At 43.8% G+C, this 122,819-nt stretch overlaps 1 protein-coding gene across 3 annotated transcripts; it reads left to right on the forward strand.

The window, feature by feature from the left end:
- The first annotated feature begins 58,939 nt into the window (after positions 1 to 58,939).
- Positions 58,940 to 118,843, forward strand: LOC110497924 (steroid hormone receptor ERR2). 3 transcript variants are annotated; one of them, XM_036954876.2, is made up of 8 exons: positions 58,940 to 59,480; positions 70,038 to 70,106; positions 80,315 to 80,724; positions 86,340 to 86,456; positions 93,425 to 93,535; positions 94,008 to 94,169; positions 110,603 to 110,872; positions 114,299 to 118,843. In XM_036954876.2, exons 3-8 carry the CDS (start codon positions 80,328 to 80,330, stop codon positions 114,541 to 114,543), a joined length of 1,302 nt encoding a protein of 433 aa, XP_036810771.1. In that variant the 5' UTR covers positions 58,940 to 59,480; positions 70,038 to 70,106; positions 80,315 to 80,327; the 3' UTR covers positions 114,544 to 118,843. The 3 variants fall into 3 exon arrangements, with proteins under 3 accessions (XP_036810771.1, XP_036810768.1, XP_036810769.1); XM_036954873.2 differs by lacking the exon at positions 58,940 to 59,480 and adding an exon at positions 63,717 to 64,215; XM_036954874.2 differs by lacking the exons at positions 58,940 to 59,480; positions 70,038 to 70,106 and adding an exon at positions 63,779 to 64,215.
- The last annotated feature ends 3,976 nt before the right edge of the window (positions 118,844 to 122,819 follow it).

A 122,819-nucleotide genomic window follows, 5' to 3' on the forward strand; every position in this document is an offset into this window, starting at 1 on the left:
TCTTCTGTCTCATTCTCTTGTTCTCTGCCTGTCTCTCCCTCAATATATTCTGTCTCATTCTCTTGTTCTCTGCCTGTCTCTCCCTCAACATCTTCTGTCTCATTCTCTTGTTCTCTGCCTGTCTCTCCCTCACTATCTTCTGTCTCATTCTCTTGTTCTCTGCCTGTCTCTCCCTCACTATCTTCTGTCTCATTCTCTTGTTCTCTGCCTCTCTCCCTCAACATCTTCTGTCTCATTCTCTCGTTCTCTGCCTGTCTCTCCCTCAATATCTTCTGTCTCATTCTCTTGTTCTCTGCCTGTCTCTCCCTCAATATCTTCTGTCTCATTCTCTTGTTCTCTGCCTGTCTCTCCCTCAATATATTCTGTCTCATTCTCTTGTTCTCTGCCTGTCTCTCCCTCAACATCTTCTGTCTCATTCTCTTGTTCTCTGCCTGTCTCTCCCTCACTATCTTCTGTCTCATTCTCTTGTTCTCTGCCTCTCTCCCTCAACATCTTCTGTCTCATTCTCTCGTTCTCTGCCTGTCTCTCCCTCAATATCTTCTGTCTCATTCTCTTGTTCTCTGCCTGTCTCTCCCTCAATATCTTCTGTCTCATTCTCTTGTTCTCTGCCTGTCTCTCCCTCAATATATTCTGTCTCATTCTCTTGTTCTCTGCCTGTCTCTCCCTCAACATCTTCTGTCTCATTCTCTTGTTCTCTGCCTGTCTCTCCCTCACTATCTTCTGTCTCATTCTCTTGTTCTCTGCCTCTCTCCCTCAACATCTTCGGGCTCATTCTCTCGTTCTCTGCCTGTCTCTCCCTCAATATCTTCTGTCTCATTCTCTTGTTCTCTGCCTGTCTCTCCCTCAATATCTTCTGTCTCATTCTCTTGTTCTCTGCCTGTCTCTCCCTCAATATCTTCTGTCTCATTCTCTTGTTCTCTGCCTGTCTCTCCCTCAATATCTTCTGTCTCATTCTCTTGTTCTCTGTCTGTCTCTCCCTCAATATCTTCTGTCTCATTCTCTTCTTCTCTGCCTGTCTCTCCCTCAATATCTTCTGTCTCATTCTCTTCTTCTTTGCCTGTCTCTCCCTCAATATCTTCTGTCTCATTCTCTTGTTCTCTGCCTGTCTCTCCCTCAATATCTTCTGTCTCATTCTCTTGTTCTCTGCCTGTCACTTTCTTTCTCTGTCTCTTTTTCTCTTTGTAACCTATCATTCTCTTTCTCACCGTTTATACCATTTTTGCTATAAGACATACCTTTTTCTCTTTCTCTCTATGTATGAAACTATAGATGGAAAATGATGAGGGATGTAGAAGCTGATGGAAGCATTTTGTAGAGATGGCAGCTGTAATCTCACTACTGTTGGGACTCTTTTTTTCCTGGATCTGCGTGGCAGGTTGGACAGTAACACCCTGTGATCCTGGTTGGAGCCCAGGGCCTATAAATGGTCATGCCCTCAAGGTGTCTTCCTCAATCATGGACACTCTTACTGACAGTTGTGGCAGCTTTGTGTGATGTATTGTTGTCTCTACCTTCTTGCCCTTTGTGCTGTTGTCTGTGCCCAATAATGTTTGTAACATGTGCTGCTATCATGTTGTGTTGCTACCCTGTTGTTGTTAGGTTGTGTTGCAACTATGCTGTGTTGTCATGTGTTGCTGCCTTACTATGTTTTTGTCTTAGGTCTCTCTTTATGTAGTGTTGAGTTGGCTCTTCAAATCAGATCAAATCAAAAAAAAAAAAAGTTTATTTGTCACGAAGCATTTCAAGGTCCTGGAGTGGTGTAGCCAAATCTTTGGAGGGAAATGAAAAGTCTGTGTTGCCCAGCAACAGCCCCAAAACATCACTGCTCTAGAGGAGATCTGCATGGAGGAATGGGCCAAAATACCAGCAACAGTGTGTGAAAATCTTGTGAAGACTTACAGAAAACGTTTGACCTCTGTCATTGCCAACAAAGGGTATATAACGTATTGAGACAAACTTTTGTTATTGACCAAATACTTATTTTCCACCATAATTTGCAAATAAATTCATTACAAATCCTACAATGTGATTTTCTGCATTTGTTTTCTCTCATTTTGTCTGTCATAGTTGATATGTACCTATGATGAAAATTACAGGCCTCTCTCATCTTTTTAAGTGGGAGAACTTGCACAATTGGTGGCTGACTAAATACTTTTTTGCCCCACTGTACAGGCTCTAACCAACAGTGAAAAAAAAAGGTATTAGGTGAACAATAGGTAAGTAAAGAAATAAAACAACAGTAAATAGACAGTGAAAAATAACAGTGGCAAGGCTATATTCAGTAGCGAGGCTATAACAATAGTGAGGCCACATACAGGCACCGGTTGGCCGGGCCAATTGAGGTAGTATGTACATGTAGATATGGTTAAAGTGACTATGAATATATGATGAACAGAGAGTAGCAGCAGCATAAAAGAGGGGTGGGGGGGCACATAATGCAAATAGTCCGGGTAGCCATTTGATTACCTGTTCAGGAATCTTATGGCTTGGGGGTAAAAAAAAATGTTGAGAAGCCTTTTTGTCCTAGACTTGTCATTCCGGTACTGCTTGTCATGTGGTAGTAGAGAGAACAGTCTATGACTGGGGTGGCTGGGGTCTTTGACAATTTTTAGGGCCTTCCTCTGACACCACCTGGTGTAGAGGTTCTGGATGGCAGGCAGCTTAGCCCCAGTGAGGTACTGGGCCATACGCACTACCATCTGTTGTGCCTTGCGGTCGGAGGCTGAGCAATTGGCATACCAGGCAGTGATGCAACCAGTCAGGATGTTCTCAATGTTGCAGCTGTAGAACCTTTTGAGGATCTGAGGACCCATGCCAAATCTTTTTAGTTTCGTGAGGAGGAATAGGCTTTGTCATGCCCTCTTTACAACTGTCTTGGTGTACTTGGACCATTCTAGTTTGTTGGTGATGTGGACACCAAGGAACTTGAAGCTCTCAACCTGCTCCACTACAGCCCAGTCGATGAGAATGGTGGTGTGGTCGGTCTTCCTTTTCCTGTCGTCTACAATCATCTCCTTAGTCTTGGTTACGTTGAGGGATAGGTTGTTATTCTGGCGCCACCCGGTCAGGTCTCTGACCTCCTCCCTGTAGGCTGTCTCGTCATTGTCGGTGATCAGGCCTACCACTGTTGCGTCGTCTGCAAACCTAATGATGGTGTTGGAGTTGTGCCTGGCCATGCAGTCGTGGGCGAACAGGGAGTACAGGAGGGGACTGAGCACGCACCCATGGGGGGCTTCAGCGTTGAGGATCAGCGTGGCAGATGTGTTGCTACCAACCCTCACTACCTGGGGGCGACCCGTCAGGAAGTCCAGGATCCAGTTGCAGAGGGAGGTGTTTAGTCCCAGGATCCTTAGCTTAGTGATGAGCTTTGAAAGTACTAAGGTGTTGAACGCTGAGCTGAAGTCAATGAATAGCATTCTCACATAGGTGTTCCTTTTGTCCAGGTGGGAAAGGGCATTGTGGAGTGCAATAGAGATTGCATCATCTGTGGATCTGTTGGGGCAGTATGCAAATTGGAGTGGGGTCTAGGGTTTCTGGGATAATGGTGTTGATGTTAGCCATTATCAACCTTTCAAAGTACTCCATGGCTACGGACGTGAGTGCTACGGGTCTGTAGTCATTTAGGCAGGTTGCCTTCGTGTTCTTGGGCACAGGGCCTAAGGTGGTCTGCTTGAAACATGTTGGTATTAATTGGCCCAGCGTCGTCCGGGTTAGGGAGGGTTTGGCCGGCAGGGATATCCTTGTCTCAACGCGCACTAGCGACTCCTGTGGCGGGCCGGGCACAGTGCGCGCTGACCAGGTTGCTAGGTGTACGGTGTTTCCTCTGACACATTGGTGCGGCTGGCTTCCGGGTTGGATGCACGCTGTGTTAAGAAGCAGTGCGGCTTGGTTGGGTTGTGTTTCTGAGGACGCATGGCTCTCGACCTTCGCCTCTTCCGAGTCCGTACGGGAGTTGCAGCGATGAGATAAGACAGTAACTACTAACAATTGGATACCACGAAATTGGGGAGAAAAAGTGGGTAAAAAAAGGGGGGGGGGAAAGAAACATGTTGGTATTACAGACTCAACATGTTGAAAATGTCAGTGAAGACACCTGCCAGTTGGTCAGCACATGCCTGGAGCACACGTCCTGGTAATCCGTCTGGCCCCACAGCCTTGTGAATGTTGACCTGTTTAAAGGTCTTACTCACGTCGGCTACGGAGAGCGTGATCACACAGTTGTCCGGATCAGCTGATGCTCTCATGCATGCCTCTGTGTTGCTTGCCTCGAATCGAGCATAGAAGTGATGTAGCTCGTCTGGTAGGCTTGTGTCACTAGGCAGCTAGCGGCTGTGCTTCCCTTTGTAGTCTGTAATAGTTTGCAAGCCCTGCCACATAAGACGAGCATCGGAGCCGGTGTAGTAGGATTCAATCTTAGCCCTGTATTGACGCTTTGCCTGTTTGATGGTTTGTCGGAGGACATAACAGGATTTCTAGAGTCCCGCACCTTGAAAGCGGCACCTCTACCCTTTAGCTCAGTGCGAATGTTGCCTGTAATCCATGGCTTCTGGTTGGGGTATGTACGTACAGTCACTGTGGGGACGATGTCCTCGATGCACTTATTGATGAAGCCAGTGACTGATGTGGTGTACACCCCAATGCCATCGGAAGAATCCCGGAACATGTTCCAGTCTGTGCTTGCAAAACAGTCCTGTAGTTTAGCATCTGCTTCAACTGACCACTTTTTTATAGACCGAGTCACTGGTCCTTCCTGATTACATTTTTGCTAAGTTTCCCTGCATTAATGTCTCTGGCCACTTGGAGCGCCGCCTCTGGATGAGCGCTTTCCTGTTTGCCTATTTCATTATACAGCTGACTGAGTGTGGTCTTAGTGCCAGCATCTGTTTGTGGTGGTAAATAAACAGCCACGAAAAGTATAGCTGAAAACTCTCTAGGTAAGTACTGTGGTCTGCAATTTATCACAAGATACTCTACTTCCTTAGAGACTTCCTTAGATTTTGTGCACCAGCTGTTGTTTACAAATATGCACAGACCGCACCCCCTCGTCTTACGGAGTGAGCTGTTCTATCTTGCCGGTGCAGCATATATCCCGCTAGCTGAATATCCATGTCATCATTCAGCCACGATTCCGTGAAACATAAGATATTATAGTTTTTGATGTCCCATTGGTAGGATAATCATGGTCGTATCTCATCTAATTTATTGTCCAATGATTGCATTTTGGCGAGTAATATTGACGGTAATGGCGGCTTTCTCACTCGCCTTCAGCGGGTCCTAACGAGGCACCACGCTCTGTGTCCTCTGTACCTGTGTCTCTTCCTCTTGCAAATAACTGGGATGTTGGCCTTGTCGGGCGTTTGGAGAGTGTCCTGTGCGTCCTGCTTGTTGTTGTTGAAGAAATCTTTGTCTAATCCGAGGTGAGTGATCGCTGTCCTGATATCCAGAAGCTCGTTTTTGCCGTAAGATACGGTTGCAGAAACATTATGTACAAAATAAGTTACAAATAATGGGAAAACCCCCCACATCATAGCACAATTGGTTGGGCGCCCATAAAACGGCTGCCATTTCTTCCGGCGCCACTTTTGTTGTGATGTGTGTTTTGTCCTATATTTATATAGTATTTAAAACAAAAAATTATCCCAGGCCCCCGTCCCCGTAGGAGGCCTTTTGCCTTTTGGTAGGCCGTCATTGTAAAAAATAATTTGTTCTTATCTGACTTGCCTTGTTGAATAAAGGTTCAATTAAAATAAATCTACATTTTATGAAGGGGAAATCCTCCCAATTAGCTCTGTCCATCAGTCCCCTTAATTGGAGTGTCGTGACTGGCTAGGGGATTACCCTGTGTACCAGAAGTAAGATCGACGAGGAGGCCAGGTCAGGATGGAGAGCTATGTGGGACTGGGGGGCTACTTTCCATCTACTTTAGGTAACAGTTACACTGTGGGATTGTGGTCTTTTATGTGGTTTATTGTTAATGTTCAGACCAGATGTTACATGCAGTACAGCAGGTCCATAGTTCCCTCTATTTTGGCAGTTACCTGTACATTCCCTGTGATCGGTGGGCACAGGTGTTCTGTTTAATGGGTCCCTCTCATTCTGTACCCCTTTTTCTCTCTCTCTCTCTCCCACCCTCTTTCCCCACACTCCATCTCTTGTGGTTTTGGTCACCACACCTCCCCTCTCTCAACACCTCAGTCAACCATTCCTCTGTGGCCAGTCAAACATGAGACCTCAGCTTCCGCTACTAACATCCACTATCCGATGACACCGCTGCGCTGGAGAGGATATAGAGAGGCCATTTGTCTATGGAGAGATCCCTGTCCTTGCACTTCAACCATCAGACAGAGAAACCAGCACTGGCCTTTATGTGCCCTTACAATTCCTCTCTCTCTCTCTCTCTCTCTCTCTCTCTCTCTCTCTCTCTCTCTCTCTCTCTCTCTCTCTCTCTCTCTCTCTCTCTCTCTCTCTCTCTCTCTCTCTCTCGCTCTCTCTCGCTCTCTCTCGCTCTCTCTCTCTCTCTCTCTCTCTCTCTCTCTCTCTGGGATTAAGAAGGGAAGCAGAGTTAACCCCGCGTTTGTGAGAGAAGAGTTCCCCCATCAAGCTGAGAGCTTCAGACTGTCCAGAGATAATTCAGTCATCAGGCTTTGAACTGTAGATAGGAAGAAAGAGAATTAGCCTGGGGATGGACCAGTGTTTTGGGGAAGGGGGTGAGAGGGGGACACTGGAGAGGACAGGTGTGCCACAAGGGATTCATTAAAGGTCCAAGCCAGCTTGCTACAGCAAGAAAATAATAATCCTGCAGCTGTCACGCCCTGGCCATAGAGAGGTTTTTATTCTCTATTTTGGTTAGGCCAGGGTGTGACTCTATGTTATGGATTTCTGTGTTGTTTGGCCGGGCTTGGTTCTCAATCAGAGGCAGCTGTCTATCATTGTCTCTGATTGAGAACCATACTTAGGTAGCCTTTTCTCACCTGTGTGGTGTGGGTAGTTAATTTCTGTTTCTTGTGTGTTGCACCTGACGGAGTGCTTTCCGTTGTCTCTTTGTTGTTTTGCATTTTTGTGTTCAGTTTCGAATAAACATGACGAACACGTACCACGCTGCGTGTTGGTCCGATGATTCCTATTCCTCATCATCAGACGAAGAGGACAGCCGTTACAGAACTACCCACCACCAAAGGACCAAGCAGCATGGTAAGGAGGAGCAGCGCTATCTGGAGAAATGGACATGGGAGGAGATACTGGAAGGCAAGGGACCCTGGGCACAGGCTGGGGAGTATCGCCATCCACAGGAGGAACTGGAGGCAGCTAAGGCTGAGCGGAGACACTACGAGGAGTTGGCACGGCTGGCCAGGAATCCAGAGAGGCAGCCCCAAAAAACTTTTTGGGGGGGGACACACGGGGAGTGTGGCAGAGTCAAGATTCAGACCTGAGCCAACTCCCCGTGCTTACCGTAAGGAGCCGAGGATGGAACCAGAGCCAGTCGGGGTGGAATTGGAGGTGAGCAAAGGGAGCGAAGCAGAGACAGTGAAGGAGTTAATGTGGAGATTGATGTCACCTGAGTCAGCTCTCCATACTCGTCCTGAGGAGCGTGCTAGCCGTCTGGTGAAGACTGTGCCAGCCCCACGCACCAGGCCTCCTGTGCGCCTCCCTATCCCTGCACATCCAGTGCCAACTCGGCGCTACAGCTCTCCAAGACGTGTTTACCATGGCGGGCATCGTACTGGTCAGGCACCGTGTTATGCGGTGGAGCGTACGGTGTCTCCAGTACCAGGACGGATGGTGCCAGCCCTGCTCTCCAGACCTCCAGTGCGTCTCCTCGGGCCAGGACATCCTGCGTCGGCGCTGCGCACTGTGTCTCCCGTGTGTCTGCACAGCCCAGTGCGTCCTGTGCCTGCGTCCCGCACGTGCTGGGCTAAAATCACCATCCAGCCAGGACGGGTTGTGCAGGCCCTTAGTTCGAGACCTCCAGTGCGCCTGCAGAAAAGTGGAAATTACAAACTTCAGAAGCCATTTTTAAACCTCAAATACACTACATGTTTTACATTTCTTGCATTGCATTAAGGTTCTCCTGCAACAGGGTGATCAAATTAAGAACCTACATCTGTAGGACCCAGTGCAGGTGGAAGTGTACTTATGTAGGAACTATAAGCAGCTTAAAAATGTATAAAACCATCAAATGAAGAGTAACAAAAAGATGTCAATGAGTATTGAATGCTTTTAAGATGACAGGCACTTATCTCATGAAAAATGTATGATGTGCAAATTGTATTCAGCAGAGAGATTAGCTGTTATCCAGTTAACTAAAGAGCATGATGATTTCCCAATTTTTATTTAATTTGAATATTGATCTCCTTAATCTGCCTTTGTAAATAAACCTCCTTCCTGCAGCTGACAGTCCATCTGTACGTGCTGAGTGGTTTTCTGTAAGTACCCTGTCTCTGTAAGCACCCTCTTCCCATCCTGCATTTTATGAATGCAAAAAAAGATGGGGAGAGGAAATTAATTTGCAATAAACATCTTGACAGAGTGGCTTTTGTTTTTGCCAAGGCACATGGTCCTCCTCAGTATCTGTCCAGGTGTTTTGGTCTGTGACCCCCTCCTTCCCAGCCCCATGCTCCAGGGCAGGGTGCACTATGAAAGGCCTCGGGTGTCCCATCAAAGGGCCCATTGAGTCCGGGCCACGGGCCACGGGCAGGACAGAGGGGCCACAGTGTCAGCCCTGGAAACGAGACACCCTCCGACAGCAGCCCACACGGCCCACTCCAGGACATGTTGACAGCCTGGCAAAAGCAGATCAGTGGGGATACTCTCATTCACTCCTACCTCTTCATCTCCCTAGTTGGCCCTGATGCCCAAACCAGAGAGAGAGAGAGAGAGAGACAGAGAGAGAGAGAGAGAGAGTTACAGAGGGAGAGGATGTATCAGAAAACAGAGTGAAGTGAAATGGGCCCAGAGATAGAAAGGAGAGATAAGTTGGAACTTCAAATGTCGGATGGGATGAACCCCGGGACAGGTGTGACAGGAGGTAGAGATACGGTACAGGAGGAGGTGTTGGGCTATACGCAGCGCTATCTACAATGCCTCTGTCCCTCATCCTTTGTGTAACTCAACCACTGTTCCTCTGCTTCCAACAGAATCATAATGTCACTGTACTGTTTACCTACCCTTGTCCCAAACACACTCTTTTATCATGACCTCCTCTGACCTGCAGGTAACATACATCATTGACATGCAAATTCAGACAATACAATGTGTAGCAAGGTGTTTTGGAATAACCATTCAAGCCATTGAATAATGGCTTCGCAGAACCTGAATTCAAATAGAATGACTGGGTTTGCTGAACGTGATACATTGTTAAGGCTTTAACACGTTCTGTTTATTGATCGATAGGTTTATTTCATATCTGTTTTTTGTCTTTATATTGAAAAGTTCAAGATCTTTTGCACTGAACTGGATCTTATCTAATCCTCTGAATGTCATTCCTCTGCAGATAAAAACAAATAAAACTAGTGTTTTTAATAAAGTGTAATAACATTTTAACTTGGGAGTCTCTCAAATTAGCAGTGGCTGGGTCATGACAGGGGTGCTGTTCTCATCAATGCTCTCAAATAAGCCTCACCTGTCGGGTAGTTAAAGAGCATGCAGGCCCTCAATCACTCTGTAGTGAGCAGTGGACAGGTTTGTATTAATAGAGAGGAGGAAGGTGAAACCATGCCTAACCAGGACATGGCTTTATGTTGTGTTCTGTCTTATCCATGTGATTTGCAATATATTGGTATTAACACTGTTAATAAAACAGATATTTGTTTGAAATAAAATAACATGTTAAGACCATTAAAATGGAATATAAAAACTCTGTATTTTTATTGTTTTATTTACCAGAAAAACGAAAACATAAATTCTATTCATTTGACCCTACATCTGACATATCCATACACCTGATTTTCCAACCCTGAATACAATGTGATTATAAGGGCCCTGCCGCTCAATCTCATCACCTTTTAAAAAATAAACCTTCAATAATAACTGTGTTGTTTGTAGTGACACCCTAAGCCATGTTTGTTGCTTTGTAATATATTACAACAGCAGAGAGAGGCAGTTTTTTGTGCTCTGCACCTGCACCAACCATTCACCCAGGGGTCTATAAATCCTACCGCTGTGGTGAATCACAGGAGGAATGTTCCATGTTCCATGGGGTCACCTGCCCCCTGTCTTGCTACCCTGCCACCCCACTGTCCGGGTGCGGTGGTGCTTTGATGGGCTGGCCCTCAACAGGCCTGTAGATTCCACCCCTGATCCCCTCATTCCCCCTGGGCTCTCTCTCTTCCTGCTCCCCTCTGCCACGTGCCAGGGAGCTGTGCATATACAAATCACCATGGCCTTGTTAGCATAGTTTAGTGAAGATGTCAGCTTTACGAGGCCTGGGATGCTTGTTATGCATGTCAGGGCCGGGAGGGGAGGGGCTGGGAGAGAAGGGGGGCACAGCAGCACTGCACTGTAAATTTAGGGCTGACTGAGGTTCCTTCACAGCAATGAAATGACAGACCTGTCCCCATACCCTGGCCCTATGAACGCATGTTGTGCTTTGTGATGTTGCCCTTCCCTGCAGTAAAATTACCCAGTGGCCTCATGGGTGGAATGTTATTCATATTTTTAATAATTGAATAATTAATAAACATTATTTTTTTAAATCTGTGTGTTTCTGTAAAACGGTTTTGTTATATTTCAGTCTTCAGTGATGTATATAAAGTGTAATATTGGGATGCAAACTCAAAATGTAATACATTTCAACACTATATGTAACGGCTCTCATCGGGAGTAGGAGACCAAGGCGCAGCGTGGTAGGCGTACATCGTAATTTTATTGATGACACCGAAAAACAACAAAATCAAAAGCACCTATAGAACCTATAGGCGAGGGTCCGGGTGGGCATCTACTCTCGGTGGGAGCTTTGGTGTGGGACGCAGACCCCGCTCCGCTTGAGGCTCCCTCCACTTCGGTGGCGCCTCTGGTGCAGAGATTGTCGCCGGGACCTCCGGACCGTAGATCGTTGCTGCAGGCTCTTGACTGGGAACCGTCGCTGGAGGCTCTGGACTGGGGACCGTCACTGCAGGCTCCGGACTGGGGACCATCGCTGGAGGCTCCGGACCGCGGACCATCACTGGAGGCTCCGGACTGGGGACCGTCACTGCAGGCTCCGGACTGGGGACCATCGCTGGAGGCTTCGTGCCACGGATCATCACTGCAGGCTTCGTGCCATAGATCATCACTGCAGGCTTCGTGCCATGGATCATCACTGGAGGCTTCGTGCCATGGATCATCACTGGAGGCTTCGTGCCATGGATCATCACTGGAGGCTTCGTGCCATGGATCATCACTGGAGGCTTCGGGCCATGGATCATCACTGGAGGCTTCGTACGTGGAGCCGGAACAGGTCTCACCGGACTGAGGAGACGTACTGGAAGCCTGGTACGTGGAGCTGCCACAACGAGGCCTGGCTGGATACCCACTTTAGCTCGGTGTGTGTGGAGAGCTGGCACACGATGCACTGGGATATGAAGGCGCACTGGAGGCATAGTGCGTAGAGCCGGCACAGGATATACTGGGCTGTGGAGGCACACTGGAAGTCTGGAGCATAGAGCTGGCACAACGCCTCCTGGCTGAATACCCCCTGTAGCACGGCAAGTGTGGGGAGCTGGAACAGGCCGTACTGGGTTGTGCTGGCGAACTGGGGATACCGTGCGTAGAGCTGGCGCAGGATATCCTGGGCCGAAGAGACGCACCGGAGACCAGGAGCGCTGAGCCGGCACAATCTGTCCTGGCAGAATGCCCTCTCCAGCACTGCAACTGCGGGGAGCTGGAACTGAGCGCACCGGGCTGTGAATGTGCACTGGAGACACAGTGCGCATCACCGCATAACCCAGTGCCTGACCGATCACACGCTCCCCACGGTAAGCACGGGGAGTTGGCTCAGGTCTAAACCCTGACTCCGCCAATCTCCCCAAAAATATTTTTGGAGCTGTCTCTCGGGCTTCCGTCGTTGTCTTAACTCCTCGTATCGTCGCCGTTCCTCACTCGCTGCCTCCGCCTGCTTCCATGGCAGTGTCTTGTCCCCTGCCATTACCTCCTCTCAGGGCCAGGATGTCCTCCACTCCCTTTTCTTCCGGGCCCAGGATCGCTGCTCCTCCTGGCCACACTGCTTGGTCCTTTGGTGGTGGGATCTTCTGTAAAGGCTCTCGTTGGGAGAAGGAGACCAAGGGTAGGCGTACATCGTAATTTTATTGATGACACCGAAAAACAACTAAATCAAAAACGAAAGTGAACAGTTCTGTCAGGCAGAAACACTAAACAGAAAACAAGATCCCACAAAACCCAAAAGGAAAATGGCAACTTATATGTGATCCCCAATCAGAGACAACGATAGACAGCTGCCTGATTTTCCCACCCGAGTCACACCCTGACCTAACCAAACATAAATAAATAAAAAGGATCTCTAAGGTAAGGGCGTGACACTATATCTGACATTGTATAGGTTTCTTCTTTTTTTAAGCAAATAACCATGTGTGTGAGTTGTATACTTTTGTTTCAAAGTAGATTTGTTTAAGACTACCAAGAAACACCCCGTGTGACCCCGATTCAGCCCACTGCAGTATTAACTGGGACAGGAAGATACGCAGAGACTGGTTAGAGGTTCTCTTTACTCAAAGTTCCCCTTTTTTTCTGAAAAACTCCAAATGATATTTATACTAAATAGTAGTCAATATTATTGTTCCTTGTTATAATTCAAACAGTGTTGAGGAATCTGCAGTGGCATTAAGAAAATATGAGTTTTCTATTTGTATGTTGATGCCATGAGCTCGTTATCTAATTTCCTTTCTGATGATTGAAAATGAAGCAAGGCCCTGACTTTATCACACAGATAAATCGGCGGCCCATCCTCTGAGCAGATGTAATCTGTCACGTGTCATGCAGGAAGATCAGTTCAGCTGCCCACACTTAATAACCCTGTGGAGGGAAGGCCAGGCCAGCACTGTGGTGATTTAGGAGAGGCTCGCTCTTTGTTTGCCATCGCAAACACCTGATGGTTCTATTTAATTAATAGAGTGCAATTAGCAGGCCACGTCACACCAGGCCACGTCACACCTGGTAGGCTCCTTAAAGAGAATTACGAGATATTAAAAAGCAGGGAGGGACTCCATTAGAGCTGACCTTTTCTTTTAAATTACTGATATTTGAGATTTAATTCAGAATTCAATGAATTTTTATTCTTATGGCTGGGGCCTTTTTTTTGTCTCCGCTCTGAAATGGGGTCTCCTGCAGCCTGCAGGTCATTAATTATGATCTTTATAAATTAAATTAAGAAGATGTCACTGGTTTATTTTTTATATTCCTCCCACACAGGTTAACAGACTAGCTGACATTTTACCTAGTGAACAGCAGAAAAAAAATATGGTCTCTTTTGTGTGTCTGGATAATTCTGTACAAGCAAATATGTCCAAAATATTATTTAGGGTTAGATGTAAATCTAAAAGGATGGACCTTCTTGGTGTGGCCATAAACTGGCTCTCCCCAGCTACATCCTAGTCACCTGACGGTGGAGGAAAATATTCCCTGTCTGGACGAGCTGCCTGTGAGTGATTTAACATGTGAGAGATATGGATCCTGAAACAGAAAATACAGTACTGTACCGAGGGTATCTTTACTGATAAAAAGGCCCTTGGCAAGATTTAGCATGGGGTATGGTTACAATGTAATGTTTAAAGGTGTGTAATAGTGCATATGGTTTTATTTCAACCTCTACTGAAGGAGAGGTATAGCTGTGTAATAAAATGTTTGTTTTTTACTGAAACTATACCATGATGTAACCCTTACTATTACCATACGCTATCAGCTGTTAGTAACTATAGCAACCACAAATTAAGCCTTCCTTGCCATTGCATCACACACAAAAATGCACGCCATCTATTTCTATATATACTCTCTCTCTCTCTCTCTCTCTCTCTCTCTCTCTCATACACACCCACACGCACGTAGACACATACACGCACACACAAACTCTCACTCACTAACTCACTCACTAACTCACTCACACCGCCTCCACCCACATACATTTATTTATTCGTTATATTTCCTAATTCAGTTTGACGAATGAGTGACAGCTTGACACCTCATTCGGCAAGATTAATAGAACGACACAATATTTACGTGGCACAGACAGCCAATTATCCCACCATCTATCATCCAGATTATCTTTCTGATTGAAAACTACTCGTCCATGTAATCGGAATTATTTGGAATTAGAAGGGAATTTATTGCTTCTTGTGTCACTTTTCCTGGACGGTGGTAAATGAGAAATATTAGATCCATAAAGAGTGCAGGAAAGGGGGAAATATTTCATTTTGGCTATTTGCCCCGGGGTGAAGCCAAGCATTTTCAATACACCATTTGATAGGTTTATGTAAACAATTTAAATGGTTTAAACCTGGTATATTGAACATGTTGTGGAGGCATCATCCAAGAGGTATCATCCATGAATTGGTAACATATTTGAGTTGTAAATAAATCATATTAATGGAGCAGGATTGAAGGTTTGATTCCACAATAGGTATAACTGTTTTACCCAGCAGGTAGAAGTCATTGTGTTGAAATTTGAAGACAGTAATGGATTTGATTTTATCATAAGAAATAGTCTCCTTTATTGATCTAATGCTATGTTTTAAAATGTCTATCTCACTCAGCACAGAAGCTGTTAAATCAGCTCGCTCCTTCAACTCCTGTCTGTCCCTCAGCCTCCCTCGATCAATTCATCTTCCTCTCTCTCCTACTACAGTACTTTGCATTCCTTTTTTTCTCCTATCCCCCTTTTTTTCTCATATCTTCCACTTGCTTTCCTCTGACACATCTATCTTGTGTTTAGCCACCCTTTTGACTACTTCCTTCTTGACTTCACCGCTTCATACCATTACTTAACTTTTCTTGTAAATTCTCCCCCAAAAATCACCCTTCCCTTACCACCCTCACATTTGGCAGTATAATATATATCCACCTACCCCCCTAGAGTTGTCAGAAACTGGTTTTCAGACACTAGTTGTTGAACACAAAAGCCTGTATCTGACTCAGAGTCAACCAGAACCTTCTTCACACAGCCTTCCAATCAGGAGAGACACATTGTACTATACAGAGGTCTTATAGAGTAGATAGGCAGCAATTCTGCATCTTACTTAATAAATCAATACTTTCCACATCTGCAGAATTTGAAACTTGTTTATACATGTTTAAATGGCAAATGAAAATAGATCTATGGATGAATCAATTATCAAACGTACTGGTCGATACCGGACCGCAAAATAAATATACTACTAGTGTCTAATATTGGGTATATGACATAGATTGACTGAGCATTTTTCTTAGTTGGCCTTTGTTAATGAAATTTAGAAAGTGATGTTTTATCCATTTAGTAATCCTGGCGCTCTAAGGCCTTAGGCTCAGTAGTTTCTGGTTTTAAAAATAGAAAAAAATTCCGCCTATAACAGTGTTGCAGTGGCTTGATCTCATTGCCCAGAGCGCGTTCAGACTTAAATAGGATTATGCCATCCCGATATAGTGCTCTCACAACTAGCTTGTTTATTTGTATCCTCTTATTAGGAGAGTTGGATCCTTAAAGGGTGCCAAAATTATCCCGCAAATCGCTGACAATGAAAAATGAAAGGTCCCTAACGGTTATTATAAGCAATCTGTCTGCGTTGAAGCACAATGTGACTGCTGTGCTTGTGATACCAACGGGGTGACCTCTGTGAGATGGGGGAGAGACACACGCTGAAAGTCAGTGATTCAGTGAGAGGACAGACAGAGCGAAAGAGAGAGAGTCTAGGACTTCCATCATGGTAACATCTAGAAGTTCTCAACAAGGTAGCAAGTGCATGGTTAATGGCTGATAGATTGTATAATTTAAACATGCAATTGATATCTACAATTTATATCTGTGTACATTGCACATAAGCATTTACTAAACATAGGATTTATCCATCATAAACTTTTAACCGAAGACTACAGTAATCATGTATTCATTAAATTGTACTCATTGCAATAGTCAACATTGAAAAGGGTATTAAAATATGTCAATACATTATAATAAATAAATGTAATGACGTTCTACTAAAATCAACCTGTATAAGCCAGTTACAATGCAGTATGTCTTGCTTCTTGCCTCACACAAAGGTGTGTGCAGCTCTTTCTTTTGGAAGTATGGTCTTACTACTTGGAATTTGGAAAGCCAGATCACTTTACTAGTCCACTACTTCAACCCTGGGGAACAAATTAACTGTGTCTTGCTCTCAGCTTCCGCGTAACCTTTCCCCATCCTGAGTGACATTTGTATTTCCCTGCGCGCTGCAGGGCCTGGGCCCGGGCGTATGGTGGCTGGTGAAGAAGAGAGGATGCAGAGATGCTACATATGTAAAATAACAGCATCTGTCTGTCTGTGTTCTGTACAGGAGGACAGAGGAGAGCGAGAGACGGCCCAGCTGTTGAGTGAAAGCTTCCTCCCATGTGAAACTGAGATACTCTGGTGGAGGCAGCAGCCGAGAGGTCCACGACCCCAGAACATGGCACAGATTCACAACTCTGTCTGAGATCTGTCTGGAGAGACAGATTAAAAAACAGGTGCTGATATTTTCTACCCTATTTTTTTTAAGAATGGGGTTGATGTGTCTATTTTTCAATTATTTGGGATCATTGCGACACTGATTACTGACATATTTATTTATTTATTATTTTTGCAAAGACAGGGTATGCCATTTGGAAATGATGGGATATTTTCTAGGTTCTAAAAGAAATCAGTAGATCATAAGATTAACATGTTTGCAAAAATCACCTTAAACATCCAACCCACTGAACAAAATGACCGAATAGTTGGGGTGGGTTGGGGTTTGCCAGTTTGTGGGATTTGCATTTGTATTTATTATGGATCCCCATGCCAAGACAGCAGCTACTCTTCCTGGGGTCCAGTAGAAGGAACCTTTCTAGCGCAGGGGTTCCGCATGACAACATTCCGCTGGAAAGGCAGTGCGCGAAATTCAAAAATATTTTTTTGAAATATGTAACTTTCACACATTAACAAGTCCAATACAGCAAATTAAAGATAAACATCTTGTTAATCTACCCATCGTGTCCGATTTCAAAAACGCTTTACAGCTAAAGCACAACATATGATTATATTAGATCACCGCCAAGTCGAAAAAACACACAGCCATTTTTCCAGCCAAAGATAGGAGTCACAAAAAGCAGAAATATAGATAAAATGAATCACTAACCTTTGATGATCTTCATCAGATGACACTCATAGGACATCATGTTACACAATACATGTATGTTTTGTTCGATAATGTGCATATTTATATAAAAAAATCTCAGTTTACATTGGCGCCTTACGTGCAGTAATGTTTTGATTCCAAAACATCTGGTGATTTTGCAGAAATACTCATAATAAACATTGATAAAAGATACTAGTGTTATTCTCAGAATTAAAGATAGACTTCTCCTTAATGCAACCGCTGTGTCAGATTTCAAAAAAACTTTATGGAAAAAGCATAATCTGAGAACGGCGCTCAGAGCCCAAACAGCCAGAGGAATATCCACCATAGTGGAATCAAAAAAGTTAGAAACAACACCATAAATATTCACTTACCTTTGATGATCTTCATCAGAAGGCACTAACAGGAATCCCAGTTCGACAATTAATGACTGATTTGTTGCATAAAGTTCCATAATTTATGTGCAAATAGCGACTTGTTGTTAGCGTGTTCAGCCCAGTAATCCATCTTCATGAGGCGCAGGCACTTCATCCAGACAAAAACTCAAAAAGTTCCGTTACAGTCCTTTATAAACATGTCAAACGATATATGGAATCAATCGTTAGGACTGACTCAAAGAGGTCTCATCAGCCCCTCCTTTATAGTAGAATCCTCATTCAAGTTTCAAAAGACGGTTGACATCTAGAGGAAGCCGTAGGAAGTGCAACCTCATCCATATCTCAATGTGTATTATGTATGCCAAGCTTTGAAAAACTACAAACCTCAGATATCCCACTTCCTGGTTGGATTGTTCTCGGGTTTTCGCCTGCCATGTGTGTTCTGTTATACTCACAGAAATCATTCAAACAGTTTTAAAAACTTCAGAGTGTTTTCTATCCAATACTAATAATAATATGCATATATTAGCATCTGGGACAGAGTAGGAGGCAGTTCACTCTGGGCATGCTATTCATCCAAAAGTGAAAATGCTTCCCCCTATCCCAAACAGGTTTTAAGGCAGTTATACATTTTTTAAAAACATTACAATACCTTCACAACAGACTTCACAACATATTAAATGTGTGCCCTCAGGCCTCTACTCTACTACCACATACAGTGGGGCAAAAAAAGTATTTAGTCAGCCACCAATTGTGCAAGTTCTCCCACTTAAAAAGATGAGAGAGGCCTGTAATTTTCATCATAGGTACACATCAACTATGACAGACAAAATCACATTGTAGGATTTTTTATGAAATTATTTGCAAATTATGGTGGAAAATAAGTATTTGGTCACCTACAAACAAGCAAGATTTCTGACTCTCACAGACCTGTATCTTCTTCTTCGAGAGGCTCCTCTGTCCTCCACTCATTACCTGTATTAATGGCACCTGTTTGAACTTGTTATCAGTATAAAAGACACCTGTCCACAACCTCAAACAGTCACACTCCAAACTCCACTAAGGCCAAGACCAAAGAGCTGTCAAAGGACACCAGAAACAAAAGTGTAGACCGGCACCAGGCTGGGAAGACTGAATCTGCAATAGGTAAGCAGCTTGGTTTGAAGAAATCAACTGTGGGAGCAATTATTAGGAAATGGAAGACATACAAGACCACTGATAATCTCCCTCGATCTGGGGCTCCAGGCAAGATCTCACACCGTGGGGTCAAAATGATCACAAGAACGGTGAGCAAAAATCCCAGAACCACACGGGGGACCTAGTGAATGACCTGCAGAGAGCTGGGACCAAAGTAACAAAGCCTACCATCAGTAACACACTACGCCGCCAGGGACTCAAATCCTGCAGTGCCAGACGTGTCCCCCTGCTTAAGCCAGTACATGTCCAGGCCCGTCTGAAGTTTGCTAGAGAGCATTTGGATGATCCAGAAGAAGATTGGGAGAATGTCATATGGTCAGATGAAACCAAAATATAACTTTTTGGTAAAAACTCAACTCATCGTGTTTGGAGGACAAAGAATGCTGAGTTGCATCCCAAGAACACCATACCTACTGTGAAGCATGGGGGTGGAAACATCATGCTTTGGGGCTGTTTTTCTGCAAAGGGACCAGGACGACTGATCCGTGTAAAGGAAAGAATGAATGGGGCCATGTATCGTGAGATTTTGAGTGAAAACCTCCTTCCATCAGCAAGGGCATTGAAGATGAAACAAGGCTGGGTCTTTCAGCATGACAATGATCCCAAACACACCGCCCGGGCAACAAAGGAGTGGCTTCGTAAGAAGCATTTCAAGGTCCTGAAGTGGCCTAGCCAGTCTCCAGATCTCAACCCCATATAAAATCTTTGGAGGGAGTTGAAAGTCTGTGTTGCCCAGCAACAGCCCCAAAACATCACTGCTCTAGAGGAGATCTGCTTGGAGGAATGGGCCAAAATACCAGCAACGGTGTGTGAAAACCTTGTGAAGACTTACAGAAAACGTTTGACCTCTGTCATTGCCAACAAAGGGTATATAACAAAGTATTGAGAAAAACTTTTGTTATTGACCAAATACATATTTTCCACCATAATTTGCAAATAAATTAAAAATGTGATTTTCTGGAATTTTTTTTCTCATTTTGTCTGTCATAGTTGAGGTGTACCTATGATGAAAATTACAGGCCTCTCTCATCTTTTTACGTGGGAGAACTTGTACAATTGGTGGCTGACTAAATACTTTTTTGCCCCACTATATCTACAGCAGAAAAGCCATGTGTACGTGTGTGTATAGTGTGTATGTTATCGTGTGTTTGTATGCATGTGTCTATGCCTATGTTTGTGTTGTTTCACATTCCCCACTGTTCCATAAGGTGTTAATATGTTTTTTAAATCAAATTTTACTGCTTGCATGAGTTTCTTGATGTGGAACATTATTCATGTTAGCTCTCAGTGTACATCCAAGAGCCACCTGTGCTGCCCTGTTCTGAGCCAATTGCAATTTTTCTAAGTCCCTCTTTGTGGCACCTGACCACACGACTGAACAGTAGTCCATGTGCGACAAAACTAGGGCCTGTAGGACCTGCCTTGTTGATAGTGCTGTTAAGAATACAGAGCAACACTTTATTATGGACAGACTTCTCCCTAGCTACTGTTGTATCAATATGTTTTGACCATGACAGTTTACAATCCAGGGTTAATCCAAGAGGTGTAGAGCTAGGGTTTGGTAGCTATCTGAAGAGGGATGGGGCTAGGGTTTGGTAGCTATCTGAAGAGGAATGGGGATAGGAGTTGGTAGCTAGCTGAAGAGGGGTGGGGCTAGGGTTTGGTAGCTAGCTGAAGAGGGATGGGGCTAGGGTTTGGTAGCTAGCTGAAGAGGGATGGGTCTAGGGTTTGGTAGCTAGCTGAAGAGGAACGGGGATAGGGTTTGGTAGCTAGCTGAAAAGGAATGGGGATAGGAGTTGGTAACTAGCTGAAGAGGGATGGGGCTAGGCTTTGGTAGCTAGCTGAAGAGGAATGGGGATAGGAGTTGGTAACTAGCTGAAGAGGGATGGGGCTAACATTGGCTAGATTAACTCCACAGTGTCATGCTGCTAATTGAGGAAGTGGAGCAGGGGGTCAGGGTCTTCAGCACCTATGTAGAAGATTAATGACCACGGGGCTGGGCCGGCCAGGAGAGAGCAACACGCCCATAAAGATGCCAGTCCCCGTGGAACATCGGGGCCCTAGCTAGCCCTGGCCTACCTGGCTAAACCAGAGGTCAGGCCAGTTGACCCACCTTGGGTAGCCATGTTGCATGGGGGTTATAGGTAATATGGTTAGGCATGTAATAGGGTTAGGCATGTCTACTGTACCCAGGACCATTGGTATCACAGAGAAACTGGATCCTGGGAATGGTCAAATAAAATAATTGTGACCACATCAGGTCATATTAATTTTGTCATACAAACAGTACACACATGTAGGCTTTGAAAAGAAATACACCAATATACTGTATATATGACTCTTCTACCATGCGTGTACTGCATGTGCTATATTAGAGTTTGATTTTAGGTTCAAATTTGATGCAAGCTGTCATCTCTTTACGACATTCAATATGCTGTTAGCTGGTGATGACAGAACAAACAACAGTATGGTCATTCCACCAATTTTGTGCCTTTTGAGAAGTGTAACTTGGTAAAAAAACAACAACAAAAAACATTGGATTTCACCTAATTTTAACATTCTGTCATAAAGAGCACGTTCAACTCATTTTCCCATCTTAACCCTAAAAGCACCAATAGGGGTGAATTTTACAGGGGCAAAAACATAATTTTGAAAACCCTTTTGTATTCCTTCAGAAATTGTAGGACTTTGTAAGCAACTAGTTACCGACATATAAACACAATTTACGATGATTTCTGTGTTAATATAGAACTGAGTTGATAGCCCAGAGCGTTCCAAAGTCAGAGCTAAAGGTCTGATGGCACCGGGGCCAGATCACCTATAAACCCCATATCACCTATAACAACCATATCACCTATAACACCCATATCCCTTATAACACCCATATCACCTATAACCCCCATATCACCTATAACCCCCATATCACCTATAACACCCATATCCCCTATAACACCCATATCACCTATAACCCTCATATCACATATAACACCCATATCACCTATAACACCCATATCACCTATAACCCTCATATCACCTATAACACCCATATCACCTATAACACCCATATCACCTATAACCCTCATATCACCTATAACCCTCATATCACATATAACACCCATATCACCTATAACCCCCATATCACCTATAACCCCCATATCACCTATAACCCTCATATCACCGAAAACACCCATATCACCTATAACACCCATATCACCTATAACCCTCATATCACCTATAACCCTCATATCACATATAACACCCATATCACCTATAACCCCCAGATCACCTATAAACCCCATATCACCTATAACCCTCATATCACCGAAAACACCCATATCCCCTATAACACCCATATCACCTATAACCCTCATATCACATATAACACCCATATCACCTATAACCCCCATATCACCTATAACCCCCATATCACCTATAACCCCCATATCACCGAAAACACCCATATCCCCTATAACACCCATATCACCTATAACCCTCATATCACCTATAACCCCCATATCACCTATAACCCCCATATCACCTATAACCCCCATATCACCGAAAACACCCATATCCCCTATAACACCCATATCACCTATAACCCTCATATCACCTATAACACCCATATCACCTATAACCCCCATATCACCTATAACACCCATATCACCTATAACCCTCATATCACCTATAATCCCCATATTACCTATAACCCCCATATTACCTATAACCCCCATAGCACCTATAACACTCATACCCCCATATCACATATAACCCTCATATCACCTATAACCCCCATATCACCTATAACCCCCATATCACCTATAACCCCCATATCACCTATAACCCCCATATCACCTATAACACCCATATCACCTATAACCCCCATATCACCTATAACCCCCATATCACCTATAACACCCATATCACCTATAACCCCCATATAACCTAAAACCCCCATATCACCTAAAACCCCCATATCATCTATAACCCTCATATCACCTATAACCCCCATATCACCTATAACCCCCATATCACCTATAACACCCATATCACCTATAACCCCCATATCACCTATAACCCCCATATCACCGAAAACACCCATATCCCCTATAACACCCATATCACCTATAACCCTCATATCACCTATAACACCCATATCACCTATAACCCCCATATCACCTATAACACCCATATCACCTATAACCCCCATATCACCTAAAACCCCCATATCACCTAAAACCCCCATATCATCTATAACCCTCATATCACCTATAACCCCCATATCACCTATAACCCCCATATCACCGAAAACACCCATATTACCTATAACCCCCATATCACCTATAACACCCATATCACCTATAGCCCCCATATCACATATAACCCTCATATCACCTATAGCCCCCATATGACCTATAACCCCCACATCGACCTATAACCCCCACATCACCTATAGCCCCCATATTACATCACCTATAACCCCCATATCACCTCACCTATAACCCCCATATCACCTATAGCCCCCATATCACCTAAACCCCCCATATCACCTAAAACCCCCATATCACCTATAACCCTCATATCACCTATAACCCCATATCACCTATAACCCCCATATCACCTATAACCCCCATATCACCTATAACCCTCATATCACCTATAACCCTCATATCACCTATAACACCCATATCACCTATAACACCCATATCACATATAACCCCCATATCACCTATAACACCCATATCACCTATAACCCCATATCACCTATAACCCCCATATCACCTATAACCCCCATATCACCGAAAACACCCATATTACCTATAGACCCCATATCACCTATAACCCCCACATCACCTATAACCCCCACATCACCTATAACCCCCATATTACATCACCTATAACCCCCATATCACCTCACCTATAACCCCCATATCACCTATAGCCCCCATATCACCTAAAACCCCCATATCACCTAAAACCCCCATATCACCTATAACCCTCATATCACCTATAACCCCCATATCACCTATAACCCCCATATCACCTATAACCCTCATATCACCTATAACCCCCATATCACCTATAACCCCCATATCACCTATAACCCCCATATCACCTATAACCCTCATATCACCTATAACCCTCATATGACCTATAACCCCCATATCACCTATAACCCCCATATCACCTATAACATCCATATCACCTATAACCCTCATATCACCTATAACACCCATATCACCTATAACCCCCATATCACCTATAACCCTCATATCACATATAACACCCATATCACCTATAACCCCCATATCACCTATAACCCTCATATCACATATAACATCCATATCACCTATAACCCTCATATCACCTATAACCCTCATATCACCTATAACCCCCATATCACCTATAACCCTCATATCACCTATAACCCCCATATCACCTATAACATCCATATCACCTATAACCCCCATATCGCCTATAACACCCATATCACCTATAACCCTCATATCACCTATAACCCTCATATCACCTATAACCCCCATATCACCTATAACCCTCATATCACCTATAACCCTCATATCACCTATAACCCTCATATCACCTATAACATCCATATCACCTATAACCCCCATATCACCTATAGCCCCCATATCACCTATAACCCCCATATCACCTATAACCCTCATATCACCTATAACCCTCATATCACCTATAACCCCCATATCACCTATAACCCTCATATCACCTATAACCCCCATATCACCTATAACCCTCATATCACCTATAACCCTCATATCACCTATAACATCCATATCACCTATAACCCCCATATCGCCTATAACACCCATATCACCTATAACCCTCATATCACCTATAGCCCCCATATCACCTATAACCCCCATATCACCTATAACATTCATATTAGTGGCTATTTTAGGTCGTACCGGTATGCCAGATAAGTATCACAGAAACACACCACTTAGAATGAATAACAGATACTGTACATGTTCATGAAGAGTTGCTATGGATTAAATGTATCAAAATAATGGTTTAAAACATTCAAATCAACAAATGTGTCTATAAATATGTTAAAATATATATACTGTTGGACAGTTTGACTGTTTGTCATTTTGTCATTATTTCCAATTTGGGGTCAAAAATGACCCCTGTTGGTGCTTTTAGGGGTTGAAATATGTTATGAGGTTATGAGGTTAAATACATTTCTAAAAAAATACTATAGTAAGTGCCTATTAAGTTCCAAATAAAGTAACGGGGTTGACCGTAACAGGGTTGACCTTAACAGAGTTGACGATTTCATCTTAAATCAGCCATAAATCTGCTTGTGACAGGGGGAATGGTGTGCAACAGGGTGGCAATTGAATGCAAGGTAAAAAATAAATAAAAAAAATAGTGTAATTGTTAAAACATTTCTAGCCTGTCTATTTATGGTTAACAGGGTTGACGTGTTATGCCCGACCCGCTTAGTTTTCCACAACAAAACACCAGAAAATTGCCAAAAAGAGTAGAACAAGCTCACCTGCTTTTACACTATGATTTGACAATTAGATGTTCAATGTTTCTTTGAAAAAAATATATAAAAAGGAATAGTTTCACCATATTAAAATGAGAGTTCAGTTCACGTAACAGGGTTGACTTTAAAATGAGGGACAGACGTAAATGAATCACTAATCACATTAAATAAATAACCATTTTCCGAAATGACTTTATCAAAGCAACAAAATAACTAATGTTTTACAATGATAGTGAAAACTTGAAGAAATGTTGGGGTCAAGTGGGTAAACATGTTCCTAGAAGTCACAGAGAATGTACGGAAGTCTATCTGATTGACTGAATTCTCCATGTGGTCTATATTAAAAGGGACTTTATTTAATATAACAGGCTTTTAAAATTCAATATTGGTGCACAATTTATACTTAAAATATCAAAGGGACTCTTTTCGTGAAACGACCCAGTAATGATTAGCCCTATTGCTTTTAGTATTACCTACAGAAATGAGATATCATCATTATCGCTGGCTGCACAAAGGCAGCCTTGGCATTGTTAAAACAATTTGCTGCGCACTAATGTAGGCTGTCAGGGAGCCGCATAGGTCTAGTTCTAAGAGTTAAGTTGTAGGGATGTGTAGCCTGGGGAATCGCAGCGGATAGGAGTCTCATTTCCTCATCAAACAGAGTGAGTGATTTGGAATATTTATGAGGGTCCCAATTTAAGTTAAACATTTAACAAAAAAGCCTCAGATTAAAATTAGACAGCAGAAAGAGTTAGAGTCCCTGTGGGGAAGCTAGGCTAAACGTGGAATGCTTAAGATGAATTAAAGTGTCAATTCAGAGACAGACAGATGGGGTTCCAGTTCTGAAATGGTTCTGTACGTACATGATAGTGGTATATATTGAAAAGTACTGAGTGACTTGAATCATCATTTTGCTAAAAGAAAAAAAGTCCTTTGATAAAAAGCTCATTTGCGTTTCTGCAACATGTTCTAGTAGTGTTACAATTTCAAACTTTAAATCAAGGAGACACTGATTATTATAATTGTGTGTTACGAAAAAATTATTACAAATTATTTAATGAATGAAGTAACTTTAATTAAAGCAATTTTATTCTTTATTACAATAATTCTAGAAGCTTGTAAATGATGATTCTACCATCCGTAGGCCTATAGTTTAGAGGCAGTTTATGCATTTCAACCCTTTTAATCATAACATTATTTAATCCATGATTATGATAAGGACCCAGATAAAATCAAATCATCCAGCTGTTGAATACAGATGAATTACAAAGCTCCTTTCTAATAGTGGCACTTGCTGCATCATTGCGTAATGTGAGATATGAGTGTTAGACTCAGATACCATGCTTAGGTCAGAGGTTAGACGTAATTCAACTACATATTGACTCAACTGATAATCCATGTCTCCTTCTTCCTTTCCCTCTCCACCTCTCTCTTTCGCTCACTCTATCCGAGCAGATCAGTGAGTGAGGGAGGAAGGGGGAGGGTCATGGTATAACTGGCACTCTGGACTGACGCACTCTACTTCCTGTTTAATCACTGGGCCCTGAGGGACTTCCCCCATGAATCAGCCGGAGAAAAAGTTTATGTGTGCTCTATATCACTGGGAGACAAAGGAAATGTGCCATGTGTGAGAGAGTGTGTCATGGGCTGTGTTATAACAGCCACCACTACAGAAATCCACACAGGGAGAGAGTGTGAATAAGAGAGAGAGAAACCCTGCTGAGCTCCCACCATCCTGGGATTTTGGATTTATTCCCCCATCGCTTTATGGTCGCCTCACTGAGTTCACCTGGGCTGAAGGCTCAGGTTTGAGGAGGACTGGGAGGCTGGGTAGTTCTTATTGATCACCACAAACTGCTCCAGGCTACTTCACTCTGTTTATGAATGTTTGTTCAGAATTATGCTGGACCCATTTCTCATTCCTGGCCACTCATGAATGGCACACCCTATATTTCAGGGATCTAAGAATGTAAACGGCCAGCCAGCCTTCACTTTCAAACTGATTTGAGTTTCACCATTTCACCTGCATGTTTTTAGATGATTGACATATGTGTTTTCACATACATTAAATCACTGTTAAATAACGACATGCATACATACTGTAGTCTATAGCAGTAGTCTGCACCTTTGCGCTCCCATCCTCCCAGAGTGGAAATTCAGTTTGTTTATGTTTTCAGTGGCAGCCTTCAGGGAGTAAGGGATGCCTCTACCACAGAGCCACAGCTTCAGGCCATCATATGTTGCCCTTCAAAGCTCCCTCTCCTCTCCAATCTGCATCCAATAGCTTGTGTGGTGTGGTGTGGTGGTGGTGGTGTGTGTGTGTCACAACAGCATCCCAACAGGCTGGGGATACTGAGATGAGGCTCCCTGCTATCTGGAAGAGTGCTGCTCAGGGGTCATACACCTGTCTCCCTGGCTTTTCATCTCAGCACTGATGTGTCATTACTCAGCCTCTCCTCAGTAGATGCAGGAGACTACATGTATGTGTATACCCCTGATGATTCACAATGACAAGACAGCCACAGTTAAATGATATCTGCCAGAGGGGATAAGACTGGATGGATTGTCAATAGAGTTCATCATTTTATGGCAGTTACCGAACTACTGACTATAGATACAGTGCCATAAGAAAGTGTTCATACGCCTTGAATTATTCCACATTTAGTTGTGTTACAGCCTGAATTCAAAATTGATTAAATATATTGTTTCTCTCTCACCCATCTACACACAATACCCCATAATGAGAAAGTAAAAAACATGTTTTTAGAAATGTTTACAAATGTATTGAAAAATAAATACAGAAATATCTAATTTACATAAGTTTTCACACCCATGAATCAATACATGCTAGAATCACCACTGGCAGCGATTACAGCTGTGAGTCTTTTTGGGTAAGTCTCTAAGAGCTTTGCACACCTGGACTGTACAATATTTGCCCATTATTTTTTATAAAAATTCTTCATGTCAAATTGGTTGTTGATTATTGCTAGACAACACAGGAGGTTTGTCGTACCTTAGTTGGTGCGAACGGGGTCGTGGTAATGACTGAAGCGGAATAGGTGGAATGGTATCAAATACATCAAACACATGGTTTCCAGGTGTTTGATGCCATTCCATTTGCACCATTCTGGACATTATTATGAGCCGCTCTCCCCTCAGCAACCTTGTGTGTTAGACAACCATTTTCAAGTCTTGCCATAGATTTTCAAGCAGATTTAAGTTAAAACTGTAACTGTCTTCTTTGTAAGCAACTCGAGTGTTTATTTGGCCTTGTGAACTGAAATGTGTCTTCCGCATTTAATCCAACCCTTCTGAATCAGAGAGGTGCGGAGGGCTGCCTTAATCAACATCCACGTCTTCAGCGACTGGGGAACAGTGGGTTAACTGCCTTGCTCTGGGGCAGAACGACAGATTTTTACCTTGTCAGCTCGGGGATTCAATCCAGCAAACTTTTGGTTATTGTCCTGCTGTAAGGTAAATTGATCTCCTAGTGTCTGGTGGAAAGCAGACTGAACCAGGTTTTCCTCTAGGATTTTGCCTGTGCTTAGCAACATTCCGTTTATTTTATTCCTAAAAAACGATTACAAGCATACCCACGACATGATGCAGCCACTACTATGCTTGAAAATATGGAGATGAGTACTCAATAATGTATTTTATTGGATTTGCACCAAACATAACAGGTCAAAAATGGAATTGCTTTGCTACATCTATTGCAGTGTTACTTTATTGCCTTATAGCAAAAATGATGCATGTTTTGGAATACCTCCCTGTGTTTTAAATTCACAGTTCAACTGAGGGACCTTACATATAATTGTATGTGTGGTGTACAGAGATGAGGAAACAATATTATTGCACACAGAGGGAGTCCATGCAACTTATTTTGTGACTTGTTAAGCACATTTTTACTCCTGAACTTATTTAGGCTTGCTAAAAGCAAAGGGGTTGAATACTTATTGACCCAAGACATTTCAGCTTGGCATGTTTTATTAATTTGTAAGAAATATATATTTTTAAATCATTCCAATTTGACATTATGTGATATTGTGTGTAGGACAGTGACAGAAATCTAAATTTAATCCATTTTAAATTCAGGCTATAACACAGCAAAATGCGCAAAAAGTCAAGGGATGTGAATACTTTCTGAAGGCACTGTATACAGTAGAACAAAGATAGCACCTGCATGTATGTTAAGACATAGGAAGGACACATATACAAGCACGGTAAACCACTAAGAATGTGGTGTTGCACCACATGGTGATAAGCCAGTGAATTTAAATATGTGGAAAGGTCTCCAAAAGTTAATACAAATCAATAGGAAATGCAAGACTTGTGTGTTAGAATGCATCTGGCTGTTGAAGAGCTATCTGAATAGGTCTCTCTTGAAAGAGAACAGACCACTTGATAACCTCCCTGCATCTACAGTTGGCCTTCATTGAAGTCAATTAGAGGCAAAAGCACTCAGTCTCACACAGCTCTGTAGTGAGGGCTGAACGACAATAGCTGAGAGTCAGTTGTTAACACCTGTTAGTGGTAAGCATTAAGAGAATTTATGACTGAGTCTGATTTATTATAATGTTCCCCTGGTTGATGAAAATGTTTTTTTTTTGCTATTATCTTCCGGCCTGGAATGAAGGTCCTCAAAGGTAGCCCTCCCATGGTTCTCTTGTGATCTCATTTTCTCTGCAAAGGGGTGAGTTGGTACGCTCCCTGTGATCAGATTGGCAGGAGGGAGGCGGAGCAGCCATCCCATTGACCTCTGGGTAAATCTTTCCGTGGTTGGAGGTCCATGTAGCCTGTGCGAGACGGCGGTGGGGCATGGATGACTGAAGCAATAGGGCTGTGATTAGCTGACATTGCTGCTTCGTTTTGCAAGCTGGTCTATTCTTGGGTGTGGGTGGGCAGATGGGGGCAGGTGAGCTGAAATGGGAATGAAGGTATTGATTCCACGGCCTTTATGAGAATGACATGCACAAGCTATTTCTGTATGGGGGAACACACTATGCATTATGGCTGTGACGTAGATAAGCTCTTCAAAAAGTGGATGGGACACATTGTCTATGAGGAGTAGCTACAGAAGATATTAACTTTATTAAATGATGCATAAACACATGTGATAAAGGCTCTATGGAACATCCATCACACATTGTAAGTAAGGTACACTATGTAACAATGATGCCAGTGGATCATTTGCTGACTGGTTCTGGTGAATATATCATTGTTGGACAGAGAGCCAGTGTGTTGATGACATTTCAGCAACATTAGGAGTAATAATTCAATAAAAAGGGATTATTTCAAATCCCTTTCATTGACAATGCCAAGCTGTGTCTACATCATATTTACAGGGCAAGTGGGCTCCCTCCTATGTCGAGTCCACATACACTACCGTTCAAAAGTTTGGGGTCACATTTTTTGTCCATTAAAATAACATCAAATTGATCAGAAATACAGTGTAGACATTGTTAATGTTGTATATAACTATTGTAGTTGGAAACGGCAGACTCTTTATGGAATATCTACATAGGTGTACAGAGGCCCATTATCAGCAACCATCACTCCTGTGTTCCAGTGGCACGTTGTGTTATCTAATTCAAGTTTATCATTTTGAAAGGATAATTGATAATCAGAAAACCCTTTAGCAATTATGTTAGCACAGCTGAAAACTGCAATAAAACTGTCCTTCTTTAGACTAGTTGAGTATCTGGAGCATCAACACTTGTGGGTTCGATTACAGGCTCAAAATGGCAACGAACTTTCTTCTGAAACTCATCAGTCTATTTTTGTTCTGAGAAATGAAGGCTATTCCATGCAAGAAATTGCCAAGAAACTGAAGATCTCGTACAACTCTGTGTACTATTCCCTTCACAGTACAGCGCAAAGTGGCTCTAACCAGAATATAAAGAGGAATGGGAGGCCCCAGTGCACAACTGAGCAAGAGGACAAGTACATTAGAGTGTCTAGTTTGAGAAACAGACGCCTCACATACAGCAACATACAGCATCTCATACAGCAACATTAAGCCAGTTATATACCATTTTAAATATTACATGACATTACATTACATTTCATAATACTTTTCACAACACATTAAGTGTGTTCCTTCAGGCAACTACTCTACTACCACATGTCTCCAATACAAAATCCATGTGTACGTGTGTGTAGAGTGCGCGTGCTAACATGTGTATGTGTATGTATGTCTGTGCCTGTGTGTGTGTGTCTCTTCACAGTCTCTGCTGTTCCAGAAGGTGTCTTTTTATCCGTTTATTAAATCTGATTCTACTGCTTGCGTCAGTTACCTGATGTGGAATAGAGTTCCATGTAGTCATGGCTCTTTGTAGTACTGTGTGCCTCCCGTAGTCTGTACTGGACCTGGGGACTGAGTGGTTACTGATGATGTCCACCTGCACACCCTTATAGTCACTCTTGTTCCTGGACGAGTCTCCAAATATGTAATGGCCACAGTTCTCTACGTTACATTAACCAGACAACAAGCAAATGGCATGTTGGCACTCACACAACGGTGATGTCAGTGTTTTGGGGAAACATTCCCCTCTGCCCTGTGGTGCTCATGGGAGGCGATTATTGGCATGCTGTGACCAGAGCAGCGCCAACAGCCAGTGTTTCCACCCGTCTTATTCTCACTCACGCCACTCTGTGAACTCTCCTCCACTCTTTTTGCATAAAGTAATTGCTGTCAGGGAGTGTGTGCAGTGCAGTGCAGTGCTTGGGTTCCGCTTTAAGAGACAAGATTAGGGAATATAAGAGCTAAGTCAGTGCTCAGGCACTCACAATGCCTCTCACAATGCCTACATCTGCCATTGGGCCTGCGTGGATCAGGGCTGACAGTGATGAATATTTGGCCAAAAGTTTGCATTACACATAATGATTTTCCCTAATGAGAATTGATGAAAGCATGCAGGACTGGGGAGAGTGTGATGAGAGGAGAGACCACTCATTAGCATCCAGTCAGGCTAAGCTGAGCTGGGCTCAACTGGGCTAGGCCCGCATTAGATGGGAAAGATCAACCACTTTGTTTCAATCCCACTAGTCATTTCAGAGATGAAAGCTACTCTATATGTGGGACTCTTTGGAAGCCATCTGATGCCTTAAAAAGGCCAAATCAATAAAGAAGTCTCCTTTCCTATCAGAGACCATTTGCACCATATGTAGACACATTAGACACAAGGGTGCGTGCTCAGCCCCCTCCTGTACTCCCTGTTCACCCAGGACTGCGTGGCAACGCACGTCTCCAACTCAATCATCAAGTTTACAGACGACCCAACAGTGGTTGGCCTGATTACCAACAATGACAAGACAGCCTACAGGGAGGAGGTGAGGGCCCTGGCAGAGTGGTGCAAGGAGGATAACCTCTCCCTCAGCGACAACAAAACGAAGGGGCTGATCGTGGACTTCAGGAAACAGCAAAGGGAGCACACCCCCATCCACATCAAAAGTTGAGGAGGTGAAATGTTTCAAGTTTCTCGGCATTCACATCACTGACAATCTGAAATGGTCCACCCACACAGATAGTGTAGTGAAGAAGGCGCAACAGCGCCTCTTCAACCTCAGAAGGCTGAAGAAATGTGTCTTGATAACTAAGACCCTCACAAACTTTGCACCATTGAGAACATCCTGTCGGGCTGTATCACCGCCTGGTATGGCAACTGCACCATCCGTAACCGCAGGGCTCTAGAGAGGTTGGTACAGTATGCCCAAAGCATCACCGAGGGCACCCTGCCTGCCCTCCAGGACATCTACAGCACCCGGTGTCACAGCACCTCAGCCAACTGAGCCACAGCCTGTTCACCCCACTACAATCCAGAAGGCGAGGTCAGTACAGGTGCATCAAAGCTGGGATCAAGAGACTGAAAAACAGTTTCTATCTCAAGGCTATCAGACTATTAAATAGTCACCACTAGCCGGCCTCCACCCAGTTCCCTTCCCTGAAATGTAGTCACTAGCCGGCTACCACCCAGTTACTCTACCATGGACCTTAGAGGCAGCTGCCCTATGTACATAGTCATGGAACACTGGTCACTTTAATAATGTTTACATATAGTTTTACCCACTTCATACAGGGGTTCATCCTTTAAAAGTTGCAGCGTGCTGCGGCGCACCTTGCATATACTATATTCTAGTCAAGACCTATCCTATTTAACTATTGCTGTACATATACTATTCTTCAAATATACAACATATTTGATCCATATACTGTCCATATTGTCTATACATCCCATCACACATCTTTATACTCTGGACTCTGACATTGCTCGTCCTAATATTTATATATTTCTTAATTCCATTATTTTACTTTTTAGATTAGTGTGCATTGTTGTTTATTGTTAGATATTAATACACAAGCATTTCGCTACACCAGTAAAAACATCTGCAAAATATGTGTATGCGACCAATAGCATTTATTTAATTTTATTTCATGGAGCTACAATAGGCCTATGTTACAATTCAAATGCATGTAGCTCCCCTTTAGAGATGTCCACTTGTCCAACTGCACTTATAATGAAACTTGTGCACTCAGCTCACAGATATGGACAGGAACAATTTAGATATTCCAATATTCAAGCATCCATATGCATGAAGCCAGGCTGCCACGGCCCCACCAATGGCCGTCCTGTGAAGGGGTATCGGCTGCACTAACAGATGGCATGGTGGGGTTTGAAAAGCGATCGCCCTGAACGAGCCCCAGGCAGCCCTAGAGGCCAGCACTGAGCCTCCTCTCCACATGTGGCCAGTCAGGAATGATATTATGTGGTAATAGTAGTTAATAGTGAACCAGGTCATTAGCATCACGTGTAACTTTATGGGCCACATCCACCAGCCTGCCTGTGTACACAATGGGCTGTGGCCGGTATCCGCAGGTTTAACTTTTACATTGCACATGATCACTGCCAATAATATATTATTACAGACTATAACTTATTACAGACTCTAAAAGACTAGGATAAACATTGTGCAATGCAGTAGGTGCTTAATGGCTGTGGCTATGATTGATGAAATTCTCAGTAGAAAACTATTTTAGCATAATATTAGCATAATATTATTCTGTTGGTCATTTGATTTAAGAGAATGATTATTAAGAAAGCTAAATCTAGCTACTTTTTAAGCTCTATCTCCGACTCTGCTGGTGATTCTTCTAAATTCTGTAAAACTGTTAATTAGTTCTGTCAGACAGGCATCACTACTGAAAGAAAATTAGATAAGTGATAACAATTTTATCTTAACGGACGTTCTGTTTGAGAGGACTGGTGGTTTAAATAACCCTGATCAGTCAGTTTGCTGCTCCCAGCCTTTCATTGACTTGAAGACTCGCCAACTACTATTGAATCTGTGTTTTCATTTAAACAAGTTACTACCTGTGATGTGCCAACTGCCTTGCTTAAAAATCTACTGGGGCCGATGTGCTTCACCTGTTTTTAGTGCACCTTTCCGCCCCTTGATTGCTGAATCATTAACACATATTCTGTATCTGATGATCATATCTGACCCCCACACACGAGCCTGCTCAACCTGAGAATGCCCAGCTCTTACATTCTCCAACTCAATGGAGTTCAGTATAGAAGCAACTACTACACCTGCTGCATGGAGTGGTTATACTGAGTTGCTTCAGTATATGCTGTCTTGTGATATGCTAAGACATATTGTCTAAGTATTTGTGTTTATTTTTGTATTGATACTGCTCTTCTTGATACAGCATTTTGTGTCAAACTGAGGCAACATGATTCTCATTCAGACAGGCTATGGCTGTGGGTGGACACCATCCACAACCTTTTGTTTGTTTGACAAATGCAGCCATATCCATTCCATTTAGGATTTCACAGTCACAGACACAGGGACGGGCTGTGAGGGTCATTGTCAGATGCTAAGGAGGAATATCTATACAGACATTATAGGATAGACAATTGCTACATTGTATTTTCATTTGATATGATTCAAACGAGAATTAGAATATCTCTGTCTCCCACAAAGTGAAATAATGTATCTAAGGGACCCATTGAAAACCATTTAACCACTTTGAGCTGTATTCATAATTGGATTTTAACTGCAGATCCAATCGTACATCCAGCAGTCACCAATCTCCAATATTGGATTTTTCGAATACTTTTATTCGCTGAGTCCTCTCTGTATTCTCATCCTGTTTAAATGTCAGGCTTTTTAATCAGCCAATGTGCAAAATGTCTTACTGAATTGTACACACACACACACACACACACACACACAGTCTGTCCAGCCTATTAGAGAGATGGAAGATTATGTTCTAAATTAAGTCATTAGTTACGCAAACCTAATGATCATCCTATTTGTGTATATAAATATGATCCATTTCCCCTGCTTCAGGCAAATATGTATTTCCTCAAATGAATTTGGACGCATTGAATAAAAATAACAACAACAACCAAAACAACATCAGGGCCCATAATGAAATGGAGCAGAGGCAGAGGCACTCAGGTGATTGCATTCATTACCCCTCTCCACTATACAGACCCCTTCACAGGGATTACCCCTAGTTCGGGAGAGGTTGATTATTAGACGCTCGCAAAGGTTTCGTTCGAATCGCCCCAGTTAAACGAGAAATTACAGGCTGAGGAGAGAGGCTAATAACAGTTGTTAACCCCGCGCGGGCAGCTGCGTAAAAGAGCGCCACAATAACGAGGTGCACCACCAAGGTTTGAGGAGCGACGCAGCTAGCGCACCCCCGAGGAGAAGCTAACTTATTAAAATAATGAATTAGCCAACCAGATTACTGCAGCCTGCGGCAAAGGCAATTATCCCTCTCCAAATCCCTGGACAGGGCTCCCCTGCGCCACGATAAAACAAGTGCTCAGAAAGCAGGAGCCCTCCGCTCCACGTAAATGAATAGGCTGTTAATTAGGATCTCTCCCGCTGCGGGTAGCTTTCCCACAGCCACAACACTACTTCCACTACTAGTACAGAAGAGAGAGAAGGGGATAGAGAGAGAAGGGGAGAGAGAGAGAGAGAGAGAGAGAGAGAGAGAGAGAGAGAGAGAGAAAGAGGAAAGCAGGGGAGGAAATTAGCTAAGGAAGACAGTAGGAAGAAAATAATGAAAGACGGAAGGGTTTAGGAGAGAGCATAGAGAAAGACAGCAGACTAGAAAATAGCAGAGAGAGAGAGAGAGAGCAGACAGCCATGGTGGCCCTGATTGTAAGCTTTGTATGAGAGGCCCCTGTGGAAACAAACAGAGACAAGCCAATCCCAGCCAGAGCCCAGGGCTGTACTCTCTGCTGGGCAGAGCTGTGGGGGAGCGTGTGTGTTTGTGTGGCCTGCCTGGTCTACATAGCCATCCTCTAACAGCTCAACCCTGCTCTCCACTGTGTGTTTGACATGCTTTATACTGTCAAATCAAATCAAAGTTTATTTGTCACGCGTGCCGAATACAACAGATGTAGTAAACCTTACAGTAAAATGCTGACTTACAGGCTCTAGCCAACAGTGCATATTAGAAGAACAATAGGTAGGACAGTGAAAAATAACAGTAGCAAAGCTATATAAAGTAGCTAGGCTACATACAGGCACCGGTTAGTCGGGCTGATTGAGGTAGTATGTACATGTAGGTATGGTTAAAGTGACTATGAATATATGATAAACAGAGAGTAGCAGTAGCGTAAAAGAGGGGTTGGTGGGTGGTGGGTGGCAGGACACAATGCAGATAGTCCGGGTAGCCAATGTGCAGGGGCACTGGTTGGTCTGGCCAATTGAGGTAGTATGTACATGAATGTATAGTTAAAGTGACTATGCATATATGATAAACAGAGTAGCAGCAGCGTAAAAGAGGGGTTGGGACGGGACGGACGAGGGGGGGGAACACAATGCAAATAGTCCGGGTAGCCATTTGATTACCTGTTCAGGAGTCTTATGGCTTGGGGGTAAAAACTGTTGAGAAGCCTTTTTGTCCTATACTTGGCAATGGGGTGGCTGGGGTCATTGACAATTTGTAGGGCCTTCCTCTGACACAGCCTGGTGTAGAGGTCCTGGATGACAAGGCAGCTTAGCCCCAGTGATGTACTGGGCCGTACCCACTACCCTCTGTTGTGCCTTGCGGTCGGAGGCCAAGCAATTGCCGTACTAGGCAGTGATGCAACCAGTCAGGATGCAACACTGGCACTGTGAAGGAGCAGTCTGAGTCTGACAATAACACTGACACTGGGACTGAGATGTTTACGGATACCACTAAGGCCTTTCCTACTCCCTTACATTTTGGTGTTACGAAGGAGAATACTTTTATTCCAGGCCTTACACTCAGTTATTGGCTGGCTATATGGTGCAAATACGCTCATAGTGTAGATTGGGGACAGACACTCTCCGTTCTCTCGGTTAAATCTATCTTCTCTCCTGAAGGTGAGTGGGCCATCAGTTCTGGCTTATAAAGAGAGAAAGTCGGGCAAGGATGGGTGACAAGTGAAGTAGGGCAATGGAAACACTGAAAAAGAGTCCTGCTGTACTTTATGACAAACAGTATACACACATCTTAATGGTTATAAATAGTAAAGTATCACATGCTTGACACCATGAACCAAATCTGGCCACCTACTGCTTTCCCCTTCCAACTACACATCAGTAGGAATCAGAAAGTTTTGAAGAGTGGACTCACCTTGTCCTGTATACAAGGATAGCAATATTTTGTCAAACCTGGAAACTATGCCAAAATGGATGGCTAACAAAGCTAAAACTGCACCACATTTAGATTTTGTATGAACTCCAATAAGGAGGCAAAAGTTATCTCTTAAATTACTGACATTTGAGCGACTGGTCTACTGTAGGTATGCAGATAACTCTGCTGGTGTACTGTAGGTATGCAGATAACTCTGCTGGTCTACTGTAGCTGTGCAGATAACTCTACTGGTCTACTGTAGACATGCAGATAACTCTACTGGTCTACTGTAGACATGCAGATAACTCTACTGGTCTACTGTAGACATGCAGATAACTCTATTGGTCTACTGTAGACATGCATATAACTCTACTGGTCTACTGTAGACATGCAGATAACTCTACTGGTCTACTGTAGACATGCAGATAACTCTACTGGTCTACTGTAGACATGCAGATAACTCTATTGGTCTACTGTAGACATGCAGATAACTCTACTGGTCTACTGTAGCTGTGCAGATAACTCTACTGGTCTACTGTAGACATGCAGATAACTCTATTGGTCTACTGTAGACATGCAGATAACTCTATTGGTCTACTGTAGACATGCAGATAACTCTACTGGTCTACTGTAGACATGCAGATAACTCTATTGGTCTACTGTAGACATGCATATAACTCTACTGATCTACTGTAGACATGCAGATAACTCTACTGGTCTACTGTAGACATGCAGATAACTCTATTGGTCTACTGTAGACATGCAGATAACTCTACTGGTCTACTGTAGCTGTGCAGATAACTCTACTGGTCTACTGTAGACATGCAGATAACTCTACTGGTCTACTGTAGACATGCAGATAACTCTACTGGTCTACTGTAGACATGCAGATAACTCTATTGGTCTACTGTAGACATGCATATAACTCTACTGGTCTACTGTAGACATGCAGATAACTCTACTGGTCTACTGTAGACATGCAGATAACTCTACTGGTCTACTGTAGACATGCAGATAACTCTACTGGTCTACTGTAGACATGCAGATAACTCTACTGGTCTACTGTAGACATGCAGATAACTCTACTGGTCTACTGTAGACATGCAGATAACGCCACTGGTCGTTAATACACTGAGCGTACAAAACATTATGAACACCTGCTCTTTCCATGACATACAGTATTCCCACTGTCATGTCTACTCCCGCTCTCCCATTCTGGTGCTCAACGTCACCGTTCTACTAACCATCACTCCTGGCAACCCATCTGTACAGCCTACTTTCAGTCACACCTGGACTTCATTACTACCTTCATTAATTACTCTGTTTTGTCAGTCATCTGGTAGTATTGTTTGTGTTTCCATGTCAGATGTCAGACGCTTCTCTTGTTTTGTATCGTTCCATGGTGTTATCATTAAACTCACTAACGGCACCTGCTTCCTGACTCCCTGCGTCTACTTTACAGAATACTACCTCCACAAATGGAAGTAGCAGTTAATCAAGACGTCTCCCAGATGGTTGGCTAACACCATGACCAGCTGGCTCATTTGGGAACAGCTATGGATGAGGGCCTCCCCGTTCTTCAACGAGTCGAAATTACTTAAGGGGCGGCTTCTCCAAACAGCAGAGGATTCTCTACCACAAGTCGATTCAGCGAGCCAGTACCCCATCCCATCCAGCAGTCCGTGGAGGGGGTCTTTGACCGTCCACCGGAGGACAGAGAGGGGGTGAGAGCTTACTTCAACTACGCCAGTATGGCCAGACCGTGGTGGAGTACACGCTCACCTTTCGGACAGTGGCAGGATAGAATGATCCAGCGCTCCACACCCTATTCAGAAGAGAAATGCGCAAAGTGGTCCAGACGAAGTTGGTGTGGTGAGACGATGAACTATCCTTGACGATGAGGATGCCCTCATCGTGATGGCCAGCCATCTGGATAACCTGCTTCGGGAGCGTCGGTACCCACATCATCTCTCTCCCTCCGCTGTTGATCGTTCTGAGTCAAATCCCGAACCCATGGAGGTGGGGGCCACATGCCTCTACATGGCTGAGCAACGACGTTGTAGACAACTGGGGCTCTGTCCTTATTGCGGACAGGAGGGGCACCAGCTTCAACGGTGTCCGGTACCTTCTAACCTGGGTTCCATGAGAGCAGAAGGACAGCCACGTGATCATCCGTCTCCTGGGTTAGACGTGAAAATTACATCATCACATTCCGCCAAACCTTTCCTAGTTTTGATTTCACTGGCTGGCTGTCCTTCATGCTTTGTTTCTACAGCTCTAGTGGACTCCGGTACCGCAGGGAATTTGATTGACTTGGCCCTCTTCTCTCCTTGTCCGGTTCAAGCTCTGGATAGTCAACCATTAGGATCTGGGACAATCACACACATCACATCACCATCAAGAAAGCCTTCCCTTCCTCATCATCAGTGCACCCATACAAAACATAATCCTCCCATGTTTTCAACGTCATAACACCACCATCTCATGGCTGAGGATGAAAATCACAGTGGGCATCCGAATACTGGAAACCCGAATACCGGCTTTTCCTTTCCCTGTGGTTCCACGTCGGTTGAGAGTCATGTGGTTGCCCTTCAGCCCAACATCTTGGAGGTATACCAGGACCTTCTGGAGTTTTTTCCAAGACCCGAGCCACCTGTTTCATTCCTCATTGCCCATGGGACTGTGTAATCGACCTGCTTGCAGGCTCTACGTCTCCGTGTGGCCGCATCTCTGCCAGTGTCTGAAACCAAGGTTATGGAGGAGTACATCCAGAAGGCTCTCCAGCAGGGTTTCATTTGCACTTCTACCTCCCCTATGTCGGCAGGCTTCTTCTTCACGAAGGGTTGCGCCCGTGCATCAATTACAGAAATCTGAATTCCATCACCACGAAGTACCACTACTCTCTGCCAGCCACGATCGAACAACTATGTGGGGCCCGTTTTTTTTACAAGTTGGACCTGCAGAGTGCCTACAATTTGATCTGCATCCGGAAGGGGGATGAATTGAAGACGGTCTTCAGCACGATGTTTGGTCACTACGAGTACTTGGTGATGCCTTTTGGATTAGCCAAGGCTCTGTCAGTGCTCCGTCAGTGTTCCAGGCATTCGTCAACAAGGTGTTCCGGGACATGCTTGGACGCCAGGTGGTCGTGTATATCGACGACATCCTGGTATCCTCGGCTACCTTGGAGGATCACATTTCTCACGTCCGAGAAGTCCTGGAAGGCCTCCTGGCCAACCACCTGTACTTCAAAGCGGAGAAGAGCCAATTCCATCAGGAGGATGACTCATTTTTGGGTTACCAGATTGGCCAGCAATGGGTCAGGATGAAGGAGAAGAAGATGGATGCTGTCAGGTCATGGCCAGTCCCAACCACCATAAAGGGGTTACGACGTTTCTTGTTATTTTCCAACTTCTACCGCTGATTCATTAAGAACATAAGCTCCATCGCCTCTCCTCTCACTTTCCTCTTCAAGGGTGGTCCCTGGAAGTTGGAGTGCAGCTGATGAAGCCTTCCACCTACTGAAGGGACGTTTCAACTTCGCCCGATGCTCAAACATCCAGATCTTACGCTACCCTTCATTGTGGAGGTTGACGCTTCAGAAGTAAGTGTGGGGGCTGTCCTGTCCCAACGTCAAGGCAATCCACAGAAATTGTTTTGAATTGCATATTATTCTAAAAAGCTCTCCTTCAGAAAGGAACTACGATGTTGGCGATCAGGAGCTCCTGACTGTGAAGTTGGCATTAGAGGAGTGGAGACACTGGCTGGAGGGCGCCCAGGACCCATTTCTCATCCTTACCGACCATCGGAACCTGGAGGACATACAAACAGCGAGGCAACTGAACCCACGACATGCCAGGTGGGTCCTACACCAGATTCTATATCACACTGACATATCACGCAGGTTAAAAAAACATCAAAGCTGATGCCCTGTCCCGTCTCTACAATTCGGGAGAGGTTCCTGTCTTGAGTGCACCCATAATTCCGCCCTCTCGAGTCGAGTCGTGCTCTGGGATGTAGATGTGGATATTTGCCAGGCCCTGGAGAAGGAACCCGCATCTGCTACCTGTCCTCCTGAGCGCACCTACATTCCCACGGGGATAAGGGATCGGCTGTTGATCATGGCACACACAGCTGTTGTTGCTGGATATCCAGGTATCACCCGCACCATTCAGTTCATCTCTGGAGAGTAGGGTGGTCCACCTTGGGACAGGACATCACTCCTTATGTCAACTTCTGTTTCTTGTGTGCCCAATTCAAATTACCCTGGAATGTTCCAGCAGGGAAACTCCTTCCCTTTCCAGTGCCTCAGCATCCTTTGTCTCATCTTTCCATTGATTTTGTCACTGAACTCCACTCTTCTGATGTTTTTACCACCATTTTTGTGATAGTGGACAGAATCTCTAAATAATGCTTTTTAATCCCTCTCTCTGGTCTCCATACGGCTATACAGGTCACTAAGGCACTGTTCCAGCTGGCCTTCCGGAGGATATCATCTCTGATTGTGGCCCCCAATTCACATCACCTATATGGAAGGCCCTCATGGAGAAGCTGGGGGTCACGTTAACCTCTCTAGGCTAGGGGGCGGTATTTTCACGTCCAGATGAAAAGTGTTCCCAAAGTAAACTGCCTGCTACTCAGGCCCAGTAGCTAGGATATGCATATTATTAGTATATTTGGATAGAAAACACTCTGACGTTTCTAAAACTGTTTGAATGATGTCTGTGAGTATAACAAAACTTATTTGGCAGGCGAAACCGCCGAGGACAAACCATCCAGGACATTCTTTTTTGAGGTCGCTCTCTTTTGATTGGTTTTCTATGTGTATCTAGATTTCTAAGGCACTTGCTTGCAGTTCCTATCGCTTTCACTAGATGCCAACAGTCTTTAGAAATTGGCTGATGTTTTTCCTTTGTGTAATGAAGAAGTAGGGCTGTTCAGAAAGAGGGTCGAGTCTAGTGTACTGTTGTGGTTGGGGAGCACGACCTGAAAGCCCGCTCCACTTTGTTTTTATCAGGTATTGAACACAGTTTATCCCGTTTGAAATTGTATTGATTATTTACGTTAAAAAATACCTAAAGTTGTATTAGGAAAGTTGTTTGAAATGTTTGGACAAAGATTACAGGTAACTTATTAGATATTTTGCAGTCAGAGACCTGGCCGTGTGGTGCCAGGACAACAACCTCTCTCTCAACGTGATCAAGACAAAGGAGATGATTGTGGACTACAGGAAAAGGAGGACCGAGCACACTCCCATTCTCATCGACGGGTCTACAGTGGAGCAGGTTGAGAGCTTCAAGTTCCTTGGTGTCCACATCACCAACAAACTAACATGGTCCAAACACACCATGGCAGTTGTGAAGCGGCCACGACAAAACCTATTCCCCCTCAGGAGACTGAAAAGATTTGGCATGGGTCCTCAGATCCTCAAAAGGTTCTACAGTTGCACCATCAAGAGCATGGTTGCATCGTTGCCTGGTATGGCAACTGCTCAGCCTCCGACTGCAAGGCATTACAGAGACTGGTGCGAACAGCCCACTACATCACTGGGGCCAAGCTTCCTGCCATCCAGGACCTCTACACCAGTCAGAGGAAGGCCCTAAAAATTGTCAAAGACTCCAGCCACCCTAGTCATAGACGGTTCTCTCTGCTACCACACGGAAAGCGGTACCAGAGCGCCAAGTCTAGATCCAAGAGGCTTCTAAACAGCTTCTAACCCTAAGCCATAAGACTCCTGAACATCTAGCCAAATGGATACCCAGACTATTCGCATTGCCCTCCCCCTCCCCTCTCCACACCACCGCCACTCTCTATTGTCATCGAGGCATAGTCACTTTAATAACTCTACCTACATGTACATACTACCTCAACTAACCGGTGCCCCCGCACATTGACATTGACCCCCCTGTACAGTGCCTTGCGAAAGTATTCGGCCCCCTTGAACTTTGCAACCTTTTGCCACATTTCAGGCTTCAAACATAAAGATATAAAACTGTATTTTTTTGTGAAGAATCAACAACAAGTGGGACACAATCATGAAGTGGAATGACATTTATTGGATATTTCAAACTTTTTTAACAAATCAAAAACTGAAAAATTGGGTGTGCAAAATTATTCAGCCCCCTTAAGTTAATACTTTGTAGCGCCACCTTTTGCTGCGATTACAGCTGTAAGTCGTTTGGGGGTATGTCTCTATCAGTTTTGCACATCGAGAGACTGAAATTTTTTCCCATCCCTCCTTGCAAAACAGCTCGAGCTCAGTGAGGTTGGATGGAGAGCATTTGTGAACAGCAGTTTTCAGTTCTTTCCACAGATTCTCGATTGGATTCAGGTCTGGACTTTGACTTGGCCATTCTAACACCTGGATATGTTTATTTTTGAACCATTCCATTGTAGATTTTGCTTTATGTTTTGGATCATTGTCTTGTTGGAAGACAAATCTCCGTCCCAGTCTCAGGTCTTTTGCAGACTCCATCAGGTTTTCTTCCAGACTGGTCCTGTATTTGGTTCCATCCATCTTCCCATTAATTTTAACCATCTTCCCTGTCCCTGCTGAAGAAAAGCAGGCCAATACCATGATGCTGCCACCACCATGTTTGACAGTGGGGATGGTGTGTTCAGCTGTGTTGCTTTTACGCCAAACATAACGTTTTGCATTGTTGCCAAAAAGTTCAATTTTGGTTTCATCTGACCAGAGCACCTTCTTCCACATGTTTGGTGTGTCTCCCAGGTGGCTTGTGGCAAACTGTAACCAACACTTTTTATGGATATCTTTAAGAAATGGCTTTCTTCTTGCCACTCTTCCATAAAGGCCAGATTTGTGCAATATACGACTGATTGTTGTCCTATGGACAGAGTCTCCCACCTCAGCTGTAGATCTCTGCAGTTCATCCAGAGTGATCATGGGCCTCTTGGCTGCATCTCTGATCAGTCTTCTCCTTGTATGAGCTGAAAGTTTAGAGGGACGGCCAGGTCTTGGTAGATTTGCAGTGGTCTGATACTCCTTCCATTTCAATATTATCGCTTGCACAGTGCTCCTTGGGATGTTTAAAGCTTGGGAAATCTTTTTGTATCCAAATCCGGCTTTAAACTTCTTCACAACAGTATCTCGGACCTGCCTGGTGTGTTCCTTGTTCTTCATGATGCTCTCTGCGCTTTTAACGGACCTCTGAGACTATCACAGTGCAGGTGCATTTATACGGAGACTTGATTACACACAGGTGGATTGTATTTATCATCATTAGTCATTTAGGTCAACATTGGATCATTCAGAGATCCTCACTGAACTTCTGGAGAGAGTTTGCTGCACTGAAAGTAAAGGGGCTGAATAATTTTGCACGCCCAATTTTTCAGTTTTTGATTTGTTAAAAAAGTTTGAAATATCCAATAAATGTCGTTCCACTTCATGATTGTGTCCCACTTGTTGTTGATTCTTCACAAAAAAATACAGTTTTATATCTTTATGTTTGAAGCCTGAAATGTGGCAAAAGGTCGCAAAGTTCAAGGGGGCCGAATAGTTTCGCAAGGCACTGTATATATTGTTATTTTATACCAATGCTCTTTAATTACTTGTTGCTTTTATCTCTTGTTCTTATCTGTATTTTTTAAGACTGCACTGTCTGTTAGGGGCTCGTAAATAAGCATTTCACTGTAAAGTCTACACCTGTTGTATTCGACGCATGTGACTAATAAAATTAGATTTTATTTAAATTTGAAAGAGCAGGCGGATCGCCACCGCAGTGAGGCCCCAGTGTTCCATCCTGGTGATCGCGTCTGGCTCTCCACCAGGAACCTTCTGCTCTGCCTTCCCTGTAAGAAGCTGAGTCCCCGGTTTGTGGGGCCATTCAAGGTCCTCCGGAGGGTCAACAAGGTAATTTACAGATTACAACTCCCCACTAACTACCGGATCTCACCATCTTTTCATGTTTCCCTCAGGCCAGTGGTTCCTGGTCCCCTGGCTGATGCCGTTCCCCACGACACCCCTCCACCTCTGTTGGACAGAGGTGGTCCTGGGGCTGGAGTCGCTCGTCGAGGGGGGGGGGGGGGGGGGGGGGGGGGTACTGTTACGTCTACTCCCGCTTTCCCGCTCCAACACTCGACGTCACAGGTCTACTAACCACCGGTCCTGGCAACGCATCTTTACGCACACCTGGCAACTATCATTATGCACACCTGCGCCCTATCCCGCCTGGACTTCATTACTACCTTCATGAATTACCATTTATCTAGCACTCTGTTTTGTCAGTCATCAGGTAGAATTGTTTGTGTTTTCATGTCAGATGCTTCTCTGGTTTTGTATCGTTCCTTGTTTGTTATCATTAAACTCACTAACTGCACCTGCTTCCTGACTCCCTGCGTCTACGTTACACACACCCCATGACTTTTTACACATTTTGTTGTTTTACAGCCTGAATTTAAAATGGATTAAATTGAGATATTTTGTTAATGGCCTACACACAATACCCCATAATGTCAAAGTGGAATTAAGTTATTTGAAATGTGTAAAAACGTATTAAATGAAAAGCTGAAATGTACAGTATGTATTGAGTAAACCCCTTTGTTATGGCAAGCCTAAATAAGTTAAGGAGACAAAATGTGCTTAACAAGTCACACAATAAGTTGCATGGACTCACTTGGTGTGCAATAATAGTGTTAAAAACGATTTATGAATGATTACTTCATCTCTGTACCCCACACATGCAATTATCTGTAAGGTCCTTCAGTGAAGCAGTGAATTTCAACCACAGATTCAACCACAAAGACCAGGGAGATTTTTCAATGCCTCGTAAAGAAGGGCACCTATTGGTAGATGGGTTAAAATAGAAAAAGCAGATATTGAATATCCCTTTGAGCATGGTGAAGTTATTAATTACTCTTTGGATGGTTTATCAAAGATACAGGTGTCACGTTCTGTTTGTTTTTCTCTGTTTGGTTTCTGTTTCGGCCTAGTATGGTTCTCAATCAGAGGCAGGTGTCGTTAGTTGTCTCTGATTGAGAATCATACTTAGGTAGCCTGGGTTTCACTGTTGGTTTGTGGGTGTTTGTTTCCGTGTGAGTGTGTGTCGCCACAAGGTACTGTTTCGGTTTTCGTTTTCATTACATCGTTTATTGTTTTGTATTTCAGTGTTCAGTTTGTTTTTAATAAATCGCCATGAACACTTACCACGCTGCATCTTGGTCCGATCCTTACTCCTCTTCAGACGAAGAGGAAATCTGCCGTTACAACAGGCATCCTTCCTAACTCAATTTCTGGAGAGGAAGGTAACCGATCATGGATTTCACCATGAGGGCAATGGTGACTTTAAAATCGTTACTGAGTTTAATGGCTGTGATAGGAGAAAACTGAGGAAGGATCAACAACATTGTAGTTACTCCACAATACTAACCTAATTGACTGAGGGAAAAGAAGGGAAGCCTGTAGAGAATATAAATATTTCAAAACATGCATCCTGTTTGCAACAAGGCACTAAAATAATACTGCAAAAAATGTGGCAAAGCAATTAATTTTGTCCTGAATACAAAATGTTTTGTTTGGGACAAATCCAATAAAACACATTACTGAGTACCACTATCCATATTTTCAAGCGAAGTGGTGGCTGCATCATGTCATGGGTATGCTTGTAATCGTTAAGGACTGGGGAGTTTTTCAGGATAAAAATAAACGGAATGGAGCTATCTTGGAGGAAAACCTTGTTCAGACTGCTTTCCACCAGACACTGGAAGATGAATTCACCTTTCAGCAGGGCAATAACCTAAAACACAAGGCCAAATCAACACTGGAGTGGCTTCCCAAGAAGACAGTGAATGTTCCTGAGTGGTCGAGTTACAGTTTTGACGTAATACAATGTATGGCAAGACAACCAATTTGACATAGATTGAAAAAAAAGAAAATAATAATGGACAAATGTTGCACAATCCAGGTGTGGAAAGACACTTAACCTGAGAGACGCACAGCTGTATTCAATGCCAAAGGTGCTTCTACAAAGTATTGACTCAGGGGTATTTCTTTATTTCATTTACAATACATTTGCAAACCTTTCTAAAAACACGTGTTCACTTTGTCGTTATGTGGTATTGTGTGTAGATGGGTGAGAATGTTTTTTTATGTTATCCATTTTGAATTATGGCTGCAAAAAAACAAACAAATGTGGAATAATCAAGGGTTGTGAATACTTTCTGAAGGCACTGAAGACTGACCAGGGGAATCCAGGTGAAAGCTATGATCTCTATTTAAGTGCAACTCCATAATAGGAAGGTGTTCTTAATGTTTTGTACACTCAGTGTATTTGATGTACTCTGTGGTGCTAACTCATGCAGCCCCTTGGTTTATTCACTCTTTATTTGCTGTAATAATACTGACATTCCTAAATGTTTCTAAGGGTTATTATATCCTCTTCTACATGGAGCAAAATATGAATGCCTTGGAAATATGAATTATCCACTGTAATAGTCAAAGTTACTCCTGGGTGTATTACACCACTGAATTATATTCGGAGAGAATACTGTCTCCTCAAAACAATGAAGCCAATCATTTATTTCCTCGACATATATTTTGTCACTCGCTTTTGTCCAATCCATGTTTTCTCGAAATAAACCTCTTACGCGTTGAACAGTGTAAATCATACATATTTTGTAAAGAGGAGGTTTATACAGCAATGCAGATAGGCAGTGCATGAATCAAGACGTTCTTCTGCAGTGTATATGTGCCTCCCAGGCTTGACATGAATGTCATTACATGTCGCTTGAATGGCTTTTATGGGACAAGGGCTCTTTGAAATATCCAAAAGTCCACATCCAGTGCTGTAGCTGGCTACCACTGGCCCTCGGAACACTGAAGTCATGTAGACAGGGCCAATTAATGGCCCAGAGTTTTCTGAGAGAATGAATGAGGAGCTTTAAGAGGATTCCTCCACCTTAAATCCCCACGCGCTGCGCAGCCAGCTCCCTGACTGCCTGTGAAGAACAATCAAACAGCAGCTCCCCCTCCTATCCATCACTTTAAGACATTAGCCAGACATGGTCTGGAATATTAACGAGCTCCTTTGCCAGGGAGTTCCACACCAGAGCCTGCGTGTGGCAACATACATTTTTAATCACAGGGGGGAAACGAGGGCTTCTCTTCACACTCATCTATTACTGTGTGTTTACCACTCCGCGAATAGTCCAGGACTCTCATAACAGTAAACATGAATTAACTTATATAGCACTTTCATAACAGTAAACATGAATGAACTTATATAGCACTTTCTGTGCACATTTTTAGAAAGATACCAATAAAGGCATCAATATGATATGGACAAAAGCAAGAGTGTAATTTTTGTGTTATTATACTGATCTTACAATATCATATGCTTTTATGCTATTGTTGTCCCCATATCCACACTACTCAAATGTAAATGTCTGCAGGCATAGCCAACCTTGATTACCAATTTATCATTTATCATTTGGGTTCTTTACCTCCATGAGGGATATCTGTTCCTGAGCCATGATTTGCCTCTCTCACTCTATGGCTCTCTATCTCCTGTCTCCTAGCTCCATCAGCTCCTAGGCCACAGTCTACTCTATACGTGCAGTAAGACTGCTGGGCCTCTCCCTGGCCTGCCTCTCTCCCTGGAGCTGCCCTCATCCCTGGAGCTGCCCGTCTCCCTGGTCTGCCCCTCTCCCTGGAGCTTCCCCTCTCCCTGGTGCTGCCCGTCGCCCTGGAGCTGCCTGTCTCCCTGGAGCTGCCCGTCTCCCTGGAGCTGCCCCTCTCCCTGGCCTGCCTCTCTCCCTGGAGCTGCCCCTCTCCCTGGAGCTGCCCGTCTCCCTGGTCTGCCCCTCTCCCTGGAGCTGCCCCTCTCCCTGGCCTGCCTCTCTCCCTGGAGCTGCCCCTCTCCCTGGCCTACCTCTCTCCCTGGAGGTGCCCCTCTCCCTGGCCTACCTCTCTCCCTGGAGCTGCCCGTCTCCCTGGTCTGCCCCTCTCCCTGGAGCTGCCCCTCTCCCTGGCTTACCTCTCTCCCTGGAGCTGCCCGTCTCCCTGGAGCTGCCTCTCTCCCTGGAGCTGCCTGTCTCCCTGGTCTGCCCCTCTCCCTGGAGCTTCCCCTCTCCCTGGTGCTGCCCGTCTCCCTGGCCTACCTCTCTCCCTGGAGCTGCCCGTCTCCCTGGAGCTTCCCCTCTCCCTGGTACTGCCCGTCTCCCTGGAGCTGCACGTCTCCCTGGAGCTGCCCGTCTCCCTGGTCTGCCCCTCTCCCTGGTGCTGCAGGCGTTCTTAATGTTGCGATGTGGGCAGAGCGGGCAGCATGTGGGCAGGGAGATGCCCTTGATCACCCCTCCCTGGGTCTACCACTGTGCCTCCCAAAACGCTGATTGGCTGAATACCCAGGGCGGTGGCAATTTTCAAATTACTGGTGGTTTGTTTGGGAAGATATATAAAGTGATCTGAAGATATATAAAGTGATCTGTGCATTTGAACAACAGCATAAATGCACCTATTTCACTTTTGCATGTAGAAACAGAATCTCCTGCTGCCCATGTTGCCACAAATGATCTAACTGGGGATAGTTAGCTAGTATAATGTCACAAGTATGATGAGCTTGCCAGCAACTTTAGTTAGACTTGATTGGTATGCGAGCTAGCAAGCTACTGGTATGCTAGCTTGCTGGTAGATAGTGTCCACTAGCTAGCATCTAACGTCTGGAGAAACAAAAAACAGTGTTGCAAATTGGTGACAGACGCATGTTTTTTTTTGTCATACCAGATCTGCGAGAAGGTTCTAGCTAGAGCATCCCTCTATCCTTCGACTGTTGATGGATGTGGATGTCCGGTCCAGGTACCAGGCTCCCACTGACTGTCATGATTATTTACTCACATGTTCATTGCAATTTAGAGCCATCTGTTCAGTACCTGATAGAGCAGACCCAGAAGGCGTGGGCATTCATTTCAATGCCCCAGGACTGTCCATTTCATTTGTGCTGTGAAAATCATGTGATGAAATCTTGCAATCTCATTGCTGCAGTCCCCCCCAATAGCAAGTCATGTAAAAGCTTGCGAGCGCTGGGCGGCAGGCCGAACATCCAGAGCTGCTAATGGCAGAGCAGTAGGTAAATAAACAGCTTGTTTTGAACAATATACTGTATATTTGAAACAGTAAAAGGTACACAAATTAACCACACTTTTATGTACATTTTAAACATAGTCCTTGAATTCTATAATATATATTTTGTTGTAAAAAAATACATACACATTTTTTGATTTTTGATTTGTATTTGTTTCAAGTGGGGCACCACTCCTAACGCCCTAATGGACGCTCCGACTCTCCCACTGGTGGAGATGGGGAGAGGAAAAATTCTCAACCAGAACGTAAGAGTGAATCACTGCTTTGTTGGAAACAAGTCTAAGTCTAAACAGTAATTGGAATGGAACTAAATTCAAACACATTTCTACAAAGTAATAAAGTCATGATACAAAATGTGATGTTTTGTAAGATAAGTGTTTTGTTTATGGTCAATGAGTGAAATACTTTTTAGAGTGAGATTTATTACACAGTCTATGTTTAATTTGTTTAGATGATCACATATAAATCACATTGTTTAGTGTGGAAATTACGTTGCTACACTAAATGAGGTAGAGCACGCATGGGCTGCTTCTGCCAGCATTTATCAATCTCAATCCCACTCACAGCCTCCCAAATTGAAAACTAAGGAAATTCATTTTGTGCTCAATGGAAGTTTTCCTGTGGAAATTTTGCCTTCCATTAAGAATCAAATTAAGTACTGGACCACTGCTTTCTGAGAGTCGCTTTTAACTGCTCCCCCCACCACCACCACGATGTGCACAATAGCATGCACGCACATGCTTTAAATGTTTTATTTATTATGTTCTCGTAGAGGTAGCCCAAATTGGAATGATGTTGAGTGAGAGGTGGTTTATCACAATGGGGAGTGTGTTTGTGCATTTGCGTACAATTGTCTGTCGGGGGGGGGGGGGGGGTTCAGCTATTATTCATTGCTGTGGGTCTGCCCTTGTAGCTTATGATGGCAGGTGACCAGTGTCAGACAGGAAAGGTCACAAACCTGCAGTCTATGCTCTCTAACTATTTACTGATGAGGAAAACCATAGACACAGGTGAGGTTAGTTTGACTCAATATGCGCGTTATGCACATCTCATATCCTCACATGACATTATGAACGTCCAAAGCATGTTGCCAGGTTGGAGGCAAGAGAAGCAACACCTGGGTGTACAGGTTTCACTATGCTGACTTAGTTCAGCAGTTCCCAAACGTTTTCACTGCGGTCCCCCTTCCAGCATACGTTAAAACAACAAATCTTTGGCCTAAAAAAATCTAACAAAAAAATGGGCTAGTTGATCTGGACATTTCTGACAAATTAGGAATAATCTAGCTCTCTAAGGTATGCAATGACTAACATGACAAGAGAAATTGATGATGCACTACCCAATTATGAAATTACACTTTGTGCATTCTACTATTACAACTTTCAAGAGTAAGTTTAAAGCTGGACTGAGTTGCTTAAAAGAAATCTCTCTATCTATATTATATATTTTGTGGGGGGGGGGACACAAACCCAGTGCACCCCCTGCCGACCCCTCGCTCCATTCCTGGGGGGCGCACCCAACAGTTTGGGAACCACTGCCTTAGTTGGATCCCTTTCAGCTTGATGTGTTTTCTCTCTTTCTTTTTCTCTATCTTTCCCCTCTTCTCTCTCTCTCTCTCCAGAACTTAGTCGGCACAAATCCTTTCTTCTTCACTGGTGTGTCTGCATGAGTCTGATGACGGTGAAGTCTGGAGGCTGTGTTTTTGAACTGCCTCTCTGCCAGCTATTCTCTGTAGGATTCCACTGAGTTTAAGGTAACTGTTATTTATCTCATGTGTTATGCACCAGACATTCAGCCTTTGTGAATGTGCGTGTGTAGGTGAGAGTGAATGTGTAGGTGTATAAGTGTATCTGTGTGTGTGTGTGTGTGTGTGTGTGTGTGTGTGTCCAGACGGTTTTCACAGGTTCACAGGCCTGTCAGTGGACTAGATGAAGGTGTATGGCTCTTGTTTCATCCTCTCCACGGCCTCAGGGGTGTCTTCCGTTGATTGCATTACATTCACAGCAACCTTCCCCTCATTAGTGGCAACCATGTTTTAACTCCTTATTTCACTTGGCTGATCTGAGGCTAGACACCTCTCTGCATGCACGCACACACACACAAATGGACACACACATGCACACGCACACACACGCAGGCAGGCACTCAAACACACACACAATTACAACAAAGGATCTAGTGTGTTTTGTAGGGTAGTTTTGTAGGCTACACATGTCCATATTTTGTCTTAGATTTAAGTCACAATAGACATGGAAGATAAAGAGAGTTATGATTAGATTTAGCTGACCAAATCACATAGAGTAGCTATATTTTTGCTTGTAAGATAAATCTCTTAGTTTAAGATAAGCTATGAAGTTCCACGTATGACATGTGCAAATGAAACCTTTGTACTGTCCCCTCTACTGTGAGAAGAGGGCATTGATAGGAAAGTAGATAGGGCTGATCAATAAGAAGTGCCGTTTTTTCCCCAGGCCTTCCTTCATATCTCTCCCCCTGTGTGTGCTGCGGAGGGGTCGGGGGTAGGGTCAGGTAAGTGGTGGCGTGGGCGGGTTTCTGCCCCTTTATCAATCAAGATTTTAATTACACACGTCCAGAGCGACAGCTAGATTAGAAACCAATCGACGCTATCGGCCACAAAATCTAATTACTGTTTATTGACAGATAAGGCCAGGCCCCCTTCACTTTCCCAAATAAGATAAACCTCCCCCACCCCACCCCTAACACAAAGAGGCCCTGCTCCAACTGTCCATGAAATACTTTATTGTAAGTAATTCTCCACTTAGGAATCAATGTATGCTTATGGAAACAGGTAATCCCCCAAGTATTATATGGTATTCTATGTCAAGTTATCTATGGAGCTGAAGACATTCCATCTCATGTATCCAGAAACAACAGGAATCTGAATTAGGACCAGTAATTTTACACATAATTGGACAACACAGCGAAGACAAACGAGACAGGTCTTTATTTGGGCAACCATTAATCTCTCCTAACATTATGTTCAAGTGTTGCCAGTCTTGCCAGTGTTGGTACATTATTTCAGGTGTCTTCTATAGTTCTGCTGTCAGTTCCACCTTAATATGTGACTGACCGCCTTGATTCTGTCTTATTTGAAATTGTGTTTTTGACATCGCATAAAAGCAGAGACACAGAGCTACAACATGGTATATCATGCACTGCATTTGAGGAACAATGGGAAAGTAATTCTGCTTTGAAAGCTAATAAACTTGTAACCTCACTTTTGAGAAAATGGCCTTTGAACATTTTGGTATCTAGTGAAGAGCTCTTCTTTGTCTACACCCATTCAGCATTGTTCACACCCTCTTAAGCTTTAGCCCCACCCATCTCATTAAGGGTTGATCCAAGCATCCTGTCTTAACAACAACAGTCAAGCAACCAAGCTAACTGGCTAACGTTGGCTAGCTACTTCCAGACACAAATTCAGGAACGGCTCACTAACTGAGCTGGTTAGGATGCTTTTATGTTATCCAGAGAGTTGGTGACTGCAACTGGGCTGCTGGCAAAAATGTACGCTTTTTTGACGTTCACTGACAACGGCCATATTCAACGGGTGTTGAGCATTCATAAATTTGTCAATTATTCTGCACTCAGACAAGAGTGCTCTGAAATCGGAGTAGTTTCCAGCTAATTTAACAGTTGTCGCAGTGACATTCTATTGAAATGGTTACCTGCATAGTTGTCTTTTGTTAAGACATGTAGCTAGCTAGCTAAACAATTAAACATAATCACAACTCATGACGTTACTGCCCTGCATGAATCTGCAGGTAGTTAACCAACCAGGTTCAATGTTAGCTAGCTAACATTAGGCTATAAATAGCAAAGCAAATGGCTCTTAGATACGAATAATAAGATCATACACATAACGTTAGCTTGCGAGCCAGCCAGCTAACTTTAGCTAGCTAGCTAACAGTACACTTTAATTTGAAATGAAAATGATTTCTGTCAAAATTAGAAATGTGTAATATCTGAAAATGTAGCTAGCTGGAGTATCTTACCAGTATACATTATGGATGGATGCCCCTCCCTGTCACATATGCCATGGTTGCCCTTAGTTTGAAGATGTAATGTGGAGACAGGTGTTTTCTCCATCCCCTTAGTCCTTCAGAAAGCGGAGAGCAACACTTATGCCCTTGTTCTACTCAATACATATTTTTTAAAGCCACGTTAGACAGGATTTCCTACACATACTGACCAGCTCAAATAGACAGAAATCTGCTACAGTATATGGCAGACCAATCCAAACTCATCTCTCAGCATGTCCAGCCCACTCATTATCTCAGCCAATCATGGCTAGCGGTAAGGTTGCCGACTTTTTCTGTGGCTAAACCAACTAGGCTCACAATTTAACATGTTTATTTGTATTTACAGACGACATACAGGTCTGATTTAAGGCACATTAAAGTTCACATTTTCCAAAAGGCATTTCCGCCAAAAAACGTTTACGTTCAAATGTGTCTCCTGCGAAGTAGTGACCCGCGACATATGCCTAGTTTCCAGAAACGAGTCACATATATGGTATCTTAATAACCAGTGGTGACCGACCCCTGACCTCTGACCCTGAGGACCATACCGGTAGATCATCAGGCACTGTGACCCCCACTGCTCAGAATGCTGCCCTCCAGAGGTCAGTCCACACCCCTGCAGTCTGGGGAGCATGGAGGTCCATGCTCAGCTGCTCTCTGGAGCCTGTCTGCTCTCCATCATGGAGGTCCATGCTCTGCTACTCTCTGGAGCCTGTCTGCTCTCCATCATGGAGGTCCATGCTCTGCTGCTCTCTGGAGCCTGTCTGCTCTCCATCATGGAGGTCCATGCTCTGCTACTCTCTGCTAGTCTGGAGCATGTCCGTCAACTCTCCATCAGCCGCTTTACAGCCCCCACCGCACCGCCACAGTGAGCACTTCACTTTTAAAGCCGAGAATCTGCCTCAGGTAAATATGGAGTAAATGATTGGATTATTGTTCTTTCATTTGGCCGTGTAGTAATGGCTGGATTATAAACATTGCAGAGTATAGATTTCCTGTCAGATCCTATGAATCAGACATCCTTATCTCATTTCCAGACTGCCTCTCCACCCAGCACTGCCATCTCCCAGCCAGGGAGTCTGGGGGAGCAGAAAAAACATCCCTGCAGCCACCCAGCACAGCACAACACAGGCACTCCAAAGTCCATTCAAAGATTTCAAAAACCACTTAGGTCTCCTGTCCATATTTGTTAAGCAAGTAAATCTAAGGGATGAGGTGCACTGAATTCATAGAAAGGGGAAGAGGGGGGAGATGTCTTCCAAATGAAATTTAGGGGATGGGGGATAGAGGCGAGCTGACAGCAGTTGTTGGGAGAGAAGCTGCACTCTGTTTTGGTTCGAACCATGGAAAGAAAAATGTTTGTCTTTCTTTGAATTATGCACATTTTTTGAGAGGGAGTTGAGATTAATGCCTGGTTTGTTTGATCCCGGGACATCACTAATGGTGATTCTGTCTGATGGTTGATGTTTCTTAGCTCCTCTCTGCCTGTTTGACATGGGAGTTACTTCACTGGGTTTACAACATCATCATGATTAACTTAGTAAACAGTGTAGAGGAAAGCAACCATGCACGGAGCTTACCTTATAGTCTCTATCCAGCTCTCTCCTACAGACCTATAGAAATAGGAGAAAAAATACACAATATTAAGTAAATAAGACAATTTTAATAGTGGCCTACACTGAAAAGCACAGTAGTTTGAAAAGATATCAGTCTATTCATTCATCAAATAAAATCAAATGTTATTTGTCACATGCTTCGTAAACAGCAGGTGTAGACTAACAGTGAAATGCTTACTTACGGGTAATTTTCCAACAATGCAGAGTTAAAGAGAACGCAAAAAATAAATAAGCTAATATATAAAACAAATTGTGACACAAGGAATAAATGCACAGCGAATAACGAACAACAAGTATAAATAACATAACATACAGGGAGTACCTGTACCAAGTTGATGTGCAGGGGTACAAGGTAATTCAGGGAGCTCTGTACATATAAGTAGGGGTAAAGTGACTAGGCAACAGGATAGATAATAGACAGTAGCAGCAGCGTATGTTTAGTGTGTGTGTGTGTGTGTGTGTGTGTGTGTGTGTGTGCGTGTGTAGTGTGTGTGCATTTGTATGTGTTTGTTTGGTGTCATTGTTAGTATGTGTGAGTGTGTGGGTAGAATTACTGCAAAACATGGTCAAGGTAGATAGTCCGGGTAGCCATTTGATTCGTTATTTAGCAGTGTGTTTAGCAGTCTCATGGCTTGGATGTAAAAGCTGTTCAGGGTCCTGTTGGTTCCAGACTTGGTGCATTGGTACCGCTTGCCATGGGGCATGGGTGGCTGGAGTCTCTGACACCACTGCTCCCACCAAGGCACTGATAATAACTCCATGCAGGATGGAAACTCACTGGTTTCATTGACCTGCCTAGTAAGTGAGTGAGTTGCTGAAAGCTGAGCCAATAATCACCTTGAAATGTGACCATCTAAGGAAGCGTTTTTTTATTGTGAACTAAACAAGCCACTGTTGTAATTTCTCCAGCCTGATGGATTCTGTGCGTTTAACAAATTGCATTTATAGATTTTCCCTTTGAAGGGATAATCTGATCTTTTAATTTATATTTATACCATGAAACTCAAACATCAAGTGATCTTCTGAAACCCCTGGTGCACCTCAATTGGAATACATTTTCACATGCACTTAATTGCATTTAAATATATTGATATTTTAAAAGTGACTATATTATCATTTTAATGTAACTTAGCCTAATGTTCTCTTTCAAATGACTTTATCAATAGCCTATCAATATGGACCCCAGTCTTTTATCTTTAGCGTTTTAATGTATTCATTTATAATGATGATTACTTCATGATTTCCATAATAGAAAGGTTTATGTTTTTATTGATCTAGAGTGGGAAAATTATAGAAACAAATTGCATTTTGTTGCTGGCAGGTTCCTGTCATTCCTTCAGTTCATGAATTGCAATGTGTTATAAATAAATAAAAGTGCCTCCCCCGTCCTAGGTGGTCTGGTGAAATACCACTCCCTCTAGCGGAGAAGATGACGTGCCTGGTAGTCCCTCAACTATAACCTACAAGCCTTCAAGGAAGGTGTATTCAGGAATTAGGGGTTTTCTCATTTTAAGGCCAGCGTCAAATGGAAGACTTCATGATCATCCCATACTGTTGTCTTTAAATGTAGGCTATTTTATGTTAGCCAACTCATTACATTTTTATTTTACACAATTGCCTACGAAACCTATGAAACAATAGATTTGATGAGAAGCATATCAATGCCGACACACCAACAGTGGCTTACTGTCCATAGTTTACACGAATTTCAGCAACTCTTGGTGCATCTCACTGGGCACAGATGTCAGTCAGTTCAACTGTTTATTTACATTCGGTTGAGTTGTCAACTAACGTGAATTACATTCGAAATCAACAAAAAAAAAGGTCATGGGATTTAGGTTAAAAGTTGGGTGTTTCATACGAAATTCGCTTATGTTGATGACTTTTTGCAAATGCAATCAGTTTTCCACGTTGCTTCAACGCGTCACATTCATTGTTTTTGTTGAAATTACGTGAAACAACATTGGATCAACCGGTTTCTGCGCAGTGGGATATTTCCAAGAGGAACAACTAATTACAAGTTTTCAGACAATAGCTGAAATGAGGTCATCCGTAATGAAAAAAGGGGTTTCTGACTATTTGCATACACATCTGGACCCCACTCTCACCGTCTCAAAACTTCCTGGGGATCTGTCACAATGTTAGCTATGTGATACTTTTGCAACGCCCTGATCTCACTCTACTACAGACGCGACGCTACTATTGTCTTGTTATCTATTTATCAACAGTGGAATCCAACCGACCTTTTCCAGAACTGCCGTGGTATTTAAGATTTGTACCGCGTGTCAACTGTCACTGTTGTTTTCTTGGTGAAGATTTACACTAATCCAGGCACACGTTGCTGTTATGGACCCCGAGAGGGAGGGGAAAGAGAGCGAATATTCAGTGGCAGTTATCCAAATTATCTCGGACTTTTTCTCAGTAACTATAACAGTAAAGGTCAGTAATGGCTTCTCAGCTGCATAGGCATCTTGATCTCTGCGACGGATGTTTGGTGTCGCCGCAGGGGATGGAGAATATACTGTAAAAGGGCGAAGGCTGGAGGAGGAGTTGATAGATGTAGCCTACCTACTGTCGTATGACTAAAACGGCGCATTCACAATCACATAGGTAGCCGCTCCTACAACCTGAAGACACCAACCCTACACAGTTAGCACCTGAGGGATTTGATATAACCTGTCTGTAAAGGTAGAGTATTCTCCACCTTACTTTTCTCTTCCATTTATTATCATTTAATTACTTTTCTGAAGGCTATTTATAAGTTGTTGGCACGTCCACTATCACTTCATTTATTAGCAACTTTTTTTTAACAACTTTACTTTTCATTTCATGCAACTTTTTAAAAGTTTATATTTAATGTTGCCTGCTGTTATTAATGATAACGCTATAGCCTACTCCTGACCCCGTTGGCAGCTCATATGCATGTAGGCTACCTAGCCTACCAACTTGTGAAACAGTACCCTGAAACAGTGCATATTTTTAATAACCCAGCTATTCAATGTTTTATAACTGGACAGTGTGCACTCTTTTTTCAGTTTATTTTTGTTTCTTTATGATTTTCTTTTTGTATTGATTGTGGCGCTGAATCAGAGTCATGATGAGGGCTGCCTGTTTTTTTTTTTATGAAGGACTGTTAATCAATGGAGCTGAAATTTAAATCAACTTGAATTGCGTCGCACGCGCCTCGTGGGCATAATGAAAAACAAGAACATGATTAGAGCGAGGGAGCGAAAGAGAGGAGGACATCCCCTAAAGCCAAACGGTCAACACAATTGCCAGCCCACGTCGTATTCATGTGTAATCTTACCTTCAGAGTTTGAGTGAGTTAAATTGTGATTCGGCACCTCCAATCACTCATTACTGCCACGCACAGGTCGGAAGTCGACAATAGCTCAATACAGTAGAGGTTTTTATTTAGACATTTTGAGGAAGTACATAACGGGAAGAAATTAAGATAGTTGCTCAACGAAACTCCACATTTGCAGAGTAACAAACGTATTTTGACATTGTAACACTTGCAGCGCTGTCTAATGGGAGTTCGAGTCAGAGCTTCTAACGCCAGATACTGGGGCCTACTATTGCTATTGCCTGTTAGAAAAACATTTGGGCCTGTGCAATTTGGCCTATTGTTCATTCGCATAACAGTCCCTGTAAGAAACTGGAAGTGCGTGACAGACATTTGTTATCATTTTGAGACAGCTGAAGTCGTTGAGAACCCCAAATTCTAGCCACTTCGCAACCAGCAGCCTAGCCTACTTCTTGGATCAAACACAGGTCATGTGAGGTGTAATGGAACTCGGGAGTATTAGTGCTGTATTTGTCTAACAGGAAATTAAGACACAAGAATGCATGTTTTAGTACTTCATAATCTTGTGGTGACACACACTCACTGCTTCAACATGTTGCTATTCTTATAGAATATGTGTTGTGTCTATTGTCTAAATTGAAGCCTCTATATCGGATCTGCAGGGTGCAAATTTATTTTGGGTTATCTATGTGCTATGAAATAAGGGAGGTCTGTGAATGCAACAATAGTCAAAATTCTTGTATGGCATGAATTGTGCGTGCTGTATTACTTTCTGTCATAACTCTGCTTCCACATTTGCTCACCGAATAGTGATCAAGTGTGTTCAATGCATAGAGCAGTCTCTTCTTTTTTTGTACCCAATTTCACCCTGTCAAATCATTTTACACTATAGTGGTAAGGGAAGGTTTCATAACACACCTGATACGAGGGCATTATAAACAACATCACTTTTTTCATAACTGAGCCTACGCTACAACAGTCTGGCCAATGTCATCTAGTAAGCACCAGAAGTGAAGTGTAATATTTCTCAATGATATTCCGTCATCTCATTCTCTGATATTCAGGCAGGTTGTAAATGTGGGGCAGTATCAACTCTGGTAGGCTCATAAAGGACAAGGATGAATTTAGCAAATTTGCTGAAAGAGACATCACATCCAAATACAAACTTGAATATGTAACCCTGTAAGTAATCTAATTCGCTATATAAAAACCTGTGTGTGCGTGTATAGTTACGTACTGTAGCTGCATAATGAATGAGACAGGATTTTTTTCAATGGAGGATTCCAGCAGTGAACAAGCCTTCTTGATAAGCATTCCAAAGGGATTGCACCCATCCCCTTAACCAAGTCAGATGGATTACAAATTAGGATGAATGACCTTTAATCCATTGTTTTTCAATGAAATTACAGTCTGTTTCAAAATATCTTAAGACATCAATCATCTATTTGATATGTGCCTTTAGCACATGCCAAAGCCCTATGCCGTGAGGTCGCAGGTCACTCTGTTGTATTTTACAGTAGGTTGATAGTAGTTTTATTCATACTGTATGCTGATTCATGAAATCCCTTGTCAGCGTTGCCTGAAATCTCCACCACGTGTCTTTAGGGTTGTATCTAGGTCAAGGAAATTGGGTAGCACTTTGTTTTTAAGAAAACACATAGTCTTGATTTGTCTTTGATTTTGTCTGGCTATTTCTCATTATTCCATTGGAATATTCAGTCAGGGTTATTATAACTTTAACAGATGTTTAAGATTTTATAATTGATTCACACTAGTTTGATTTTGGATTGTATATTGTTTTTATATACAGTAGCAGCCATGTCAATCAATGGCTTAGATGTGGAAATATAGTTCTTTGGTGTACTGTAAGTCATTTTTTGTATTTTTTAAGAAGGACTAGATGTTTTTATGTGAGCTACTTTAAAGCAGCTCTGATGGGGATGTTGCTGGACATCAATAGGCCTGTGATGATCAAGAGGGATTGAGTGATGGTTTTGCGTCGATTATGGAAACGTGAGCTGATTAATACCTGGATTATTTTTTCAACTGGAATACCAACATGCAGTTATGGGGCAGTCCTATTTTACCAGAGACATACTGTTACTGTATTACAGTAAGGAGGGACAATTTGCCAACCTCCTCTCTTTTGTAATCTATTATTGGAAGACATTGTATTCAGTTCCCCAAGTTGTCGACTCTTCAATGATGAAATGATTAAATCAACTATGATAAGTAAGCCACTCTCTGAACTTGCTTTATTCAAGTAGAGCTAATTAGATAAAAACAGTAAAGTCATGGTATTTGACTTATCCCAGAATTGTCAGCCATTGTTCGACTGCTCTTTTCTACTTTAAGATGCCATGTTAAGCTGTGTTCTTATAATATAGGGATACAGTAACATGGAGCCCCTCATTGACTGTGAAACGCTATCTGCGTTCTCCACATGCTTCCTGGGCTTGATCAACAGTGAAACACAGGCGGTTTTAAACCGAGGTCAGAGAAGACAGGGCTGGATTTTCCGCTGCTTTAGAAGCTGATGGGCTCCCAGAGTTTGAGTTATGGCTTTAGATCATCTCTCACAGCTGGTGAAAGGTCCACAATAGTCCTTCACATGTATCACCAAGCGCAAATGGCCACGCACAACTCAATACATGGATTTACTTTCCTCAACGGATGCAAAGTTGTTGTCTTTTGCAAGAAAATGTGTGTTCCCAGTTGTCTCTGTGTTGTTGGGTTTCAGTTTTCTGTGCTTTTTGACTTGTTCTGAATCCTGACATGTCAGATTTGTTGTTACTTCAGCAGAAATCCCAGAAACATTCCTTACCCCATGACTTCAACGGGTGACTATCTAGAAAAATGGAGCACTCTGTTTCTGCATAGATCTGAAAGATTTATTGACGGGACATTCAAACACGCTGAAATGTCTCTGGGGTACTGAAAAACCACTACGGCTGTTAGCAGTTTTAAATTAAGCTCATTTGAAGGATGAACAGTAAAGCATTGCTTGGTTACATTGCTTTGTTGTGGTTGTCTGTCATAACCTGCTGAAACAAATACTTTTTTTTGTAATGAACTGTTGTTATTCTTGTGCACACTACAGTATGTTGTGTAAAAAAAACTTTTTTTTTTACATAAATATTCCTTGTGCTATTTCAATTGGTATAAAAGCTTTATTTTTGTGAATCTGAAAATAAAGCTGGAATTGAATTAATAATATTGTTTTACTATAAATGTTTCCCGGACTAATTGTGATTAAGTGGGCTCAAGGGGGAAATCATAGGATTTTATTTTTATAGATATGTGCTTTCTTTCAACATCAATAGGGCATACATGTCCAGCAACTCGTGCATGTATTCATATTTGAAATTAGCATTGTGAGGGTTTAGCTGTCATATTTTTATTTGTGTGTTTTTCAACATGTTTTAGTGTGTCGTGTGAACTCTTTTAAGTGCATGTTGTAAAGTATATGCATCTGTCTGTTCTAATGACTGTGGCGTTGTGTATGTGTGTGTGAGCATGTGTGTGTATTTATGTGTAGCAGAGAGCTCTATTGAGCGTTTGGTTCCCTCCTCCCCCGTGCTCTGTCCCTTTAAGTCCTACCCCTCGGAGACAACAGCAGCTGTTCCATATTCATCAAGCCACTGAGTCTTAAAGAGCCCTATCCTGACCATGGAAAGAGTCATTCCTCTCTCTCGCTCTCTCAAGCTCTCTGCATCTTAGCGCTCATCCGCCGCTGCCTGCGCTCCTCTCGATCTCACTGTCTCTCGCCCCCCTTTACCTCTCTCTCTCTCCCACTCCCCTCTCTCGATCTCTCATATACACACAGACACACACATACACGCACAACCATAGACACAGACACAAACAGTCTTCAACTCTCTTGCGCACACACTCTGGAACACAGTCAGATACAGCATACCTGTGCAGGCTGGGGGAAGCAGTTGTGGAGGGGCTTTTCACCGTTCTCTCTGAGGGTGCTCTGCTGTCATTTTGGGGGAGAAGCGGGTCTCAATTGTTTCCTATTTCCTCTTCCTCTTCTCATTCCTGGAATGCTAAAACTGGACTGATGGACATTTCAGAACTTTGTCTGCCAGACCCTCTCAGCTATCATAACCAGTAGGTGCACGTCTTTCTTTCAACCTTTCTTTTAACATACCCGTCTTTTGTGATGTTGGATATAGCTTTGTTCCCCTCTTGCAATCTTTCTTTCTTTTTCCTCCTCTCTCCTTTCTCTTCATGTTTTCTTGTAGAAGTGCTTGTATTTGTTTCCTTTACAAAGGACCTGCCGATCTCGACGCTGAACTTTTTACTGCTATTGTTATGGTGCACTGTGCTTTCCCTGGCTCTCTTGCTCTTGCTCTCTCTCTCTCTCTCTCACACACACACACACACACACACACACACACACACACACACACACACACACACACACACACACACACACACACACACACACACACACACACACACACACACACACACACACGTGCACTATCTGACTCTTTCTCTCTATATATGTTATAGAGGGCTGTTAATTCATACAGGACTGTCTGCTGCCAGTGATACCCTAAAAGCAACAAGACAGGTGTACTGTGGTGTGTCTTTGGTTGTGTTCAATAGGGAGAGAGGACCCTTAGCCCTTTAGCACATTGTCAGTCATGTGTGTCACTGTGCACATTTCATTAAGAGCATGGCCGATCAATTAGGAGTAGCTCATTGCAACGTGCAAGTGTGTTTTTCCTAAAGAATAGAGGGAAAGTGTCCTGTTGGGTTAGGAGCTTGTTCTGGGATGGCTTTGTTCTCTGTCCGTGTCCTGGCCGGACTGCCACCCTGACAGAATCAGAATACATTTAAAAAGATTAGATTCAAGTGAATTCATGGAATTGGGGAGGATGAATTGCACGCTGCAATATTTGTATGTCTGGGGATAGACGTATGAAAGAACCGTGTAACCCCAGTGATCAGTCAGATCCATCCCAGCTAGTAGCACATCAGCCAGGCTGCCTGTCTGAGAAGCCCTCACTAACTGTGGGCTTGCTTAAAGTCACCTGGTAATTGTATATGCACTTCTGCTTTTATACATTCTTATCTTGTTGGCATGTAGGAGATGTATTTTTTATTTTATAGCTGACTGGTATGATTGCTTGAATAAAAATGGAGAAGTATCTCCAATCCTATTTTAGTAATCTACTTTAGAAAGTGTTCTAAAAATACAACAGCTAGATATCTATACATGTATGTTTTAATAACATTTTACAGTACAGCTATATATTTTAGGCCCAATATTCCACTCAGCAGTGACAATCTTTTAATTTGCAGGGTCTGTAAGTATTATCATGTGCTTTTGATGAAATTCTTTATTCTTGCTGTCACATCCTCATGTAGTATTCCAGATGGTCATTATTTCAACCCATAACTATTTCCACGCAAAAATCGAATCAGCCAAATGTGTCTGTCGTTGTAGCTGGATTATGATGAAAAGGCATGTCTGCTGAAAGATTGAGATATATTTATTTATTTTTGTCATTTAGCAGATGCTCTTATCCAGAGCAACTTACTGGACCAATTAGGGATAAGTGCCTTGCTTAAGGGCACATCAATAGATTGTTCACCTAGTCAGCTTTTTGGATTCAAACCAGCGGCCTTTCAGTTACTGGCCCAACATTCTTAACCACTAAACTACCCGCCGCCCTATGATATGATAGAAAATAATAAATGAAAGTAGTTGAGCAGTATAGATTTTCATGTATAGTGTTTCAAAGCAATACAACCAGAGGAATTCTCAATGGGATGTCATGCAACAGAGGGAACGGGTAGAATTGTTCTGACAGCCTAAGGATTCACTAACTTGTTTTCAGGAACTCTAGTTTGGGCATTAACCATATCCCGCTCAGAGAGAGAAAAGACAATCTAGTGGACTCATTAACTCCTTAGACGGACTTTTCTAATCTCCTTTGTTTTACAGAGGTTCTATACAACTCTGCCTTTTAGGTACACTTCAGTGGTAAAGGGTCAAAATAACAAACTTGCTCATCATAATATCCATTAACTATACAATACCTACTGAGACATATTTAAGATACCTTTATTAGTATTAACGTTTACATAGTATACTGATTTATTATGAGAACATTATTTTTAACGCTCAAACCTTTGAAATGCAATCTTCCACCTCAATGTGACTCATGTATTCATTTTTATGGTTTTCCTCCAAATCATGTTGTTTGGTGCAATGTTGTTAACAACATTCTAACCTACTTTGGTGGTTATTCACTGTAAACACTCTAGCCAATATGGGGTGCATAAATTAAAAAATGAAATTGCAGTCTATAAAACCAGTTTTTATTTTAGATTGACTGACATTATATTTCCGATAGGGAATGTTGAATTTAAGATCATTGTGGCAAGTGTTTCAACAGAAATGTGCAATATAATGATTTTGGATTTCATTGGAAAGGTGGGCACAGTGCACAATACAAATAATGTTAGTGTTAAATTAAGCAAAGCTTTTCTTTGGTGCCTTTAATGATACATGTACACTAGGTGATGCAGAATGATTTATTTATTTCAATTTGCATCATGTAATATAACATATATATCATGCTGTGGAATACGATTATTAGATACAAATCATTTTGTGTCCCAATGTTGTGTTTCACACCATTCATGTAACATTTATAAGACAAGCAATTCTAATACAAAAAAAATACAACTACAAGGGGTGGTTGGCACTCAAAATACTGTGTTTTACATGTTTTATTTTCTATCACATACGATGTAGAGACAGCGTGCGTTTCCTTCTCTTCTGTGATATAGAACAGGTCATATCTGTAAATGTAACATATAACGCCATATTAAATATAGGTTTGACATAATTGTGGTGTTCTATGATATAGGTATTAGATGTATGTGCATGTAAAATGAAATGAGTCAATTGAACACTTATTACTGCTTTAGCCATGTATAGCAGGAATTACATACAGTAGATGTTTTGACATGCAATGGCTGGCAATATCTCAAACATAAATCACTTTAAGATCAGCTGTGATCTTTTTCATACATTGCATTTAAATAGTTTAGATATTTATGTACAGTAACACTCTAGTATACACTTAAGATGTATTTGAATTGATTTAAAATAAAATGTCCAACTATAAAAAAATCTTTACAAAGCAGTTAATCCGAAAGTAAAATCATTACGCAAAGGATTAAATACTTTATAATGAAAATAACATTGGACAACAAATTCAAGTCTTTGCTTCCAGCTAATGCATTGTTGTTCGTTATAGGACATAGTTTGCATTGAGTTTACAGTGTCTAGTCCCTCTGCTTGGTCCGTGGACAGCAGTATTTCCAGCCCCTCAGTGTGGTGTGGTGGTGTGTGTCTCCGGTGCTTGGTTGCTGGGATTACTGGGACGTATGTACACCATGTAATTAGCAGAGCAATGATGTAGAAGCAGTGTAGTATGTTGCTCTATAGATTGACCTGGGGGCCTGAGTGACACTGCCTACGACTGTAGGAATCGGATTGAATCAGTAATCGTTTTTTATTTCAGACAATATGGAGAGGTATGTATAGCCTATTACTGCTTGTTTGAATTGATCACTCAAATACATTTTCCCTAAAAAAGAGCAATAGTAGGTATGAAGTGGCACAGCTTCAAGCTTGCTCTATATTTATTCTCCCTTCTCGATTGGGATGATGGATAGTAAGCTACGCATAGTAAGATTGGGATGATGGATAGTAAGCTACGTATAGCAAGATTGGGATGATGGATAGTAAGCTACGTATAGTAAGATTGGGATGATGGATAGCAAGCTACATATAGTAAGATTGGGATGGATAGTAAGCTACGTATAGTAAGATTGGGATGGATAGTAAGCTATGTATAGTAAGATTGGGATGATGGATAGTAAACTACGTATAGTAAGATTGGGATGGATAGTAAGCTACGTATAGTAAGATTGGGATGGATAGTAAGCTACGTATAGTAAGATTGGGATGATGGATAGTAAGCTACGTATAGTAAGATTGGGATGATGGATAGTAAGCTACGTATTGTAAGATTGGGATGATGGATAGTAAGCTACGTATTGTAAGATTGGGATGATGGATAGTAAGCTACGTATTGTAAGATTGGGATGGATAGTAAGCTACGTATAGTAAGATTGGGATGGATAGTAAGCTACGTATAGTAAGATTGGGATGGATAGTAAGCTACCTATTGTAAGATTGGGATGGATAGTAAGCTACATATAGTAAGATTGGGATGGATAGTAAGCTACCTATTGTAAGATTGGGATGGATAGTAAGCTACGTATAGTAAGATTGGGATGGATAGTAAGCTACCTATTGTAAGATTGGGATGGATAGTAAGCTATGTATAGTAAGATTGGGATGATGGATAGTAAACTACGTATAGTAAGATTGGGATGGATAGTAAGCTACGTATAGTAAGATTGGGATGATGGATAGTAAGCTACGTATAGTAAGATTGGGATGATGGATAGCAAGCTACGTATAGTAAGATTGGGATGGATAGTAAGCTACGTATAGTAAGATTGGGATGATGGATAGTAAGCTACGTATAGTAAGATTGGGATGATGGATAGCAAGCTACGTATTGTAAGATTGGGATGATGGATAGTAAGCTACGTATTGTAAGATTGGGATGGATAGTAAGCTACGTATAGTAAGATTGGGATGGATAGTAAGCTACCTATTGTAAGATTGGGATGGATAGTAAGCAACGTATAGTAAGATTGGGATGGATAGTAAGCTACCTATTGTAAGATTGGGATGGATAGTAAGCTACGTATTGTAAGATTGGGATGGATAGTAAGCTACCTATTGTAAGATTGGGATGGATAGTAAGCTACGTATTGTAAGATTGGGATGGATAGTAAGCTACGTATAGTAAGATTGCGATGGATAGTAAGCTACCTATTGTAAGATTGGGATGGATAGTAAGCTACGTATAGTAAGATTGGGATGGATAGTAAGCTGAAATTCACAGAACTTGATTTGTTTAAGTTGAAGTCACTCCTGGTTCAGGCAGCAGGAGGTAACATATGGCAGTCAGACAGGCTTATTGTTGCTCTCCTATTGCTCTGGCTGTTTCAGTGCAACTCAGAAATCAGCCAGTGCTGAGGATTGTCAGTTTGAGTTCATCTGGGCTCTCTAGCAAACACACGCTGAGCGGCAGGCAGCTGATTGAGACGGGACTCCTCTCCCTCCCTAAATGTTCCATCAACACCCTCACTGCTCCTCCCAGCCATACTCTACATGTCCATTTTCCATTTAGTAAATGCTTTCTAAAGCATTTTCATAAAAAAGCAGTAGTTAGAACACAGCAATGAATTACATTTCAATTTGTTTGACTTCATTTCCAGGTTGCTGCATTAGGCTCAGTAAAATGCCCATCTCTAACATTCTTGTCCCTTCTCTCTTTATTCTTATTAGGTTTCAGAGAACAAGGCGAGGGAATTACATTAGTGTATCTTAAGTTAAAAGCTCTTTGCTCTTTGACCAAGTGTTTCAGTGTTATTGGGTTAATCTGATTTTTGCTGTCTTCATGGAGATGCTATCGCAGGGTATAGGTAGTGGCTGGTAACCAAAGCAGTCCTGCACAGACACCATCCAGATGGGATCAGTTTACGGTAATTTGGTTTCAGAATACATTACCAGAAGAGGCTCCTGGCCGAGAACGGCCACCCCGCTAAGAGCTAGGAGTCTGTGGTCGCTGTGGCCACTGCAGACAGCCAGCTCCAGCCGGCCCAGGTGACCACCGCTGTTCCCCGGCCCATTCCAAACCTCCTCTTGCCTCTCTCCCTCTGCACTTAAGGGGAGGTGTCGGGATACGTGCCTTTTAAGAAAAACCTAATGTTTTAAATTCAATTTGTCACCCAATTCTAAATGCATCTCCTTGTACCAACAGGGCTTCGTTGTCCAATTCATTAGGGCGATTACTCAGTCCACTGGCCACACTGGAGCCCTCACATTTCTGGTAAGCCCTGCATATAAGTATCATTTCTTTCACTGTAAACATGTCACTCAGACCAGGCTGTTCAGGGGGGTGGGATGCTGCCCCCGGCCCCCAGGGCGTTAAGGGATGCAGAGTGGATTGACCCTCCCTGCTCTCCATTTTTGTTCTGTGTATTTGTAATTGTTGGCTACTTGCATCTGCTATTTAAGGGAAGCTCTTCACAGCACTTCACGTGCAACTTCACATGCAGTGTCACCCTCCACTCTTCCCCACTCTGGCCCTTCATGCATCCTTATCCCCCAGTTAACTAGGCAGGACAGAATATAAGGACAGAGTATTGAGATTCAAACTCCACACATCTACTTCACCTTCCCTGAACATAGCATCCCGGGGTCCCATTTAACTAGGGCCTCATTGAGATGCTTACTTATTTCTTGTAGAATACATAATAAAGATGATACATTCCTAGACATATGGTATAGAGCATAGTTTTTACTGAACTAGGTGGACTTCAACTTCTGTTTGTTTGATGTTTCTTTCATCATTTTGCTTTTGATTACAGACTGTTTATGTGAAGTGTGTGTACTGATATAGTTTATCTCAGAAGACCTCGATAATTGTTTGTAACACCCATTGTTAACACTCTAAAATGACAGCTTTATTTTGGATACCGTGACTCATACGAGCTCATGCAGTGTTTGGCCTTTCTAGTCTTTTCTGTGATGAGCCACGTGTCACTTTGACCATTTCACGACATCCAACCGCACTGAAACCACCAAACTTCACCAGTCGTCCCTCCTGATTTTGGCCACGGTAACCTTGGACACCTTCACTGCAGTGTGAGAATGTGTTTAAAAATAACCAGGTCCATTAGTCAAGGAGGATAATGCTAGCCTGGCTACGTGGGCTACTCTCACGCCCTTGTGGCAGCGAAGTGCTATCACTGACACGGTGCGTCAGCACTTCTTTCTGTTGCTCCAACACTGAAAGGCTCCCCTTGATTCACACACGCGCGCACACACACACACATAAGGAGGCTCAAATGGAGGACTGTCAGAGAAGTTGTGGAAAAAGTGTAAAAACATAATAACTGCATTCTGAATATTATAATACATTATTAGTCATGAGGTATTATCATGAGAATATACGATTTCAGAGTCCAAGATTTGTTTTTCTAACACATTGGGACAAACAGCTGTAATTACATATGTATTACTAATATTCACTGCACAGTGAATATGTGGTTAGAGTGTGATTATCCAGTTATAGTTTAATCATTGAAGATCTTTCTTTGGTTTGGTGTGTTACTCATCTCGTCTACTGTCTGTTTTCATTCATTCCTCTCTCTGTCTGTATTTGCGTCTGCTTTGCCGCCCGATAGACGCCAGACGGAATGATAATTCTGCAGCTTTTAGATACGCTCTGTCTAAAATGTAATGGAGGGAACATGCTAAGTCCGCTAATTTACACTTGGTAAAAAGCGTGACGTGGAGTGGACGATGCAGGCGTTTATCAGTGAATGTTATTGGTATTGAGCGGCCAGTCGTTTGAAGGTTATGTTTCTGAGCAGTAATTGAAATGCAAAATAACATTAGGATCGATGGTTAGCTCTGTTTATTTATGAAATCAATATTGAAACCGTCCGTCACAATAGCAGCTCTGATTCTTACTGACAGCTTAAGTACGGATGGACTGACTGTACACAGCCTCTGCAGCCCTTCCAGGCCTCCCAGCCATAACAGCTGTTAGCCTGAGAGCCATTTGCCTCCTTGCTCTGCCCTGCCCTACACTGCTCTACTCTGTCCTGTTCTGTCCTGGCCACCCAGGCAGACTGATGGCATGGAGCATTGTAGGAGGTTCTGAAGACATATTGTAGGACAGTCTGAATGACACCATTGATGAGCTTGGATAAGGATCGACACTAAAGCTACAAGTTCAAGAGTTTCCATTAATACTGGAGTAAATGCAATCCAGTCTTGATGTAAAGGTTGTGACATTGTCGGGTGTGTACATACTCATTGGACCCTCGCTGTTGTTGTGTGCATGTGTCTCTCCCAGAGAGAGAGAACACTAGCACATTCTCCTGGTTAGGTTTGCCTGCCCTGGGGCCAGAACTTCTGAATCACCAACCATTAACATCCTAGCATGCAGGCTAACTGCTACCCACCCTCTGCCTCAGTGTGCAGGGCTAGTTTCACTGTGGTGACTGGGAATATTTATTCATGTGTTTATTTCCTAGGGACCTTGTCAATAGGCTTTGTAGTCGCATTACAAAATGGATGGGAATCTTGTTGTTTGGGGTTTTCGGTAAATTGAAAATGTTTCAATTTTAGAATATTTTTTAGAATATCAGCGGGTCAATGAGAGATTTCTGGGGGGTTCACCCGTGAGTTAGAAATGTGTCACTGACAGTCGTCCGCTGTGATCTTTTTCTGGGGTTTGTCTTTTAGGAAGGTTACAACGTCCATTTCATTTCTTGTTTTAATTCAATGTCAAAGTTCTATCTTCTCTACGTAAATCAAAGTCCATTAGATGTCCGTTTTGTCCCTCTCTCAGTGCTGTGCTGACCCGTGGCTGTCTCAGTAAACCAGACTGCATTATAATGTCAATCTTTATTCATCATTCTCTCTGGCTGAGAGAAGCCTCTCGGCTTTCATTTCTGGAATGTCATAGCAGGGGCATGGACATACATGATGCCGTAGAGGGTACATTGAGGCTTGGCAGGGGGAACTGCATGTGTTATGGAAGGTGGAAGCTAGTCGTGTTGTCTTTTTACATGTTTGTGTTTGACCTTTTTATCATTTCATATTTGTATACCCTGTACCCTCAAATGCACACAAAACACAGTGAAATGGTTTAGTTGAGCTGAGTAGTATAAACTGCCAGGTAGGATTCCTCTTTCACTAACACTGCTATGACACCAGACGGTGTCGGCTGCTGAGATGTATGTTTAGATTGCCCCCTGAAGGAGACTCATTAATTCAAAAAATATCCCCAAAGTGTAATTATTCCTGAATGGCATGGTGTTGGATGTCAGCATATAAATCATCCACCCCACCCACCTTTTTATAATCACCACTATTTATGGGGAGTGAGGGGAGGGTCTGGGACATGAGCCTGTAAAGAGCTGGGGACCAGGGAGAGACTAGGGAGAGACCAGGGAGAGACCAGGGGAAGACTAGGGAGAGACTAGGAAGAGACTAGGGAGAGACCAGGGAGAGACTAGTGAGAGACCAGGGAGAGACTAGGGAGAGACCAGGGAGAGACCAGGGAGAGACTAGTGAGAGACCAGGGAGAGACTAGGGAGAGACCAGGGAGAGACTAGGGAGAGACTAAGGAGAGACTAGGGAGAGACGAGGGGGAGACGAGGGGGAGACCAGGGAGAGACCAGGGAGAGACTAGGGAGAGACCAAAGAGAGACCAGGGAGAGACCAGGGAGAGATGAGGGGGAGACCAGGGAGAGACTAGGGAGAGACTAGGGAGAGACCAGGGAGAGACTAGGGAGAGACCAGGGAGAGACCAGGGAGAGGGGCCCTGTGTGTCTCTGGAGCGATTTGAAGGGCTTTAACACACCACCCCATAGCCGTGAAATAAAGGCCTGGGGCCGGTTCCATACAGTGGAATAACTAGAGATCATTGGTGTCCTCTGCATCAAAAGAGATTCAGTTATCGCCTCAAAGATGATGAAAACAAACAAACAAAATCAAATTAATTTTGTCCTCACATTTTTATCAGTATGTTCAACATTGGACATTATTTCAGTGTTCCATATTCCACAAAAAAATGTGGAACTCATCCATGTGCTATGTTTATGTGAGCCTGTGTAAACATTGACACATTTGATTGCAGTTAAATTATTCTGGACACCTGATAAACCCGTTAGTCTTGCCTTGTGTGTGTGTATATATATTGTGTGTGTGTGTTTGGCCCTTCCTCTGATGAAGAGGGTAATTTATGGTAGTGGCAGGACGGGCTCTTTGTTTAAAGCAGGTAGAGTTCCCCCCTAAACAAGGACAGCCTATCAGAGGAAGATTAATGAAGTAATTTCATGCATGGCTCCTTGCCTCTGTCCCCCTGTACTCGGAGTCACTGTGTCTCAACCTGTGATTTACATTGGTCTGCCTTAAATAGGCTTAACCCTTTACAATAATATTTCCTCTGGTTGTACGCACACACTGCAGAGTGCATGCAATGACTTTAACCCTATACACCCCCTCTGTGTATTATCCATATTTCTAGAAATATATGTGTGTTCTAGTTAGATTTGACATACATGTATAGTTGTATGGTTATACACTAGTTGCTGGTTATACACTAGTTCTCCTTGGTTCACAGGGTTGTGTCTGTTCTGCTTCCAGAACAGTGTCGTGTGGTATACAGCTGGAGCCAGATCTCTGTGCTTGTGGTTTAGGTCAGGGAATAGAACGGCTGGTAAGGCTCAGTTAGGAAAGGGAAAGGGGGATACCTAGTCAGTTGTACGAATGAATGCCTTCAACTGAAATGTGTCTTCTGCATTTAACCCAGCCCCTCTGAATCAGAGAGGTGCGGGGGCTGCCTTAATCGACATCCACGTCTTCGGTTAGACATGGTGAAGTGTATGGGATCTGAATTACACAACACTATTTATGATTAGGCATTAGGCATCCACTGCCAACGATTAATGCTCTCGATGACACATTTAATGGTGGCTAATTATTTTGCTGAAAGAGCACCATTAGACTTTCTTCCTATAGTGAGATGTGATGATACAGAATAGCTCCCTGAGCTATTCTACTCTACAGGGAGCTTATCTGCTGTGTATGCAGAGTAGTATGCTCACTCTTTTATTGCCGTAGAACCATGTCTGAACTGGTAACCCACTCCCTAACAGAGTTCTGGCATCTTCATCTGATCTTTCCTACCGTCATTTGTTTTCCGAGGATTCTTAGCCCTTTTCAGAATAGGATCACTCCAGTGTCACTCAGACAGTTTACGTCAGACAAACAGCAGTGCCTGTATCATAAGAGGGCCTGTTTTTCCTGCCAGCATCGTTTCAACAGGAAGAAAAGAGGGGGGATCAATAGATGTGATCTGTGTCTGGGCAGCCAGCACTGTCTTGTGGCTGGCCTGGTGGAGCATGGGGCTCATGTTGTCGTAGTGGGTGAGCTCATGGCTTTATAAAGACTACAGTGACATCGCTGTGGAGCAGCTAAATTTAATCCTCTGTTGGAGACTGAAAAACTGAATTGGCCGGGCCACGGAGCTGCATGGTCCCCGCAGTGGTAACCCTGCACCACCCAGCTCCATCCAGCCCCATCCCCTGGCCTACGGACTATTGATTTGGGGCCCACGCCGCTCTCCATAAGCACGCATAAACAGCCCTGTCTCCCTTCCGCTCTCTCTCTCTCTCTGTCTCTCTCTATCACACCCTCTTTTTTGCTTTCTGTTTGTCTGTCTCTCTTACTCCTCTATTGTGTTCTTCTATAGATCAGCACATTATACATATCTGTCAGCTGATGTGTCTGTTAACAAAGAGGGCCCACCCATCCCACCCCCTTTACACATACCCTGCCCCTTCCTCTATCTGTTTAGAGCAGGCCTAATGAATGAGAAAATCCCAAATTAGGAGATTTTCCCAAACTAAGAATAAAATGGGTCTCTATTGGGTGCAGGGAGTGCCTCTACCTCTATACCAACCACTGCCTCCTTTAACATTTACTACGATGCGTCTCCTCCTCCCTACTTACACACACACCTCCCCATTCCCCTGATGGTCATTAACCTGGACCCAGTTATATAGCAAGACATCCTCCCCCCAAGCTCTGATCCCCCCCATCTCATTTAATTTACATGGCCCCATGTGAATACAGACACCCTCCAGAAACGTCTCCTAAAGAAACGTCTCCTTTGTAAGTATTCCAGTGATTATAGCCAGTCAGCCTGGTCCTGGTTCCAGTCAGTCAGGCCTCTCTCCCTAAATGAGTCGTCCTCCATGCGGCCGAGAAGTAAGAGGTGACGGTGGCCCCTGGAGGTGAGGTCACCATGGCAGCTGCCAGTGGGCTCTGGAGGTGGCGGGAGGCTGAGCGAGACTGAGATGGTCTGTCAGGAGCTAATTGAGTTCCTCCTCCTGCGCTGACTCTGGGCCAGTGGCTTATCAGGGACATCGCCAAGGGGCCTCCAGGCAGATCTGCCCCTACTGGGGCATCTGATATCACCATCACCCCGCCTGTGGATGTCACCCCCCACCCCCCCAGTAGGAGCAGAGAGGGGGGGCTGGGGTGAGGTTAGCCAACGCTATGAAACCATGTTTTTGGCATCCCACAGCCAGAAAGTGAACAGTACATTCTAAAATGATCTCATGCCATTGTAAAACTCTGTCAAAGGAAGAATCATTTGAGTACACATTTTATCTCTCCCCATTTTATCTCTCTCCCCATTTTTCATCTCTCCCCATTTTACACCTCTCCCCATTTTACATCTCTCCCCATTTTACATCTCTCCCCATTTTATATCTCTCCCCATTTTATCTCTCCCCATTTTATCTCTCCCCATTTTACATCTCTCCCCATTTTATATCTTTCCCCATTTTACATCTCTCCCCATTTTCATCTCTCCCCATTTTACATCTCTCTCCATTTTAAATCTCTCCCCATTTTTCATCTCTCCCCATTTTACATCTCTCCCCATTTTATATCTCTCCCCATTTTACCTCTCTCCCCATTTTATATCTCTCCCCATTTTTCATCTCTCCCCATTTTACATCTCTCCCCATTTTATATCTCTCCCCATTTTACCTCTCTCCCCATTTTACATCTCTCCCCATTTTACATCTCTCCCCATTTTTCATCTCTCCCCATTTTACATCTCTCCCCATTTTACATCTCTCCCCATTTTACATCTCTCCCCATTTTACATCTCTCCCCATTTTTCATCTCTCCCCATTTTTCATCTCCCCATTTTACATCTCTCCCCATTTGTCATCTCTCCCCATTTTACATCTCTCCCCATTTTTATTATAAACACTCGAGGTGTGTGATGTGCTCATATACAAAGTCAATGCTAATGTGAATAAGAGATACAGAATGTCTGAGTGTCTGTGTCTGTGTTTAACACTTCAGTACGGGCATTAGCACCCTACAGAAGTCAGCATAGAGCTCACAGCAGGAATACTTACAAATTGGCCCAATTAGTTTCTCCAGGCTCTGTCGTGTTCCTGTGACAGTGTGCAGAATGTTCAGGCCGTGTTCAGAATGCTTCTGGCGGCCCAGCCAGGGAAGGGAAGGGAAGCGCTGAGACATGGGGATGAGTGCTCTTTAGTTCCCTCTCCTTCTGAAGAAGAGGAGCGGAGAGCGGGAGAGGAGCAGAGAGCGGGAGAGGAGATCATTAGGGCAGCTAATCCTGGTCACGGCAGCAGCACTGGAATGATATTAGGGATCTGAAATGCTGTTAGGAGGACCAGCTGGAATCTGATTAAAACCAAACTGCTCAGTGTGCTTTTGTGGGCCCATAACCCACCACTCAGCATGAATGTTGATCCGTACAAAGGGAACAAAAGGACGAGGAAAATGGAGAGAAAGAGAGATATCTTTCAGCCAAGCAGCATAATGGGAAAGACATTTACTGAACCTGAGAAGAAGACAACTATGGATTTCACAACATACCTGGGTCTTCATCAGTTCCGTCAACCTTTTTATTTTATGTCCTGTCTGGGACACATCCTAATTAGCACCTGGTCCATATGTTGTATTTTTATTAACACAGTTCCTGCTGTCAAATGATTCATGTTCATATTTTATTTGCCATATTAATAATAATATTTATAGATTTCATTTGAACTTGTCCCATTTGAGAATAAGATTAATAGAATATTAATAGAAATGTAAGAAAATATTTGATGAATGTATACTAGGTTCAAATGGTTAGTATTCATTCAATGTCATTAATCAATATAAGCAGCCTTGTTAAAAATATAAGCACAGCGGTAGCATAATGTGTCAATGCGGAATGAGTTAAGGAGATTCTAGCCAGAACATGTATTATAAATGACCACATAGAGCTGGAGGGGAAACAGTTAAGACACTTATGCAATTATGCTAAGTGTCACCCTGGAGGTGACCTTTGAACTGGGGTTAAGCTTACTCTGAATTTGTGAAATAAAAGCTAAATGGAACCATCCCGCATGCTGCCATTTTAAATATATTGCCTTTAATAAGCCGAGTGCTGGTGACCTATTATACAGGTGCACAGAGCTATCTAAAACAGAGAACTTAAAGCAGATGAGTAGGGGCTCCTTTCATTCATTTATGTGGATGCAATCCGCATGAGTTATTTAAACAGCGACATTACGTTAAAAAGCATCAAGGGAATGGAGCTTTTTATTTCATTATCTTGTTATTTTCTTGTTTTGCTCTCACTTTCTAAGAGTACATAGAGTCATCTGTTTGAGATATAAATATTTCTTAAAACACGAAGAGAGAAAAAAACTTCTTTGGCTTTACTTTTACCTCGTTTTTTGTAGGTATTGTCCAACTTGGTTTTATAGTTACTGTGAGAAATACTGTAAATAGAGTCACATGATACCTAGTAAAAAGTGTGGTTATGGGTTTTATATTATGTACGCTCCCGGAGTGTTCAGCCGAAGGACTTATTCCACAAGGTCAACGGTTTTAACAGGGGGCATTTTTTATTATTTATTTTAGCAGTTAACCTTTTTGTGAATTTCCAGAGGTGGTGGGCATCTGGACCTCCAATGAATATACATGACAGGAGGGAGGGAAACCCGGGAATTAGATTTAATTTGACATGCTGACCCCCATCTCCACGGGCCCATGAAGCCAGGGTGAGAAAATAAGGTTGACCCTCTGACCTCTGGGCCTGAACCCTACTGTCACCCACCCTTACAATTAAATCAACCAGAGAGAGAGAGACAGCTATCCCGGCTGGCCCGGCCCTTCTCTAGCTGTCCGATGGGGATATAGAAAAGGTCTCTGTCTCACCCTCTCTGCATTCTGAGACGGCCGACCATGTGTCGGATAGATCCTGATGGTAACGTTAGGCATACTGGTAGAGAGTATCCCTTCTCTTCCTGCGCTGCTGATGGGAAACTGACATGTCAACTATGGAAACATTACCATTAGTTGGCAACATATTAATATAACTAATGTACTAAAGCAGAACTTAGGCTGTCTAGCTGCCATCAACCATGAACGCCGATGTCTGCATTTGCATAGCCCTCGCAAGGCTCAATTTCATTAATGTGGGCGAGTGCAGATGACCTTTCACCTTGTCAGTGGTGCCTAATGCAGAGGTGTGTGTGTGTGTGTGACCCTGCCACGACCCTGATGGGTCACTGTGTCCACACGACCTTTAGAAAGCATAGAGGTTGTCCGTCTCTCATAGCGCTCTATCTCCTCAATTCCCTCTGTTTGTCCAGGAAAAGACCAGGTTAGAAGAATCCTCTTTAAATGTGGTGGCGACAGAAATACATTTGTATGGACAAAGAGCTGTTTTAGGGTTAGTTGCATTGTATCGACACAGCTAGAGGTTGCAATTTATTTCAGTCACGGCAGGCAATACATCAGATGAGATGCTGTTATTAACCAGACAGTGAACAAAGTCAATATCCTTCTTTTTTTTTGTTGCCTGCCTGCTGACTCAAGGAGACTGCTCCCGGTATGTTCTCTGTACTCTGGCTCCAGTCTAAAATATGGGTCCCAGGAATGCAGTCCTCCCTGTGTTAGCGTTGACTGTGTTCCTGTGTTAACAAGTGTGGTCGGTGTTGAGTGTGTTTATTTCACCTGTGTGTTCTCTCTCTCTCATGGCTGGTGGCATGTGGGGCTAATGAAGCTCTTAGTATCCTCCCACCTGGTTGGCTGGTTCATGATGAGGGTTAGGAAACACTGTGGTGAGGATGAGACAGAGGGGAGAGAGAGAGATCAGAATAAAAGAGAGCAGCAGAAGTGTCACTGAATGTGTGCTGATATGGAAGAAGTCCTTCTCTTTGGAGTGTGGGAGTGTGAAGTGAATTGCTCTGTGTGAACAGTAGCCTACAGAGTTTTCACACGTAGTCAAATTGTGCAAAGATGTGTTTTCTCTCTATAGCTGTCATGGTATCGTTAGGCAATGTATAGATTTTAGTTTTGTGGGTAGCACCAGTCGATCTGAAACTTTGAATGTCTGTAGTCTAAAAGGCCATGCTAATGGTCATGTTTCTCTCACCTCTCTCCCCTCCCCTCTCTCCCCTTCTCCAGGCTGCTGAATAGAATGGCTGTTGATGACCGGCACCTTCCCTCCAGCTGCGGGTCCTACATCAAGACGGAGCCGTCCAGCCCCTCCTCAGTCATCGACACGGTCAGCCACCACAGCCCAAGCGGCAACTCGGACGCCAGCGGCGGCTATGTCAGCGCCATGAACAGCCACTCCAACGGCCTGGACTCTCCGCCCATGTTTACGCCCGGTGGGCTGGGCGCCGGCCCCTGCCGCAAGCGCTACGACGACTGCTCCAGCACCATCATGGAGGACTCACCCATTAAGTGCGAATACATGTTGAACTCCATCCCCAAGAGGCTGTGCCTGGTCTGTGGAGATATAGCCTCTGGGTATCACTATGGCGTGGCCTCTTGTGAGGCCTGCAAAGCCTTCTTTAAAAGGACAATACAAGGTATTTCCCTCCCGCTCCCTACAGACACACAAGGGATCTGCCCTACTACACATGCAGACACTACATACAGCGTTTTACCCCCCCCCCCCCCCCCCCCTCCTCCTAACACAATCACCTACTGCCCTAAACCACTATCTTGTTGTTAGACAGAACATGCTGAGTTGTTGCATGTAGCTGTGTTCATCTACATTATTTTCCATTTATCTCCCTGGGAAAAGGTATATTTTTCAAGGCCGGTGACTCCAGTTGTGCTGCTATGGATCGCCAGCATTGCTATAACACCCAGGGTAACTTAATAGTGAGGGAAATTACATGCAATGCAGCACAGTATGAGGCAACACATTTCCTCGGGCGCTACATACACAATGGACAGCCACACACAGGACAGGCCACTAGCCAGAGCCGCTCGCAATGACATCATCAACTGGGGTCAGGCTAGGTAGGGGGCAGTGGTGGTGACATCATCATCAGGGATCAGGTTTGGTGGAGAGTGGTTGTGTTGTGTGCCCATATGCCTGTGGGGGGTCCAAAGCAGGAGATTGACTATGTGTGTGTGTGTGTGTGTGTGTGTGTGTGTGTGTGTGTGTGTGTGTGTGTGTGTGTGTGTGTGTGTGTGTGTGTGTGTGTGTGTGTGTGTGTGTGTGTGTGTGTGTGTGTGTGTGTGTGTGTGTGTGCGTGCGTGCGTGTGTGCGTGCGTGCACCTAGGGAATAGGGTGTGAGTGGTGCAGATCTGCATGGTATGATGTATCACAGGTTCCCATTAGAGAGGCAATGACAGGCCCCCCACTGTGTGTCTCTCTGTGTGCTCTGTCCTACATTAATCATTGGGACCTACGGTACGGAGGGAGATATTATTGAGCCAGGGAAAATCACTGCTGAACATGCACAGCTGCCCCTGCTTAAGTCTGCTTAAGAATCTGAGAAATTAAAAGGAAAAATGCAGGAGGCAAATATTGAAATATTCAGCTACAGTAATGGCATGCAGTAAAGTAAACATATTTATCTTGCAAAGGAGACAAATTAATTAGAACTTTTATTTCTTTATTTTGTATAATTGTTTTATACCTCAAATATGTTCTGTAAAAATAATAGTCTGTATGTTTCAATTTACGTCCTTAGCTTCTGGAGAATTGTCCACAAATTGTCCACAGAATTGTCCACAAAATGCCATTATTGTGCCCAGGTTATCGAGTGCAGGCTGTCTAGTAGGTGTTGATTTTGAACACCCCAAATCCTATCAGCTTTAAACAGTCTATGTATCTTTGCAGTCAAACAAAAGCATTAGGCCAAATCCTGCTGTTTACCCATGCTGCCATCAGCTATCCTGTCTATTGATATAAGATGATCATTTTCTCTCAAGTAACATAACTGCGCTTTTGTCCCCCCGCTACAAACCATTGACAGTGACACATAATAGAACAGAAAAGAGCAATCTGGAAAGAAAGAGAAGTCTTAAGTGGAGCAATAGCCTGGTACATGAAAAGAAAAATGGAAAGAGTTCCCTTTTTTTCCCTCCCTCACTTTACATTGTCGATTTGAAATTCCTCTCTTTCTCCTCTTGGAGGGCTGCCTGTAATGGAACTAATCTGCCGTCGTTTGTCCGAGCCACAGGAGTTTTGTCAATAACAATCAGCGTTTGGAAAGTGTAATTAAGGCCGAGGCTTTTCATTAGGAGGAAGGGAGGGGGCTGTCTCCAGGGACTGCAGGGCCAATTAGAAACTCAGGCACGCGTCGCACGCTGGGTAATTTCAGGGAAAGGAGGGAGAAAAAACCGTAGGATTTCTTTAGATTGGAGAGGGACCCGAGCGCTCTTTCAGAGGAGGAGAGGAAAAGCTTAATGGCATAATAATCAGACAGGGGTACCAGTCCAGGCAGAAGAGGACAGGGACGAGGACCATGGGACTTTTTAGGAGGGGGATGAGGAGGGGGTGAAAGCTTCTGAATGAATAAAAACCACACAGGATGACTGAAGGAGGAATAGAGGGAGCAGTAAACAGTGGGACATAAAGCCCTTGGATGAAGAAGAGGTTGCAGTAGATGAGACCTGATTAATTAAAGAAATAACGAGGCTGTCTATCCAGGGTGGAGGGTGTGAGATGACGTCCCTTAATGAGAACAACACAGAAGATGTGTCTTTTACACACATTCATCACATTGTTTTTAAGCAATAACACTAAAGCTAATGGACTTTTTTCCGTTACATTTTTAGCACATAATGAAATTTGAGACGATAGTGACCACACGGTTGACTGTGTTGACTATTTTCCAGAAATCTCGGTTTCTCTACCTGGGATTCCTGGATTCATTTAGCATTGCCTACTCTTAACTTCTCTTCTCTCCTTTATTTCCTGATGTTCCACTGCTGTAAAAGAGACCTGCTGCCCCTACCTCTTCAACAGGACAGAATGGCAAATCCATCTTCTGTCACCTAGTCATTCAATGAAAAGCCCCCTGAACTCTTACATGGAGATAGTTACATTAGTCATTCTCGAGGCCCAAATTAATGTCAACCTAGATCACCATCCATCCCGGACAAACTCCTATTCTCATAGCTCCCTAATCACAGGCCCGTGCCGCACCTCGCGTGCCCTGCCAATCAAAAGCATCGATCTCTTATTGAACCTTATTTTTCTCTCATTTTGAACCCAAGTATAAAATTGCTTGAAAACCAACTGAACTCAGTGGCCCTCTTTTTTATATGAAGTAATAGACCTTGACAGTAAGCCTGTAAAAGTCAGTTTAGATTTTGATGAGAAATACCTGCGATTTTACTATAATTTACTTACAGGACCTGACTTTCCCTCACTGCCCTGGCACAGGTCCTGAAAAGCCATAAAATAAATTGAGACAGATAAATATCGAGAGAAGAAAATCATTTTTTTCTTCTTTCCTTCTCAGATTTTTATGTTATTTGTTTAATACTGTAACCTTTGAAACCAGAGATGAACCCTGCATTCTAGTTCAGGGTATATATTAACTACTCCAATGCTTGACTGACTGGCTGTATAAATAGACATTTGTCTGAGGATCAGTCCTTGAGCTATAAACGCCAATAAAGGTGAACCAATCATGTATTTTTATATATAAATACAAAACATCCTAATATTTAGTTGCACCCCCTATTTTGCCCTCAAAACAGCCTCAATTCGTTGGGGCATGAACTCTACAAGGTGTCGAAAGCATTCCACAGGGATGCTGGCCCATGTTGACTCCATTGCTTCCCACAGTTGTGTCAAGTTGGCTGGATGTCCTTTGGGTGGTGCACCATTCTTGATACACACTGGAAACTGTTGAGGGTGAAAAACCCAGCAGCGTTGCAGTTCTTGACACACTCAAACCGGTGTGCCTGGCACCTACTACCATGCCATGTTCAAAGGCACTTAAATATTTTGTCTTCCCATTCACCCTCTGAATGGCACATATACACAAGGCTTAAAAATCATTCTTTAACCTGTCCCCTCCCCTTCATCTACACTGATTGAAGTGGATTTAACAAGTGACATCAATAAGGGGTCATAGCCTGGATTCACCTGGTCAGTCTGTCATGGAAAGATCTTTGTACAACTGCTTTGTACACTCAGTGTATATTAGTCTATGCACACTGTCCTTTTAGTGTATATGAGAGAGTATGCCTGTGTGTGTGTTTGGGTTTAATGAATATGGTTGTTTGTGCATGGTCTCTGTTTCAAATCAAATCAAAAATGATTTGCCACATGTGCCAAGTACAACAAGTGTAGACTTTGCCGTGAAATGCTGACTTACAAGCCCTTAACCAACAGTGCAGTTCAAGAAGAATAAAATATTTACCAAGTACACTAACATGAAAAGTAATAATAAAAAGTAACACAATAAGAATAACAATAACGAGGCTATATACAACGAGGCTATATACAGATTCCAGAGTCGGCTACTCTGATGATTGCCTCCTGGCAACAGATGGGAAATAGATGGGCTTATTATTATGGTATGGTTGTGCTCTGACAACAGACACAACAGGAAGAGAGACATACCGCATCATCTCCCTTTTCTCACACATTTATTTACCTCAATTCCAAAGAGATGAGAGGGATTAGCATGATGATTTCTAACACAGATACAGAAGAATTTCTCATTATTTAATACATCTTGGGACCCTCCACTTGATCTGTCCAATATCATTAACATAATTGCATAAGTTGTTAAAGGGGGTTGGAGGGTTGGAGGGAGAACCCCACTGGAATGTTATACAGCTCTTTCTCTCTCTCTCTTTAGAAAACTCTGAGCGAGGGTCAGTGTGGAGAGAAAAGCAGGTTTGCTGTGTTGAGATGGAATCCCAATGTGCCTGTGTATGGCTGTTTATCTAGAGGCAGGAGAGCTGCTGGAGCACAGTCTGTGTGCAGTTAGACAGGTTAATACTGTATATAGGCCTATGTCAGTCTATATTGAAGTCATCAAGGTTAAACCTCCTAAATGAAAAAGGAACTGTACACAGCATTGAATAGATAATAGTTGTGTAGATAACATGGCTTTGTGGTAGATAAATAAAGAATCCAAGCTTAAGAATGCACATAAGAAAACATCAATGATAAAATAAGTATTGTGTCTCCAGTGTGCCTCAGAATGTGCTTCTCTGTTCTTCCATTCATGGTGGACAAGGAATGATTCTAATTCAGGACCTCGAGTAGCTTGATATTATTTTGAAAGCCTTCATTGAAAACCTTGACGACAGTCAAATGTAGGGAATCGGACACAAGGAGAATGCCATCGTTTATCCTGTCCTTCCTTTCTATTGCTAGTGCTACAGCACAGGCAGAAACATCTCTTTTATTGAGTAGAAGTGAAACTCTTTTTCATTGTGTTGTCCCGGTATCAGACGCTGTAGTACTGGATGTGAATAATGCATAAGGCGTCTTGCCTGTACACTATGTAAATAGTCAACAATGGCAACAGCGGTAACAACAGGTTTGGGGCTCCTGGAGCATTATGTAAAGTGGCCGGGGGCCGTGTGTCCGGCTCTCTCCCCTGCTATTGAGGCAGCAGGCGGCAGGGCGGCCAGCCCCTCTGAAGAGAAGCGGGATGCAGGCTGGATGGTTGGCTGCTCCAGGGGCCTGAAGGCGACATGCTCAGAATTAATGAGAACAATTTAGCAAGGGGCAAGGGTGCATTTATGAAGGGGTCCATGAGGAGTATTGGAGGTCTCCTCTCCCTCCCTCCCTCTTTCTTCACCCCCACCTCTGGAAGTTACCTTGTTCCCTGGAGGTCACCTCATCTCACCTCAGACACACTACTGTAATGGATTGTTGCCCAGGAGATGATTAACAAATGCTGATGCCCAATGTCTGGTCTGCACAAACTGATTTTTATAGACCACAGAATCCTGTGTGATATACAGTAACTGTTTTGGGGTTTTAACCTAGAGTACACACTGCCTCGTACAATGTAAATGACAATGTCCTAAAATGTGTATTGTATCCTTACTTTTATGCTTACTTTTATTCTACATGTAAAAAAGGAGAGAAAAAAGGTAAAAACATTTAACCTTTTGCTTTTCCTTTGCCTATAACTCAATAGGAAGATACACTGCGTTATAAAGAGGGATCAGGTTAAGGCTGACCCATGTTTCTTGTCCTTCTCAGGCAACATAGAATACAGCTGTCCCGCCACAAACGAGTGTGAGATCACAAAACGGAGACGCAAGTCATGTCAAGCCTGCCGCTTTATGAAGTGTCTCAAAGTGGGGATGCTCAAGGAAGGCAAGTAGATCTCTGTCTGTCTGTCTGTCTGTCTGTCTGTCTGTCTGTCTGTCTGCCCGTCTGTCTGTCTGTCTGCCCATCTGTCTGTCTGTCTGTCTGTCCGTCCGTCCGTCTGTCCATCTGTCTGTCTGTCTGTCTGTCTGTCTGTCTGTCTGTCTGTCTGTCTGTCTGTCTGTCTGTCTGCCCGTCTGTCTGTCTGTCTGCCCATCTGTCTGTCTGTCTGTCTGTCCGTCCGTCCGTCTGTCCATCTGTCTGTCTGTCTGTCTGTCTGTCTGTCTGTCTGTCTGTCTGTCTGTCTGTCCGTCCGTCCGTCTGTCCATCTGTCTGTCTGTCTGTCTGTCTGTCTGTCTGTCTGTCTGTCTGTCTGTCTGTCTGTCTGTCTGTCTGTCTGCCTGTCTGTCTGTCTGTCTGCCCATCTGTCTGTCTGTCTGTCTGTCCGTCCGTCCGTCTGTCCATCTGTCCATCTGTCTGTTTGTCTTGGTATCACTCTTTTTATGTTAATTAAAATAATCTCAAAATTCGCAGCAGTGGCCAGACAACTGATCTGAGTCCCTGGTCTGTTCTGTCCTCCCCCTACCAACACAGCAGTAAATCATGGGCAGCTGAGCTGGGGACAGAAATATGCTGAATAGGTCGATCCTGCTGTCTGAGTAATAGAAATGTAACAGTATTCCGACTGGAAAGGCTTCTACTGGGTCCCTGAGCACACACTCCGGCCAGTCTCAGCTCTCCCCAGCATATTGATCCGCTAAATGTTTTCCGAACATCTCAGCTCTCTTCTTGTGGATGATTTTATAAAGTCACCCCAACTGGGAATTCAGTGACAATTAAAAATGCTGCCGATGGATTTCTCCGGCCAGGTTTCTTACCCCCTGCCAGGCCCCCTGAGACCCCAGGCTGGGCTTCTCCTTCCGGGGGAGGCCCTAGCCCCCTACCAACCAGGCCCCCTGAGACCCCAGGCTGGGCTTCTCCTTCCGGGGGAGGCCCTAGCCCCCTACCAACCTGGTCCCCTTCCCTTGCCACTTTATCCCCCTCCCCTCCTCACTTGTTGGTCTTTCCAAACAGCCCCAACACATGAATAATGAGAGCAGTGTGGCTGGGGAATGGGGAGGTGCTGTCATATTTATTTAGCTGCCCGCTGGGAAGAGCTCTTTAAGGAAACATGCTCTTTATGTCTTACTTTCCGCGAGCGCTTGTGAGAATAGGTCAAGTGGTGCTTATGTTTGACTAAGCATGATTATCCCTCCACTGCCACTGTACTACAGGGTAGACGTGAGGAAAAGACTCAGAGGGAGATATTCTCTATTACAGTGGCAGAAGAACACAACATGATTAGTCATTTTATACTCTCATTTTATACTCCATAGCAGTAGCCTAATTACAATCCCTTAAAATATGTTGTTAACTAAGTACAACCATTTTCATGTTGTTTTTGGTATCCTTACTCATCAACATGACATGCAGTATACCCAACTACTTCCCCACCCCCTTCTCTCTTAATTCACCAGAGAATGGAATGTATAGTACATCCTATCCCATCTCCAACTCCAGCTGCATATTAGTCTATATAGATCTCTGGTTTGTAACATAATCTCCGTACTGCATGAAGCAAGATAAAGAGACTGGGCCAGAAAGACAGGTTCAGCGCTTTACTATCTGATGAAAAATGAATGCCAATATATCATCTGGGGGAATAAGAGACTACAAAATATGTAGTGATGGTCATAAATGCCTGGCCAGTGTCGGGTCAAAGTAGGAGATAGTATAGAGAGAGTGTAGAGATCAAATATGCAGAGAGAGACTTAGTCCAGCATTCTAATGCATACTTCTGTATATTCAGCATATCCACAGATTGAAAACTAGGCTAATTTTTACAGAGTGGGTTTCGCCACATATTAGAATGGAGGTAGAGATTACCTCTGGCTCTGTGAAGTCCTTCAGGAATCAGGTCACCCACCTCTCTCCCACCTCCAGCAACGCTTTTCAAACACAATCAAAATAAGTAAATACATTTCCCAAATGAACAGAAAAATGTCAAATGCATCTTAATGCACGCCACACGCTATCTTCTCCTTAGAGCAAGGTCAGGCGTGAGTGTGAAACCAATGAATCTGGTCACGGGAACTAGGGACTGGAGGAGATGCTAGTCTAAGCTCTACGAAGCCATCGGCTCAACGCCATGTCCAGGCTCAGGGGCTGGAGATGGTCAATGCTCATGTGACTAAAGCAACCCCTCTGGAGTTCATTACTGCAGAAAGGTCATTCACTCAAGAAAAAATAAAATACTAATTATAACTTTATAGCTCTACCAAAGGTGTAATGCAGTTTCCTAACATCAGGCACTCTATGGAACTACAGTACATTTGAATGCATCACAACACACCTAACATCTCTTTTTAAATGCTCTTATCCAAAGTGACTTACAGTAGTGACTACATGCATTTGTCATACTTTTTCATGCTGGTCCCCCATTGGAATTGAACCCGGGCGTTGCAAGCCCCATGCTCTAACATCTTAGCCACACGGGCCTTGATATAACTGAATTTCAAGACATTCAGGGAGATCTTGGAAGTGCAAAGGAATTACTTTTTTCCCTCAGTGCCCATGTTAAGGTTAATAGTTAATACCTTTCAAAGCAAGGCATTTCAAGGCTTTACCTCCCCTACTGATTAAGCGAGTACATGGTAAGGAATTAGTGCATGTTTTTAGTCCATTGGAAAAGGCTCCAGTTTATCTCTGTAGACGTCTTAAGGGAAGTGTAAGGGAAGTGATCTCCAAAGATCAGCAGTCCGCTTAAAGGGGATCTGCCAGAGACTTGAGTTGAATCGCTCTACTTTCCCCCGACTGTATAAAAGAGGAAGTGATCAATAGAAGAATCAAATGTCAGGGGCTACAGGTTTCTCCTCTGATCAATGGAGGGGGATCAGAGCTGAGAGAGAGAGAAAGAGGAACAGATACTATTGAGAGATTACATTGACATAATTCAGTGGCAGATGCCCCCGCACACACTGACACACACACATGCAGACACACACACACAAACAGACACATACACACACGACACACTCCCACGCTACAGTACCGCTGTGCTACCTCTCAGTAATAGGCTCTATCTTGTTATGTTCCCTGGGCTGACAGGTGAGAGCACAACAGACATGTTTTAAAGGAGGGTGAAAGAGGCTGATACACAATAAACCTTCCTGTATATCACTCTGATTAGAAGACACGCGATAGAACAACCTCATCCCACAAGAGCACCCCTATCATCCTTACTACAACATAAAGTACGTACACACAAGCCACATACATGCATACACATAAAAATGGATTCACACCAACACATAAGTAAGACATGTACACAGACAGCCACTGAATGTGTGCTTCAGGAAATGGGGATTCAATTGTTTGGTTCCATAAGAACCTATTGAATGAACGTAAGAATGAACATGCAATGTGAGATGTTTCAAACAGCCCAAGTGTAACTTGGCCTTCATATGGAGCCTGCATCTTGAGTGGGGAGTGAACCCAGTTTGATGTTACTGCAATAGGGTTAGATAGTTCCACTACGCTATGGGCAGGTGGACAGAGCATGTGATGAGAGCAGACTGGGGGCCCAATCAGCAGATAGGGAAAGGAGGGCCATCGTGTGACCATTTTTCCGCTGCCCTCACTCATCACCACTCGTGATTAAAAATGCTGCAACACGCTTACAAGCATGCAAAGCTGGCAACAGGGGCTCTTTGAAATAGTGCTGACGGGGGTTTAGCAGGGTGGCTGCCTTGAAAGGCAGGGTTCACCATGCCTCGCCATGTGGCCTTCTGATTTTCCCAGCTAAAATAGGGTCCGCCTAAGCCCCCCTTGGCACTGCCAACCATCCCAGACATCCTGACACTTTCCCTAGGGAGAGACATCCAGAACAGGTGACGGGCTCAAAATAAGGGCCCCTACTACGGCCGGCCACACAAAGTGAGGGAAGACAGGCCCTTTTGTAGGAGTGTGCTCTGAGTGGGATTATTATTGTTTTTGGAGAGAAAGAGGAGCCCTAGGTCAGCTGGCCCCAGCCCCCGCCCCTAGCCCGCCGCTAATCTGTGCACAAATGCCAGCCGCCTTGGCCAAAAGCCCTTTACCCCTGCACCCTGCTTTGAGCTGACACCCGAGATTACCAGCCACAATCACCCTCCCTTTACCCAAACACAGGGTGATGGTGCAGGCCGTTAATCACAGAGGTGATGGGGCAGAACTCACCCCTCTTCACGCACACATTCATATACACACAGACACATTTACATACACACAGACACATACACACAAATACATGCAGTACCGATGCACCGGACACAAACAAACAATCCAAAGCTTGGTCCATGGCTCACCGAAGTGACACATAGGCTTGACCAAGGCCTCTGTGAGTTTCTCAGACACATGGAAAGAACTGGTCTACTTCTCTCTCTCTCTCTCTCTCTCTCTCTCTCTCTCTCTCTCTCTCTCTCTCTCTCTCTCACACACAATCCCTTGCTCTCTGTCTCATTGTCTCCCTGTCCTCCCTCCCTGTATGGTCCTGTTTGACTGTAAAATGAGACAGGTTAGTGCCAAGCTTTAATTCCTGTCAGCATCTGGTAATTATGACCGGGAAAGCTCTAATTACAAGAGGCACCCATGTACCTGGGACTCCTCGTCACTGTGGCTTTACGCAGGCTGACACGTACAGCCACATGACTCACCAGCCAGCCCAGCCCAACACCACGGGACAGCTCATAGGCTACGGTACATTCATACCACCTGGCTGTATCTGAGCTCCTCAGGAGAGCCCAGGGAAACTCTAGAATATGGTGACATCACAATTATCGCTGGTATTTTCCACTCCTATAGTACAACCAGATAAATCTGAATCGTAACCCTCCTAAGCACTTAAACCTAGCAAGCACCAACTTGGTGACATAGGAGTCCGTCTTGTCATGGGTTCATACTCGAGGCCTCGTCCCTGAATAGATTTACTGGTCAAATATTCCTTGACACTATTTTTACATGCTACATATGAAAGATGTAAATTGGGGAATGAAGAATTTGTGACGTTCGCTAATGTGGCAGCCGTCAGATGATCCCCCAGTGTTTGCTGAGAAGGATGGGTCTCTTCTGGGAATTGTGGGTAATTAGGTTAGTAGGTTGACAGTGTCAGGAAATTTAAAGACAATCCTAATCAGATGTGTTTCTAGGGAATCAAATAATTTATATAAGTTGAATGAAATATCCTTATTCTATTCCTACACGAGAATCCTGTTTGCTATAGCTACCCATGCATAGAGTCTAGTTTGGGAGAAGGGGTATGGTTCACTCAATGGAAGGGGTGAAAATGACCGTTTTCATAATCCATCATTTCAGTCCTTTCTATTGAATGAAGGCTATTATTTACGTACTAAATCATCTCCTTTTTGCTCCCCATCCATCCCCACTGTCTGTTCCCTCCATCGACCTCTAATCACTGTACATAGGGACATCCAAACCCATCCTCCAAGAGAGTACAGGCTGAGGGGGAAATTGTATTAGCCTCATTTGCAGTGGTCACACAATACCCAGCTATGACACTGTCTTTGTAGTTATAAAGTGATGAAATCATCAAGCAAGTCCTCTCCCTGTCAGTGATTTTAGCAGAGGGCACTTGGTGTGCTGACAAATAAATCTCCTCCACCAGCTAGACCATACATACACTACAGGATAATACCTCTGATCAAATCTGGTTTAGCATCCATTTGTTTAGGCGGTTTAGGTTATACATAATGTGGAAATAGATAGACATTTGCTATACAGGGTAAAGATCCATCAGGCACTTTCAGCAGTGTGCAGGACCGTGTCCCTGTGCAGGACCGTGTCCCTGTGCAGGACCGTGTCCCTGTGCAGGACCGTGTCCCTGTGCAGGACCGTGTCCCTGTGCAGTCCCAACAGGATGATGCACGTGAAACATAAATGTTTTGCATACGATTAAATGAAATCACCAAACACCATCCTGTATCACATAAATGGAACACTGCAGATGAAATATTTTTACTCCGTTGAACAATAATAGAATAGAAAGGACAATCCAAATGGAAACACTCTTATCAAATAATGAAATAATAAATAACTTATGTTACGATGAGGTTGGTGACATTTACAGTATCAGTGCGGGACCTGGTCCCCTGTGAGTGGCAGAGAGTGATAAGGCCTCACTCCTGTCCCGTGAAAGAGGGGTGAAATAAGGAGCCTTCATTGGAAAGCTATCCTCTATCTGTGTCATAATTCTATAAGACTGTACACCAGACAGTGTGTGGATGTGGTTGTGTGTTCATTCCTCCTACAGGAGCTACATGGCTGGACACAGAGGCCTCTAGACACTGAGCTCACCGGTACCTGCCTTGTTGTTCATTAGTATGCCGTCCACCTCACCCAAAAAAACGAAATAATTAGAGGACCAGTCTGTGAGATCATTGACCCTGCATTAAATATTCATATGTTTAGAGCTCCTTCAGGCTCGGCAGTGTCACAGTAGACCAGCCAGGCATGGACCGCATATGGGAACGCAGAGCCAGCCGGCAGTCCCTCTGACACACTGACACTCCCTTTACTCTCTCTCACCATGCAGACAACAGAACAGAGCCATTCCTCTGGGCAGACACACACACACCTCAGCTTGGTCAGGCTTTCAGACGTAATGCCCCCTCACATAACAAGAGGAATAGTTTAGTGGTTTTTTTTTATCATTTCGGAATCTGATGAGTGAATCTGAGTGTGTGATTGGGGAATTAGACATAAATGTGTGTTGTGTAACTCTCTACCAATAACAATGTACTAATTGTGGAACTACTTAAAACTGTGTTAAATTTGTATTTTTTATTGATAACATTCCTATGTTGTAGAATTGATTCATTCATTTTATTTGTCAGAATGGTGAAATTTCCTACTCAAAGGTCTCCTTGCATCTTGTCATGTGTCAGGTGTGCGTCTGGACCGTGTGCGAGGGGGAAGACAGAAGTACAAGAGGAGGATGGATGCAGAGAACACAGCGTACCTGGGCCTCACACTCCCCCCGCCTGCCAAAAAACCCCGTGAGTAGTGCTCTGTTACCTCACTACCCATTCCCCTTCCCGCAGCGTTCCCCCAGACCAGGTTCAGTTAAAGACAGATGCATTTTATTCAGACCAGATTCTCCTGTTGTCTGGATAGATGTATTTCCATAGGAGAGCACTTCTTGAGAATATATATTAGGCCAGACAGGCATTGTTCTGGTAACAGCTGAGTTATGACAAATCTGAGAGCAGATGACCGATATTAAACAGTGACTGGCTTCTCAGGGATAGCAGTCCTAGGAATATCCTCTCACATAATGTTGAGTAATGTGAGGAGAATTTTTATTATCAACCATATTAAACCATTCATTCGTTTACTTGTTAGAGGGAGAAAGAGAGAGTGAATGATTGTATATCCTAGCATGTACGTTTGTATCTGAGAGTACCTGTATTTGCATCACAGTAATGTGACTTTTGACTGTTGTTTTGACCATCTCTGCTTTCTCGTCAGTCACAAAGATAGTGTCCCACCTGCTGGTGGCCGAGCCAGAGAAGATCTATGCCATGCCTGACCCCACCATGCCTGAGAGTGACATCAAGGCCCTCACCACGCTGTGTGACCTGGCTGACCGGGAGCTGGTTGTCATCATTGGCTGGGCAAAGCATATCCCAGGTATGCCCACCCATCTACAGCCCACTGCACTAGTTGAGCACCATAGAAAGATATAGAACACCATTCACTCATGATCAGCTGTAACATACTGTGTAGTTAAAAAGCCACACGTGATAGAAGTTTAGATACAGAACCAGCCATTCAATTCAACTGGTAGAATCTGACATCATGATTAGTCCTTGTTAGTTCCATTTAGAGTAGTTCAACACCAAGTCACCCTAATGAACCCTCTATCCCATCATCCATTTCCCTGCCTTTGCTTCCGATGGCTGCGCATGCACACACACACTCGCACACACACGCACACAAATGCAAACACATATAATTAAAGTCAGCAGCTCACATGGACCTAGGGGCAAAATGGAGACAGCTTTAAAATAATCAAATCAATCGAGTCCAGCTAAAATCCCTACTCTGAATGGGGAGGGACTACAGCCCCGGTGTCAATATATGCCATAACCACAGGGGAGATTTAGAGCAGAGCACAGGACCCTCCCTCTGAAACAAGACAGCTCACTCACTCACTCACTCACTCACTCACTCACTCACTCACTCACACACACACACACACACACACACTTCAATTGAATTATTGATAGGCATAATCATGTTTCTTCTCTGCTCCATAGACATCGTGATAGACGAGGTGTTAGGTAATGAGATGCTGTTAAATTAAGAATACCACATTCTATGTCAGCAGACATTCTGCTCCCTTCTAGAGTTTTCTCCTGATTCTGACAGTCAACATATTGTTTAGGGACTCTTTTAGCAACCAAAGCAGAGTCTGTCTGATCTTGAGGTTGACCCTGATAACTCTAGAACATTATAGCACACTGGGCATAGAGGTAACCCGCTGAAAGACTGTGTCCCTCAGTACAGCCTCTGTTGTATAGCCTCTCTGTACCCTCGTCTTCTCATCAGCATAGTAGACGTGTCTGCGCTGACATCAGCTGCAGAACGCCTGCTGTAGTTTCAGCTGGGCCTCTCCTGGTTGTGTACAGGACATGTAGGTGTGACAACTGTACCTGGACAGACAGGTGGTCGGTATATCTTAGAAGAGAAGAAGTGGAGTTGTCAGCTACAGATCTAGAGATTAGGACTTTCCCAACCAGACTGTTCTGTACAGCCCATTGTCAGCAGAGGGAGAGTTTAACCAAGGAGCTTACCCAGGACTGGATAAGACTGACCCAATAACACAGTCCCATCCCATTTACCTTTCCAAAACAAGCCAGCCAGGTACACTACCTCTGGCCAGAATATACAGAGAAAACACCACTGTTCACCTCTGGCAATGTGCAGGATTGTAGTATTATACAGAGAATATTATAGAATTCTCCTCAAATGATTGAATAACTTTAAAAGTATATGAGAGTTGAATCGGTTTGATTACCGATAGGCTATTAAACTGTCATGTTGTCAGGGCCTTTGTCTTCCTGTGTTGACATACAGGACAGTAAATATGGCGTGCTAACTGGAGTGCTCTGTATGGCAAAGCTTTTAAGTGCTGCGTTAATCCGATTATCATAACCTGCATTGTACAGTGGATAGTTGACTAATCTTAATTGGATTTGCCATGGAAGGCCTGAGAATGCTCATCACTCCATAATGATGGTTTAACCCAAAATCCAACCGGAAGCCAGGCTGTCTGACATTTCTAAATGTGTGGAAACGCTTGGCTTTGCATAGTGTTACTGTTGTACTGTACAAGCTGCAGCAGGATGAATTAGCATTCTGATCTGCCTGTATACCCACACACAAACATTTGCATCTCTTACCTATTGTTTATATTTACACGACTAGTCATAGGAGTCAGGTAAATATAAACAACAGCGACTTACTGCATTCAGGGGTTATACATTTCAATTACAGAGTCTAAGTTCTATTTTTAACTTCTAAAAATTATAACACAATGTCAGGACTATAATCTAATTTTCAACCTTTATGATTATTTACCTGCCCCAAAAGTGGTAATAAAATGGTCAAATTAGAATGAAAAGGGAGACTGAAACTGTAACTCCAAAGCTCCCCTGTTCTCCCTGTGGTGAGCTCTGTATTAGGTCATTCCCTCTACACCAGCCATGAAATGGCTGCATAATTGAGTTGTACATGGCTGAACCTGATCAGAGATGGTTCACTGGCTGACCCAGACTCCATGCACTAATACTCTATGCACCAATGGCACCTCAGGGCAGTCTAGCACAGCCACAGAGCACAGAGGACCATATTTCTCCCCCCATCCACGCTCTCTATGAGGAAAAGAGAGGGAGAAAACTGCTGATTGCATTCTGATAGATTTTTTGGCCTTTGGCAATGGAATTAAAAAGATTAACAGTTCATTATGAAGTGGGCCACATTGATTAGGACATTGACAGATGGGCAATGACCAGATTCCAAAGGTAACAATTTATACGTCAAGAAAATTGGCACTTAAGTTCTCCCAATATATTTTTCTTTGCCCCTTTTCTTGGCTAACATTTGAAAAAGTGTTTTAAAAGTGCTGTAATTTGACATGGAGTAGATCTAACCGAGTCTAATTCGAGGATGATTAAGGAACAGCAAAGCGGTACTATTAGCTTCCGTAAACGGTATCATTCTCTCACAAGATCCCATATCAATTTAGTGTGTTATCTCTCCTCTAATTTATGGGCTGGAAATACATTACCATACTACATTATAGTATAATTGTACAGTTATACTGTAGCTGAGGATCTCAACCCTAGACGGCTGGTGGCACCGGAATTGGGGAGGACAGGCTCATAGTATTGGCTGAAATGGATGGAATTGTATCAGACACAAACACATGGTTGATACCTATCACGTTTCAGGTAAAACCCAGATGTAGACAGTGTCGAAGAAACAAAAGTGTATTTCTAAAACAGGGGCAGGCAAACGACAGTCAAAGGCAGGCAGTGGTCAATAACCCAGAGTGGGTGCAAGGGGTCCAGAACGGCAGGCAGTCTCAGGGTCAGGGTCAGGGGTCAATAATCCAGTAAGGTACAGAACGGCAGGCAGTCTCAGGGTCAGGGGTCAATAATCCAGTAAGATACGGAACGGCAGGCAGTCTCAGGGTCAGGGGTCAATAATCCAGTAAGGTAGAGAACGGCAGGCAGTCTCAGGGTCAGGGCAGGCAGGGGTCAATAATCCAGTAAGGTACAGAACGGCAGGCAGTCTCAGGGTCAGGGGTCAATAATCCAGTAAGGTACGGAACGGCAGGCAGTCTCAGGGTCAGGGGTCAATAATCCAGTAAGGTAGAGAACGGCAGGCAGTTTCAGGGTCAGGGCATGCAGGGGTCAATAATCCAGTAAGGTAGAGAACGTCAGGCAGTCTCAGGGTCAGGGCAGGCAGAGGTCAATAATCCAGTAAGGTACGGAACGGCAGGCAGTCTCAGGGTCAGGGCAGGCAGGGGTCAATAATCCAGTAAGGTAGAGAACGTCAGGCAGTCTCAGGGTCAGAGCAGGCAGGGGTCAATAATCCAGTAAGGTAGAGAACGGCAGGCAGTCTCAGGGTCAGGGCAGGCAGGAGTCAATAATCCAGTAAGGTACGGAACAGCAGGCAGTCTCAGGGTCAGTGTCAGGGGTCAATAATCCAGTAAAGTACAGAACGGCAGGCAGTCTCAGGGTCAGGGGTCAATAATCCAGTAAGGTACAGAACGGCAGGCAGTCTCAGGGTCAGGGCAGGCAAGGGTCAATAATCCAGTAAGGTACGGAACGGCAGGCAGTCTCAGGGTCAGGGCAGGCAGAGGTCAATAATCCAGTAAGGTACAGAACGGCAGGCAGTCTCAGGGTCAGGGAAGGCAGAACGGCCAAAATCGGGAAGGACTAGAAAACAGGAGCAAGATACAGGCAGGAGCAGGGGAACAAACGCTGGTAGGTTTCACAAACAAAACGAACTGGCAACAGACAAACAGAGAACACAGGTATAAATACACAGGGGATAATGGGTAAGATGGGCGACACCTGGAGGGGGGTGGAGACAAGCTCAAAGACAGGTGAAACAGATCAAGGGGTGACAAAAGCGTTCCATTCACTCCATTCCAGCCATAATTATGAGTCGTCCTCCCCTCACCAGGCTCCTGTGATCTCAACCACAGGACTAACTAACACAATAGCTAGATAGACATAATAATTGTTAGTCAATAGTCCACACACTGTAATCAGACTGTACAGTCAGTACATTGAGTTTACGTATCAGGAAGTAAGTTGGTGTTGCTGTTCCCTGGCACAGTTTGCTATTATCATCTCTGAGGATAAGGTTCTCTAATGACAGCCTTTACTTTTGATTAATTAGTAATCATTATGAAGCTTTGAATACCAGCATCTCTCTCTGCTCCAGATAGAGCCAGCAGCAGAGGGAGGAGACTAATATGGCCGTGGGCTAACTGGGGCTGGGGCCCGGTCATTAAGGTCAGTGTTAGGGGGACGATGACAGATGGCTTGTTGCTCATAAGGTGCTAACAAACTTTGACACACATAGCTGCCCACTGCCCCCCCCCCCCCCCACCCACCCCAGCTGCATTTCACTGTCCACGCGGTTTAGGATCGAACTCAGTATACTGCCAGTCTCCACATGGCTATAACCTGTGTGTTCCCCTTCATTAGAGTGGTGATGGTCACAGAGGGCGGGTGCGCTGCTGAACCCCCAACCCCTCCAAAACTACCCCCTCAGCACTTAACCCAGGCACAGTGTGAATGTCACGTGCCCCAATGTGGAATCTGCCATGCATGCCGCTTTTATAAGAGGGTCTCATTGTTAGAGGAGGCAGACGTTTGTCACCTGCTGTCAGACCTCCCATTCTGCTTCCAGGGTCGGAATGTTTTCTGACGGGAATTCTGTGGCATGATTCTGTGGGTTCACTGAGTGCTGGATGTTCTCCTCCTGCTGTTTGTTTCTAGTCCACAGACCTAAACCTGCTCTGATATGATTGATAGTGTATTTCAATAGGTGAAACACACTACATATCCTAGTATGTTTTGTAAGACATTTCATGGTACAATATATTTTTTTCTCCAAATAATAATCCAAATAATTCTGATAAAACCCAGAATGGCTGATTTCGTTTTTGAAATAGCAAAGTCTAGCATTGCAGTTCGACCCAAACAACCTAATGAATTGTCCTGGTTCTTGTTGTTATTTATTAGTGATCTACTTGATTTAATTGCAGCCTGTTAGCTCAGTGTACAGACTACGTTGGTCATGAAGCTTATGTTTAGTTGTTAGCGGGGAACAAGGCGGTGATGTTTAGGAGAGATCACGCCTCTTGTATGTTGTCGTATCTGTGTCAGCACCCTACACCCCCCTCCTTCCCACAGCCCCCTTCGGGTTCCTGTTTTCTTTTTGTCATTAAATTGTGAAATCTACTTACTGTGTTGTCGGGCTGATCCCACTCAAGCTGCTTAATATCCTTGTAATAGAGTGCGAATACTGCCGGGCAATACATCAGCACCTCATCAGTGTACTTTATTAAATATAGACACCAACAGACAGCTCTTAGTATATTCACTTTACCCTCTGACGTAGACTTCAACACACAAGATAAAGATAGATTGAGCAATCAGGTGGATGCTGAACCCAGGGAGGCAGACAGGCAGGCAGAGTGGGTTTCTGGGAGATTGAGATGGGGGGAGTTTCAGATGGCCAGGCAGGGATGGAGACCAGGAGGGAGACTGAGAGAGAGAGAGGCAGGGAGGGAGAGAGAGGCAGGGAGGCAGAGAGAGGTAGGGATAGCGAGACACCGGTAGGGAGGCAGGCAGGGAGGGAGGGAGGCAGGGATAGAGAGACATAGGTAGGGAGAGAGGCAGGAAGGGAGAGAAAGGCAGGGAGAGAGAGAGAGAGGCAGGGAGAGAGAGAAAGGCAGGGAGGGAGAGAGAGAGAGGCAGGGAGGGAGAGAGAAAGAGAGGCAGGGAGGGAGAGAGAGGGAGACACAGGTAGGGAGAGAAGCAGGCAGGGAGGGTGAGAGTGCGTGAGGCAGGGAGGGAGAGAGCAAGGCAGGGAGGGAGAGAGAGAGAGGGGCAGGGAGGGAGAGAGAGAGGCAGGGATAGAGAGAGGCAGGTAGGGAGAGAGGCAGGCAAGGAGGCAGGCAGTGAGACTAGGACAGAGACAGGGAGACTGGGAGAGAGGCAGGGAGGCAAGCAGGGAGAGAGACAGCGGGAGAGAAGCAGGGAGGGAGATGGTTAGGAAAGGGGCATCTGCCAGGAACAGAGAAGGGGGAGTATTTGGTTTTGTTACAATGCTACAAATTGTTACAATTTTAAATCAGCAGTTACCGGCAAGCCAAGCATCAAATCTGTCTGAATGCATTTTAAATGTTGATGTAAGATGACGTACAAAAGGCTCAACATCAGCACGGTTTCAATAGTATTACTAATTTGAAGTGAGGAAGTCTTTCAGAGAGCTGATGATTTGCCTTTAGACATTGTCAACTAGGCATTAGCTGTCCCTCCCTCATTAAGGCGTGTTGCTGGTTGGCAGCAGAGATAAATGATGTGTAATTATGTGAATGATTAAAGTCAGAATCCTCCTGGTCTTTGGGCTAAACAGAGATATATAACACCAAACGAGGGCTGTGGGACTCTTGAGACGGCTAAATACTCCCGAGCCGGGGTCACAGGGTCGGGGGGGTGCAGATTAAGACAAGGGGATTACTGTATTTAACGTTATACAACCTCATAACTTTCACAGGCCGCTGGTCAAATCACCCATTCCCAGCTACTTATAATTGGACAATGGTCTGGTGAAAAAAGTAGAGATAGCTGGCACTCCTGAAAAGTGGATTACTGAACCATTTAGTCACAAAACAGGATGAAATCTATTAATTATCTGTCATCCAGCTATATGTGACAATCAAATCAAATCAAATTGTATTGGTCACATACACATATTTAGCAGGTGTTATTGCGGGTATAGCGAAATGCTTGTGTACCTAGCTCCAATGGTGCAGTAGTATCTAACAATGCAGTAGTATCTAAAAATGATTCACAACAAATCTAGAATAATAGATTTTCCACTGTTGAAATTCAAGATGTACTGAAATGGATATACCACTGATATTGAAGGTGTACTGAATTGTATCTGTAAAAGCGTTTATGACAGGGTAGTTTGGGTATTGTGTTATGTAATATGTTACAAGTGAAGGCTTGTGGCGGCCTGACTTGAGCTGTGTGCTGTACGTGTGGCTGAGGTTCAGGTCAAATGATTTATGTCAAGCACAGCAATTTATTACCAAGAAGCTATTGATTGGGTCCTCCTGACTCTTTCATGTAAATTCAGGAAGAATCATGGCCAGCAGCCGCAGCTTACACACACACACACGCAGAAACACGCACAAACACACATGGCCAGGCACAAACCACACGGACACACACACTGGCACACACACACGCAGAAACACGCACAAACACACATGGCCAGGCACAAACCACACGGACACACACACTGGCACACACACACGCAGAAACACGCACAAACACACATGGCCAGGCACAAACCACACGGACACACACACTGGCACACACACACGCAGAAACACGCACAAACACACATGGCCAGGCACAAACCACACGGACACACACACTGGCACACACACACGCAGAAACACGCACAAACACACATGGCCAGGCACAAACCACACGGACACACACTGGCACACACACACGCAGAAACACGCACAAACACACATGGCCAGGCACAAACCACACGGACACACACACTGGCACACACACACGCAGAAACACGCACAAACACACATGGCCAGGCACAAACCACACGGACACACACACTGGCACACACACACAGAAACACGCACAAACACACATGGCCAGGCACAAACCACACGGACACACACACTGGCACACACACACGCAGAAACACGCACAAACACACATGGCCAGGCACAAACCACACGGACACACACACTGGCACACACACACGCAGAAACACGCACAAACACACATGGCCAGGCACAAACCACATGGACACACACACTGGCATACACACACGCAGAAACACGCACAAACACACATGGCCAGGCACAAACCACACGGACACACACACTGGCACACACACACACACACACACACACAAGCTTGCACACGCACATTCCAACCAAAATGACCAGACAGCTTTGCATCTGCTCCAGTCTGTTTGTATCAAACATATGTATTTAATCAACCTTAAAACAGTACTGTATAACTGATCAGGAGCACATATCATACACATTACAGCTTCTTGCAATAAACACTAAATGTGGTTTAAAAAAATAAGAATGTATCTGTCTCTGAAATAAAAGTAGTAGATTTGGGGATGTTTTAAAAGAGAAATGTTTTTGAAATAAAAGCTTTGATTTAGGTAGATGAGCAGTCAGTTTAGTACAGAGTTGAATAAGATGAGCTGAACCTCTGGGGCTCTTTTAAGGGCAGTATTGCTCAAAGTAGAATGCAGGCACTTGACTGGCTGAGGTGAGAATGCCGTTGGGCAAAATTATTAAGGGATCGCTTGTCCTTCTGATAGCCAGCCATGATATACTGTACACTACATGACCAAAAGTATGTGGACACCTGCTAGTCGAGCATCTCATTCCAAAATCATGGGCATTAATGTGGAGTTGGTCCCCCCTTTGCTGCTATAACAGCCTCCACTCTTCTGGGAAGACTTTCCACTAGAGGTTGGAACATTGCTGCTGGGACTTGCTTCCATTCAGCCACAAGCGCATTAGTGACGTCGGGCACTGCTGTTGGGAGCGCCTGGCTTGCAGTCGGTGTTCCAATTCATCCCAAAGTTGTTTGATGGGGTTGAGGTCAGGGCTCTGTGTAGGCCAGTCAAGTTCTTCCACACCAATCTCGACAAACCATTTCTGTATGGACCTTGCTTTGTGCACGGGGGCATTGGCATGTTGAAACAGGAAAGGACCTTCCCCAAACTGTTGCCACAAAGTTGGAAGCAAAGAATTGTCTAGAATGTCATTGTAGTTAAGTTAAGATTTCCCTTCACTGTAACTAAGGGGCCTAGCCCAACTCATGAAAAACAGCCCCAGACCATAATTCCTCCTCCACTATGCATTGGGGCAGGTAGTGTTCTCCTGGCATCTGCCAAACCCAGATTTGTCTGTGTGAAGCGTGATTCATCACCACAGAGAACACTTTTACACGGCTCCAGAGACCAATGGTGGCGAGCTTTACACCACTTCAGCCGACTTTTGGCATTGTGCATGGTGATCTTAGGCTTGTATGTGGCTGCTCGGCCATGGAAACCCATTTCATGAAGCTCCTGACGAACAGTTATTGTGCTGACGATGCTTCCAGAGGCAGTTTGGAACTCGGTAGGGAGTGGTGCAACTGAGGACAGACGTTCTTTACGGCCTAAGCGCTTCAGCACTCACGGTTGAGCCGTTGTTGCTCCTTTGGCGGTGCCACGTTGAAAGTCACAGTTCTTCAGTAAGGCCATTCTACTGCCAATGTTAATTTATGGATATTGCATGGCTGTGTGCTCGATTTTATACACCTGTCAGCAACAGGTGTGGCTGAAATTGCCAAATCCACTAATTTGAAGGGGTGTCCACATACCTTCATATACAGTTGAAGTCAGAAGTTTACATACACTTAGGTTGGAGTCATTAAAACTCGTTTTTCAACCACTCCACAAATTTCTTGTTAACAAACTATAGTTTTAGCAAGTCAGTTAGGACATCTACTTTGTGCATGACACAAGTAATTTTTCCAACAATTGTTTACAGACAGATTATTTCACTTATAATTCTCAATTCCAGGTGGTCAGAAGTTTACATACACTAAGTTGACTGTGCCTTTAAACAGCTTGGAAAATTCCATAAAATGATGTCATGGCTTTAGAAGCTTCTGTTTGGCTAATTGGCTTCATGACTCAATTGGAGGTGTACTTGTGGATGTATTTCAAGGCATACCTTCAAATTAAGTGCCTCTTTGCTTGACATCATGGGAAAATCAAAAGAAATCAGCCAAGATCTCAGAGAAAATTGTAGACCTCTGGTTGATCCCTGGGAGCAAGTCTGGTTCATCCCTGGGAGCAATTTCCAAATGCCTGAAGGTACCACGTTCATCTGTATAAACAATAGTATGCAAGTATAAACACCATGGAACAACGCAGCCGTAATACCGCTCAGGAAGAAGACGCATTCTATCTCCTAGAGATGAGCGTACTTTGGTGCGAAAAGTCCAAATCAATCCCGGAACAACAGCAAAGGATCCTGTGAAGATGCTGGAGGAAACCGGTACAAAAGTATCTATATCCAGAGGAAAACAAGTCCTATATCGAGATAACCTGAAAGGCCACTCAGCAAGGAAGAAGCCACTGCTCCACAACCGCCATAAAAAAGCCAGACTGTGGTTTGCAACTGCACATGGGGACAAAGATCATATTTTTGGAGAAATGTCCTCTGGTCTGATGAAACAAAAATAGAACTGTTTGGCCATAATGACCATTGGTTTTTTGGAGGAAAAAGGGGGCAAGCTTGCAAGCCGAAGACACCATCCCAACCGTGAAGCATGGGGGTGACAGCATCATGTTGTGGGGGTGCTTTGCTGCAGGAGGGACTGGTGCACTTCACAAAATAGATGGCATCACGAGGATGGAAAATTATATGGATATATTGAAGCAACATCTCAAGACATCAGTTACAGCTTGGTTGCAAATGGGTCTTCCAAATGGACAATGACTCCAAGTATACTTCCAAAGTTGTGGCAAAATGGCTTAAGGACAACAAAGTCAAGGTATTGGAGTGGCCATCACAAAGCTCTGACCTCAATCCCATAGAAAATTTGTGGGCAGAACTGAAAAAGCGTGGAGGCAAGGAGGCCTACAAACCTGACTCAGTTACACCAGCTCTGTCAGGAGGAATGGGCCAAAATTCACCCAACTTATTGTGGGAAGCTTGTGGAAGGCTACCTAAACAATTTAAAGGCAATGCTACCAAATACTATTTGAGTGTATGTAAATTTATGACCCAATGGGAATGTGAGGAAAGAAATAAAAGCTGAAATAAATCATTCTCTCTACTATTATTCTGACATTTCACATTCTTAATATAAAGTAGTGATCCTAACTGACCTAAGACAGGGAATTTTTACTAGGATGAAATGTCAGGAATTGTGAAAAACAGAGTTTAAATGTACTTGTCTCAGGTGTATGTAAACTTCCGACTTCAACTGTATATAGTGTAGCAGCCCCTGTCTAGCGAGAATGACTCTCTCTTTTCCCCCTATCGCTTTCTCTCTCTCTCTCTCTCTCTCTCTCTCTCTCTCTCTCTCTCTCTCTCTCTCTCTCTCTCTCTCTCTCCCTGTATCTCTGTATATCTCTCTGTGTTTCTCTTCCTCTCTGTTCTCCTTATCTCTCACTTCCTCTTTATCTTCTCCCTATCTCTCTCTTTCATTCCCTCCACCCCTTTCACTCTCTCTTTCCGTCTCCCTCCCTCGCTTCATCTCTCTCTCTCTATCCCTCTCTCTCGCTCTCTCTGTCTGTTCAGTAGTCTGATTGAGGATGAAATACGAGGGGGCTGCAGCTGGAGGGGGCCACCATGCCTCGTAATTACTTCTCTTTTTATGACCCGTGCTAATGGCCCTCGGGGAGAGGGAAACAATAATAAATTAATAGAATATGAACTCCCGCTCAACAGAAATATCCAGCATTTCATTTTGGGCCGTCCTCTGCTCTGGCAGATGAAATGGCACCCTGATTAAACTGACGAGGGGTGGACCCAGAGGCAGCCGGCACTGGTGTGGCCTGCCTGGTCTGCCACCATCTCACTCCCCTCCCTCGGTGAAGGGGTCTGTCGGAGATAAGGAGGATGGGGATTTTGTCTCTCCCCAATTGGCTTTTTACAGTTGTATCCAGAATAACAAGCTAAGAATCCGAAGATGAAGTTAAATATATTTCTACATGTGTGCATGTATAGGATTCTCACCTTAGAGGACAGAGGTAAGAGACTGCAACAGGGCTGTTTGGACAGGGATATTGTTGTATTTAAATCCAGTATAGGTAAGTCAGGGAGCAGAGCAGGAAAAGCTGAGAGAAATCATCTGTCAAAGAAAACATTTATTCCTGTGTTATAACTTTCATATGTGTATTATACAAAATATTGCAGTGAAATCCAATTCGAGATTTGCCTAAATCAACCAGAGAGACCAGCCAAGCTTGTCAATGTTTTCGAACCCATTTCAAGTGGCTATGTTTATTGTAAACACAAACAAAACTGGTGTAATTTTATACTGTGCCTAGCCAGGGACAGGGATCATTGAGAGAACCAGCTGAAGCATGAAGTGAATTAGTCTACTGTTGAACCCAGTCATGGTCTTCAGTGTCTGGTTAAGAGGCGAGGAAGAGAGCATGTTCCCTGTCCACAGCCACCACATGTTTGTCTGTCTCCCTCTGAAATCGCAGGGACCGAGAGAGCCCCCCCCCCCCCCCCCCCCCCCCCCCACATGACTGTGATTGTGTGGTAGTATGGACCACAGTAGTATGCTATGTCAACATGACATTTCTCCTGAGGACTGCTTCTCCACATGTAATGAGGAGGTATATTGTGGTTAAACTGATACAGTAGATATGATTCACTGTAACCTACTGTGTGTTGAAGTTCCATTGTGTTTACTGGATAAAATAATACTGTCATGTAATGTCATTTTTAAATTGATAATGTAGATGCCTTTAAAACACAATCGTCCCCTAACATCACAATACCGTATATGAAATGAACAACAGAGATTTCAGAAATGTTGTTATTGCCCTCTGCTATTTTAGCCTACTTACCCAGGGTAGCCTTGTGGAAAAGGGCCTTCAACCACACAGACAGGTCTCTAAGTTTTGGTCAATATTGTGCCGTGTTTCCTAAACCCCACCAAGGCAGTGGTGTGGAAATTAAGATGTAAATATTGATATTTCATTAGAGGAAATCACCCACTCCGACAGCACTTAACCGGGCTGCCTTCACAGCATGGCGGCCAGAGCGCTGTGTGACCTATGGAGTCTGGAAGTCACTTCATTACTCGATTAAATTGAGTGGAAAACGGCAAGTCAACGACACAAGATCCCATTTGGAGCCATAATTTAGGCCCTGAAGAGAGACAGAGCAGGGGGAAAACCCCTCCTCTCCATCTCACAACACCGGATTCAATTCAAGGACTTTTAGCGTCAAACGTAATTGCAGGCTGCTGTGTTCAGTGTGTGCATATTGCTGAGAGGTGTCTGGTATAACAGAGGGATTTTGCATTCTCTTGTACAAATCTAGAACAAGTGCTTTCTATGTGCTGTCACATTGAGGGCAAGGTGTTCCGGTTGAGTGCTCCTTGGCATTAAAAGGGTGCACAAAGCCTAGGCTGTGATTGCATGCCAACCTGACGCAGAAATCAGGCTGTACCTTGTCTACACTTGCATGACAATTTCCTTGCGGCCAGTCCAGATTATCTCGCTAATGGCAAGGTACGGCTTTTCCAGTGCTGACAGGGACATTTCACAGCAAAGGATTTAAAATTCAAAAGGCACTCGCTCATCTGAGCTATCTTTGTTGCAGGTGAATGGTAACAATTGAATAAGATGAGAAAAATTAAGAAACCGGCACACTGCTCTTTATTTAGCTTTACGTATCGGCCTGAAGGCCTTCGTCAGAGCTTTAAAAAGGATTTAAAATGCATTTTGATGTATAGTAGCACAGGCACCTGCACTAAGGCACTCATGGCTTCCTCCTACAATTATATTAGTATGTGCCTCCTAGCAGTTTTGGCTAGTGTCTGTATTGTGCTGGTCCTGTCTGTGGTTCACAGACCCCCTGGTCACCCGGGTGGGGTGGACCTGCCCTGCCTGTGCTGGGCCCTGCACCTGTCTCTGTTTGATCAGACCCTCCATTCGACTAACTATTGATTCCCCTTCACATTGTGAAGGCCCTCACATTCCGATCGCAATCTGTTAATGAATGTATCCTCCAGCTCTTCCCTCCTGTGGTCATCACTACGATAAGGGAAATGAAACTCTCCGCTACCCCCTTTTCTCTCTCTTTCCCTCGCTACCTTTTTATTTCTGTTTCTACCCTCTTCAGTGTATCTCTCTCTCTGTGTGTGTGTGTCAATACTGTAATCTATCGCCTCCTAATAACCTGGGAGCAGATAGTATTGCAACAGCAAACTTGTAAAAGCAATCATTTTAATCAGGCGACGGGCTAATATGCTGTCAGAATGGGGGCGCCCGTGGGAACGCTAGACCAGGACAGGAGGTAAGGAGAGGGATGCTCCAAGTAGTAGGGGAAAAGGGTAGTACGGGGGAAAGGGTAGTACGGGGAAAGGGTAGTACGGGGAAAGGGTAGTACGGGGAAAGGGTAGTACGAGGAAAGGGTAGTACGGGGAAAGGGTAGTACGAGGAAAGGGTAGTACGGGGAAAGGGTAGTACGGGGAAAGGGTAGTACGGGGGAAAGGGTAGTACGGGGAAAGGGTAGTACGGGGAAAGGGTAGTACGGGGAAAGGGTAGTACGGGGAAAGGGTAGTACGGGGGAAAGGGTAGTACGGGGAAAGGGTAGTACGGGGAAAGGGTAGTACGGGGAAAGGGTAGTACGGGGAAAGGGTAGTACGAGGAAAGGGTAGAACGGGGAAAGGGTAGTACGGGGAAAGGGTAGTACGGGGAAAGGGTTGTACGGGGAAAGGGTAGTACGAGGAAAGGGTAGTACGGGGAAAGGGTAGTACGGGGGAAAGGGTAGTACGGGGAAAGGGTAGTACGGGGAAAGGGTAGTACGGGGAAAGGGTAGTACGAGGAAAGGGTAGTACGGGGGAAAGGGTAGTACGAGGAAAGGGTAGTACGGGGGAAAGGGTAGTACGGGGGAAAGGGTAGTACGGGGAAAGGGTAGTACGGGGGAAAGGGTAGTACGGGGGAAAGGGTAGTACGAGGAAAGGGTAGTACGGGGGAAAGGGTAGTACGGGGGAAAGGGTAGAACGGGGGAAAGGGTAGTACGGGGGAAAGGGTAGTACGGGGAAAGGGTTGTACGGGGAAAGGGTAGTATGGGGGAAAGGGTAGTACGGGGGAAAGGGTAGTACGGGGAAAGGGTTGTACGGGGAAAGGGTAGTACGGGGGAAAGGGTAGTACGGGGAAAGGGTAGTACGGGGGAAAGGGTAGTACGGGGGAAAGGGTAGTACGGGGAAAGGGTAGTACGGGGAAAGGGTAGTACGGGAAAGGGTAGTACGGGGGAAAGGGTAGTACGGGGGAAAGGGTAGTACGGGGGAAAGGGTAGTACGGGGAAAGGGTAGTACGGGGGAAAGGGTAGTACGGGGGAAAGGGTAGAACGGGGGAAAGGGTAGAACGGGGGAAAGGGTAGTACGGGGGAAAGGGTAGTACGGGGAAAGGGTAGTACGGGGGAAAGGGTAGTACGGGGGAAATGGTAGAACGGGGAAAGGGGGATGAAATGGCTATCTGTTCCTTCTAACCAGATTCCCTTTCCTCCTTTTCATTTGTCTGAATTCTCTCACCTCATCTTCAGAGGATTTGTGGGGATGGTTGTTTTTAAAAGGTTTAATTCTATCCATATGTACAGCAGCCTGTGTGGTTGAAGGGGGAAATGACAATAGTTTTATATGACCCAGACCATTTCAGCTCATCCAGTTGATGTTTGTCAGGAACGGGGACAGGATTTAAGCCTTTAGGGCTGTGTTGACCCACGCGACCCCTCGCTGTGTGAGTGTGTGCACACACTCGTGTGTGTCTGTTAGTGTGAGTGTGTATGCATGCCTGCGTGTAGCATGCATGAGTGTGTTGTGTGTGTGTTTTTATCAACTCACCCAGCGTGGTACTGAGTGTGTGTCACGTCCTCGACCCCTCCAATGAGGATCTGTCTCAGTGCTAATCCCACCAATAGCAGTGTGACAGGAAACAAGGGCTGACCAGACGGCTTTGTGTCTCAAAGACCTTTGCACCGATTTACTGTCTTCACTTACAGTAAAGCCCACTGGAGTGCTGTGACAACCGTTTCAGAGAGGACCTTCCAGAGTGCATTTAAAATTAAACACCTCTGCTGCTAACATACCGTGGCATGTACTCTAGTCAGTCGGGGTTGAGACTTTGAACTCATGTTTGGGTTACTGATCAGATCTGTCCACGAGAAAGACCTTGAAGGTGGACAGTACATGTTTGTCTTCATAGTGTTTTCATTAAAACAATCAGGGTGGTAATGTTCATTTAATTGTTCACCCTTAACTAGTTCACCCCATTTAATAGTTTACCGATGATAATTGCATTGATCATCAACAAAGAGAAAATATAAAGAGCCTATTAGAGTATTTTCACTGTTTTCTATTTCATCTTGAGGGCAGAGCATGAGCTGGAAACACCCACACTCACACACACAAACAAACAAATATATTTTAAGTGTCTGCATTGTAGTGCAGAAAACTGCAGGTGAGAGATTCTCAGAGTGTTTTCCTCTGTCTCCCCAGGCTTCTCCACGCTGTCGCTGGGAGACCAGATGAGTCTACTGCAGAGCGCCTGGATGGAGATCCTGATCCTGAGCATCGTGTTCCGCTCGCTGCCCTACGAGGACGAGCTGGTGTATGCAGAGGACTACATCATGGACGAAGAACACTCGCGGCTCACGGGCCTGCTCGACCTCTACGTGTCCATCCTGCAGCTCGTACGCAAGTACAAGAAGCTGAAGGTGGAGAAGGAGGAGTTTGTCACCCTCAAGGCCATCGCTCTCGCCAACTCAGGTAGGACAATATACACCGACTCCGTATGTAGCATAAATAAGACGGCAGTCAGTGATAATAGGTGAATATTTGGATATTTTATTCTTTACAAGGTTTTTTTATTTATGCAATATGATGAGAACAATCAATCTAAAAATCAATCAAATTTATTATTTAAGGTAATATTGTATTTTTGCTGAAAATGTATGTTTTGAAGAGTCTGATTTTTCAGTATTTTATGGACAATATGATATTGTAAAATGGGCAATCACAAGCAATATATCCATGTGGACAAAAATAATACTTTTTGGACTTTTTAACTTTTTGTTGTAATTTTATGAATTAAGCTAGTATTTATACATTTTAGGACACATTTCATTCATCTCATAAACTGTCATATACTGTATCAAATCTCGAGCTAGAGTTCATTTCAAATGAACAAACTATTACTATAGTGCCAGTGACACAAAAATATAAAATTTGTTAGGAATATTTTTAAACACTCATTAATTTGCCAAAACCAAAACATTTTCCATTTATATTGCACAAATGTAGAAAACTGTTTCAAATGTTATATTGGAATATTATCTTATTATATTATTCATAATAACAACTGTTCATAATTTATGATGGTTAAGTCTCCATAACAGTAGCTGCAGGGCACGCCAACCATGGGAGATAAATTTAGCATTTCATTAGGAGCACAGGGCCTGTCAATACAATGTGTTAAGTCGAATGGAATGAGTATCAGGGAGTGATGGGGCTTGTTTGTTCCAATGCGAAGACGGTACACTCGTATCGACAGGCTGCTTTTGAGTAGGCAGGGCCTGTCCCTCTCTGATCAATGCCTGGCTGGGCCACGGGCACACTTTCTCTTCTTTTGTCTGGCTGAAAAATGAAAACGCTGACGGTGGGCTTTGCTTTGCTTTGCTTTCAGACAACAGAGCTTTGTTGGGGGGTGGGTGCGGGTGAGGGAGGGAGGGAGGGAGGGAGGGAGGCCGGGTGTCGGGGTAGGGAGGAGGCGTCCGGAACGTTTGAACAAGGTCTCTGTGAGATCACTCTCCCGGGAGCCCCTCTGTCTGACAGCTGTGAAAATTCATAGCGATTGATTTTGTAATTAGCAGTTTATCAATCGGATCGACTTGGGCTCTCTGATGGATTGCAAGGAAATTGTTTCTTCAAAGTAGTTTTTTTAAGCCTATCCCCTCCTCCATAGCCTACATGCTGCATGCTCTCCCTCGCTCTCTCTCTCTCCATATCTCCATCTCGCTCTCTCTCTGTATCTCCATCTCCCCCTCTCTGTCTCTCTCGCTCCATATCTCCCTCTCTCTGCCTCTCTCTGTATTTCCATCTCCCTCTCTCTGTCTCTCTCGCTCCATATCTCCCTCTCTCTGTCTCTCTCGCTCCATATCTCCATCTCCTTCTCCCTCTCTGTCTCTCTCGCTCCATATCTCCCTCTCTCTGTCTCTCTCTCTCCATATCTCCAGCTCCTTCTTCCTCTCTGTCTCTCTCGCTCCATATCTCCCTCTCTCTGTCTCTCTCTCCATATCTCCATCTCCTTCTCCCTCTCTGTCTCTCTCTCCATATCTCCAACTCCTTCTCCCTCTCTGTCTCTCTCTCCATATCTCCAACTCCTTCTCCCTCTCTGTCTCTCTCTCCATATCTCCATCTCTCTCTTTGTCTATTGCTCTCTTTTCTTTCTCATCTGGTCTCTAGCTCTTTCTTTCATTCCTTCCTTCTTGCCTGCACTTCACCCCGAGACCTTTGTCCACTGCTCACTCATTCTTGGCATTAGATGAGTTTAATGGCACACATATACTCACTTATGTTTTTGATACGTTTATTGGTTGTATTATTTTATCACAGTAATTCAAATGCATTTAATTGCTAATAATTTGTCTGGGCATTGACTTGTACATATTACCTAATATGCTGTTTATCTTTGACTAATCCTGTACGAAGCAAAGAGGAGATACGATACTCTCTGACTTCCTGGTGAATTTCCCTTTTGTTCTTCTATTCTGTCCCCCCCCCCCCCCCCCCCCATCTGCTCATATCCCCCCACCCCCCCCTGCTCAACTGCTCATTCACTTTCCAAAACGACCTACTTCATTTTACCGCTGTGGATTGGAAAGCGTCAGGGTGAGAAATGTCTCAAGGTCTTGGGAATATAGTTGTTCCAGTCAATGAATTTGGGACGAAGTCTGAAATCTGTTTTGCCTTTTATTGTCCCGCGTGGTGAAATATGCACTGCCAAGGTGATATGAGTCAAGCAATGACACACCGTCTCATAAGTGCCAGACACTGGTTAACCACAAGCCCAGTGCATCCTTGAGAAAGAGAGAGAGAGAGAGAGAGAGAGAGAGAGAGAGAATATGAAAAGGGAGTGTTACAGCATTCTGTACATACCGTAAGAGTATCCTTGAACAATGCAATACACCACAGCACATCAGACAGGGAGAGACTGCAATGAGTCAGAGAGAGAACCCTCCTCTGAGACTGAAAGGTCAGGGAGGATATGGGCTACAGAGTCAGTATGATACTGTACACATGGTTGTTGTTGATGTAGTTTCACTGTTACAGTAGACCTACAGTACATACATGTAGTTACACTGTTACAGTAGACCTACAGTACATACATGTAGTTACACTAGTTCAATTGGAGTTAATATAATTTGTTTCGTTTGATCAATCATCAGTCAAAATATGGTTTCCAGCAAGCTAAAGCACTAACATTCCAGTGATTATTTAATCAAATGTACAATAGTGTTTACTTTCATTCCACTCATTTGTTGTTCCACATGTGTCTGTGAGAGAAGAGGGAGGAAATGAATGAAAATGTGAAGGAAGTATTATTTCTTTATTGAAGCTAGTTTACACCATCCAATTCCCTGATGGAGTGTTTATAAGAAAACAATCTATTCCGGAGCTGTCTTTTGGAACAGTGAGGTGTTTAATATGTATTAATTCACTGGGGGTTGGCTGCTATTCATTCCATTGTGTGCTGCAGGAGACTGCTGCATTATATGGATTTTCAGTCTCGTTGGTCAAAGGCCATACGAAAATCAAACCAAGGCCACCTGGCAAAACAAAATACATGAAGCTTTGTGTTTTTCTTTACGTTCTACTGTTTATCTTGTCGCAGTGTGAATTATGCCGATAACGTGTCTAATAGCTGATCACTAGATCACTAGTACACACCCAGCCATGTTTTACCTTAGCAAAAATGGAATTCCTGCTGTGTTCATCAGCCTCGTTCAGCTCTCATTGCATTGGAAATGTGCACTGTATTCTGCAAAGTGTTGATGTGTTACTATTTACAGAACTATTTTACATTGCAATAAATCAAGCACTGGTTTGTGTTGTCATTGTATCTCTGAAGATGTTAACATGACTCATGTTGAAGATCCCCCTCTCACTGACCGTTTCTTTCCCTCTCCTCTCCAGACTCCATGCATATAGAGGACGTGGAGGCAGTGCAGAAGCTCCAGGATGCGCTCCATGAGGCCCTGCAGGACTATGAGAGCAGCCAGCATCAGGAGGACCCCCGGCGGGCAGGCAAGCTGCTCATGACCCTGCCCCTGCTGCGTCAGACTGCCACCAAGGCCGTGCAGCACTTTTACAGCATCAAGGTTCAGGGCAAGGTGCCCATGCACAAACTCTTCCTGGAGATGCTGGAAGCCAAGGTCTGATGGAGGAGCAGGTGATGCAGACAGAAGGACATGGAGAGAGGGGACTCAGGACAGGAGAGGAACACCCTGCTGACTGTGACAGGAGACTGTGACTGACCTGTGACTGTGACTGACCTCTCTCGCGCTTTGCCCCCCCCCCTCCAACCCAAGACATTTAAAAAAAAATACAAAAAAATAAAGAAGAACAAATGCAAAACTTGGTTAAAAGTATAAATGTAAAATGATGCAGATTAATTTAAAATATATTAGAAATACTATGTACAGTAATAATTTTGTTTTGTTTATGGTCTGTGGTCATACTGTATGTGAAGGATCTCCCCCTCTCTATATCTTCAGAAGGAATAATTGCAGGCTCTTAATTAACATGGTTTTATTTCTAGTCAGAATATACAGTTGAGTCAACCACTATGACTCACTTGTTAGACAGTTGTTTCACCTCCTGGACTTGACCAGGACATGTATATATTTATTAATAATGATTGACTGAGTGTACAGTTATGTCTGGTGAAGCCGACGGCCATTTTCTCTCTTTCTCCTTTTTTGGAAAAAAAATGAAAAGAAAGAAAGAACAGAAAGTGTTACCTAAATGTGAGCTCTACTGATCTAAATGTCCTTGAATATACCTCTTCAGAGCAGTGAGCTGTGTGATGTGGATTGGTCTCAGACAGGAAGAAGATAAACTGGTCACATGACATGTTTAACCAAACTAGCATAGCCAGGTAGTCAGTCGTCTTATTCTGTAGTAACTCAGCAATAAAGGGAGCCGTGCCGTGGACAAGTCATGTTAAACCTCCTATATCATCAGCTTCACTACGCTGCTCTGTCTGTCTGTCTGTCTGTCTGTCTGTCTGTCTGTCTGTCTGTCTGTCGCTAGAAGACCATGCCCTCCCATTTGTGTGTGAGTGTGAGTGTGTGTCCTGGCAATGGACGCACCACTCACCTGTTGCACTGTAGCGTTTCTCCTCTGTAAACCCCACATTTGGTGATTGTTCAAGCCAATGGAAATTGCCTCTTGGCAACTGAGTGAATGACCTCATCTGGGCAGGGTGAAAGATGATGAGTGGGTTTGGGGCGGGGGTATCAAAGGATTACTGCCGAGTGGCAGAAGTCCAGAAGATTCCATGTTCAAACAATCAGAGGCCCATGTGTCAAATGCTCTATTTTGGGTCCTTTAAGGCTGTGGCAGAGTCCTCCCACACAGGGAGCAAGGTGTCCAGCATCTGCTGCCTGTCTTTTTATAGCTGGGACTGTCTTTATGGAGCTACAGCCAAACTGAGGTGAATGGCAGGTGCAGTGATGTGTTGGTAGCTAGCGCTTCACGCTGACTGGGGGTATTTTTAACCCAGAAGGAGGTTATTGCTGTAGCTGCCTGCCTGCTATCTACTGTTCAGCTCTGCCTCCCTCCAGGAGTACAGTAGACACGTGGAACGCTGCTTGACCCCATGTTGACACAGTAGCTGTGTTGTAACACCTCTCAACAGACCAGGAGACAGACAGGCATCCTTAAAGACAGCAAATCGCTCCCCAAGGTGCTCCTCTTGTGAGAAGCCATGCAGGCTATAAAGTGTCAGCATGTTTCAAAGGGTAGCACCAGTCCCATGGTGTGTCTGAACAAGGTGTGATCTCGGTGGGAAAGTGACGAGAGGGCCTCCATGCTCCCAGTGTGTAGGTAGGTCGACCTCCATGGTGCATGCTGGGCCCTGTAGTTCAGTACTGTAGACTCATGCTGTTCTTGTTCTGCATGGGAGAGAATGTGATGGGAGGGGGATGATTATACTACTGACGTGGTTAATGTGATGTGATACATGTTGGTGCTGTCACAATATGAAACTGTGATCAAAGGAATCCCTGACATTGTAGACGGGATGGTTGCTACTCTGCTTGTGATATCATTGACCAGTGTTAATCCTGCAGCACCCTATTTTACTGCAGCCTGATTGGTCACTTAATGGAGGATGACTACACACCCCAACACCTAATAATCCCAATTTGAACTAGTCGCTGTCTACTTAACAGGCTCCACTTTAGGGGGTGACCATGTAACTTAAACTATTTTACTGTTGTGCAATACAACGGGGACCAATTCTGACTGAAACCATGCTGTAAGCATGCTTTTACCAAGATTTTGGACAATTGGATTAATATTTCAATATTATTACAAATTATTCTTATCAAAAATAACTATCAGAACTACATTTTCATTGCTCTACTGTAAAATACAAGCGTTTGTATGGACAAGTACAGATGAAATAGATCAGACAGTTTAGCAGAAAAACTTTACAACAAGCTTTTTGTAGTGATCCAAAATTCACACCCAATACAATGCAACGTAAACTCCAGGCACCTCCCTTCAATGCTTTCAGTTGTATTTAGGCTCCTCTAGAATGAAAATAACAAGTCTTACATTCAAACTGGGTCTATACAGTATATACGGTGTATATATACTGTGTATATATACTGTGTATATGTATATATATATATATATACAGTATATCAATATATATATATATATATATATATATACAGTATATCAATACCAATGGTTACTGGACAGTATACAGTAGGTTGCCGAGTTACAGCAGTTCAAAATAAAGTACAGCATGCAGCGTCCTGCTGACTACTACCTCATCACTATTGTCGATACTTTCGACTTCAAGATGTATTCTTCATCAGTATCATCATCATCATGGCTGTATTGAAATATACATGAGCCATCCACGTTTCTATCAAAGATTTATTGTCTAGAAATGCCCCTGCCAAGATACACTATACACACAAAAGTATGTGGACATCCCTTCCAATTAGTGGATTTGGCTATTTCAACCACACCCATTGCTGACAGGTGTATAAAATTGAGCACACAGCCATGCAATCTCCATAAACAAACATTGACAGTAGAATGGCCTTACTGAAGAGCTCAGTGTCTTTCAACGTGGCACCGTTATTGGATGCCACCTTTCCAACAAGTCACATTTCTGCCCTGCTAGAGCTGCCCCGGTCAAATGTAAGTGCTGTTATTGTGAAGTGGAAACGTCTAGGAGCAACATTGGCTCAGCCGCGAAATGGTAGGCCACACAAGCTCACAGAATGGGACCGCGAAGTGCTGAAGCACATAGTGCATAAAATCACTACCAAGTTCCAAACTGCCTCTGGAAGCAAGTCAGCACAAGAACTGTTCGTCAGGAGCTTCATGAAATGGGTTTCCATGGCTGAGCAGCCGCACACAAGCCTAAGATCACCATGCTCAATGCCAAGTGTCGGCTGGACTGGTGTAAAGTTCGCCACCATTGGTCTCCGGACAGGTGTACACACATTCTCTGGAGTGATGAATCACACTTCACCATCTGGCAGTCCAATGGACGATTCTGGGTTTGGCGGATACCAGGAGAATGCTACCTGCCCCAATGCATAATAGTCTGGGGCTGTTTTTCATGGTTCGGGCTACAGTAGGCCCCTTAGTTCCAGTGAAGGGAAAGCCTAACACTACAGCATATAATGATATTGTAGACAATCCTGTGCTTCTAAATTTGTGGCAACAGTTTGGAGTAGGCCCTTCATGTTTTAGCATGCCAATGCCCCCGTGCACAAAGCAAGGTCCTTACAGAAATGGTTTGTCGAGATCGGTATCTAAGAAATTGACTGGCCTACACAGAGCCCTGACCTCAACCCCACCGATCACCTTTGGGATGAATTGGAATGCCGACTACGAGCCAGGTCTAATCGCCCAACATCAGTGCACGAACTCACTAATTCTCTTGTGGCTGAATGGAAGAAAGTCCCCTCAGCAATGTTCCAACATCTAGTGGAAAGCCTTCCCTGAAGTGTGGAGGCTGTTATAGCAGCAAAGGGGGGACCAACTCCACATTAATGCCCATGATATTGGAATGAGATGTTCGACGAGCAGGTGTCCACATACTTTTGGTCATGTAGTGTATTTGTAATTATAGTCACCAGTAGTCTCTTACCATCCATATATCTGTTTGTAAAGGTAAAGTGTGCTTAAAGTTGACTTCATGATTTGGCTATCAGTGGGCGAGACCCATTTTGGTTATGAAGCGGGTCCATGTTTTTATTAACATCAATGTGTCAGAATTGGTCCCTTGATGATAAACTTGCATTAAGGAACAGGTACTTAAAATAATTTCCTGTTCCTACAGTATAAATATTAATGGTGTGAATTATTTCATTTGGCAACAGTGTACATTGATATCTCTGATTGTTGAATCACCAATATCGGTGTCACCTTTATGTTTTGATTTCCTAAAAGGTAAAGGAAGAAATAATTAAATAACTCCCAGAAGTCTGTGATTCATTTATTATCCCACTACACCAGGGACCATCAACTAGATTCAGTCACGGGCTGATTTTTTTCTGGAGTGGAGGGTCGGGGGGACGGAACATAATTACAAATCATTTGTAGACTGCAAATTGACCACAAGAAGCCAAAACAGATCATGTTTGACTAAAAAAGAATCATTTCAAACCTTGCTTACATTTGCATACAATCATGTCTCTATTAGGTGTGGGAATACCTGGGAACAAATTTCTTAAATTAAAGTCATATGGAGCTTATTTCCTGGTGTCTTTAGTCTTTTCTGTCCAACAATGAAAAGCTATTTTAAAAATTGCTCAAAAAACTTGGGGAGTCAAATAAAACCACCCACGGGCCACCAGTTGGGGAAGCCTGCACTACACTATTGATGATGTTGTGGTGGATTTAAATGTACATTTAAAATATCCCAAACAAACCTGACCTCTTTCAGCACAGTACATACTCGTGTAAGGATATGCCAATCATAGTGCATTTATAAAGTCACATTTGTGATGACGAGGGCACATTTTTAGTAATAATATCATTAGACTCAGAAAGAGGATCAGACAGAATACATAAACTCAGCAAAAAAAGAAACGTCCCTTTTTCAGGACCCTGTCTTTCAAAGAGAATTCGCAAAAATCCAAATAACTTCACAGATCTTCATTGTAAAGAGTTTAAATGCTGTTTTCTATGCTTGTTCAATGAATAAACAATGAATGAACATGCACCTGTGGAACGGTCGTTAAGACACTAACAGCTTACAGACGGTAGGCAATTAAGGTCAAAGTTATGAAAATTTAGGACACTAAAGAGGCCTTTCTACTGACTCTGAAGAACACCAAAAGAAAGATGCCCAGGGTCCCTGCTCATCTGTGTGAATGTGCCTTAGGCATGTTGCAAGGAGGCATGAGGTCTTCAGATGTGGCCAGGGCAATAAATTGCAATGTCCGTACTGTGAGACGCCTAAGACAGCGCTACTGGGAGACAGGACGGACAGCTGATCGTCCTCGCAGTGGCAGACCACGTGTAACAACACCTGCACAGGGTTGGTACATCCAAATATCACACCTGCGGGACAGGTACAGGGTGGTAACAACAACTGCCCAAGTTACACCAGGAATGCACAATCCCTCCATCAGTGCTCAGACTGTTTGCAATAGGCTGAGAGAGGCTGGACTGAGGGCTTGTAGGCCTGTTGTAAGGCAGGTCCTCACCAGACATCATGGGCGGTGTGTCACCGCATCATTGGTCTGAGCTTGTTATCATTCCAGGCAATCTCAACACTGTGCGTTGCAGGGAAGACATCCTCCTCCCTCATGTGGTACCCTTCCTGCAGGCTCATCTTGACATGACCCTCCAGCATGACAATGCCACCAGCCATACTGGTCGTTCTGTGCGTGATTTCCTGCAAGACAGGAATGTCAGTGTTCTGCCATGGCCAGCGAAGAGCCCGGACCTCAATCCCATTGAGCACGTCTGGGACATGTTGGATCGGAGGGTGAGGGCTAGGGCCATTCCCCCCAGAAATGTCCGGGAACTTGCAGGTGCCTTGGTGGGATGCACTGCAGTACTTAATGCAGCTGGTGGCCACACCAGATACTGACTGTTACTTTTGATTTTGACCCCCCTTTGTTCAGGGACACATTATTCCATTTCTGTTCGTCACATGTCTGTGGAACTTGTTCAGTTTATGTCTCAGTTGTTGAATCTTGTTATGTTCATACAAATATTTACGCATGTATGCTGAAAATAAATGCAGTTGACAATGAGAGGACGCTTCTTTTTTTGCTGAGTTTATATTATTCCATGTTTCCAGTGGCTATTTTAACATGCAAATTTTGGTGGGGCAAGAAAGAAAACATGTGGGATGCATGACAGCAAAGCCACTACACAATACAACACTAAACAATACAGTAATTGCACTATAACAGTGACAAACGGTGCCCACAAACTGTTAGGGCCTACATAAAGCTATCCCAACAGCAGAGTCCCAACACATTACCACTGCTACACCTGGCTATCAGCTGAGCCTTGTCTGGCAGCAAAACAGTTAATTCAGCCTCATTAACTGCTTTTTTAAAAACATAGCTGATATTTTGTTGTATTTATTTAACCTTTATTTAACTAGGCAAGTCAGTTAAGAACAACTTCTTATTTACAATGACGGCCTAACCCAACCAAACCCTAACCCAGATGACGCTGGGCCAATTGTGCACAGCCCTATGGGACTCCCAATCATGGCCGGTTGTGATACAGCCTGGAATCAAAACATGGTCTGTAGTGACGCCTCTAGCACTGAGATGCAGTGCCTTAGACCACTGCACCACTTGGGTGCCCCATGACTGACTTGCTATGGCTGACTGGCTTTAAAAAATTTGGTTTCTACTGACAATTGCGATATACAAAGTATGGCATAAGGGATGATAAGCAGATAAGAGGTCATCCGTAATTTCGATTAAGACATTAATGAGCGAGCTAGGACGTCCGGAGTCAATATAACTATTTGTTCAGCACTCTTGAAGTGTACAGCGACAGAATTCAGAACATGGGCTGTTCTTACAGTGTTCTCCCTGTACACCAAGTCAGAACTGTAGGATCAATAAAGGGGGGATATAAGCAGACAATGAAAGCTCTTACAATATTTGATGATTCAACTTCTAAACAACAGCTGCACCACCAAGTCAGGACAGTAGGCCAAATTAAGAGGTGATAATACACCAAATTATTAGGGTGAGGCACATGGCCTACTATCAGCTTACTACACAACATACACTTAGTATTACTTTCTTAACTACAGTATTTTTTCAATTTATTTTACCTTTATTTAACTAGGCAAGTCAGTTAAGAACAAATTCTTATTTTCAATGACGGCCTAGGAACAGTGGGTTAACTGCCTTGTTCAGGGGCAGAAAGACAGATTTTTACCTCGTCAGCTCTGGGATTCGATATTGCACCCTTCCGGTTACTAGTCCAACGCTCTAACCACTAGGCTACCTGCCGCCCCACAGGGATATTACATAATTTATGCAACAGCATACAAGGCATTTTTGGACTCACCTTGTTGTGCTGCGCTCACTTGAACAGGAAGGTGGTGCGGTGGTCATATTTTGTCATCAAACTTTGTCATCAAAATCTGACATTCTCTGGATATATGGTGCTTTCAAGACAACTAGGAACTCGAAGAAAAAAAAAGGTTGAATCATGATAATGTCAGTGATCTTCAGGTCGTAGCTCTAGAAAGAGGCCTGAGTTCTGGATTTACAAGTCTGAGTTGGATGAAAGTTAAAAACGTATTTTCCCAGTCGCAACTCGTTTTTCCCGAGTTCCCAGATTTTGCAGTTCCGAGTTAACAGTTGTTTTGAGCGCGGCACAATTCATGCTTCATTGATAACATGGGAAATGTTGCATGTTTAAAATGTTAAACTAGGAAAAGAGATCCTTAATCTTAGGCTTGGGACCACACAGCCACTCCACTGAATAGCAGTCTAATGATTGCTTTGCAATGCTTGCAGTTAGCCACTGATTCCTTCCAAACCAGTCATTGTTTAATTTGAGATTTCCAAGATGTTGTGTAATGTTTGTCCAATGGCCAATGAGCACCAATAGGTTTTACCTATAATTTATCTTCTTTATTTCTCTTCATATGACAAGGATTAAAAAGGATTTGCCAGTAGATTGTCGACTTGATTCATAATGATGACTGCTAGCTAAGATTTTGAAAGTAAGATGTTGACATGATCAGTCCAATCAAAGCAACTGTAAACATAACGTGATTTGACATAATTTTATCTGTGGCCAATGACCTTGAGCCTTCTTGGATGGGCACTTCTAATGTAACTCTATGGCAGCACCCAAGGGGCTTGAATTTTCTAGCTCTACCCTAAGGTGGTGACGTAGTGTCCCCATGAGTGACAGAACACTAAGCCAATCCCGGCGCAACGCTCGGTTAGATGTCCAAACC

This window comes from Oncorhynchus mykiss, chromosome 19 (genome assembly GCF_057628025.1).
Source record: "Oncorhynchus mykiss isolate SJ-2025 chromosome 19, ASM5762802v1, whole genome shotgun sequence".
NCBI classification, from domain to species: domain Eukaryota; kingdom Metazoa; phylum Chordata; class Actinopteri; order Salmoniformes; family Salmonidae; genus Oncorhynchus; species Oncorhynchus mykiss.

What these genes read in the sequence shown, in the direction of transcription:
- LOC110497924 (XM_036954873.2), top strand. Translation starts at nt 64,166, where the DNA reads ATGGACATTTCAGAACTTTGTCTGCCAGACCCTCTCAGCTATCATAAC. An exon ending in CTGGGCAAAGCATATCCCAG is followed by an intron (nt 94,170 to 110,602) that starts GTATGCCCACCC and finishes CTGTCTCCCCAG; the next exon opens with GCTTCTCCACGCTGTCGCTG. An exon ending in CATCGCTCTCGCCAACTCAG is followed by an intron (nt 110,873 to 114,298) that starts GTAGGACAATAT and finishes TCTCCTCTCCAG; the next exon opens with ACTCCATGCATATAGAGGAC.